The sequence below is a fragment of the Hypanus sabinus genome, chromosome X2 (assembly GCF_030144855.1).
Source record: "Hypanus sabinus isolate sHypSab1 chromosome X2, sHypSab1.hap1, whole genome shotgun sequence".
Lineage (NCBI taxonomy): Eukaryota > Metazoa > Chordata > Chondrichthyes > Myliobatiformes > Dasyatidae > Hypanus > Hypanus sabinus.
The window spans coordinates 8,700,190-8,823,285 of NC_082739.1; the positions used below are offsets into that span (position 1 = coordinate 8,700,190).

At 40.0% G+C, this 123,096-nt stretch overlaps 3 protein-coding genes across 7 annotated transcripts; 2 read left to right on the top strand and 1 right to left on the bottom strand.

The window, feature by feature from the left end:
- The first annotated feature begins 15,926 nt into the window (after positions 1–15,926).
- LOC132385129 (interleukin-18-like) lies at positions 15,927–28,852 on the top strand. The gene is made up of 5 exons (XM_059956928.1): positions 15,927–16,036; positions 19,292–19,509; positions 21,251–21,394; positions 24,769–24,926; positions 27,764–28,852. The coding sequence occupies exons 2-5, from the start codon at positions 19,497–19,499 to the stop codon at positions 27,965–27,967; spliced, it is 519 nt and encodes a 172-aa protein (XP_059812911.1). The 5' UTR covers positions 15,927–16,036; positions 19,292–19,496; the 3' UTR covers positions 27,968–28,852.
- A 3,433-nt stretch (positions 28,853–32,285) lies between these two features.
- Positions 32,286–82,063, bottom strand: LOC132385130 (coatomer subunit delta-like). 5 transcript variants are annotated; one of them, XM_059956932.1, is made up of 11 exons: positions 70,656–70,815; positions 62,394–62,501; positions 60,552–60,815; positions 56,137–56,316; positions 48,717–48,916; positions 46,930–47,088; positions 40,201–40,366; positions 36,396–36,543; positions 34,351–34,459; positions 33,808–34,012; positions 32,286–32,913 (listed from the first exon to the last, which is right to left on the bottom strand). In XM_059956932.1, exons 3-11 carry the CDS (start codon positions 60,747–60,749, stop codon positions 32,824–32,826), a joined length of 1,455 nt encoding a protein of 484 aa, XP_059812915.1. In that variant the 5' UTR covers positions 60,750–60,815; positions 62,394–62,501; positions 70,656–70,815; the 3' UTR covers positions 32,286–32,823. The 5 variants fall into 5 exon arrangements, with proteins under 5 accessions (XP_059812915.1, XP_059812914.1, XP_059812912.1 ...); XM_059956931.1 differs by lacking the exons at positions 62,394–62,501; positions 70,656–70,815 and adding an exon at positions 81,914–82,063; XM_059956929.1 differs by lacking the exon at positions 62,394–62,501.
- A 1,995-nt stretch (positions 82,064–84,058) lies between these two features.
- Positions 84,059–115,527, top strand: sdhdb (succinate dehydrogenase complex, subunit D, integral membrane protein b). Its single transcript, XM_059956938.1, has 4 exons — positions 84,059–84,145; positions 93,647–93,757; positions 104,085–104,229; positions 112,206–115,527. The coding sequence occupies exons 1-4, from the start codon at positions 84,097–84,099 to the stop codon at positions 112,369–112,371; spliced, it is 471 nt and encodes a 156-aa protein (XP_059812921.1). The 5' UTR covers positions 84,059–84,096; the 3' UTR covers positions 112,372–115,527.
- The last annotated feature ends 7,569 nt before the right edge of the window (positions 115,528–123,096 follow it).

The following is a 123,096-nucleotide window of genomic DNA, read 5'->3' on the forward strand; positions in this document are numbered from 1 at the left end:
AATAATATAATTTCCTCCAACAATACCAAATAAGGCAGTCAAAGGATTAGGTTTAAAATTTACCTTAAAACACACCAAAAAAATTTGGAATACTTCCTTCTAATATTTTTCAAGACCCGGACAAGTCCAAAACATATGAATTAGTGAAGCTTTTCCATTGTTACATCTATTACAATAGGGAGATATATCAGAATAAAAATGAGACAGCTTATCTTTAGTCATGTGAGCCCTATGAGCAACTTTAAATTGTAAAAGGGAATGATGGGCAAATTTAATAATTTCATTTCAAGTATCCTCAGAAATTGAAATCTGTAAATCTTGTTCCCTGAGATTTTTAATTTTGTCTAAAGGAATATTTCTTGTTCCCAACAACATACCATAACTATTATATATAGATCCATTATGGAAGGGTTTCAAATTAAAAATTGTATCAAGTAAATTCTTAACTGGACTTTGGAAATGTATGTACTTGAGAACGCAAAAATTCTCTAATTTGTAAATATTGAAAAAAGTGGGTTTTGGGTCGGCTGTACTTAGCTGACAGTTGTTCAAATGAAGAGAGACTATCTCCAACAAACAAATCCTGAAAACATTTAAAACCCAATCTATTCCACTCTTTAAAAACTACATCAGTCATAGAAGGTTTTAAAAAATAGTTAGAAAAGATGGGACTTGAAAGTGAAAAACTAAATAAACCAAAATATTTTCGAAATTGTACCCAAATCCTCAAAGTGTGCTTAACGACAAAATTATCAGTTAAGTTACTTAAAGATAAAGGAATTGAGGATCTGAGAAGAGAAATTATAGAAAATTTATTAACAGAATTAGCTTCTAAAGAAACCCAGACCAAACAGTCCTCTCGATTAATATAATATAACCAAAACATGATTCCATATATTGACTGCCCAGTAATAAAACCTAAAATCGGGTAAAGCTAATTTAGCTTTTTGAAGATGAACTTTATTTAATTGAGGAATTTTATTTTCCCATATATATATAATGGAATTCAGCGAATCAAATAATTAAAATAAAATAATTAATATTTTGCCTAAATGTTTATATTTATTTATTTATTAAAGGATTTAGGAATAAAAGCAGGTACTTCCTGAAATAAATATAAATATTTAGGCAAAATATTAATTTTAATACAATTAATTCGGCCAATCAACAATAAAGAATGGGGTGGCCAATTTGATAGTGCCTTCTGTACATAATTCAGAAGTGTAAAAAAATTCTTTAAAAAGGAATTTATAATTCTTAGTCATTGTTACGGCCAAATAAGTAAATTGATTTCTTACAATTTTAAAAGAAAGGTTAACTAATACCAAATTATTCAAATGTATAAGTTCACTCTTATGAAAGTTAAGTTTATATTCTGAAAACTGACTAAAGCATGAGAGTAAAGGAAGTATGGAAGGTAAAGAAGACCCCACATTAGAAATGTAGAGCAAAAGGTCATCATCATAAAGCGAAACTTTGTGGGTAATACCCTTCCTTAAGATTCCAGTTATATCACTAGATTCCCGGAAAGCAATAGCTAAAGGTTCTAAGACCACATCAAAAAGCAAAGGACTCATAGTTACACATTGAAGTTTAAACGGTTTAGAATTCTGAGAGTTAGTAAGAATCTGAGTCGAGGGAGATAGGTAAAGTAATTTAATACATTGAATAAAATGGGGCCCAAAGTTAAATTTTTCTAAAGTTTTAAATAAATAATTCCATTCAACCCAATCAAAGGCTTTCTCAGCAACTACACATTCACACATTCTGATATCTCTTTAGAAGGAGAATAAATAACATTCAATAAATGATGAATATTAAAGTGGGAATATTGATTTTTGATAAATCCAGTCTGATCATCAGAAATAATAGATGGCAAAGTATTTTCAATCCTATGAACCAAAAGTTTAGATAAAATTGTAGTAGCAACATTAAGTAAGGAAACTGGTCTACAAGAAGAACATTCAGTTGGATCCTTATTCTTTTTAGGAATAAGCGAAATAGAGGCTGCATAAAAAGATTGTGGAAACCTACCTAATTTAAAAGAGTCCGAAAGGACTGAATATAAGTGAGGTATAAGCAAAGAGGAAAAAGCCTTGCAAAACTCTCCAGAAAATCCATCAGGACCCGGGGCCTTCCCCAAGTGCAAAGAGTGAACAACCTTGGCGATTTCCTCATAAGAAATGGGTTGATCCAGCAATTTTCAATTATCATCAGAAAGTGTAGGAACGTTTAATCGATCAAAGAAATTATTCATTACAGTATTATCTTTAGGAGGATCAGAACGATAAAGTTTAAAATAGAATTCTCTAGATGTATGATGTTTTATCACCATTAGCTTTACAAATTCCTTTAATTTGAGTTTAACTATAAAGGTTAACCTATAGTTTACCCATTTTATTTCCAGGAACATAAAACTGACATTTATCTTTTAAAAGTTGAGTTTCAATTGGTTAAGTTAAAAGCAGATCATATTTAGTTTTAATTTCAACATGTCTTTTATATAAACCAGGATCTGGAGCCAAAGCATATTTTCGGTCTAATTGTTTCAACTGATTGTCTAATTCAATTCTCTCCTTATTAGCTTTTTTCTTAATACTTGTGGTTAAAGAAATAATTTGTCTTCTAATATAAACCTTAAAAGCATCCAATAAAATAAGACTAGAAGTCTCTTCTAGCATATTCTCTTCAAAAAAAAAGTAATTTGTCTCTCCAAAAAGTTTTTAAAATCCTTATCAGATAACAGAGTTGGATTAAAATGCCAAAATCTGTTTATTTTGGAGACACCTGGAAGATTTAAAGATAAAATCGCAGGAGCATGATCTGAAACAGCATTTTCTTCACATTCACAGGATTGAACCAATGGAATCGATTGACTATCAGCAAAAAAATAATCAATCCGGGAATATGCATGATGAACATGAGAAAAAATTAGTATTCTTTATCTGTTGGATGCAAAAGGCGCCAAACATCAACAATATCACATTTCATTAGAAAAGATTGAATAAAGGAGGCAGATCTACTAAAAGTCAACCGTTTAAAAGATGAGTGATCTAAAACAGGATCTAGGCAACAATCTCCTCCTAAAACCAGACAATATAGACTTAAATCTGGTAAAAACAAAAAAAAAAGCGTTCAAAAAAACCTGGATCATCTATATTCGGGGAATACAAATGAGCAAAAACCATTAATTTATTATCTAATTTCCCTGACACTGTAACAAAATGCCCATTGGTGTCAGACACTACATTATGTTGAACAAAAGAAACTGAATTGTCTATGAGAATCGAAATTCATCTGGCCTTAGCCTGAAAGGAGGAATGGAAGGATAAGCCCTTCCAACGGCTGAAAAGACGTAAATTATCACATTTACAAACATGTGTTTCTTGTAAAAATATAATTGAGATATTCAGTTTCTTAATATAATTAAATATCTTATTACATTTCAGAGGATGGTTTAATCCTTTCACATTAAAACTAAGTTAATTAATAGCATGATCCACTTTAAGTATTACTTAAAAGAGAGGTTAGATTAAAAACGGCAGGAATATATATTAAATCCAAACAATGAGCTTTAAGATACAGTAACCAAGCAACAAATGAAGCTAAGAGAACCAAACAGCTGATAGAAAAGAAGAAGTCCACCCCCCACCCAAAGAGAGAAAGTCGATCAAAGGGTAGTCGACAGCTAAATCTACCCACATTACAATCCACTGGCTGAGCTCCAAAACTGTTTCAAAGCTAACTGCATTCCAACAAGACACAAGAAAAAAACAGAGCAAAATTAAATTTATTTAAAAAAAACCTCTTGATAAAATATAGTATAAAATATTAAAAAGAACTAAGGAAATTCAGAACATATTAACTTGGAAAGTATTAACAATAAAAACTTATTAATGTTAAATCCTTAATTTTCTAAGCGAAGAAATAAAAGTACAAAAGAACTTAGATACGAAAGGTATACCAAAAGTTAAAAAAATTGTTCATAAAATAAAGTAATGAACAATTAGACTGCTGATTCTTAAAAAAGGATCCATCAGGCAGACGCAACATAGATTTATGTAGGGAATTATTGAACAGTTAAATTTCTGATACTGACTCGGAAATTTAAAAATCCTGCTGCTCTTGAGTCGAACAGAACCATTTCTGAGAGCCATTTTTCAAAATGATTCTAAGATGAGCAGGGTAACAAAGAGAGGGTTTAAAACCTTTATTATACAATTCGGACATAACCTTTTTAAACTTGAAGCGTTCATTCAACACCTCGGGTGAAAAATCCTCCACAGTTCTGGCCTTCATAATCAATCATACCTTTCCAACAAGATTCATGAATTAAAAGTTCCTTTGTTTGAAAGTCGTGAAGACAGATTATCACTGAACGGGGTCATTCTTCTGGAGGAGGTCTTGGTACTGGCGATCTATGAGCTTGGTCTATTTTAAGTGGAGATTTTAAAATATTCAGAAATAATTTAGCCAAAAGGTTTGCAAAAAAATTCCAAAGGCTGATTGCCTTCCATTAACTCTTTAAAACCCAGAATTCATATATTATTTCTTCTGCTTCTATTTTCTAAGTCGATAATCTTCTGTCTTAATTTTTCATTAACCTTTGACTGTTTATTCCAGATCTTTTCTAGGTCATCAATCTTCACATCCAACATCGTCAAAGTGTCTTCATTATCTTTTATCCATTTATCGTGTTCACTTAAAGATTTTTGAATAGAATCCAATTTTACATCCATTTGTTTAAATTCAGCGCTGAGTTGCCGGAATTCCTACTAGAACTCTTCTGAAAGTTCATTTTTATGCTTCCAAAGTGCCTCCATAATAGATTCCAAAGTTATAGCAGGGTCCTCTTCTTTTTTAACAGCTTTGGATCCCCTCATCGTAAAACAATATTGCATTTAAAAGTAAGTTTTCAAAATAAGTTAGAAACAGTAAATTAAGTCGAGTAGGAACAGTGATAAAAACACTGCTACTCCTTCGACAGCCATTAGAGTTCTTCGTATTATTTGAAAGTGATTGGAGGAAATATGGAGGGGATTATCAGGGATGACTTTTTTTTTACACAGTAAGTGTGTGGGTGGTAGATGCAGATACATTACTGACATTTAAGAGACTCTTAGATGAAAGGAGAATGGTTGACTATGTGGAAGAGATTATTAGATTGACCCTGGAGTAGGTTAAAGTAGGCCGAATATTGTGGGCCGAAGGACCTGTACTGTAATGTTCTACGCTCAGTCATCTACTTCCAGTGGCACCAGATCGTTCTTCCCATTTTCTGGCTGTTTTGTGTCTGAGAAGTTTTACTTCTGAGACAAAGTTCCACTGTCCTAGACAACAGAAGCACAGCATCCACTTGATCCAATGCCTGTGCTTCCTTTTTGCTTGGCCTGTGCAAAAAGACTTAATTTCTTTTCCCCTTTTCCAGTCTGCTTTCTATGTCAACCGATAGTTTGTCATATTCTGAATTGCATCCCAGATGAATTAACACAACTTCAGTAGTTACAGTGGAGTAGATTTCAACGTGAATACAGGTATGAAGGCAGCTCATAGGAATTACAAATTCACAAATCATATATTTCAGTTGGGGGCAATCAAAACTTCAAAAACTCTAACATGAGGAAATCTGCAGATGCTGGAAATTCAAACAACAACACACACAAAATGCTGGTGGAACACAGCAGGCCAGGCAGCATCTACAGGAGAAGCACTGTCGACGTTTCAGGTCGAGACCCTTCATCAGCATTCTCACCATTTCCCTGGAATGCAGTATGTTTTGTCCATGCCTGGACCAGAGTTTGATAAGGTCTGGCACTAAGTGGTCCTAGAATAATCCAACTGGAAACAAATGAACAGATCATTGAAAAGTAAGAGCCACTTGCCAATGCTGTTGACAACACCTTCATCACCCCCCCCCCCCCCACCCCGTGATCAAGAGTAGACTAAGCAGTAATTAGCTGGCTTGGATTTTCTTTTTTTTTTGTAAATAGAATTTACCTGAACAAATTTCCACATTAGGTGAAAGATCATATGAGAGGCAGAAATCTAAAGTGAGATGTGCAGGGTTTTTTTTTAACATGGAAACAGGTAAGTGCCAGGAACATATAGTGGTGGATGTAGACAATCATGTCATTTAAAGATGCATTGAGACAGGCACGTTAACATGCAGGAATTAGATATCAATCATATGCAGAGCCAGTGGCCAATCAGTCTATTACCCTGTGCATTTTGGCATGTCGGAGCTAAAGGAACACAGTAGTTAATGTACAGGTATTCCATCTTGGCATGAATACATTCGTCACAAGCATTGAACTGCTCTCTATGGTAGAAAAATCCAAAGATACAAGGCCCAAAGATTCCCAAAGCGAAGTACCTTCTCCGTATTTGTAAATGCGACACTATATTCTGTCTCCTCAAGTCAAGTCAAGTCAAGTTGCTTTTTATTATCATTTTGACCATAAACTGCTGGTACAGTACACAGTAAAAATGAAACAATGTTCCTTCAGGACCATGGTGCTGCATGAAACAACACAAAACTACACTAGATTACAGACCTACACAGGACTACATAAAATGCACAAAACAGTGCAGGGCAGTACAATAATTAATAAACAAGACAATAGGCACAGTAGAGGACAAGTTTCAATATAATAATAAATAATGTAGATGTCAGTCTAGACTCTAGGTATTGAGGAGTCTGATGGCTTGGGGGAAGAAACTGTTGCACAGCCTGGTCGTGAGAGCCCGAATGTTTCGGTACCTTTTGCCAAATGGCAGGAAGGAGAAGAGTTTGTATGTGGGGTGTGTGGGGCCCTTCACAATGCTGTTTGCTTTGCGTGTGGTGTAAATGTCCGTGATGGCGGGAAGAGAGGCCCTGATGATCTTCTCAGCTGACCTCACTATCCGCTGCAGAGTCTTGCATTCCAAAACGGTGCAATTCCCGAACCAGGCAGTGATGCAGCTGCTCAGGATGCTCTCGATACATCCTCTGTAGAATGTGGTGAGGATGGCGGGTGGGAGATGGACTGTTATTGTTTTACCATTTGCAAGACCTCAATGAGTTTTATGTTGTGAAATGATCTGTATGGATGGTATGCAAAACAAGGTGTTTCCCTGCATCTCAGTGAAATGTGTTATCATTTCATTGGGTCTGTCCTGGCCCCAGCACGTACTGTGCCTATAACAAAGTGCCCCACCCCCCCCAGAAGTTTTCATGTTTTATTGTTTTCCAACATTGAATCACAGTGAATTTAATTTGGCTTTTTCAACACTGATCAACAGAAAAATTTTCTTTTGTGTCAAAGTGAAAACAATTTTCTACAAATTGGTCTAAATTTATTAAAATTATTAATCACAAAATAATTGATTGCATGATCATGCACTCCCTTCAAGTTAGCATTTAGTAGATGCACCTTTGGCAGCAGTTACAGCCTTGAGTCTGTGTGGATAGGTCTCTGTCAGCTTTGCACACCTGGACACCGCAATTTTTCCCCATTCTTCTTTACAAAACTGCTCAAGCTGACTCGGATTGCATGGGGAGCAAGAGTGAACAGCCCTTTTCAAGTCCAGCCACAAATTCTTAATTGGATTGAGGTCTGGACTCTGACTTGGCCACACCAGGACATTAACCTTGTTATTTCTAAACCATCCCTGTGTAGTTTTAGCTTTATACTTGGGGTCATACTTATACTTGCTGGAAAACAAGTCTTCGCCCAAGCTGCAGTTCTCTTGCAGACTACATCAGGTTTTGCTCCAGGATTGCCCTGTATTTTGCTGCATTCATTTTACTCTCTACCTTCACAAGCCTTCCAGAGCCTGTTGCAGTGAAGCATCCCCACAGCACGAAGCAGCCACCACCATGCTTCATGGTAGGGATGGTGTGCTTTTGATGATGTGCAGTGTTTGGCTTACACCAAACATAGCATTTAGTCTGATGGCCAAAAAGCTCAATTTTGGTTTCATCAGACCATAGAATGTTCTATCAGCTGACTTCAGTGTCTCCCACACATCTTCTGGTAAACTCTAGTCAAGATTTCTTTTGAGTTTTTTTCAACAGTGGCTTTCTCTTTGCCACTCTCCCATAAAGCTGCAACTGGTGAAGTCCCCGGGCAACAGTTGTTGTTTGCACAGTCTCTCCCATCTCAGACACTGAAGCTCGTAACTCCCCCAGTCTTGTCATAGGTCTCTTGGTGGCCTCCCTCACTGGTAACCTTCTTGCACAGTCACTTGGTTTTTGAGGACAGTTTGCTCTAGGCAGATTTACAGCTGTGCCATATTCTTTCCATTTCTTGACAATTAACTTAATTGTACTCCAAGGGATATTCAGTGACTTGGAAATTTTCTTGTATCCATCTCCTGACTTGTGCTTTTCAATAATCTTTTTGTGGAGTTGCTTGGAGCATTCTTTTGTCTTCATGGTGTAGTTTTTGCCAGTATACTAACTCACCAGCAGTTGGACCTTCCAGACACAGGTGTGTTTTTACTACAAGCAGTTGAAGCACCCTGACTGCACACAGTGATCTCCATTTAACTAATTATGTGACTTCTAAAACCAATTGGCTGCACCTGTGATTAGTTGATGTGTCATATTAAAGAGGGGGAATACTTAAGCAATCAATTATTTTGTATTTTATATTTTAATTAATTTAGATCATTTTGTAGAGATCTGTTTTCACTTTGATAGAAAGAGTCTTTTGCTACTAATCAGTGTCAAAAAAAGCCAAATTAAATCCACTGTGATTCAATGATGTAAAATAATATGAAAACTTCGAAAGGGGGGTGAATACTTTTTATAGGCATTGTACTTCTGTAGGAGTTTCCAAAGACTCAGCATGACATCTAAAAGTTTAACAAACTTCTTACAGATATGTGGTGGAGAGTATATTGTTTGGCTGCATCGCAGCCTAGTATGGACACACCAATGCTCTTGAAGGGTAAATCCTACAAAAAGTAGTGTTCAACACAGGTAAAGCCCTCCCAGTCATTGAGCACATCTACAAAGAACATGGAGCATTGACACAGGAAAGTAGCATCCATCATCAGGGACCCACACCAACCAGGTCATGCTCTCGTCTTGCTGCTGCCCCTAAGAAGAAGGTACAGGAGCCTCAGGACTCTCACCACCAGGTTCAGGAACATTTGTTATCCCTTAACCATCAGGCTCTTGAACCAGAGGGGACAACTTTGCTTGCCCCATCACTGAACTGTTTCCACAATCAATGGACTCACTTTCATCTCATGTTCTCAATATTTGTTGTTTATTGATTTATAATTATTAATTCTTTTTTCTTTTGTATTTCCACAGTTTGTTGTATTTTATATAGAAATATAGAAATCTACAGCACATTACAGGCCCTTTGTGTCGACCATGTAACCTACACTAGAACCTGCCTAGAATTTCCCTACTGCATAGCCCTCTACTTTTCTAAGCTCCGTGTGCCTGTCTAAGAGTCTCTTAAAAGACCCTACTGTTTCCACCTCCACCACCGCCGCCGGCAGCCCATTCCATGCACTCACCACTCTCTGCGTAAAAAACTTACCCCTGGCATCTCCTCTGTACCTTAAAATGTGCGCTCCCATGCTAGCCAATTCAGCCCTGGAGAAAAAGCCTCTGACTATCCACACGATCAATGCCTCTCATCATCTTATTCATCTCTATCAGGTCACCTTTCATCCTCTGTCACACCAAGGAGAAAAGGCCGAGTTAACTCAACCTATTCTCTTAAGGCATGCTCCCCAATCCAGGCAACATCCTTGTAAATCTCCTCTGCACTCTCTCTATAGTATCATAGTATCCACATCCTTCCTGTAATGAGGTGACCAGAACTGAACACAGTACTCCAAGTGGGGTCTAACTGAGGTCTTATACAGTTGTAACATTACCTCATGGCTCTTGAACTCATTCCCACAGTTGATGAAGGCCAATACACCGTAAGCCTTCTTAACAACACTGTCAACTGCGCAGCAGCTTTGAGTGTCCTGTGGACATGGACCCCAAGATCTCACTGATCTTCCACACCTTCACACTGCCAAGAGTCTTACCATTAATATTATATTCTCTCTTCAAATTTGAACTACCAACATGAACCACTTCACACTTATCTGGGTTGAACTCCATCTGCCACTTCTCAGCCTAGTTCTGCATCTTATTGATGTCATGTGTAACCTCTGACAGCCCTCCACACTATCCACAACACCCCTAACCTTTGTGTCATCAGCAAATTTACTAACCCATCCCTCCACTTCCTCATCCAAGTCATTTATAAAAATCACAAAGAGGACGGGTCCCAGGCCAGAACCCTGCAGAACCCCACTGGTCACCGTCCTCCATGCAGAATATGAACCATTCATGACCATCCTTTACCTTCTGTGGGCAAACCAATTCTGGATCCACAAAGCAAGGTTCCCTTGAATCCAATGCCTCATTACTTTCTGAATGAGCCTCGCGTGAGGAACCTTATCAAATGCCTTACTGAAATCCATATACACTACATCCACTGCTCTACCTTCAACAATGTGCTTTGTTACTTCTTCAAAGAATTCAATCAGGTTCGTAAGGCTTGACCTGCCCTTGACAAAGCCATGCTATCAATGTGTATTTTGCACAATGGTTGTTTGTTTGCCGTGTTGTTGATGTCTTTCATTGATGCTATTATGCTTATTGGATTTACTGAGTATGTCTGCAAGAAAATGAATCTTAGGGTTGTATATGGTGACTTATGTACTTTGATAACAAATTCACTTTGACCTTTCACAATAATAAACCAACTTTCAACTGTGATCTCACGCACATCCTGTGCAGTAATACTGATGCTTAAAAAAGGCTACAGCTATATTACCTTGAAAAGTCTACACTGGGGACTTCCAAACCCATCCTTTAATGGACCAACTTCTACACTAGTTATCTCTTTTTTCTATGTAGTTTTACTAACAGCCACTGTCTGCCTTTATGTTTCTTTCCTGTTTACAATCATAAGCTATTTCTTCCCTCTTTAATCATTCTTTGCTGTTTTCTGTGGATTCAGAACCAGGTTTAATATCACTGACATACTGCATTTTCTGAAATCTGTTGTTTTGCAGCAGCAGTACCATGCAATGCATAAAAACAATAAATTACAGTATATATAAATTAAATAAGTGGTGCAAAAATAGTGAGTTAGTGCTCATGAACTGTTCATAAATCTGATTGGGGGAGGGGAGAAGCTGTTTCTAAAATGGCGAATGTGCGTCTTTAGGGTCCTGTTCCTCCTCGATGGTAGTAATGAGAAGAGGGCATGTCCTGGGTGGTGGTGTTGCTCAGATTTCTAGCATCTGTAGATTTTCTCTTGTTTATGGTTAACTTCCATTTCAGTTCCAGTCAGCATGTCTATAAATTCATATATTGTATAATATGCTCACACACATACAGTTTAACCCCTTTTGTGACAAATTCTCCAACATCACAACTTCTAAACAAGGTAAATCTCATTCAGTAACTTAACAGAGTCTTTGCAAAAATAATCAGTTCTTGCAGAAAATCTATTTCACATCCTTCGAATGAAAATAAACTTATACATCCAACCATATTAAATTCTCTATGTCATTAAACATTTTGTTCCCGTGCTGGTTCTACGATGTTGGGTGGCTCACCATCTTGTTTCTTGATTCATTGGATGGAATAGTTGATCATCCGTAGAAAGTTGATACACAAACTTATACAAAAAAACCTGATCAACTCCCTTGGTATGACTTAACAGAACTAATTTGCGGTTACACGGTAGAAATCTTGGACACTCTTCTCTGCTGATATTGTCTCGTTACAGCTGCAGCTTGTTACAGCCGCAGCTTCAATAAATCTTTTATCGTTATTGTCTTTCCTTCAGGGGTTTCAGCCCAAGGTTTTCAAGTACAGTAAGTAGGCGAGGAGAGTTGCTCAGAAGTTAACCATGATACTTAAGAATAGGAATTCAATTAGTTTTCTAACTAGGGATAAATAAGCAGGAAAGATTAGTCTGTAAACCTTTAAATAGAGAATAATACTAGATCTAATTAGTTAGAGAAATTGGAGTAATAAAGGTTATTCTGATTCTAACTAAAAAGGAATTTGGTTTTTCTTTGATATCTGTGATTTGGAACCTAAACAGCAGTTAGGATTTTGAATTATTCTTACTTATTTAAATATTTTGTATATATTGATTTTTATTTAAACAAAACTGACCTCTAGAAGTGAGTCTTTAGTTTTCACTGTCTCCTTTCGATACCCAGAGCTCCTGATGGCCGACGATCACCCAGTGCAATACTATGTAATTTGATTTTCTCATGAGAGTGCGGTGATCAGTCACACAAGATAAGACAAGTGCGACATATGCTTTGTCACATGTACATTAAAGCATATGTGTAGTTTGCGTCAAATCCTATGAGTAGGGATGGTGTTGGGCACCCTGCAAGTGTTGCCACACTTCCAGCAGCAACATAGCATGACCACAACTCACGAGCCCTAACCGTACGTCTTTGGAATGTGGGAGGATAGCAGAGCACCCGGAGGAAACCCACATGGTTATAGGGAAAACATCTTACAGACAGCAGTGGGAATTGAACCTCATTCCTTCAGCTCCCTGGACCACTATGCCACCCCACAAGCTTCAAAACACATGGGCAAGGTGCCTGAAATGTTTGCTTTCCCACTTTCAAATAGAGCACTGAATTCTTCTATAGACACTTAAGAAGGCAGCTGGGTTCCTAATTAACAAATCTGCTGAAAGTTCAGCACTTTTAACAATCCAGTAGTTCACTGGAAGTCTGGATCATCTCCTTAAATCTTCCCCAGTCACTTTTACTTGATCTTCAAGTTTCAGGGTTTAAATTTATTATCTGTAAGGAGTAAACAGAAAATTGTCACCAATCTTAAAGGTTAACTAATTCAGTTGTATTAAAAATTACAAGATGGTAAGTCATAAAGCAGGAGATTCTGCAGATGCTGGAAATCCAGAGCATGCTGGAGGAACTCAGCAGGCCAGGCAGCAGCTATGGAAATAAAGAATAAAGAGCCAATGTTTAGGACCAGATGTAGGGTCTCAGCTCTAAGTGTTGGCTCTTTATTTCTCTGCATAGATTTACCTGATGTGCTGAGTTCCTCCAGCATTTTGTGTGAGCTACTAGAATTGTAATTCTGATTAATTGTGGGACAAGGTCAGACTGGGGTAAAGCTGTGCAGAACATTCTGGGATTAATAGATTTACAATCTAGAAAGATATCCAGCCCACCTTATCCTCACCTTTTGAAACATGGTCTGCAATTTAACCCAGTCTCCAGCACCAGATCCATATTCCTGCAGATCAAAAGTTCTTAAAGCCCACTCCAGCCTCTTTTCCTCATCTCCCTTGTAATAATCTTTCTATCAATTAAGTGGACAGCCCAGTAATGCATCAGTTAGTGTAATATGATAACAGCACCACCAATCAGCAGTCGGGGTTCAATTTCTGCTGCTGTGTTTAGAGAGTTTGTACGTTTTCCCCATGACCATGTGGGATTTGCACTGAGAGTCCTGGTTTCTTCCCACATTCCAATGATATATGGGTTAGCTTTGCTGACATCAGAAGCATGGTGACACGAGCAGGCTTTCCCCAGTACATCCTTGGACTGTGCTGGTCATTGACATAGACATTTCACTGTACATTTCAATGTACACGTGATAAATAAAGGTTAAAAAAACTATTCCTTTAAGTTTCTGCCTCTAGTCTCTGACCCCACTTCTTGGGGAAAAGGGTCCTTCCAATTTACTTTGGCTAGATCAACTAAGTCTCCCATCAGTCAAAGGAGACATTATATAGATATATAGAGTATAATCTCTTATTGCTATAATTTCTACTTGTGGTAATACTTCCATGTGTTTCTTTTTTTAACCAGTTTATTGTACAGGTCTGCTAACTTTACACACACATTCCCTTTGTACTTCCAGGCCTCTCAAGGACCTCCTGAGTACTTCTGAATTTCCTCAAATGCACTATTGCTTTTTACTTTTAAAATGCATTTCCTGTTAGTGTATCATACAAGTAATCAGTTTTGTCTGAGAGCATAGGCCACATTAGGAAGCTGACTTCTCAAGTGATCTTGAAGTGGCATGAAGTTTTCAGCATTAACTAAGCATTTTGATTAACTAATGAAACTACATGATGTAAATCACATCTGTATGAGGGTGATTGATAAGTTCATGGCCTAAGGTGGAAGAAGTTTAGAAAACCTGGCACATTTATTTTTCAACATAGCTCCCCCTTGCATTTACACACTTAGTCCAGTGGTCGTGGAGCATACGGATCTTGGACCTCCAGAAAATGTCCACAGCAGGGGTGATAGATAAGTTCATGGCCTAAGGTAGAAGGAGATGAGTTATACAGCTCTCGTTACATGCACATGCAGTTCAACTCTTTGTGTGATTATGCAGGTAGTTTGAAGTTAATAACTCATCTCTTTCTACCTTAGTCCACAACTTTATCAATCACCCCTGATGTGTTATTAACTTCAAACACACAAACTATTTTTTCAAACACACTGGACTAAGTGTATAAATGTAGGAGGGAAGCAACACACACAAAATGCTGGTGGAACGCAGCAGGCCAGGAAGCATCTATAGGGAGAAGCACTGTCGACGTTTCGGGCCGAGACCCTTCGTCAGGACTGTAGGAATCAGGAATGTAGGAGGGGACTATGTTGAAAAATAAATGTGCTAGGTTTTCTAAAATTGACTCCTTCTACCTTAGGCCACGAACATATCAGTCACCCCTTGTAGTCAAGTATAAAAGCACAAATGAGCCAGTTGTAATCCCAACTGCACATTCTCATCCACCCTCAGTACCTTTTCATTCCCTTGCCCTTGCTAATGCAATATCTAATCATTTCCACCATAAAATATTTAAGGATTCTTCCTCTTTTCTTTCGGGGAGACCTGATGAGAGGGGAAAAAATCATTGTCTCTTTATCTTATAAATAGACACCTTTATTTTCAAACAATAAACTTCTCTTTTCCACAAGGAAACTTTCTTAGGGTTCTATATGTTTCAATCAAGTTCCCTCTTTTCTAATTTATTGCTGGTCAACCCATTGAGTTCCTCTAGTGTTTGTGTGTTGCTCCAGCAAATCCATGGCTGGCCTTCCCAAACTTTTCTCAACCTGCATACTCACTAACTGCTACGTTTCAATGTACATTTTTTTAACATTTCAATGAAGTAAACTTTAATAGAGTAAATGAAATTCAGAAAACACAGATGCTGGAAAATTGAAATTAAAAAAAAAGAGAAAATGTTGGAAACGGTCAATGTCTGTGAAAAGAGAAAAAGAATCATCATTTCAGGCCTAAGACAAAGAGTATGCTGCTTGAGGCATATTAATGTTCTCTTTCTGCATATGCTGCCTGACCTGCTGCATGTTTCCAGCATTTTCATTTTTTATTCGTCAAGTGCAATTTCAGCCAGTGTAATTACAGCTTTTCTTAAATATGAAGACCAATTTCGTACATAGTACTCCAGCTCTAGTCTGCCTAATGTCTATATATCTTAAACATAACATCCCTGAAGCAATAAACAATACCATTCTGTAAGCTTTCCACTAACTTTCTACAATTTTATGGACCATGGATCATGGACAATCACATCCTAATTCCTCTGCATCTCAGTTGCCTGCAATTCCTCAGCATTTAGATGTAAGAATAAAACTTGGACACTATTTTAGTGCAAAGTGATCAAAGTTTTGCTAAACTGCAGTGATGAGGGTCGAAGGGAAGTGGCTGTTCCAAAACTTGGTGGTGGGGGACTAAAGTCTTCTGAATCTCTTGCCTGACAATAGCAGCTAAAGTATGGTATGGCCTGAATGGTAAGAATTTTTGTTGGATGCTGCCTTTATGAGACAGCACCTCCTTGTGGATTCTAGCAATGGCTGGGAACCTTGTGGGGCCCTGATATTTTGGGCAGAGTCCACAACTTCCTGCAGCTTCTTCCATTTCTGTGCTTTTGAATTGCCATACTAGACCATGAATCACTGAGGATTCTTTCAAAAGTACACCTGTGTAAGTTTGGTGCAGTGTTTGGTGAAAGGCCAAACCTCCTTAATCTCCTAAGGAAGTAAAAATGCTGGTGTGCATTCCTTCTGACTGTATCCATGTGCTAGGCCCAGGACAGGTCAACTGAAATGTTAACTACCCAGGAATTCACAGCTGCTTTCTCTCTCCACCACTAATCTCCTAGTTTAGACTGGTGCACTTTGTTTTCTTTTCACTTCCTGAATTCAACAATCTGCTCTTCAGCTTTACTGACCTCGTAGCCTCTCAGATGTTTTATAGGTAGAGTTTTTAAAAAGGAAACCCTTTCCACTTTGATTCATTGTGAATAGAATGGATTGGTTTGGTAGCACAATAGCTGTGAAAATATGGTGAGATGCTGAGTCTTGATCTGTTGATGCTTTATGATGCTTTAAGTATAAGGAAAGATATTTGCTGATTGTATTATATCTCCTGTACATATATTTTTATGAATATAACTTATGTTGACATTCTAAAATCAGGATATGCAAATCATTCTTTTACCACAGTGTTGTGAGAAGTGTGCCTTGCTTATATTTATGAATGAACTAAAAGGGCCATGACCTGTTTGATGGTTACATGACAAAATGGCCTCTCTGAAGTTTCTGCAGTGATACACAAGTGGCCACACGTGAGGCTGCTTAACAAGCTATGAGCCCCGGTATTACTGAAAGATTCTAGCATGGATAAAACAGTGGCTGATTAGCAGGAGGCAAAGTGTGGGAATAAAGGGGGCCTTTTCTGACCGGCTGCTGGTGACTAATGGTGTTCCACAGAGGTCTGTGTTGGGACTAATTCTTTTTATGTTTTCTGTCAGTGATTTGGATGATAGAATTGATGGCTTTGTTGCAAAGTTTGCAGACTCTATGAAGGTAGGTAGAGGGGCAGTAGTTTTGAAGAAGTACAGAGGCTACAGAAGGATTTAGACAGATTAGGAGAATGGACAAAGAAATGGCAGATGGAAAGTGTATGGTTATGTACTTTGGTTGAAGAAATGAAAGGGTTGACTATGTTTTAAAATGAGGCACAAAGGGACTTGGGAGTCCTTGTGCAGGATTCTCTAAAGGTTACTTTGCAGGTTGAATCTGTGGTGAGGAAGGCAAATGCAAAGTTGACATTCATTTAAAGAGGACTAGAATATGAAAGCAAGGATGCAATGTTGACACTTTATGAAGCACTGGAGAGGCCTCACTTGGAGTATTGTGAGCACTTTTGGGCCCCTTATCTTCGAAAGGATGTGCTAAAACTGGAGGGGGTTCAAAAGAGGTTCACGAAATGATTCCGGGATTGAAAGGCTTGTCATATGAAGAGCGTCTGATGGCTCTGGGCCTGTAATCACTTGAATTCAGAAGAATGAAGGGTGACCTCATGAAACCTATCAAATGGTGAAAGGCCTTTATAGGGTGGATGTGGAGAGGATGTTTCTTATGGTGGGAGGGTCTAGGACCAAAGGACACAGCCTCAGAATAGAGGGGCATCCTTTTAAAATGGATATGTGGAGGAATTTCTTTAGCTGGAGAGTGGTGAATCTGTGGCGTTCTATGGAGCCCAAGTCTTTATGTATATTTAAGGCAAAGGTTGATAGATTCTTGATTGGTCGGGGCATTAAAGGATACAGAGAGAAGGCAGGAGATTGGGGATGAGAGGAAAATTGTATCAACCATGATGGCATGGTGGAGCAGACTCGATGGGCCAAGCGGCCTAATTCGGCTCCTGTATCTTAAAAGGCATAAACTCTGATAATTCAAAGTTCAAAGTACAATTTATTATCAGAGTGCATACATGTTATCACACACAACCCTGAGATTCTTTTTCTGCGGGCATACTCAGCAAATCTATAGAACAGTAACTGTAAATTGTAAACATCAGGAACTGTTATCTGTAAACAAACTGTGCAAATGCAGATAAAAAAACACAATAACAAGCATGAAATAACAATATAACAGAGTCATTAAATGAGTGTAGCTATCACCTTTTGACTGTTGAGGGGTAGAACTGTTCCTAAACCTGGTGGTGTGAGTCCTGAGGCTCTTGTACCTTCTACATGATGGCAGCAGAGAGAAAAGAGCATGGCCTGGGTGGTGAGGGTCTTTAATTATAGATGATGTTTTTCTACGGCAACATTTCATGTAGATGTGCTTAATGGTTGGAAAGACCAAATCCACCGCCTTTTGTAGGATTTTCCACTCAAAGGCATTGGTGTTCCTGTACCGAGCTGTAATGCAGCCAGTCAGCACACTCTCCACCACACATCTATAGAGATTTGCCAAGGTTTTCGATGACATGCCAAATCTCTGTAAACCCCTGATGAAGTAGAGACGCTGTCATGCTTTCTCCACAATTGTATTTATATGATGGGTCCAGGACAGATCCTCTGAGATAGTGACTCCCAGGAATTTAAAGTCACTGACCCTGTCCACGTCTGATCCTCCGATGATTACTGGCTCATGGACTTCTGGTTTGAGGTCTTCCCAGGTCTTGTTGACAGTGAGTGAGAGGTTGTTGTTATTACACCACTCAGCTGAGTCTTCAATCTCCCTCGTTTATGCTGATTTATCTAGGCTAGAGTTTCGATGTGTTTCAAACTTTGAACAATGCACACCAAAATGTGATGCTCATGTCAGTTCCAAACAGTATACAAGTATCTTTGAGTGGCCTTGCTCTGTAAACTGATATTCTACTCTTCCATCGTATAACAACTGTATTTATGCAGTCCTTGTCATCCTGAAAAAACATTAGTACTTGTAGGATACATGTGAGAATTTTGTAGGATACAGTTTGAATTATGGATGTGATGCCTTGCATTTTTACACTCCTCTGCCCTGATAGTAGCCTCCGTATGTCCTTTCCCAACATAACTCCCTCTTTGTGTTGCTTTAATTTCCTACCTATCTGTGTCATCAGCAAATTTTACAACCAGCCTTTTCCTGTTTCATTGGGAGCATTGGGAGAACTCAGATTGTCAAGCACAATCTGTGGAAGCAAAAGATATTTGCTGACGTTTCAGGTTCAGACCTGGAGTCCGCTCTGAGAATGAACTGGAAAGCTTGACAGGATATGGCAGTACGGGAGGGGATGGTTAGAAGTTATCAGGCAATGGATAGAGCCAGATGAAGAGGGGATGAATAAATGGAAACACTTTGGAGGTGGGGGGGGATTGACCTCATGTAATTGAATATGAGATGAAGTTCCTTCCAATTTGTAATTTCCCATATGAATTTGTTTCCCACCCGACACCCGCAGCCAAGTTTGGCAATATAAAGCCCCGCCTGTTACAGTTCACCTCAGCGAGCGAGAGAGAGCGAGCGATGCCCTCTTGAATCAGATGATCAGTAACTAAATCACCAATTGTAGTAAAAAGGAGAACTAAACACTGGAGCCTTTCAAAGCTATTCCGGCACGTTTCAAAGCGTCAGTATTCACTCGCGTCAGAACAGGTGCAGCAACGATGTCCTGCAGAGGTGAGTTCGAAGTAAAGTTTTTTGACTTTATTAGTTTCTTTAAATATTTCTTTCATCGTTAAAATAACAGTTTGAAGGAAGGTGTTGCCATTACCGGATAGCAAAATACTCAAGCAAGGAAACAACAACCTCTCGTTTTCATGTTAAGAATCCTGCAGAGGCGCAAAAATTCACAGCGAAATCGAGCAGTAGAAAACTACCGGAGGAAATTTTTATGGTTCCGCTCACGCTTGCTGCCTAACCACTATGCCTCTTTGCCTGAGTCAGTCGGACATCGCTCGCTCTATTTGTCCTTCTCCACGTGCCGTTCTCTCTCAGCATCAATCTATATAACTATATGTCTCTGCTTCTTCCTTTGTTTATTCGCCAACTCCTTTTCTATCCATAACTCAGCTTACTTTTTCTCATTGTTTTCCTCCCTTCTGTATTTTTATCTGTTTCTCTCCATTTGCTCGCGCCTGAACTCGCGTCCTCTCCACTCTTTAATCCACTTCTTTTAGATTAATTCGAAGCCAAGGATTTACTTAGGTTAGGCAACTTGTTTGTAAATTGTGTTTGTAAAGTGTTAAAACAATAACAAATGGTGTTAAAACTTGCTAGATCTCCTGCGTTTTGTGGGGGTTATCCAAATAAGTCAAATAACCTTTTACAGCGTTAGTGGTACAGTTCATTTTAACTTTCCATTAGTGAATGCTCTTTCCTGAATATTGAGCAGAAAAGCAGCAAAGAGTACCTGACGTTGTCACAGCAGAAAACCTGTTACAAAGTTATCAAAATAATTTTAAATAGTCAAAGCGGATTGTTAAAAAGGAAAATGCGTTTCGAGCCTGCAGTCGCCTGGCAGATGAGCATGAACTAGTAGATAAGTAGAAAAAAATCGATAAATTATAACGCGCCATCTTTTCTTTCATGCAAAACTTGGATAATAAACTAAAGATTGTGTGTGGAAATTTTCGAGACTGCAGTCGGTAATTAATATTCACACGTCTTAGAAGGAATCTAGAGAGCCTAGTCTGAATCATTCCCCCGGTCCGCGCCTAATGACCGATGAAATATCTCCAGCCCGCTCTCCTCTCTTCTCCAGTAGATACTCCCACAGCTCACTCCCGTGAACTCGTTCCCCAGACTTCTTTCCCTCAGCCCTTCCCCTTCAATCCCGTGCCCCTCTCACTCCCCTGCCTCCTTACCTCTCCTTCCACTGACACAACTCCCCTGACCTCCCACAGACCTCTTCCCCTCAATTGCCCCCTCCCCATCACTTTCCCCTCGATTCCCATGACCCCTCCCCAATGTCCCTTACCGTCTTTGCATCCCCTCCCAAAGAGCCCACCCCTTGCCTTATACCACATCTACTACACTCCATTTTCCATTTTCTTGGAGATCCATTTTCATGCAGGCATTGTAAGAAAAAAAGGAAGTACAATAGAATCTTATGGAAAAAAATACAACTGAGAACATGCGTTGTAAAGAGTTCTTGAAAGTTGGACTGTAGGTTAGAGAATCAGTTCAGTGTTGAGGTGAGTGAAGTTATCCATGCTAGTTCAGGAGCCTGATGGTTGTCTGTTAATACATGTATCTGAATCTATTAGGACCTAAAGCTTCTGTACCCCGTACCTGATGCAAGAAGAGGAAAATGGTCTGGAAGCACTACTTGTTAAAAGTAACTTTCTGACTCATGCAGTTACGGTCTTGTTGTTTCTGACCATAATTAATGCATGTCATCGTTTTTTTTTCTTAATAGGTCAGACTGTTTGCTTCAAAACATATAATGTACATAAACGTTGCATCAAAAATATAAATGGTAAGATCCTCAAGGTTCACAGTCAAGGGAGGCTAGAGCCTGTGGCATACTTTCATAGTTATCCTTCTCCTCAATCTGAAACAGGTTAGTATACTCTTAATATACTTAACCCAGTTGAACATGAATTTGCTCAGTAGAATGAAGCAGAGAAAAGCATTTTTTGGATGTTCTATCAGTGCCATCTAGTTAGAAAGTATTGTAAAACTTTAAACCACAATGTTGTGATTAAACTAATGATACATTTGTATGTGGTTCATATCTTTCCATTCCATGCATATTCATGTATGTAACTAAGAACCTCTCAACAATCTCTGTTAATCTCCCTCTCCCCCAGCAGCAAATTCCAGGAACCCACCACTCTCTGCTTAAAATACTTCCCCCATACATCTCCTTTGAATCCCCCCCCCACCCCCCCGCCTCACCTTAAATGCATGCATGTCCTTTAGTATTAGACATTTTGGTGCTGGGAACAACATAGTAACTTGTTTATCTATGCATCTCAAAAATTTACAGTTTATAGAGAATATTGGAAAACTCTACCTTATTAGTCCAACTTGACCTTTCTTTCCTGATGACACCAAAAATTAAAAAAAATCTACCATTTATCAAATTCCATTTTGGAAGTTATTTCGTTCAGGCAAAAACTTCCAGATCACATCTGGGGGTATAAGAACACTTCTCAAATGTTCTTTGTTTTGATTGTGTTGCCAATTAAATAAAAACACATAACACAATGACTTTGCCAAACAATTCTTTATTCATAACGATTGATTCATACAACTCAACTGTTTACCATGTCATTTAAAACAATCACTTAACTCTTTAGCTTTACGAATAGTTTAGTTACTTGTGCAACTCTTTAGTTTCTCACCTTTCAAAACACAGTCTGTTTCTGTTACCCACTTTTGAATCTGGTCTGAATTTGATCTCAGCAAGTTCTTTTCTGAACCCCTGGCTCAGGGTTGCCTTGCTTTGTCCTTCAAAGGCACTGCTGCTGGTGTTCTCATAAGGTAACATTTTATACACTTCTTCACAGACCTCCCAAACAGTGCTTAATTTATAGCCTTAATTCTAGTCCTTATATGTACGTGCATGTGTTTCCATAATTCCTTCAAATAGTCAATTATTTTAACCATTTGTTTCTTAAATTCTCAGAATGTTTATCTGAGATTTATAACCTGCCAAGGGTTCCTTGTCACAGGATGTCTGTCAGGTTGCAAATACTCCCTAGCAGCTTGTCCTATCACAAACAAGGGAAAATCTGCAGATGCTGGTAATCCAAGCAACACACACAAAATGCTGAGGGAACTCAGCAGGCCGGGCAATATCTATGGAAAAGAGTACATTTCAGGCTGAGACCCTTCATCAGGACTGGGTGCATTGGGGTTGGGTCCTGCTGAAGGGTCTCGGCCCGAAACATTGACTGCACTCTTTTCCATAGATGCTGCCTGGCCTGCTGAGTTCCTCCCACTTTTTGTGTGGCTGCTCATCCTGTCTTCCAGATAACCGTCAGTGAGCAACCAAAAGAGCAAAAATAACCCTTCATCGATTTTAATTCCATTTTTTTTGTTTTATCTTCTCTTATCTACATTGCCTCTTCAAACCCCATGAATTTTTTTCTAACCCAATGACTTGACATTCCTGCCCCAGAGCTCCAAGTGCAGAGATTACTAAACAAGGCAACATAAAAGGTGAAGAAGAAGGCATAGGCCATTCTTCTCATAGGTCAGGACATAGAATACAAAGTTAAATTGCAATTTTACAAAACTGTTGAGTATTCTGTGTACTTCTGCTTGTCATGCTATGTGGTTTCACTGGTGAGAATGCAGAGGAAATTCTTTACAATGTTGGCTGGATTGGAGAATTTAAGTTACGGGGAGAGATTTACGGGGTTTGTTTTCCCAAGACAATTGATGGGTGATAAGATTGAAGTACAAACGTATATAATTAAATGTGAAGCATGGGTGGGGTATATAGTCCAAACCTCTTTTTCCCATGTAATAAAGGGTAGCAAAAACAAGAGAACATAGATTTAACTGAGACACAAGAGAGACTGCAGATACTGAAAATTGTGGAGGGACTCAGCCGGTGAGGCAGTATCTATGGAGGAAAATGAACAGACAACACTTTGGGTCTAGGTCTGTTCTCATAGGTTTAAGATGAGAAAAAGGAGTTTTAAAGGGGATCTGAGGGGAAGGATTTTAGACAGAGAGCGGTTAATCTCTGGAATGGAGAAGGTGGTGGAATCAAATCTAATTTCTACTTGAAAGGCATTCAGACATATACTAAAATAGGCAAGGCTTAGAAGGATATAGTCTTAATGCGGGATAATGGGATTAGTGTAGATCGGTAAAAAGGTCAGCGAAGGCATAGTAGGCCGATAGGCCTGTTTCTATACCGTACAAGACTATATCACAGGTTTTCACCCGGCTCACAGAAAGGGATGTCTGATAATATTTCTGAATGAATTAATAGTCAGTTCTCGGCTTCTTGTGATACATTGTTAACAACGTTACAGATAACTTCACAACTTCCCACTAGAGTACAGCAGAAACAACAAATGCATATCATTCTGGGGGGGGGGGGGGAAGTACTTCCATTTAGCAGGGCAGCATTGCAGCTGGTGGTAAAGATTAAGTTTCATATTGCTTGATAAGTTGTGTAGCTTCATGTGATCAGCGTGCCAGGTATGGTTTCCAATTTATGTTAGGATTTTTACTTAAAGACTAAATGGATATGTGACATGTTTTAAGATGGAGAATCCTATAGTGGCAGTCTCTTTACCTGCACAGGACTTCTCTTGGGAAAACCAATGACAATGACATGCTATCACTCAGTCAGTCTTCTGCCTTGATTGTAATTTTTGTGTTTGATACTGTTTATTCCCTGCACTCTACACCCTTCCTCATCCATAAACATTACCAGTGTTAAAATTGATCAAAAACTCTGCAATTCCACATCCCTTGATCTTTCAGAATTCAAAATTTCAGTGATTGGACACCTGTGGACTTCACTAGTGGAGAAACCCAAAGATTTACAACTTTGTCAATAATGTGTCTATTGTATTATATAACTCTCTAAGAATTTTACCACTGAGTGTTTTCACTGAAGCTGTACATACATGTACGTGTGCGTAGGACGATAAATTTAGGATGACACACAAATTTGTGAAGCGTTCCATCGTTTTCGAGAGTGGCACAGTGGTGTTGCTGTTTACAGCATCACCAATTACTGATTGGGGTTCAATTCCCACCGCTTTCTATAAGGGGTTTGTACGCTCTCCTCTTGACCTCTTTCCTCCAGGTGCTCTGGATTCCTCCCACATTCCAAAGTTGTATCATCAGGGTTAGAGTTGGTAAGTTGTGGGCTGCCCCCAGCACAAATCCTGCTGATTTGATTTCAAGCAGTCTTTCAACATAATTTTAACAGCTGTTGTAACTGATTTTGTTTTAAAACAGATCACGATGGCATAGATTTTTCTCTGGTGCTCTATAAAAAACTGTTGAATATCCAAATGCCAGCAGGCATCCCAATTGTGTTTGAGATTACAGTCAATGGATCGGTCTATCACATGTACTGTACTGAGGAAGAAAACCGAAAAGTCTTGAAGTTTAAGGTAAAAAAAAATTTAGTTAACAGACCTAATACAATGAGATGGCCATGGGTGTCACAAACTAATGTTATCAGAGTTAAAAACAACAGAAGAGTAGATAATGTACAGTGTTTAAGGGCTTAATGTCTAGGCAGCTGCATAGGACCCTAAGACATAGGAGCAGAATTAGGCCATTTGACCCATTGAGTCTGTCCACTATTTCATCATGGCTTACTTATTATCTCTCAATCCCATTCTCCTGCCTTCTGTAACCTTTGACATCCTTACTAACCAAGACCTTAACCCAGGCATGGGCAAACTACGGCCCGCGGGCCATATGCGGCCCGTTAAGCTTTTTAATCCGGCCCGCAGAACTTGATGAAATTATATTAATAAACCTTAACGTTTTTTCCCCGCAATTCTGGCGTTTTCCCAATAGATGACGCACTCTATATACATTGACCTTTGTTGAGGTGCAGTGTATTACTCCACATTTGCGCTTTACTTTGTGACCTTGTGGCGACCCATTTCCTGGCACATCCGAACTGGCTCACAATTAGCCAGCGTTCCGGCTAAGAGAGATAGCCTGCGGGGATTTGCGAGCACAGAGCTCCGCATACCGGCGCGCTCTCGCTGCTTTGTCATTGTGCGGGTCGTTGTTGAGTTTTGGCACAGGGGACAATTGAATAAGAAGGAGCAGGACAAGTAGACCTGCATCTCCTACCGTTTTTGAAATAAAAACAGTCAGGAGGAGAGTGATGATGATAATATCTTGAAGGATAACAGAATTTTCAGTGCTTTAAAATAATAACTGTTACTATTTAAAAAAGCTGTATTTTATTCATTTAATTTTCAGTGTTTTAAAAGTCATTTCAATAAATAGCTAAATACCATGGGACCAAAGACAGATATTTTGTTGTAATGCATTTGTTCATTTTCAATTGAAATTAAAGCACGTTTTCTACATATCCCATGATATTTTATTTTCTCTTATGAGGTGTATTACCAAAACACTCGGTCCATCTGCTCCTGGTCCGGCCCCCCTGTCAAATTTTAGAACCCTTTGTGGCCCTCAAGTCAAAAAGTTTGCCCACCCCTGCCTTAACCACTGCTTTAAATTTCGTCAATGATTTGGCCTCCACGGCTGTCTGCAGCAATGAACTCCAGAGATTCCCCACCCTATGGCTAAAGAAATTCCTCCTCCCCACTATTTACAGAGTTAATAGTGGGGAAAAATTACACAAGCATACAGAATTAGAAGTCTCAAACTCAAGGTGGTTTCACAACTGAATAGCACTCATCCAAAGACCTTTCTAAGCTACAGCTTCTACATCCATCATGTAAGCCCTAACATCAGTGATTTAGTCTACTACTGCAGAGTTGGAAATGTAACCAGTTTGCTTATCATTGGATGTGGAAAACAGCAATTTGAAATAACTTTAAATTAAAAAAAGATTGGGCCTATTTCAAGAAAATATTATCCAAGATGTTTAGTAACTCTTGCAATGGACTTTATGATGGGCTGCTTAGTGTTTAGATAGTGTAAGATGTGGTTATAACTCAAATCAGGAAAAAAATCTATAAACATTTTTAAGGAGTATGCAGATAGATTCAGTTAGTGGTAAGATGTGAAACACTACTTTCAATTAAGATTTGTCAGACCAAGCAATGTTTTTCCAATCTTCACCTGTCCAGTTTTGTTGAGCCTATGCCTATTCTCGACTCAGTTTCTTGTTCTTGACTGACAGAAGTGGAACCCGATGTGTCCTTCTGCTGCTGTAGCCCATCCACTTCAAGGTTCAACATGTTGCATGTTCACAGATGCTCTTCAGCACACCACTGTTGTAATGCATGGTGATTTCAGTTACCGTTGCCTTCCTGTAAGCTTGAACCCATTCATTCATTCTCCTCTGACCTCGCTCAATAACAAGGCATTTTTGACCACAGAACTACCACTCACTAGATTTTCCCACCACATCTTTCTCTGTAAACTCTAGAGACTGTTGGATGTGAACATCCCAGGAGTTCAACAGTTTGAGATACTCAAACCACCTCACATTGGCACCAGCAATCATTACTCGGTCAAAGTTACATAGAACACATTTCTTCCCCATTTGATGTTTGGTCTGAACAACAGCTGAACAGGTCTGCATGGTTTTATGTATAGAGTTGCTGCCATCTGATTGGCTGATTAGAAATTTTTGCATTAACAAGCAGATGTATTTAAGTGGTCACTGAATTACACTGGTGTTCCTTTATTCCCTGAAATTGCAGGTTCACTATTGGGCCATAAAAGCAGATAGTAATAATTTCAAGTTGTAATATAATGTGGACATTTTATGTTAGCTCCAGCTCCTCATCCACCATCAGTAATACAGTGAGACACCATAATGGAGTAGATCCTTGTGGAGAAGGTGCAGGGATTACTACATTTATGTGCACGAGTCATTGCATTTTCACTGTTTTTTCTTTGTCCTTTTATTACTTTACTTTCATCTCATTTGAATTTAATTCACAATATTTACATTAACAACATTTAAAAGGCACTTGGACAAGTGCATGGATAGGAAAGAAACTATGGGCCAAACGGGCAAATGAGACTAGCTTAGATCAGAATTTGGTTAGCATGGACTCATTGGGTCAAAGGACCTGTTTCTTTCACCATCCCTAAATTGTTGCACAGATGGGCTTGATTCTATGATTCACCGGGTCCAAGATGTATTACTTAAAGATGCCAAGGTCAGAATATAGTTCTAACAAAAATCACAGTATGTCTATATAACCTTAGCTAGTAAGCACTCAGGACAAGTGAGCAATTTGTTGTGCAATGAGACTCTAAACAAAAATTCTTTTAATTTTAGGAAGGCTCTGCTCCAAGAAAAGTGCAAGAGAATATGAAGAACTTAATCTTTTTCCTGCAGGACTTTGATGATATCTATTACAAATTCGAATCTGCATGGGCACTCGGCTGGTTCTTGGGCACTGAGACAGATGGCACTTTCACTTTGAAGGAAGTTCAGGCGAGGGATGATGAAACAATAGCTGTCTCCTTGAATGAAGTATAAGATTCCTATCCTATGCTTAATAGCCAATATCTGCTTGTTTGTGTAATCATTCATTTACAATATTGCTGATATTAACACTCTTTCAAATGATGTATTAAGTTTTCTGATAACTTGTCAGCATTGAGAATACCAATCCCAAGCTGTAAAAATCATTTTTACATCAGGGCTTAGAAGTGATCCCTGATACGCTTCAGTCACACAGTTCAAAATGTTGAAATGATAAGCTAAGTAATTACAGCTCAACTAACTTAAATAAGGCAATTGGTGAATCAATTAGATTAATCCTAAGAGCATTAGGGAGGCACAATGAGGCAAGGGAACATCCAAGGAGGACATCAAGTGATACAAAGTAAAAGAAACACCTTTGGATGGTATGCCAGCACTATAAAAGTTGTAGACTGGGCCAGTGAGGTTGATGTATGTGTACTCTTTCTCTCAGTATGGTTATAGAACATAGAAGAGTACAGCACAGGAACAGGCCCTTTGGCCCACAGTGGTGTGCCAAACCAGCTAAAAAGTAAATCAAAAACACCCAACACTAATCCCTCCATCTTCCTCACATTCATGTGCCTATCCAAATGTCTCTTAAAAGCCCCTCATGTGTTAGCCGCCTCCACCATACCAGGCAGTGCATTCCAGACATCCACAACTCTTTAAGTAGAAAATTTACCTCTCACATCTTCCTTGAACCTACTCTCTCACTTTCTACACTGTAACTTCTTGCAACACTACTTAAAACATCACATTGTATCCAGCATGTAGTTCTGTTCCCATTACAAAGTGACCTTTACTAACAGTGCACTGGGACTGCTAATACAAACCAATAAATATATATTTATTTATTGTAATTAGTCTGTATATTATGTCTTCACATATTTTTAACAAACTTGAATATGTCTTGTGAATATGTATCAATGTCTGTAATGAAGAATGCCGGGAACAGCAAATCAGACACGTGCAGTGTGCTTTTCAACTGCCCTTTATAATATGTTGGCAGTGTTTGACTATACAAGTTCACTTTCATACATAGAACAGAGATTTCTTTCCTCTCCCATGATCTGCAGTAGTTGGGGCCATGGGGGCAGTCCATTCAGGATGTTAGCTACTCAAAATATTGACAGAATGAAGCTTCAGGCCTCCAACTTCCTAAACAATTAAATACAATTATTTTAATTTTGAAACTTTTGCAAGGAGTCTTGGCCCAAAACATCAACTGTTTATTCATTTCCATAGATGCATTTTGTGTGCTGCTTTGAAACTTAAGTGATGGCTTACGTATTAAAAGCTTCCACTTAAGCTCATTAACAAGTACTTTACAGTCACAAAAGGCTGACTTGCAAAATGCAGCTATCAAATTCCCCAAGTTTAAATTGAAACAATTAAATCCTTAAAACTTTTATGTTCTGAGTCTAAATTTGCACAAAAGACAAGGGAAACCAAATGAAGATGAGATGATTAAGAAGTGGGAACAACTGAGTTAAATTTCCAGTTCTGGGTTATATTTCTGTATCAAGATTAACAGTAATCATAACATAAAAAACTGGATTTTGACCTGCTGTCAAAATACTGATTCAATGCAATTACCTAAACATTATGGAAAGGTTTTACCAGACCTAGTTTAACAAAAGGATGAAATGAGGGGAAGCTAGTCTTATTTTTTGGACTGATACTTTAAATTTTTTTCCATCTTGCCTTACCGTAAGATCTCAGTTCTTTGGGTCTCTCCACACCCCTACCCATTCCCCGCACAAATCACTGCTCATCCACTAATTTTTTGCTTAGGGCTGTTGAGAGGATATTCAGGAAGCCCACTTCCAGTACTACAAGATGGGAGAGAAGCATTTAAAATCGCGTCCCCACCCCCCACCCCCTCAGTTTTTCTCACTCCATACTTTATGCAGGTTGGTAGTCTTATCACTTTTCAGGACAATTGGAATGCTCCAGACAAGAAATAATTGTTCAATTTGGTTATTAATGCTATAAGGAATAGCAATTTAATATCCATTAGCAACCCCTTTTTAGCTGAATGGCTTCCAAGGCCGATTAGTAGCCAATCATATCATTGTGAATATTGAGTCACAATTATCCAACTAGGGATTTCCATCTCTAAAGCGAACCAGTAGATTGTGTTTGCCTGTCCAGTTCAAAGCAAGGACATGGGGAGAGCCAGCCATGAAATTAAAAGCTCATGTGCACAAAGTCACCAAGAGTAGTGGGAAACTGGAATATTGGGAAAACTTTAAAAAGCAACAAAGAACCACTAAGCGAGCAATAGAGGGAAAATAAGATTATGAATGTAGACTAGCACGAAATATAAAAAGGGAGTAAATTTTTTTATAATTATATAAAGTGGAAAAGGGTGGCCAAAGTGAATGTCGGTCCCTTGGTGGACGAGAAGGGGGAATTGATATTGGGTAATGGAAGAAATGGCCGAAGCTTTGACTAACTATTTTGGGTTGGTTTTCACGGTGGAGGACACATCTAATATGTCGAAGAGAAATGATATAGATGTGATGGGAAGTGAATTCCTCAATATAATAGCTATCACTAAAGGGGTAGTGCTGAGCAAACTTGTGGGCTTAAAGATAGACAAGTCCCCGGTCCTGATGGAATGCATCCCAAGGTACCGAAAGAAATGGCAGAGGTTATAGCTGAGGCTCTGGTGATAACTTATCAAAATTCTCTGGACTCCAGGCAGGTTCCGGCAGATTGGAAGAAGGCAAATGTCACACCACTGTACAAAAATTAAATGTAGGCAAAAGACAGGTAACTATAGGCCAGTTAGCCAACTATAGGCTTTCATTAAAGAAGAAATAGTGAGGCATCTGGAAAGAAATGGATCTGTCAGGCAGACGCAGCATGGATTCAGCAAAGGCAGGTCCTGTTTGATAAACTTACTGGAGTTCTTTGAGGATATAACAAGCACAGTGGACAGAGGGAAACAGATGGAAGTTATTTACTTGGATTTCCAGAAGATGTTCTATAAGGAGCCACATAAAAGACTTAGCCGTAAGATAAGGATGCATAGAGTTGGGGGTGATGTATTAGCAGATAGAGGATTGGTTAACCAATAGAAAGCAGAGAATTGGGATGCATGGGTGTTTCTCTGGTTGACAACCAGTGCAACACTGCAACACTGCACCACTGCAGTGTGCTGCAGTGGTCAGTGTTGGGCTTGCAACTGTTCACGGTATACATTAATGATCTGGAAGATGGGGCTGAGTGTAGTTTATCTAAATTTGCTAATGACACTAAATTCAGTGGAAAAGCAAACTGTGCAGAGGATACGAAGAGTCTGCAGAGAGATATAGATTGGTTAAGTGAGTGGGCAAGGGCCTGGCAGATGGAGTACAATGCCAGGTCATCCACTTTGGAAGGAAAAATGGAAAATAAGATTATTATTTAAATAGTATTTAAATGCTGTGCAGAAGGACTTGGGAGTGCTTGTGCATGAATTGCAGAAGGTTGGTTTGCAGGCACACCAGGCTATCATTGCTGGAGGAATTGAATTTAAGAGCAGGGAGGTTATGCTGCAACTGTATAAGATACCGGTGAGGCTGCACCTGGAGTATTGCATGCAGTTCTGGTCTCCTTACTTAAGCATATACTAGCTTTGAAGGCAGTGGAGAGGAGGTTCACCAGGCTGATTCCAGAGATGAGGGGGTTAGACTATGAGGAGAGATTCAGTTGCCTGGGACTGCACTTACTGGAATTCAGAAGAATGAGAGATCATCTTATAGAAACATAAAATTAAAGGATAGATTAGAGGCAGGAAAGCTATTTCCATTGGTTGGTGAGGCTAAAGCTAGGGGACCTAACCTCAAGATTCAAGAGAGTAAATTTAGGTTGGAGACAAGGAACTGCTTTTCCCCCAAAGAGTGGTGAATCTGTGGAATTTTCTGCCCAATGAAACAGTAGAGGCTACCTCAGTAAATTTATCCAAGACAAGGTTGGATAGATTTTTGCATAGTAGAGGAATTAAGGGTTATGGGGAAAAGGCAGGTAGATGGAAATGGTCAGATCAGCCATGATCTTATTGAATGGCAGAGCAGGCTCGACAGACCAGATGGTCTACTCCTGCTCCTATTTCTTATGTTCTTTATGTCTGGTAATTTCATATTTCTGGAGTAAAAAGCAGTGAGAATTTAAACTCCCTGGCTGTCATAACAATGACCAGATCACATCCAATTCAACCCTACCACATGTTGCACCACAGTTTAGAGAAATTATTCATCCTTCCTTACACCTTCAAGATGTAGATTTCAGTGTTGTAGTTATGACTCAACCTGTGTCCACAGAGAAACAAAGCAACATCACATTGTTTTACAATATACTTTTAATCATCTTAAAGATTACATTTTGAAGTCTTTTTACATTGGAATGTTGTCATATTCCCTCAATACACTTTACAGGGTTACAAAATTTGTTTTGATCATGTTTTCATCCAAATCAAGGAACAAAAGGAAAGGAAAAAATTCACTTCACCTTAATACTAACTCAACAAAAATAGGCCTAAAATGATAATTACAGCCAATGAGGCAATACAATAAGGAATAAGGGGTGCTGTGGTTGACATACAAGATGCTGTAGATGCTACCAAATGTCATTCCTCCCACTCCCTCCTTCCAAAACAAAAACACATTTACTTGGTTAATTAAAGTATTAATATCAAACTCCTTTTGTGATCTGAGAATAGTCAGCATGTTTGGACAATAAACCACATTGCTCTTTAAGCATTTAGAAACTTCCCCCTATACACTGTGCAATTTTATTTTTGAAGTTTATGGTCTCTGTTCTTATATGCAGCTCAGTGATACCTGCTCTTGGGTTCTCTGGATATTTCTTGAGTGTTGATTTTACAGTATTTCATACCTGTCAACCAAAAACATGGTTTCCAGAGAGAACCTCACTGGACTGTTGCTGTCAACATGATTTACTCCGCTCACCTGTGGATGAAGAGGATAAGCTTTAATTTCCAATATTAACCCACTTTTCCCCAAAAACACAGTAGACAATCACAAGCCCATCAGATGGTTTCTGCTGACTTCAGCTATGGCTTTAACTTTTTTCTAAGCAGCAAATCTCAATACAGGTGGTAAGGGCAATCACATATCCATAAACAAAACGGCACCACTGGTTAGTGACACCAAGAGAAAAGACCAAGTTTTAATTTTGTCAAGTAATTTTTTTATTGGGGGAATTCAATTTGTAGCTCATTCCACTTATAGACACAAATGTTAAACTTGCAAGACTGAATCATTGTTTTAAGGTCACGCTGTTATAGTAGCAGCAGCATGAGGTTTAATTTAATGTTTCCTAAAAATCAGTTGTGTAGGATGCAAGTGTCATGGCATGGACAGCATTTATTTCCTTTTCCCAGTTCTGGGTCAGACTGTATTTGAGCCCATCATATTACTGTTGGATTCATGATGGGTGGCTGGACAAGGATGCTTAACTTCTTTCACTATAAAGTTAGCAAACCAGATGGGGTTTAATAAAAATCAAGATCACCAAAATAATATAAAGAAATTTAAACTCCCCAACTAATATGCTGAGATTTGAAATTGCTTCTTTGTGTTATGAGCCCAAATGTCTGGGCTGTTGGTTGAACAAACTTAACCACGTGTAAGAAATTCAAAATGTACAGTAGCGTTAACTTTACATGTTGTTGATAAATACATGTTGAGACTTGGGAAATTGCTGAAAACTCAACAGCTTCTCTACTAAACCCAACTGAATCCTAACAACTCCTTCAGCACAAATTCCACCCAATTCCTATCCTATTCAAGGTATACTTGAAACCTTCTTGAACGGTAAGGTATTTTAATCAGAATTCGTACCTGTATATTGCAGTAGTTCTTTTTGGACACAAATGACACGTGGATTGGAAAGAAATCATTGGGGTGTCCTGGAAAACTGAACTCCATGCTACCAGATTTGTTTTTGGCATCTATGACTGGCAGGCACCACTCAAGCAAGTTTTTCCGGTTGTCATGGCGATACTCGCCTTCCAGTTCACTAATTAATAGAGTCCCAGGACCAGCCCTAAGTACAACAGAAGTAAACTTTGAATGTAGTACTAGAGAAACAATTATTACATGTATACAGTTGCCTGAATGTCAGGGATACCTTCACTGTCACCTCAATATTTTACAAAATAATTTAAGTAAGACATCGTTCCTGCCAAGTGCTTGTAGATTTTAAACAGCAAGGCACCAAATTGATCTCTGACTGGCTTGAAGCTCAGTAGACATAACAAAATAGTTTCACTTCTAAAATTTCATAAAGCTGGAGAAAACACATTAACTGGTGAAAATAAAGTTAAGGAAACAAGCAGAAGAAACAAAAAAGGAATAAACTTTTGCAGTTGCAAAACCACTTACGGAAGAGGGATGGCGATAACAACATCATTTAGTTCCAGACTGCTCTCCTGTAACTCGTACTCAATATTTACATCACAGCCGGTAGCACTCTCAGAAGGCCAACAGTTAACTAATTTAGAAAAAAGTAATGAAAATAGCTTGAAAATAATGGAAATACCCCAAGTTTGAACAGAAGCTGCCTAAACTATTAGATCAATTAATTATTTACTGAATAACCTATCAACAAAATCTTTATAGTAGTTGAACCAAATCACCTCCATTGAAAGGGGATCTTTAATCAAAAACCAGAAAACCAATGTTGATTAAATCCTAAATGCAGACTTCACAACCTGTAGTTCTGCTTACAAATTGATAGGTGATCAATTTAGGATATCTTTCTGTTTTGGAGATCGTGCTTAATTAAGTGACAAAAATAAAATTAGAGCCAAAGTGATATTAAAAGAAGACCTGAAACAGTAAAAAGGGCAGATGGATTTCAAATATCACTTAAGACAACTACATGCACAATTAAAATTGAATTCTTGGATGGAGAATGTAGTCAGTCAAGAAACCTGGTGATTTCTGGATCTGCAAGTGAATGTCTCATTGCCTATTGTCTTAATTAATGTATTGAGGGATCTTTTTCTTTCAAAACTCTGATACCATTAACATTTAAGAACACATTTAATACTCATTGATGGATTTATTTATTGTCACAGTTTTGTGTCAGATACTAAAGGAAAGGTTCCCAGGTTTTAGTAGCATCACAGTACAGGGCCTTCTCCAGGTTACACAAAGGGTTTGTTCCTGGGAACTGTCCATAAGCTTATTTCTCCCCAAGCCAGAAACATCCCGGTTGAAGAAATAAATGTGCAGGCTATTTTGTGAATAGGGAGAAAATACAAAAATTTAAGATGCAAAGGGACTTGGGAGTCTTTGTGCAGAACACCCTAAAAGGTTAACCTGCAGGTTGAGTCAGTGGTGAGGAAAGGAAATGCAATGTTAACATTCGTTTCAAGAGGTCCAGAATAGAGCAAGGATGCGATGCTGAGGCTTTATAAAGGCACTGGTGAGGCCTCACCTGGAGTATTGTGAACAGTTTTGGCTTCTCATCTAAGATGTGCTGGCACTGGAGAGGGTTCAGAGGAAGTTCACAAGGATAATTCCAAGAATGAAAGGGTTATCATACGAGGTATGTTTGATGGCTCTGGGCTTGTACTCACTGGAATTTAGAAGAATGGGGTGGGGGGGGGGGGGGTGAATCTCATTGAAACCTTTCGAATGTAGAAAGGCCTAGACAGAGTATCTTTATGTGGAAAGGATGTATCCCATGGTGGGGGAGTCTACGACAAGAGGCCACAGCCTCAGGATAGAGGGGCATCATTTAAAACAGATGCAGAAAAATTTCTTTTGGTAAAGGGTGGCAAATTTGTGGAATTTGTTACCACAGGCATTGCTAACAGGTCATTGGGTGTATTTAAGGTGGAGATTGATAGGTTCTTGATTGGCCACAGCATCAAAGATTACAGTGAGTGGGACCTGGGGGGGGGGGAAAGAGAGAAAAAAGGATCAGCCATGATTGAATGGCAAAGCAGGCTTGACGGACCAAATGGCCTAATTCTGCTCCCATGTCTTATGGGCACCTTTTATCTATACTAACTCAATGCATTATTACAATTGCATGAAAGTATTTGTGTAAAGTTTGATTTCCATAAATCAGGACATTCCTAACTTGGGCAACACCTGAAATTAAAATCAACCACTGGAACACTATTCAAATTCTGCTTCCTAACACAAGTGTTTATCTTCTGATAACTTGCATTTATATAGCATTGTAAGGACAGAAACTCCAAGGTATTTTCAAAAGTTTGACACAGTGGCAAGAAAGGAGGAGTAATGACTAGATGCTTAATTAAAAATTCAGATGCAAGAGGGAAAAAATATGAAACCAGAGGAATTCTAGAGTTAAAGGAAAAAAGATGACCATTTATAGATTGAGAACATTTTCTTCTTCCAGATAGGAAAGTACCCATGCACCAATTGCTATTTCTAACTTCAGTACTTACTCGCAAGGGGAATAAAGGCATCATCAGTAGTTTGCAATCTCCACTTCAGGACACCCACATCATTATTCAGAGGGAACGATTTCTCAGGATTCTTTAAGCCGATCAATGACTCTGCAGTGAAAAGCTTTTTATCTACATTTGGATGAGTCTGGATGCAAAAAAAATAAAGAGTATAAAACCAAATATCATGACCTTAATGTAGTTTGAGTTTCTACTAAAGGAGAGCTCAACCAGGAGCCAAAGAATAATTTTGAATAAAAAACACAAAATGCAGTCTGTTCACTGCCTTGTACCACGTTTGCACTTTTGCATCACAACCCACTTCTAAAAGGATGTGCCCTTTTCAAAAAAGCATTTAATACCTCTGCCCTGCAAACATCTTGCTTTCAACTTCTCTTTCTCAAGTCTTTGCTCATCACTCCAAGCTTTTGAGTTCCATAGCTGAATTTCTAATAGTGTTTCTTCAACCAGCATGGGAAAAAAAACCTCAAAAATCTTAGTGACATTGTTTGAGTTTGGCTAAAGTAAAATATCCCTCCACACCTTCCCATAGCTGCTGCTGTCCCTCATCAGGTATTCCTCCACATTGTTACATTACTGACCAGCAAAATGGAACTGCTTGGTCCTAATCCTAACTAACCAATTGTAGCTAGAAAGATCACTTGCATTGGAAATACTACAGTTATCAATTCTGGACTTCCATTTTTCACCAATATGCTGCCTTCTAAAGCCCTCAATCAACACAACTACATGTACGTTAATAAGACCACTTCTCATCATCTTTACACAAGCTGCAAAATGCCAGACCTCTTGTCAAATATAGTCCTGACAAGATTTCCCATGTGACTAAAAGATTCTCCATGTAACTAAATTTGGAAGATCAAATCCAAAGTCTTCAAGTTATTTCAAAGAACTTTTCCAAGATACCTATTCCACCCTTTTTGCCATGCTCTGATCGACATTAAACAAAATCTTTTGCAAACTTGGCGTTTTAACTCAAAAGTGAGTTTCAGCAACCTATCTGCACTATCATGTCCTACATCTACACTTCACTTTGAATCTGTTGCCCACAAACTCAGAAGTCATTCAAAATAGTGCTATCCATGCCCTCATTGAAATGAGGAACATTTGTGCACTCATTCTCACTGAAACTTGGCTTCAGGACTTAATACCAGATGTGGCCATTTAGCTGGAGGGTTTCAGGATGTATCATATCAGGCTGACAGGAACCCAGCGATCTCAGGCAAGACCCTCAGAGCTGACATCTGTATTTACATAATTACAACTGCTGTATGGAGGCTTTAGCAGTGGTATCCCACTGTTCACTGATGATTGAATTCATTTTTGTGAAGTGCAGACTGTTTTATATACCGAGGGAGCTCATTACAGTTGAACTATTGTGCTGGTAGCTGTATATATCGCCCCCGCAGCCCCCCACCCCCCAACGGACCAGTGAGGCACTACTTGAGCTCAACAGCACCAGTGAGTTTCAAACACCCTAATGGTATCTTCATTGTCACAACTAACTTTAACCATGCAGAACTGAAAATAGTCCTGCCAAAATTCCAGCAGCATGTTGGTTTTGCTTCCAGAATGAAAATACACCAGACCTGATTTATACTAATATACCAGGTGCATATAAAGCAGTTCCTTGGCCCCACATTGGGCTCTCAGATATTGATTCCAGCATACAAACCACTAACCAAATGGGCCAAGAACTGCTTTGAAAACACAAACTGGAAAATGTTCAGGAAGGCTGACTATTGCAACCATGTTAATATCAAAGAATATGTGGATTTTGTTATCAGCTACATAGAGAATTGAACTGAGGATGGTACCATCTCAAAACACCTCCGGGTGAGGGCAAATCAGAAGCTATGGCTTACTGCAGAGGTCCGTGCATAGCTGAGGGATCATGATGCTGCCTTAAAATCGGGGGATGCGACAGATCGCTGGAAAGCAAGAACTGTGCTTTTCTGCTCCATCAGGAAGGCAAAACAGGCGCATTCTCAGAGAATTTACACTACTTCTGTGATACCAGAGACATGAGGCGCAGGTGGCAGGGAATTGAGAAGATTACAGATTATAAGTTTACCCTGCACATTAGTGACCAGGATGACTCACTCCCTGACAGGCTGGATGTCTTTTATGCCCAATTTGATGCACAGAAGAAAGTGCTGGCAAGGAAGGCAGGGGAGCAGACATTCTGTCTGGCTGAAAGACTGCACAGCCCAGCTGAGGTGCTGACAGATATATTCAACATCTCTCTGGAATGTTCACTGTCCCCTCAATTTTCAAGGTGGCAACCAACATTCCAATGCCAAAGGTGAGACCAACCTGTCTAAATGACCATCGTCCAGTGACATTAACATCAACCATTACGAAATGCTTTGAGCGGCTGGTCATGGAACACATTAAAGCCTTTCTCCCGGCTACATTGGACCCTTTGCAATTGGCTTTATCGCTCATATCGATCCATTGACAATGCATTAGCCTCTGCCTTCCACTCTGTCCTGTCTCACCTGGAAAATGGGGTCTCACATGCCAGCTGCTGTTTATAGTCTTCAGTTCGGCATCAGACCCCGGTAACTGGTGGGGAAACTGTCCTCACAGGGTCTGAACACCTCCCTCTGCAATCGGATGCAGCACTTCTTAACAGTAAGACCACAGTCAATCTGTGTGGACGGCAACGTCTCTGTCCCATTATGCTGAGCACTGGTGCTCACCAAGGCTGTGTGCTCAGCCTGCTGCTGTTCACAGGGTTCATTCAACTCAAACCATGTCATCAAGTTTGCGGATGACAAAACAGTGGTTGGCCTCATCTACAACGATAATGGGTCGGAGCACAGAGAGGAAGCAGAGCGGCTGGCGGACTGGTGTGAAATCAGCAACCCAAGTCTGAATGTAGAGAAGACTAAGGAAATCATTGTGGACTTCTGGAAGGTACAGACAAACATGGCTCAGCTATAGAAAGAGTTAAGTGTACCAAGTTCCTGGGAGTTCACATCACGGATGATCTCACCTGCTCCCTTAAAATCAGCTCTCTGAACAAGTCAGCACAGCAGGGTCTCCACTTCTAAAGGAGATTGAGGCAAGCGAGCCCCACCCCACCCCCATCTTAACTGCATTTTTATAGAAGCACCATTGAGAGCATCCTGACAAGTTGCATCTCCATCTGGTATGGAAGCAGTCAAGCATCAGACCAGAAGTCCCTACAAAGGACTGTAAGAACAGCTGAGAGGATCATAGGAGCCTCCCTGCCATCCATCAGGGACATTTATCAGGAGTGCTGCACACACAGGGCCCTTGGTATTATTAAGGATCCCACCCAGCATCCTCTTTGACTTTCTACCATCAGGTAGGATACTCTGATGCATAAAAACAAGAATGACAGATTACAGGTCAGTGTGGGAAACAGTTTCTTCCCTCAGGCCATCAGGCTTTTGAACTCCCTGCTGCATTGCATTTGAAGTGTGTCACTGGTTAATCTGTTCTGTATTTACAATATTTATGCACCTCAGTTTGCTTATTACACAATTTATTTGTAGATTTTATCCTTACTTTCATAAGTTAGTGTGTGTTACGTACTACTGTGCTTTACACCCTGGTTTGGAGAAACGGCTCATTTGTCAGTATACATGTTATAATTAAATGACAATAAACTTGACTTCCCTAATTTCCACTTCTATCTAGCCACCAGAGCTGTGCTCTTGAACCAACCATTTCTCCCAGGAAGTTTTCTAATTCCTTCACTTCAACCAAACTCCTCTCAATCTCCAATCATACACACAACTATTATTTATACCTGCAGTTGAATTCCCTTTTTATCATCATTCTCCACTTGAAGACGAATTCTTCCTTGCTTTTCATCAGTAACTCTTAGCATGATCATGCCATGTACCTCCATGTTTTGCAAACCACCATCACGGCCACATACCAAAGATATCTTCTCTTCAATCTTCAGATGTACACTGTATAGGTTGGAAGAAAAATTCACCAGTTATGAAGATCTTGCACTATTATGCACTTCAATTATTATTACAGAAGATTAATTTGCAGCAATAGGGGGTAATACCTTTACGTAGAAGCTAAATGTAATTAACAGGTACGGGATCCTGGAATTTTTGACCCAAGATTCATATGGATTATCATGTTCATATGGATAATCTCCATTATAATGGAGGAACCAATACAGATGGAGAGATGGCTTTGTGTAGCACCTGCATTCAGTCCGAAGGAATATACTTGCCACCACACACTCTATAGATGCGTGGAAGAGAATATACCGGTTCAATCATAGCCTGGTATGGAAATACAAATGCCCTTGAAATGGAAAGGCCTACACAAAGTAGTGGAGATGGCTCAGTCCACCCTGGTTAAAGCCCTCCCCACCACTGAGCATATCTGCATAGAGTGCTGTCGCAGGAAAAGCAGCATCCATTATTGAGGACTTCCACCACCCAGGTCATGCTCTCTTCCCTCTGATGGTAACAGCAAGAGGAGGTACAGAGCCTCAGGACCCACATCACTAGGCTCAGCAGAAGTTATTGCCCCTCATTCATCAGGTTCTTGAACTAGGAGATAACTTCACTTACCACATCACTGAACTGTTCCCACAACCTATGGACTATTGCTTTCAAGAACACATCTCCTCAATACTTATTACTTATTTATTATTTCTATGTTTTTCTCTTTGTATTTGCAGATTGTTGTCTTGTTTGTCCATCCTGTTGGATGCAGTCTTTCATTGTTTTATTTATTGAGATACAGCTCGGAATAGGCCCTTCTGGCCTTTGGAGCCAGGCTGCCCAGCAATCCCCAATATAACCCTGGCCTAATTACAGGACAATTTACAATGACCAATTAACCTACCAACCGTTACTACCACTTTGGACTGTGGGGGGAAATCGGAACACCCGGAGGAAACCCATGCAGTCACAGTAAGAATTCCTTACACACAGCAGTGGGAATCCATTATGTTTCTTGCGATTTACTGTGATTGCCTGCAAGATAATGAATCTCAGTGTTGTATCTGGTGACATGTACGTACTCTGATAACAAATTTATTTTGAACTTTGAAGCTTCCAGTTGCTTACCACTTTAATTCTCCATTAGACTCTGATCCATCCATTACTTTCTGCACAAGAGGCCCAATACAAGCTTAATGAGTGGCACCTCATCATCCATTGGATAGGCTGCAGCTTTCTAAATTATAGAATTCTCAACTCAGCCTTTACTATATTACAAACTTATTTTTCCTTGCATGACAATCTTTGCACCAGTCTGTTGTGTGCTTGTCTTGTAATTATTATTACTATTATGTATTGTTTATTCTGCAACCTTCACACAACACGGGATTTCATAGGACTCTTTTGTTTTTGTCATAAACACCATCCCCTCTTGACTGTATTGGAACAGACTACCTCTACCAACTACCAGTCAACATTTTGATTCAATTTTTAAATTTTCTACTGCACAAGTCCCACAGCTTTCTTATTAAGAACACATTACACAGATAAAGCAGCATGCTGCTTCCAACTGCTACATTTAGTCTCATCCCACCAGATGTTCCTTTAATTCTATCACTCCTTCCATCACTTGTTCCTGGAAAATGTATTTCCATTCCCACTTTGTGCAAAGATTCTGGCACCTGAATTATTAAATGCTTCTCTTGACACAGAAGCTGTTCAACATGCAGAGTTGTCTCCTGCATTTTTTGACATTACTATTCTGGGTGGTCAGTTACTGAAAAATATTTAATACCCCCAAAACAATCACTTATTCTTTAGAAGAATCAAGAGATGGGATGATCAAGGTGGACGAAGTCGAGGATCTCCTGTGAATTTGCAGACCAGTTAAACCTTGAATGGCTATTTGACCAATTCTAGTTTAGATTTCAGCACTTACGTTCACATTAACAGCTAATTTCTACACTGGAAAATTCCCTAAGCAGGAAATGCAAATGATAGATTACAAGGTTTTGTTTAGTGCAGGGGGTTCCAAACCTGGGGTCCATAGACCCCTTGCTTAATGGTATTGGTCAATGTCATAATAAAGGTTGGGAACCACTGGCTGAGAGGAATAAGTGTTAATAAACAATTTTCCACTCCTTTTAAACCATGCAGGCAGAATTTATGCTCAGCAAAAAACATTACAATATATAACAGATTACCGGTCTTGCAATACAACACTGGCTGGAGTTCGAAGTTGCAAAGACTGTAAAAGTGGCATTGAAATGCAGAGGACTCACACAGCTTTATCCTTCAGGGTGTTATGTACTTGGTTTCAAACCTTTGCTATCCCAACTTCATTTGAACCAAATTAGTTAATACAGTGCCTATAAAAAAGTATTCATTACCCCTCCGCCCAGTTTTCATGTTTTATTGTTTTACAACATTGAATCACAATGATTTAATTTGGTTTTTTTGACACTGATCAACAGAAAAGACTCTCAGCACAAAATTATTGATTGCTAAGTATTCACCCCATTTAACATGACACACCAAATTATCACTGGTGCAGCCAATGGTTTTAGAAGCCACATAATTATTTAAACAGAGATCACCTGTGTGCAGTCAAGGTGTTTCAACTAATTGTAGTTAAAAAAAAATACACCTGTGTCTGGAAGGTCCCACTGCTGGTGAGTCAGTATCCTGGCAAAAACTACACCATGAAGACAAAAGCTTCCAAGCAACTCCATGAAAAGGTTATTGAAAAGCACAAGTCAGGATATGGATACAAGAAAATTTTCAAGTCACTTAATATCCCTTGGAGTACAGTTAGGCCAATCATCAAGAAATGGAAAGAATATGGCACAGCTGTAAATCTGCCTAGAGTAGGCTGTCCTCAAAAACCAAGTGACCGTGCAAGTAGGACACTAGTGAGGGAGACCACCAAGAGACTATTACAACTCTGGAGGAGTTACTAGCTTCAGTGGCTGAGATGGGAGAGACTGTGCATACAACAGCTGTTGCCTGGGTGCTTCTTCAGTCCCAACTTTATGAGAGAGTGGCAACGAGAAAGCCACTGTTATAAAAAGAACTCACATGAAATCTCAGCTGGAGTTTGCTAGAAGGCATGTGAGAGACACTGAAGTCAGCTGATAGAACATTCTATGGTCTGATGAAACCAAAATTGAGCTTTTTGGCCATCAGACTAAATGCTATGTTTGGTGTAAGCCAAACACTGCACATCATCCCTACATGGCTGTAGCTGCATCAAGCTGTGGGGATACTTCACTGCAGCAGGCCCTGGAAGGCTTGAGAGGCAGAGGGTAAAATGAATGCGGCAAAATACAGGGAAATCTTGATGTAGTCTGCAAGAGAACTGCAGCTTGGGAAAAGACTTGTTTTTCAGCAAGACAATGACCCCAAGTATAAAGCCAAAGCAACACAGGAATGGCTTAGAAATAACAAGGTTAATGTCCTGGTGTGGCCAAGCCAGAGTCCAGACCTCAATCCAATTAAGAATTTGTGGCTGGACTTGAAAAGGGCTGTTCACTCATGCTCCCCATGCAATCCGAGTCAGCTTGAGCAGTTTTGTAAAGAAGAATGGGGAAAAATTGCGGTGTCCAGGTGTGCAAAGCTGACAGAGACCTATCCACACAGACTCAAGGCTGCAATTGCTGCCAAACGTATATCTATTAAATACTGTCTTGAAGTGAGTAATTATGCAATCAATTATTTTGTGTTTAATAATTGTAATAAATTTAAAGCAATTTGCAGAAATTTGTTTTCACTTTGACACAAGAGTCTTTTCTGTTGATCAGTATCAGAAAAGCCAAATTAAATCCACTATGCTTCAGTGTTGTAAAACAATAAATCATGACAACTTTGAAAGGGGGCGAATATTTTTTTATAGACACGGTATATTGCTGCAATTACCAGGTACAAGGACAACAGAGGGGGATTCTAAGGCATCCTTTAATGACTTTAAACCATTCCTTCCATTGAATGTAGTGAAACTTAGCAGCATTTACAGCTTTGAGACTATGATCACTGATGCCAATAACACATGTAAGCCACTGCATCAAACCCTTTGCAGCCTTGGACTCAGCACCAATTATACTTCTGTACTCATAAACTTTAATGGCTGGTATTTGACACTCATGAGGCAGCAATAAAGTTCATCTTGCTTGGCTCCCTTTCAGCACAACACCAAAAGCCAACAAATCAACTTAGAATACCCAAAGATTAACATCCAGTCCTGCTATCTTACTGTCAAAATTGGCAAGAACCATCTTCTCAGGAACTCCCTCTTAAAATGAACAGGTATCTTAGGTGTCCTTGCTTTGGATGTTAGCCTAGAAAGCACCAAAGTGGCTAATTTTCAGAAAATTTGGAGGATTTTGTAGAAACAGTATTGATATTTTGCTTGTACATTGCCTGCTCAGAGAAGCCCACATTTCAAGTCTATTAGAGAGAGGTTAGTGCTGTCTGGTTAACCAGGAATTTAATACCAGATCTGTGGTCTCAGATTTCAAACCACTTTTCCTTAAATTGACCAAGGCTGAGCTGGCACATTGAAGACAATAGCAAATATGAGCAAAGTCTGCCTTCATTGAGGGATAGCTTCCAACTTAAATGAAGAAGTCCATGATTAGCAGGGTCTATGAGCTTTTATTGTTGAGGACAGTGTGGTGCAGGTTGGTAGATAATCTGTGTGCCAACAGAATGTAAGGCCCATTCTCTCAATTTTTTTGGGAATGTGGCCTCTGGACACACAAATACAAACTTCAAAGGCAAACTCAGTCACTGAGGTTCGTGTAATCATTGCTGGAGTAATCCCATGGAATGAACAGCTGCCCGCCAGTTCCAAAAACCATCTTCACTCCCAAGGGGAGTTTGTTGCAGGTTAGCTGCAATTCTTGGGCAAAAGGTACGAGGGTAAAAAAAGCTTTAGAGCAATTATCAAGCTTCAAAGTAAATTATCAAAGTATATACACATGTCACCCATTTGCAACCCTCAGATTCATTTTCTTGAAGACATACTCAATAAATTCAATAACTATAATAGAATCAATGAAAGACCACAGCAACAGGGTACAAAGAGCTACAAACTGTGCAAATACAAAAAGAAAGAAAATTAATAAATGCAGATTTATTTTACATTAGCCTTCCCAGAGAAAATTCTGCTGCAGATCTGTTGCTTAATTTCATGGTCTACATGAAATTAATGAATTTTGTAAATTAGTAAATTTGCTGATGACACAAAGGTTGGGGGTGTTCTGGATAGTGTGGAGGGCTGTCAGAGGTTACAGCAGGACATTAACAGGATGCAAAACTGGGCTGAGAAGTGGCAGATGGAGTTCAACCCAGATAAGTGTGAGGTGGTTCATTTTAGTAGGTCAAATATGATGGCAGAATACAGCATTAATGATAAGACTCTTGGCAGTGTGGAGGATCAGAGGGATCTTGGGGTCCGAGTCCATAGGACACTCAAAGCAACTGTGCAGGTTGACTCTGTGGTTAAGAAGGCATACGGTGTATTGGCCTTCATCAACCATGGGATTGAGTTCAAGAGCCGAGAGGTAATGTTACAGCTGTATAGAACCCTGGTCAGACCCCACTTGGAATACTGGTCACCTCACTACAAGGAGGACGTGGGAACTATAGAAAGGGTACAGAGGAGATTTACAAGGATGTTGCCCAGATTGGAGAGCATGCCTTATGAGAATAGGTCGAATGAACTCGCCCTTTTCTCCTTGGAGCAACGGAGGAAGAGAGGTGACCTGATAAGAGGTGTATAAAATGATGAAAGACATTGATCGTGTGGATCGTCAGAGGCTTTTTCCCCGGGGCTGAAATGGCTAACACGAGAGGACACAGTTTTAAGGTGCTTGGAAGTAGTTACAGAAGGGATGTTAGTGTTAAGTTTTCTTTTAAAAAAAATGCAGAGTGGTGAGTGTGTGGAATGGGTTGCCGGCCATTGTGGTGGAGGTGGATGCAATAGGGCCTTTTATGAGGCTCCTGGATAGGTACGTGGAGCTTAGAAAAATAGAGGGCTATGGGTAACCCTAAGTAAGTACACGTTCAGCCCAAGGGCCTGTATTGTGCTGTAGGTTTTCTATGTTTTTATATGGCATCAAGGAGCAAATGCAAATGTAAGGATGGTTTTCCACTGTTGAATTCAATCAAAAACTTTACTGAGGTAAAATTTAAAAAAAAAACATGTATTGTGCTGCTTCCTGCTTTATTCGTGGAGTTGCTGCATTAAGGACATGTCCACTATCTACTGAACGAGCAGAATCCAGGAACTGGCTTGGCAACAAGCATGGGTGGCAATAACTTTACTCGTAGCTGTCAACAGGGAAACTCTTCTGCAGTTCCACCGTCAAGACCATCTTCTTTCTTGAAAACTGTCATGACTCCATAGTCTGAAGTGCCCTGGAATAACAATTCTTCCCAAATATGGGTAATGAGATTGTGTTTGTGATTGATTTGATAAGAATATAACTTGACAGTGACAAGAAGCTATTTATTAAAATATATCATTTATAGAAAAAAATCAATTAACCAGAAAGACCAAAACCCACCTTTCTACGTTAATGGGAGGTGACAGCACTTTAGCCACTTCTGATGAACGTTTTGTTGAGGAACTGATGTGCTCTCCTTCCAATTTCAGTTTATCTACAAAATTCTCCACATCTTTTCCTTTTGCTCCAAGTTTTAAGGCTTTGCTTGGACCAGAAGGTCTAAGGAAACAAATGAAAATGCATATATTTTAGAACTGGAGAATTAAAACCCGGACTTAACAATTAACTCAATCAGATAACCATAGAACATGCTGATACTTTCATATTTACCTATGTAATTTACTATTTTTCCCAAACAGAACATTTTAACTTTTAACTTTGGTCAAAATGCAGTACTTTCCCCAAAATTTTGCTTGGTTCAGTACACAAACTATACAGCTGTACCGATGTATATCTGTAAATATTTTAGTCTACTATGCACACAGTGACACCACAATCAAGCCAAGGTAAGCGGAAGCAATCTGAATAATGAAAACAAAAAGGGCCTTCAACTCAATAGGCTACCGTGTACTGGATGCTGCAGGAAGGGCCCCCTTCCCATGCATTACTGAGAGCAATTGAAGCACACCGTACCTGATTATATATAAACCAGCTTCATACGCAAGACCTGCTGCATCAGCCCTTAATCCATAAGAGAACACAAGTGATAATGGGTTTAAAATGGCACAGGTTTGATCCATAGTATATCACAGCTAACATTTTGTTTTACAAACTGAAACAGGCCAAGGAATGATTAACTTTGACAGACTACCCCATGATAATAAATTTAACAGCACCTCAGCTGGCAGTTAGGGAGAGCTGCAGACAAAACACCATTATCTCTTTACTCAAGTGATTTCAGACACATTCGATATCTATTTCTTTAAAATATTATGTTTGTAAAAAAATACTTGCCAATATACCTGCAGGCAGGGGGCAGAATTTCAAGATAAATTTGCTTGACCTACATAACTCAGAAATTTAAGTCAAAGGAATTAAATAGGAAGGAAATAGAGATCAAATGGTCCTCAGCCCAATGACGCACATGCCATGGAAAATCATTGCCAAATTGGTGCCCATTACATATTGTGAGTAGGTGTCAATTCGACTCAGTGGCTCAGAAATCAGAAGATCAGCCTTACTATTCCATCACTATTCTATCAAACAAAAGCACCAAAGCAAACGTTTATGAGTAAACTAATGACACTCAAAACATACAGCCTTCATCTGATTCTCCACATCAATCATGGAAAGTGAAACTTGAAAGTAGCGTGGTTGAAATATTTCATTATTCATCTTTACAATCCAAATGTCTGTTGAACAGGGGCCACTTCCACTCCAAATTCTTACTTTGAAAGTAAGACAATTTGAATCATTAAGTCACCACCTTACAGTACGATCAGTATCATACAAAATGCAGCTTCTATCCTTCAAGTCTCCTGTTACTCCAATGAGATTTGAAGACCAAGCCTGGCACATTTCTCTAATGTTTCAATTCATTATCTTGGAGCAGCAGATAGGCAGGAAAATAACAAATTTATTATAAAAATTAATGGTCACTATCCTTGTCATTGAAATTAAAAATTGCAGTTAATAAATCAAAAAGGCACAATGCATGACAGTAGTATAGAAGCACACACCGTGATGGTGCAAATGCCCTCATACTCTCACATAGCACTGATACAAAGAAAAGCAAGAATCAGTCACGTCCATGCAAGACTCATGACATACATTCTTAAAATACAACCTTCCTCAAGGAAAAGAAGTTTTCTGTATTATTAGACCACATGAAGCAGCAAAAAACCCACCTCATTACTGTTGGTGTCACCTTTGGCTTCTCTGGTTCAACGATGGTGTCTGTTATCATGGAAGCTGCAGAGCTGCTTGAAATTCCTCCACTGCTAAAGCCAAAGCTAGTTTTCTTGCCTTGTCTCTCTGCATCTCTGCGAGCTTGCTGCAATTCTTTTGCCTTTCGGCGCATTTCCGCTTTTGCTTCACGTTCTTGTGTCTTAAAAGGAAATACACAGTCCACTGTTAAAAGATTTCTGAGGGTTACACAGAATATTACCATAAATATGGATTTTGTTTTAAAAATGCATCTCGAATGTAACAACTGGGGTATTTTAGGGCACCATTTTTTAAAAAAATCTTCATTTTTTGGGGATTGCAGCAACACTGGCAATATCTTATAGTGCCCATTTCTAATTGCCTTCAGAATGCTGATGTGTGCTTTCTTGAACCTCTGCAGCTTTTCTGAGTCCACTCAGTGCCATCACCAGGAGTGTTCCACAATTTAGACCCAGCAATGATTAAAAACAGCAACAATTCCAAGTCAGAGGTGTGTGCCACTTGGAGGCAATACAGACAAAGGTGTTACAATGTCCTTGTCCTTTTTGGTAGTAATGCCTGTAGGTTTGATAGGTACTGCCAGTTTAAGCTACCAAAGAAACTGTAGTTGATTTTGTCAAGTACACAATGCAGCATGGTATGCTAGTGGTATAGAGTAGTGAAAGTACCATCAATCAAAAGAATGCTGGTCCTCTAAAGGTGCCAAGTTTCTAGATTTATTATTGAGTGGTATTCATAGAGGAAGATAGCATAGTCATAGAATTGTACAATACCAAAATGAGCCTTTCTGTCCACCATATCCATGTCAACCTTTTGACTCATCTGTCCACATTAAAACCACATCCCCCCAATAAAAAAATAAATTACAAAAAAAAAATCCCCCCATACCTTGTTGAAGTATCTAAATGTCTCTAAAACATCGTAACTTGATCTGATTCTACCACATGGCATTATGTTACAGGTATCAACTGCTGTGTGGGGGGGGGGGGGGAATAAAAAAAACCCTTCCCCAAGATCCTCTTTAAACCTCTTTCCACTCCCTTTCTCATGGGAATAAGATTTTAAATATGTCTGTCTTTTGTAACCTTATATACTTCAGTGCCCTTTACTTATAAGCCTAGCCTTCCAACCTCTCTGCAGAACTAAAGTCTTCCTATCCAAACAACATCCCAGTGAATCTCCTCTGCACACTCTCCACTACAATCACATATTTGCAAACAACTCCTTTTAATGCCACAGAAAAGAAACTTCTTGGCTTGTACCTTGTAGATGGTAAAAGGGTTTTAGAGTATTAGAAGACTCAAGCCTATCTTATAGCCACATACATGTTTGTGCTTGGTCCAGAGGAGTTTCTGATCTACAGGATTCCACTGGAGGAGAAATTGGAGAAGTAATGCCATTGCATGTCAAGGTGAGGTGGCTACACTTTCTTTTGCTGAATATGGCTATTGCTTAATATTTGTGTTGTACATGCTACTTGACTTAGCAGCCTATGCCAAAGTTTTTCTGCTTTCAGGAGTCTACTGCTTTTTTAATTGGGTTAGGATTCAACTGTTTTTAAATTAGGTTAGGGTTCACAATATTCAACTATTTGCAATCAGTGAACATCCTGACTTCTGATCTTATGATGGAAGGAAGATCAAAAGATAGTAGCTGAATATGACTGGGCCAAAGTCAATACCTTGATGAACTCCCACAGTGATGCCCTAGGGATTAGATTACTAACCCACACAAATACCACCATTCTTTGTATAAATTATGATACCAACTACTAGAATGTTATCTCCTTGGTGCCTATTGACTTAAGTTCAGGTCACCTTGAAGACAACATTTTCCATTTCTTTGCTGTCAATGAGCAAAAATCCTACTTTCTACCCTTACTAAGGACCACTGGACTCTCAGGATGAAGCAGCAAAGTGGCCTTTCCAGCACCACTCAGCAGTCAAAATAGAACACTGTCAGCTGGGTTCACACTCAATGAATATAGATTTGCAGTAAACTAAATGCAAATTTCAGAGCAAAATGTGGATGATGTTAAAGCATATTCTGGAATTAGGGTATATAGCAAATACTAATTTGCAACCAATCTTCACTTGATGTCTGCATATGTCTGAATCCAGAGAGAGAGTTAGAGAGGACTAACATTCATTTTGGGTGTTTAGAGTGTGGGTGTGAAAAATGATCTATTGGAAAACTGTGTAATTCAAAGAATTGTAACTAGAGAATTATCTAGCTGTTACCCTTGATCTGTAGCATATAAAACTGTCAAGTAATATTGGGTCAAGCAGGCCTCTTCTTACAAGAGTGGCTCAATTATGATGCATGTTGCTCATTTTTGCTGAATAAAACACTTTTATATCCACCAGCTTCAGTGCCTCTCTGGTGACTTTGGTAACATCACAACATTTGGGGGCTGTCCAGGATACATTCATGACCATCTCAGCAAAATGCTGGAGGAACTCAGCAAGCCAGGCGGCATCTACGGAAAAGAGTGAACTGTCATCGTTTCAGGCACAGCCTTAATCCTTCAGTCTAACCTGGTGAGTATTTTTAAAATTAGCACTCTCACTTGGTGCTGCTCAGGTTGGTGACCATGAGAATCATGAAGTATCACAAACATGGTGGGTGCTTGTGTGTTTTAAAATTAAGTCTGTAACCTTGGTGTAACAGTTTTAAATGCAAAGTAATACAGCAGGCATAGTGAGCTCAGACACACAAGTGGCAGTTTGCAGAGTATGTACTCTATGGTTTAAGTATAAACTGTTTAATTTTTATTCATCATTTATATTTTGCGTAGTGTGGGAATTAGTATAGAGATATTTGAGGGAGAGGTTATTCCAAGATATATCTGCCATAATGGCACCAAATAAGGTTAGGCAATGTCAGGTCAAGAACCCTGATGACCCAAGCCAGCCCATGACCCTGATTATGACCATTCATAAGCCCTTCATCCCAGGGAAAAGCAGAGCATTTTGTCAGTGTTGCCCTCACTTAGTATTGCCTGCAGGAATGCAGAATTCTGGTTAAGCTCAAGGAAATGATTGAAATTCACCAGATACACCCTAAAGACATCCATGTCACACATCCATGTGTTGGTAAAAGTGAAGTGCCCAAGGAATACATGGGACAGTTTGGCCTTGGGGGTGCAGGATGGTACATGGGCAACTACAGGGAATGCCAGCAATAAAGAGATATATCACTTCTTTAAGGGGGAAGTGAGGCAACAACTGGGCAGAAGTGAGAGTAACTGGGAATGATAATGTCAGTAATTCAGAGAGCTGATGAGCCTGTCATGGATTATGCAGAACATAAACATTGAGCATATGAATATTCAGATTTGGATAATCCAGGGAGGGATGACCTGACCCAGTCTTCCTGAAAATGCTAAAGGAAGACTGGAGCTCAGCCCAGGAAGTTTTAGATTTGGGGATAGCAGTGGGATCGATCTACTTTACAACAGTATCATGGACCGGTGAGATAGACCAGAGGAGGGGGATGAGTAGTCGTAATGTGGCTGTAGTGGATGCAGCTGCTGCAGCACATAGCAAGGAACTGCTGGAATAGATGTGTGAGGGTGGAGATGATTTGTTACAGCTGCAGCTTGTCAGGCCATGGCTGGAGGCAGTGGCTGAAAAGTGAGCAAAGTGTGAAAAATCAGTCACCAAAATGCAGGCAGAATCCACAGCAGTGCCTCCTCTTTCCAATTTGAATACTGACCAGATTATAGAGCTGGTGAGGTCAGACAAACGGCTGATGGCAACCTCTATTACCAATGGTGGTCATCCAAGAGGGGCCAGCAATGTAAAAGGTTAGTGGACACATAATCAGGAATATCGAATACCCTTGTCCACGACTGGAGGGGTGATTCACATTACCAGTGCAGAAGGCGAAACAATTGAGGGTGGAGAGAAGTCAGCCGAAGGTACTTGAGATTGAGGGATTGCAGCTTCCTGCAGATTTTTGGGTGTGCACAAAAAATGAAGGTACTACCCTGGGGATAGACACACCGAGTAAGGCAGGCGCTATCACAGGCTCAGGAAAAGGGGAAATAACATGAACAATGCAAATACAAGGAAATCTGCAGATGCTGGAAATTCAAGCAACACACACAAAATGCTGATGGAATGCAGCAGGCCAAGGAAGAAGTACAGTCAACATTTCTGGTCGAAACCCTTTGTCAGGACTAACGGGAAAACGATTTGAAAGTGGGGGGGGGGGGGGGAGAGGGGGAGACCCAAAATTATAGAAGAGGAACAGGAGGGATGAAGCTAAGAGCTGGGAAGTTGAGTGGCAAGAGAGAAACCAGGCTAAAAAAAGGAAGAGTATCATAGGATGGAAGGCCTTGGAAGAAAGAAAGGGGGGAGGGGAGCACCAGAGGAAGATGGAGAACAGGCAAGGAGTTATTGTGAGAGAGGAGGGAGAAAAAAAATTATGTATATAAAAATAATAATAGGGATGGGGGTAAGAAGGGGAGGAGGAGCAATAATGGAAGTTAGAGAAATCAATGTTCATGCCATCAGGTTGGAGACAGAATATAAGGTGTTGTTCCTCCAACCTGAGTGTGGCTTCATCTCGACAGTAGAGGCGGCCATGGATTGTCATATCAGAATGGGAATGGGAAGTGGAATTAAAATGTGTGGCCACTGGGAGATCCTGAAAAACATGAACAAGACAGGGACAGTGAACATGTGTGGACCGCAGTGCAGTTAACATGGCCCACAGAGGGATAAAAGCCCCGAGCAGTGAGGAGAGACAAGGTGATATATGGGAATCATGTCAGGAGGTCCCAAGGGTTGGGACCAAGCACAGCCAGAAGCTGTTACAAATAGTGCAGCTGCCTGCAGAGGTAGCAGTGATTTAAGTAATGACTCACCAGAAAGGGATAGTAAGGAGCATAAAGGGAACAAGTGGGCAGATATCAATGAGAGCAGGGCAGCGGAATAACAAGCAGCAACAGAAATGTCAAGTGTATAGGAAGAAACTACAAATACCAAGTTAGTATGATTACATGGAGATGTGAAGCACCACTATAACCAGGGTAAAACAATGAGGGATCAACCAAAGCAGCAGCAACATACTGCAGATCAGAGAGCCAGAGGGAAAGAGGGTAGTCCTCCCACAGCCATGTGACCAAGTTATGGTAAGGGAGCTGGCTGAAAAGACAGGTTTCACTCCCAGGTTGATAGAACCACAGGTGGTGGTCTGGACAAATGATACCTGTGAGATACCCCAGCAAGGTAGCCAGTGGAAACACTGAACTCAGGTTAAACCGCATGACTCACCTTCTTGTCACTATCAGAGACAGAGCGAGAGATCAAGTGTGCCTCATAACAGTGTCTTTACAGAGAACCTAAGTGATGAACACTAGCTAGCTGCATCAGACCACACCTAATGGAAACAGACTCAGGGCAAACACCAAGGCAGGGGACACAGAGAGCATGCCAGCAAGCCATAAACAACAGTTAAGTGTAATGAAGGTTGGTTGCTGAAGGTAGATGATTAATTGTATAGCTCAAATGTAGAAAAACATCTAAGCCAAATAGATGGGAAGGGATCCAAATTACAGCAGAGACATCAAATTCCACAACTTCAATAACGGGCAGACCGAGAAAGAAATTACACACAGCTGGGCCCTTTCAGTGGTTGGGCCAGTGATTGACTGGACAGTTCAGAAGGGGGTTGCCACTGAGGCGAGATCTTTGCAGACATACAAATAGAGACCACCCCACCCCTTCTTTACATCGATGAGAGGGCCTGAGAGGCTAGTTATCAAGACTCTGACAATCTTTTGTCATAACATGGAGTGTGAACAGTTGCCTGGGAGTCTGATAGATTTACCTTGCTGGTGCCCCTGACCAGAGGGTAACCACTGATAGCCACTGCAGCGTTTTAGCTACCAGAGAAAGAAGGGGTGAAGATAAAGAATATGATTAAACTGCAATCTGTCAGCAGGGAAGGAAGCAACAGGTACACGAATGACAATGCTGCATTTTAACGTCAAAGTTCTGGAACAATCTCTGCTTAGAGTCTTGCAGGTAACCATAGGAATACGATAGGTAACTGGGGAAGGGGCTCCGAAGTACAGGGCATTTTTGCTGCCCTATTTGATAACATCCTCAATTTTTGGCCTTTCCTGAAACAAATTTATTTTTGTCCAGGAGGGCCAAGAGGACAGACTATTAGGGTGTATTCTGGTGTTAGGGTGAAATATTAATTTCACCAGCCACAAAACTTCAGATTTTAATGTGGATTGCAGATTGAATTTAAAATGCAGTTATGAATAAAAGTTCCCCTGGAGCTACAGATTGGGTCAACTGCATATCAGGAAACAGCCATTCACTTGATGTCTGCATATGCATGAATCCAAAGAGAGTCAGGGGGATTAACATTCATTTTGGGTGTCTGGAGTGTGGGTATGAAGAAGGATGTGTTTGAAAACTATATGTAATTCAAAGGAAGCATTGTAGATATATTGTAACTATAGAATTGTGTTTTTTGATCCTTAGCATATAAAAATGCCATGTAATATTGGGTCAAATGGATCTTTTCTTTCAAAAATGCCTCAATAGGATGCCAGTTGCTCACTTTTGCTGAATAAAACACTTCTATATTCACTAGCTTCAGTGACTCTCTGGTGACTTTGTTTACATCACAACAGATGAAATATATCCCTTCAAAATCTATGCTGGATTTCAACAGGCACAAGCAACAAAACACCACTAGGTGATTAATTAACTTGTTACAGATTTTACATGAATATTTTCTGAATGCTATCTCACACAATGAGATGTCCCAGACCTCAATTTACTGAGAGATCTTCCTTTATATAGTATGAAACACTAAGCACATTTTTAATAGTTGGTTCAATTGAAATATGAATGTCAAAGGTTTTGAAAAGAACCATCTCAGGTAACCAAAAGAACTTTGAAGCTAATGCCCTGTATCATGCTGACAAACCAGCAAGTTCCTAGGCAGATGAATGGGAGCTAATCCTTTTAGCAATATATTAATCTTGGATGGGATGTGGGGACAAGTCCCCTGTAACAATAAACTATATAACAATCTGCCATTTTGAAAAGACATTTCTATTTGAACAAATCTCGTGCTCATCAACCATCACTCTAGCTATGCAATGGGAATGATACTGGCATTGGTGTACATTAAATGCCAAATCATTCAGATGGGGACCGGAGCAAATAAATGATTGCCTGAAGCAAGATTATTTTATCCATTGAGTCACAAAGCATTACATTAAATTACGAGCCAGTAAATACAATAAAGTCGATCAAGAGTTTCGATACCAAATTTTTTCTTACTTAAGTTTTTTTTTTAAATACTTTCACGGAACCCCTTAGTATTGTTCATTTTCATCTCAGTTACCTCTCGAACAGCACGGAAAACTTTCTCTTCATGGGAATCCATTTCTGTGAATGTTCTGATCTGGGCTAGATTAACATTTTCACGGTAACCCAGTGCCACAATCTCATCAAAGGCAAAGATGAGATCAAAACAATGATCTGATATCTCGCTCTCTTCCAGAACTCTACAATACTCTGGGATCTACAAGACAAAAAAGCATTTTAACCAGCAAGTGCCTGTAAGGCAGATAACAAACAGAATTTAATCACAATATTAGTAAGTCCGTGGCTTGTAAGCTCATTACTAGCTTTCTTAGAATTTAAATTCTTCTGTTTATAATAATTTATACCAATTGAGGAATTACACAGGACAAATGACTTCTTCAATTTTGAAGTCTTTAAACTTTTGTACAGTATTACTAAATGATGCCATTGAGAAGGTTCCCAGTGTACCTCATTAATATAACCAATACCATGAAATTCATAGGTGGAAAGGGATGGTGTGGGAGAAATCATGCTTTCTGTTCATTATACTCCAGTATTATTTGCTTAAAAAGTGTTAAAATGATTGCAGAAGTTAAACTATATGCTTGCATAATTACGAGATTGTGATATAAAACATAGCAGGCTAAAAGTATTGCAGCTCATCCACCTAAACCATAACCCCAATATAAAGTTTCTAATATTAAACACAAAATATCTAAGATTACTATTGTTCCTACAACAATTCTATATCCCAATCATGCACATTCTTCCCAACATGCATCTTAAATTTTACTTTTACAAACTTTAAGTGATAAAACATCTTATTCAAGACTGGCACATCTTCTAAGCGTTCTTCAAATCAAACATATTTGAATATTTTTAAAAAATATACAGTGTTTTCCCAGTTACCTTTTCAGAGTAAACACACCTCCTTTTCCTGAGTACCCGCTTACTGGTCCATCCGGGGATTTTTGGGATCAGTCATAAGGAGTATTTTTACTCACATCCATTGAATACCTATCCTTTTTATACCTTGCAATAACTGTCGGCCTCAAAGCTACTCCAACCAGAGGAGTAACTTGTTCTCAACTAACCCAATTAATGCACTGATGTTGAATTTTAGTTGCTTTGACATTTCTACTATAGGAGTACATCACTGATGTGTTTACTAAAAGGCTTAAACAAGAGAAATTAATTGGGATAGAGTCAAAGTGAATTCCGAGTTATACAATGTTCTGAGTTTGCAATTGAAGTATTCACTACGTAATGTACATACTAGTCAGAAATAGATCAATATATACAAAGTATTCCTATTTTCAAAGGAAATGTTTGAGAAATGCAAGCAGAAAATCCTTATTGATGTCACCTACACAAAGTGGAGCCGAGTTGGATGACAAAGAATGTTTGTAAAGCAAAATCCTTGTATTGTAACAGAATAGAAATCCTTTGTCAAAGCAGTGAGATTGCAAGGAAAACCAAACACAAATCACTAACTTTCCCTCAAACATTTAAGGGATAACACTTTAGAAGTTCAGGTAATTTATAAGCTAATATAACTATTGGGAGGTGTGGCCAGAATTTAGTGGCAGAAGAACATGTTATCAATGATAGGAAGCAAACTCTCAGGCAGTTTAATAAATAGTACTGAGGGATTTTTCACTCAACCTGAAGAAAGTTGGAGCCCATCTAAAGCCACTTCCTAAAGACAGCATGCCCATCAGTGCAATATTCGCTCTGTCAGCAACTGAAGTGTCAGCAATGATGCTTCAGATCTCCTGAATGGGCTGCTCACAGCCTGCCACTTCTGAAAAGCCAAAGTTCTCCCAAAACTTAAAATCCACATAATACACTACAGGACAACAAGACTTAGACAGCTACCCTTAATTTTACTTAAGTGTAAATCTAGCACCTTTCTCAATGCACATTTACCTTAAAAACCATCTACTTGCTTCCAGCTTAATCACTTGGTTCAACTATAAACAGTACTACTCTTCCATTTGTCACCAGTTTAGAGATTTGTACAACATCAAATACACTACATACCCTTTAGGACAGGGCCAGCATCTCTACTTCTATAATGTGTATTACAATATTTTAAATGATATTTACTTATAAAATAAATCCCATTGCTCTGGTAGTTCACAGCTCATGAATGACCAAACTTGTCAAGGTAATAAGAGGACTAACTGCTAAAATTCCTTGCAAATTACACCGGACAACAAAGAGTTGTCCTGAATACTTTTGGGAATACCTTATGGACTTTGTGCCGTTTATCATGAAAATCACCATGAAAATTCCCTATAATGCACCATTTAAACAAAATGCCTTATGTTTGTTATTTCAATTCATAATTTAAGTCAACTAAAATGTTGCACACAATGTAAGCTGAAATGTTTAGCTTAGGCAGGGTGGATGCTGCGTGGCAGGACAGGTTTTAGAACGGCTATAAAAACATCACGCACACACCATTCTATGCATTGCGTTTACATGTACATCTGCTTGCGATCACGTTGACGCGCATGCCATCGCGCATAGCATTTTGCGTGCGCTCATTATAATAAAGTAATTGTATTTTCAGAAGTACTTGTGATAGCAAAATGTCTCACCATTGCTGCAACAGCCGCAATACTTTCTGTAATATCTGTGGCGAGTATGTGCTTAAATCTCAGATGGAGCATGACCGCTCTTAAGCCTATGCGCACTATTTCGCGTGTAAAATTGGAGACCAAGCCAAGGCCTGGGCTCCTCGGACTTGTTGCGCAACATGCACTGCTGATCTCAGAGCTCGGCTCAGAGGCACTTGGAAGTCAATACCATTCGCTGTCCTGATGATAGTGAGAGCAAAAGGATCATGTGACAGACTGCTCCTTCTGTCTGACCAGTGTGTCTGGTTTCTCTGCCAAAAACAATAAGGTCATTGAATATTTCAATCTCCCGTGAGACCTGTGCCGCATGACGATAGCCTTCCAGTACCAAAGTCACCAGAGATATGGTGTGTCGAGGAGGCAAACAAAGATGCCATGATGCACAAGCCAGGAATGGAAAGCAACACTGATACAGATTTTGAACTCTTTATGTCAAGTGAGCCTCACTTGATAATTCAATCCGAGTTAAATGAGGTCAGACACTTGGGTTTGTAAAAAGGTAAAAGTAGGATTACTGGGTTCAATACTGCAAGGATGAAATGAATCTGTTGTTACCAGGCACAAACATTTCTGTGAAGGATTTAGGTATTTGAGACAGACGTTTCCCAGAATAACTGATGCCAAGATTATGGAAGGCACTTCAAACAGATCATCAATGACAGGCAATTTGAAGAATTTCTCGTGGGATTGCAGAAAATCACATGGAAGGCATTCAAGGATGCTGTTGAAATTTTTTTTGGCAACTTCAGAGCACCAAACTACGTGCAGCTGGTTGATAAAGTTTCAAGCGTACAAAACCATGAAGTGCAACATGTCACGAAAGATTCATTTTCTGCATTCCCATTTAGACATCTTCCTTGTAAATCTTAGCGCTGTCAGTGATGAGCATGGCGAAAGGTTTCACCAGGACATTGCAGTCATGAAGAAACAGTATCAGGGTAAGTAAAATCCATCAATACTGGCTGATTATTATTGGACAGTTAAGCGAAAAGCCTCAGAGTACAAATAAAAATCATCAAAACATTTTTAGCTTAGTTGAACAACTACTGCAAAGCATCAGCACTGTTATGTAATTAAACACATTATATTCAATAAAAGTTAATTTCTTGTTTCTCCCAATTCCAATGTGATACAAGTAGTCTGAAAAGACATGTGTTCACCTTCAAGCAGTCAATTATAACCAAAAAGTTTGAGGAAGCAACACTTAAAAAAAAAAATTGCTGTTCAGTATTATTTGCTTTTTTCCACTTTCACAGGAATGGCAAGATGGCCAATGTAATCATTAGGTCTAAAACTTGCCAGTATATACTAAAAAATATAAAATTCAATCAATTCTGCTGATCCGTTCAATACTGTCACTGCTAACAGCCTGAGTGCTCCCACTGCACCTTACCAACCTCTCTCACCTAACACTTTCAACCAAGCCTGTTACAAACAAAGGAAACTTTTTTCTGGTATTATACATCATTCTACAAAATCCCTTGAACATCTCATACGTAGCACAATAAGAAAGGCAATGACAAAGTCTTCTAGCTGGATTTGTAACAAGTTCATTTCTACAAAACATCCAGGGTTCCAAACCTATGAATTGTTCTTAACCTGAACATTTCATGAGTTGGAAATGTGGCCTTAATCTGAGTTCTCAAGTGGGAGAAGATGCCTGTAGCCCCACAGAACTGACAAGTCTATCCTGCTGGTCTCCCAATTGTCAGGGATGACCAGCACCAATTAATGCACTGGTGTACTCTGAAATTCAATTCACCGCATTCAAGTTTGCGCACATCCTTAGCTTGCTTATTGGTCTTACCACTCGGGAGAATAGACGGAGTGTTTCCAAATCTTCCAGGATGTTACTATTTTTGGTTGTGATCAACACCATGTAGAGTTTTTCCAGTGGCTGGTAAACATACCGCACACTCTCTGTCTCCACAAATGTGTGCTGTTTCCCAGTGTTCATTAGTTTAGGGAATGCTGCCAACAAGCCTTCAATTCGGGTCCTTGTCATTTCCACAAACTGGCGTGACACAATTGCCTTCCCAGCCTTGGTGCAAACAGCTGCAGCCAACAGCACCTAGAGTGGAGGGTGGAATGATAAAAAGAGAAATTACAGCTTGAAATAAATGCAGAAAAGTGGCATTGATTCGATAAGCTTTTTTTCCAACTCAGATATAGCATAATGTGTCCAGGAAAAAGAGAAAGTTTACGACATGACAGATGAAAATAATATAATCTGAAGTTCTTCCCTATGGAAAGGACTTCATTATGGACCGTCATTTTGTTTCATTCTACTGCACTAAAGCAGTGCTCTAAATTTGGAACATACCCACGTGCACAAATCTGAGCACAACTATGCAATATTATGAAAAATATTAAGATGCTATCACATGTTCAACACATTAGATTAGGCTACTACTTTATGTCTGGGGGGAAGAGAAAAGAAAAGATAAAGGTGAAGAAGATAAAATCCACATTGATAGCCTACTAATTAATAATTGCTAAGATTGCACTTATCCAGTATTTGTCCAGATGTTTAAAAGTTTTAAGAACATCTGCCTCACCTCTTCAGGGGTGGTAATATTCCTAGAATACATATAGGAATTTTCCATAATGCAAAGATGTGTCAACTCACTTGTTAAGATTTTTCAAAAAAAGTGTTTATATTTTAACTACATTTCCATCACAAATTCTGAAAGAAAACTTAATTTTCTATTGATTTTTGGGCAAGTTCTGTGATTTTGTTTTAAATGACAGAACGTGGCAATAACATGGGGATGGCCTATAATGTGAAGACAGAGAAACATTCTTACGAATGCCTGTTATACATTAATTCAAATTCTACAACTACAAGCCCTGAATTTAATAAACAGAAATAAAACAGTAGAACTGCTGTTACATCAAACTGCAAGAGAACACAGTGAAAACTGCAACAGCTGCATAAAGCTCTGGTGAGACTGCCACCAGAGTACTTCATGTAATTTGGACTACAATCAAAACCCAGGGGAAAAAAATTGGCACTAATTTATCAGAAAGATAGCAAGCCAAGTGTTAAATGAAGGCTTGTTGTTGAGACTGGGTTTCTATTAACTTGAATATAGAAGGTTAAACGATAATTGAGATTAAGCATTTGATTCAGGGGAAAAATCTTCCACTGATAAGCAAACAATATAGGATTAGATAGTAACCGTTTATTCAGAGGTATCATCAGAGAAAGCAGTTCATCAACCAGAGGGAGGTCTAGAAAGCAAAACAATTTGCTGCAGGTCAAGTGGAAATTTCAAAATGTGGTTTGAAAATACTTCTTAAATCCTTCATCAAAAAAAGTAAAAAGCTCAAAGGTACATATGTATGACCAAGTACTATTTTACAATAGCCGAGGATGGAATGACCATTCAAATCAGAGTTTACAAAGGAGCCATTTTCAAGCAATTATAGATTTTTGAAAATTACTATTAAAGTGACATCTAACACACTCAACCACTTTTCAACAAATACAGCTGAAATAAGAACTGTATTAAATATAACTCCTTATCATCATCATCCTTTCTATTTTTGGAAAATAGTTTTCTAAGCTGGCGTGCATTCAGGTTGGGTCACTAAAATGCTAAAACACTTATTATTTTATACATCTCTTAAATTGTTACTTACTGACCTTTCTACTCTGCAAAGAACATGTTGATCCAGAGAATGACTTGCTTTCATTTCCATCATGCTCTCAATTAATGGTGATGCCACCTAAACAAACTCTGAGAATCTGGAGCTCCAATCCGAAAACAAACAGTCAAGTTTAAGATAAAAGGGAGGGCACAAAACTACCTATGTTAACACTGCAATATTGAAGTCAAATCTCAATAATTATTAAATCACTAAATTGCATGTTCAGTCCAGACCGTGCAAAAGATGTTTTAATTTTTTTTAAAGTACTTTAAAGAATGATGTGAACTGCATACTTCATATCACTGTTAACTTGTCTCAATGACAGCAAACTGGAAGACAAAATATTAGGGGGGGTGGGTGGTATAAGCCATGTTCCAACCATCCAACATTTAAATGAGAAAAACAATCACCATTAGTGATTGGAATATTTGTGATAGGAGCAGTTATGTTTGAATTCTAAAAGTTGGGTGGATATAAAGTACTTCTCTACCAGAAGATTTGACCTTGCCCCTAAAAGAAATTTTATCCTTTAACCGACACCCTTATGACCCCATTTCATTTGGGGATCTAGGGCACTACATTGGTGTTTAGTCAAAACCTCCACATTCTAGCTACAGAGCAAATTTATTACTATTTACACTAATGGAACATATTCCATTAAATAAACATCTTTGAGTCTTTATTTAACTCATCTACAGAATCTCATATGAACTTAGCCAGGTGTTTGGGCTCATTGACCTGCTGCAGAGTGAAGTTGGTACTGATCAGATGCCTCCCTGATGGTATTGTGATAGATGAGAATCTGTTTGTATTTCACAGCATCGAGATTTCCATTAAGTCTGACCAGATCACCAATTCCATTTGCAGAAATGCAGCCCCAAACCTGCAGAGAACCTCCACTGTGCTTCACTGTTGGCTGCAGACACCCATCCATGTAGCACTCTCCAGCTCTTCTATGGACAAACAATCTGGTTAAGCTAAAAAAATTCAAATTTTGACTCTGGTCCAAAGCACATGCTGCCATTATTCAGCACCCAAGTCTTTGTGTTTCTGTGCAAAGGTGAGTCTCTTGGCTTTGTTTTCACTTCAGAGGAATGGCTTTTTGGCAGCAACACTTCCATGAAGACCACTTCTAACAAGACTTCTCCAGACTGTACAGGGGGGTACTTGGGTTCCAGTGGTTTCTGTGAGTTCAGAGTCGAAAGCAGTGTTGTGCTTCTTCCGATTTAGAAGGGATGAGAGTTTGATGTATCTCGTCTGCTGCACTCAGTTTCCATGGCTGACCACTGCATTTCTGGTCCTGAACTTTGCCCATTTCTTTGTGCTTCTTCAGAAGAACTTGGACAGCACATCTTGAAACTCTGGTCTGCTGTGAAATTTCTGCTTGGGAGAGACCTTGCTGATACAGGAAGACTACCTTGTGTCCTGTTGCTATGCTCACTCTTGCCATGGTGTAAGAATTGATGATGATTTGAAGATTAAACTGTCACATCTGGCACACCCTCACCTTCTGGTTTGGTTGTCCTTCACCTACTTTGATTCGTTCTACACCAGTCTCTGTTTCAATTAATCAGTTTAGTTCATTCAACTCATAATGTCATTGATCATGAGCATCCTGTTTGTTTTCCATGTTTAATCATGCACTGGGCTATATATCTACAAAGTAATCAGGTTTTCATTTGAAAAGTGGTCTAATAATTAATAAAAAACACGAAATGCTGGCAGAACTCAGCAGGCCAGACAGCATCTATGGGAGGAGGTAATAACGACGTTTCGGGCCGAAACCCTTCATCAGGATGACTATCACTTCGGCCCAAAACGTCGTTATTACCTCCTCCCAAAGGTGCTGTCTGGCCTGCTGAGTTCTGCCAGCATTTTGTGTTTTACTTATTTCCAGCATCTGCAGATTCACTCATGTTGCCTAATAATTAATATGTTACTTTCTTTAATTAAATACACAAAATTCTCTAAGATGATATTCTCTGGAAATCTAAAATTTGCTCTTTTCTACTGGCACATTAATTCAGAAGACCAAAGATTATCTGAAAGAAAATATTAAAAATCTAGAATGCACAGAACTTTTGCACATTATCGTACAGGATAAATAATTTTTAAAAATTCTCCACCAACCCCTACATTTCTTGACATCCATACATGATGCAACTTGAGGTTATGGAAAAAAAAATCACAATACAGACCTTTTCTCGGAATGTAAACTCTATTCTACCCAAAGCAACACACACAAAATGCTGGTGGAACTCAGCAGGTCAGGCAGCATTTATGCAAATGAATAAACAGTTGACGTTTCAGGCTGAGGCCCTTCTTCAGGACTGGAAGATGCCAGAATAAAAAAAAGTGGGTGAGAGGAAGGAGAATAGCTAGAAGGTGATAGGTGAAGTCAGGTGTGTGAGAATGGTCAAGGGCTGGAGAAGAAGGAATCTGATAAGAGAGGAGATTGGACCATGGGAGAAAAGGAAGGAGGGAGGAAAAAGAACCAGGGGAAGTGATAGGCAGGTGAGAAGAGTTTCAAGTCAGAGTAGGGAATTGGGGGGGGGGGGGGGGGGTGGGGGAAGAGAGAAGAGTACTTTGTTTTAAACCAGAAGGAGAAATCGATGTTCTATTCTATTCGACAATAAAAGGGTCATCTGCATTATATGCTGCTCTGGATATTAGGTGGTTCACTTTGCCATTATATTGCAAACTTTTTTCTTTTTTGCAGTTTTGTTAAATTAACACAGCCAGATAAATTGAGAGTCAGATTATCATCTTCTGGCATTCATCGTCCAGTAAGCAAAATATGTAAACCCAGCTACCTGTCCACATCCCATATTTACAACAAAAAAAATCAAAATTTGCACTGATAACAATGGTTTGACACTCAGTCCTTTAAAACATTTTTGTGCAACATTATCAAGTTCCTTCTTAATTATAACACTAAACATTCCCTCCTGATATTGTAACATGACAGGAATACAAAAATATCAACTGCTACCTTGCCCCTCGAACCTAACCTGCAACTCTACAACTTCAGTTATCTTGAATGAATTTTGCTGCCCTGCATCCATATCCAAATTCCCATTATTCAACTAAGCTCAGTCATGAAGACCAAAGCACTTTACAAATGACACAAAGAAAAAAATCCTGCATTACCAACCTCTTATTTAGGAGAAAGTAGATTGGCAGTGGCTGCTTGTGGGTAAATCCACATCTGACATCCTTTAAAGGTGAGCTGGTTCAAATTCAATCCCAGCTGGTTGGAATTCAAGACCAAACCAGCATGCACCCAAGGATGAAAAGGATGACGAGGCGTGGAAACCTTGTATGACAAATTATGTTTTAAGTTTAATTTAAAAACATGCAAAAAAAAAAGGATGCTGAAATTGGACAATACCCTCAGGAACATAAAGAATTTAAACAAGGGATTAGGAAGGCTAAAAGGGGCCATGAAATGGAAAGTAGGATTGATGAGAATCTCAAGGCACTTCACACATATGCTAGGAACAAAACAGTAGCCAGGGAAAGTCTGGTCAAGGGCAAAGAAGTGAATTTATAAAAAATGCCAAAGGAAGTGGGTGAGGCCCTAAATAAGTATTTTACATTAGTAGACTGAGGAAAGGACATAGATGATGGCAAGCTTTGTGGAGGGGCAAGCCAATATACTCAAGCAGCCTTTCTCAACCTTTTTGCCCTGGAGGAACCCTTGAAATAATTTTCAGGTCTCAGGGAACTCCTGCATATAAATTATTATATCTACAGCTCATGGTACGTTAGCCTGATCAGTAAATTGTAGATATAATAATCCATAAATAATTGTCAAATGTTCTTTTGAGTAGAGAATAAGTTTTTGGCTTACCCTTCTTTAAATTAATCTCTTTCTTTCCCTTTCATAAATTTTTAAAACTCATGAGGCAAACATGATAAATTTCTCAATTCTGGGTCAAACTTGAGATAAGCAGACATAGATTTCGCCTTCAATTGAGATGAGCCTATTTCTATCCTTGCTCTTAAAGCTTGCTTAATGAGAAAAAGCTTGCTCACACATGTAAGAAGTTGAAAACTGCTGCAAGAGCTTCATTGCTTTATGAATGGCAGGAACAGAAATACAGAACTTGCCCAGGCGTAGGTCAATAAATCTCATTTTGAGTGCATGATCAGAGCACAGCTCAGAAAATTCTTCCTCTTCTCTCAAAGTCAAGTTCTCAGGCTAATCAGAAGATTCAGAGAAAATGTCCCTCACCTAGTCATACACTTGTGTTGAAAGGAAGGAAAAATACCATTAAATTTTGTTCTGCAGTTCTTCCAGGTTGATGTGTTCTTTGTCAAGGTCTTCATTTTTTTAAAAAAAATTCTAGTGATCAGTAGAAGCTACTAAATAACTTGCTTCCTGACACGCTTTACTGACTGACTTTATTTTCAAAAGCTTTAATGTTTGTTTTGAGATTCCAATAGTTGGCTAAAACAATAAAACTTAATTATGGCATATGGCTGTGATTTGTAGTTAAGTGTCTTTTCAACTTTGCTGGAGCCATTGCTACATCTGTAAGTTGTTTGTCACAGACTGGGCACAATGGAATAGGACAACTTGGATCACCAGTCCATGTAAAAACCCAATGATAAGTAACTTTCATTGTAAATATGGACTGTTTTGTGTTCATTGTTGCACCATTGCAGTGAAATGACTCAGAAGATTGTAATTCTTCATCATTAACCTTATCAGAATTGTCCGTAGACCAAGGCCTAGAATCCTCTTCCATTGCACCTCTTCTTCAAAAAAAAGGGGGAGAAAAAAGAAAGTCGCCACACTGGACCATCTTTGGAATGAAAATTGCCCTCCAATTTTCTACTACACTGGTAGTTTGCTTGCTTCCGTAAGACAGTCAGCAGCACGCAAGGGTAAGTTAGGGGAGGTAATTCAGGAGAAAGACACTGACAGCCCAAGTTTGGCAAGTCCATTCAATGCTCAGAAAACACACTTCAAGCTCATCAGCGTACCATCCTCCTCTCTGTGTAATACAGCATTCACCGATTATCAGCCTACCTCCTTCCTTCTGTGCAATAGAGCGCTCACCAATTATGAGCAGCCTCCCCTACCTCATGTCAAAAACAGAAAAGACTCAACCAAATAAACACGGTCCAACTGCGCACTATCATACTAGGCTGAGATTGCTAACGGGACTGCTTGGTCACTGCCAACTGCGAGTGCTAATATCACATGTTGTAAGCTTTTTTTTAAAAAAGCTATGTTTATTTTTTCTTTATCATGCTATCTCATGGAACCCCAGTTGAGAAACCCTGTGCCAGAGCTTGTCAATCTTGAGGTGATAGTGGTTCTGGATGTCTTGAAAATCATTAAAGTGGACAATTCTCCAAGGCCTTATAGAATTGATTCCAAGATACTGAGGGAGCTAAAGGCAGAGGGCCCTAGTAGATACCTTTTAACCCAGAAGCTTGGAGAATAGCCAAGGTTGTTCCTTTAGTGAAACTACTGAAAAAGTTTTTGTAGGTATACATGAATGAGTATGCACGTATAATGTCCTGGCTGACTCTTCATCTTTCAACCCACCTTGGTCCATTGCTCTCACTATTCCCTCTCTCCCCCCTTTATTCTGCCACCCCACACATTCCATTCTGATTCAGGGTTTTGAACCAAAATTTTGACAATTCCTTTCATCTCACAGATGCCGCTCAATCCAAGTTCCTCAAGTAGATTGCTTGTTGCTCTCGTCTCTCAAATGTAATTGTCTTTTCTGAAGTGAAGAGGAATGATGAGTAGGGCATATGGACTTTCGTACACAAATTAACAGTCATCCATGGTAGACTGGTCCAAAAGCTTAATCACATGGAAGCCATGGGGAGTTGGATAAAAATGACTTCATCATAGATATATGCAATATATACTAATGATTGAGATGAAAATGTAGGTGGCATAATTAGTTAGTTTGCAAGCAAAAGAAAAATTAGTGTAGATATGGATAGTGAGGAATGCTGGCAAAGGTTAGAACAGGATATAAGGCAAGTCCAAAACACAGACAGAGAAATACAGTAGTTTAATCTAGACAAGTGTAAGGTGATGCATACTGGAAGATTAAATGCAAGCAGATGGTATACAATAAATGGAAAGATCTTGAGAGATTTTATGTACAGACTTAGCTGCGTAAAAGCATCAATGCAGTGGATGAGATGGTAAAATGTATGGCATGCTTGCATTCATTGAACAGGGCAGCAAAGTCATAACGCAGCTGTATAAAACTTTGGTTAGGCCACAGTTGGAATGTTGTATGCTGTACTGGTCACACACTACAGAAAGGATGTGGAAGCTTTGAAGAGGGTACAGATGAGGTTCATGAGGATGCTGCCTGAATTAAAATTATATGAGCTACAAGAGGAGATTGGACACACTTGGATTCTTTTCTTTGGAGCATCAAAAGCTGATAGAAGTAGATTAAGAGAAGCACAGGCAAGATCAATAGCCTTTTTCCCAGGATCAGAATGTCAAATACCAAAGTACATATGTTTAAGATGAATAATGTTTATATCTCTTAACACTCATAGTAGTAGGTACCTGGAATGTGCAGCTAGAAGTGATAACATTTAAACAGGCACAAGGGGGGGGGGGGGGGGAACAGAGGGATACAGATCATGCCTCTTCCTGAGCTCTGTTCTATGAAGGCAACAACCTGACAGTCCTTGACTCAACTGACATCTTTCTCACTGGAACCCTCTAGCAGAAATAGGCTATTCAAATACTGTAGGAAACACAGTGGTAGAATATCACTACTAAATCAAATATGTTAAAAAATATTAGCCAAGACTGGCAGGGGACACTTTTGGCCAACTGTTCTTTCAGATGAGATACAACTATCATACAAATGAGGCATCAAACCTATAACCTTGATGCTCAGCAGTTCAATAGGAAACCAATTTAACTATACAGGTTTCAGAAAAATAATTGAAGGCTTTGTTTAAAAAAAATAGAAAATTTGACAAAGAGCACTTGCTTGAAAATATTTACAGTAGTTCTTCACTTTAAAGGGCAACTAAAAATCATAAATGTCAATTAGAATACCAATACAATAAACAATGCTGCCATGGAGCCATCTAAATTTGCCATGAATGGCAGGAAACAACAGTAGTATTAAAATAAAGCAAAAATATATCAATGTCTGCTGAAAAGCATTTGCAATTTAGAACTACAAATGAGCAATATTTTGATCTTTGAAGTTTAAATACGTAAATCTAGCTCATTTTATTAAAGTTCCAAATTGTGGTTTTTAATTAATCTGGACATAATTTCAAATATCTGGACTGTATTGAACAAGCACCATTACTGTATCACAAATACACATTATTTCAGGTGACAGATAGTATCTAATTATTTCCATACATTTCTATTAAAAGAATTGTGACAGAAAATAAAGGCTATACAAAAATATTACATCTTAAATTCAGAACTTCTTTTTTAAAAACAGCCTGTATCATAACATAAATTAACATTCAATTTCAAGCTATGTTACTTCTGTCTTCAGCACCACGATTAGATCCACCTTTACAGAATGTTATATGATGATGTGTCATATCCACACTTTGCTACATCAGCACCTAGTCTGTGCTGAAAGGGGTGTAAGGGATGAGTGTTGTGGCGAGCAAGGGTTCGAAACAGAAAATAATCCTTTGTAAAAAACTAAAAAGGCACAAACATCCAAAGTAAAACAATAGTTGAAATACAGCAACAGCTGCAATATTTCAGAATCCTTCTCTGTTAGAGGATTCACCGCGGCCTGTCTAGAGGGGAAAAAATCCTGTTGCAGAGCAACTTAATTTTTTTTAACATCGGGAAAATACTAAAGAAGCAAATGATTAAAACGTGAAAGCCTTATCCAACCTAACCCTGACAACGGGCTGGAGTTCAGTTCTACACAAGTATAAATAATTAAAAAATTAAAAACAATTTAATAAAAGTGCCTCCTTTCTTAAAAGGGGAAGAGCCTAGGATCGGTTCCATATTTTACAGAATTCTTCAAACACAATTATGACCTCTATAACCCACTATTTAAAACGCACAGGCTGCATAAAAATAGTTGAAATAACAATCGTTATTAACCATTTCGTAGAGTAGACGAGAGCGTAGGCCGGTAATAGTCAAGGAAGTGGCGAAACTCTTTGTAGTCAGTGTGGCCTAGCAAAGGCCGAGTCCCGATTCAGTTTCCTCACCAAACGCGCTAACTCAAAGAAAAAAAAACACGCTTCCATTCCTTACCATTTTCGCGACGTCAGGGGCCTCTTTACAGGCGTGAAAGTATCAGTTTTAACTGGAAAAAAACACCTAACGGCCGTAAATACCACAATTGACAACTGTGCACGAAAGCAGAGCAACTCCACAGCGTTACCGAGCCCCCGGAATATGGCAGCGGCAGCCACGTCTCCAACCGGAAGCGCACACCCCGTCAGGTCAAAGGGCGCTAGCAAATTCCTACTCATTGCACACGTAGCGCAAAAGTGCAATTACAGTGACTTGCTTAATTGTCTTTACAATATTTGAGATATATGTATTTTTATTTTTTAAATTGCACATTTTCCCAATATAAACAAGTTTTTGCAATACATAGGATATTTGTATTTTTATTTAAAATTGTACCTTTACCCAAACCTTACAATACTAAAGTAAGAATTTCAAGGATAAATTTGCAATGAATATTGTTGTGTTTTTTTGAAGAAAAGTTAAAATGAAAACCTGTGCTAATGCTGAAAATGCAGAAACAAAACACATAGCTGAGTCAAAAACATTAAATAACAAAGTATGTTTGCATGACGTACTTTCTTTGTAGTTGAAAAAAATGAAATCTATTACGCCAAAATGAATAAAAAATGTCAGATCAAAACCATTATAAATGGCAAAATAAAGTATAAAATCCGCCATGCAAACAAAATGAGTCAAAAATTAATGCAGTCTGAATCTGAAAGTGAAAAAAATGAGATTATATGAGATTTACATGAATTCAAAGGTACCATAAAATTAACCATTTTTGCTTGGTGTTTGCTAACTCACTAAACAGAACAATGGTACTAGAATCCATACCAACAGTCAAGCTTCCTTTTACACTAATCTTATTTTTTATCCTTTCTACATTCCCATCAAGATCATTCCCAAAATTCTATTCCTCACACACAGTTCCTGCATAGTATTTTCAACATAATATTTCACTTGACAACATGAGTTGTCTGCTCTATTTTGCCCACCAGGGCAACAGGTCCACACCAAATGCCATTTCATTGGCTCTTCACTCAACCCTGGAGTATCTGGACAGCAAAGATGCAGAGATCAGGATGCTCTTTATCAATGACAGGTCAGCATTCAATACCATCATCCCCTCAAAACTAATCAATAAGCTTCAAGATCTTGGCCTCAATATCTCCTTGTGCAATTGGATTCGTAACTTCCTCACTTGCAGACTTCAGTCAGTTTGGATTGACAACAACATCTCCTCCATGATCTCCATCTGCATAGGTGCACTCTACTTAACACCCTGCTTAAAACGCTTTACACTTATGACTGTGTGGCTAAGCACAGCTCCAATGCATTATTCAAGAGATATTGAGGCCCTGGTTAAGAGGAAAAAAAGAAGGTACATAACAGGTACAGGCAAGTAGGAACAAATGAGGTGCTTACAAGAAATACAAGAGAACACTTCAGAAAAAAATCAGGATGGCTAAAAGAAGGCATGAAGTTGCCCTGGTGGACAAGGTGAAAGAAGATCTTAAGGGATACTCCAGATATGTTAAGAGCAAAAGGATTGTAAGGGACAAAATTACTTCTCTGCAAGACCGGAATAGTAATCCATGCGTGGAGCCAAAACAGATGGGGGAAGATCTTAAATGCATTCTTTTAAATGCATCTCATTTTACTCAGGAGACAGGTACTGAGTCTATTGAAGAGGCATCAACTTCATAGACCCTGTACATTTTACCAAGCAGGAGTTGTTTGGTACCCTGAGGCATATCAGGGCCTGACAAGGTGTTCCCTCGGACTCTACGAGAGGCAAGTCAGAAATTGTTGAGGTCATAGCAGAGATATTTTAAAAATTCTTAGCAACAGGAGAAATACCAGAGAATTGGAGGACAGCCAATGTTGTTCCACCATTTACAAAAGGCTCTAAACAGAAACCAGGAAATTATAAAGAACAGAACATTTGCAGATGCTAGAATCCAAACAACACCCACAAAATGCTGGAGGAACTCACCAGGCCAGGCAGCATCTATAGAAAGAAAAGCACATTTGACGTTTTGGGCCAAAACCCTTCTTTTGGTAACGTTTAATTTTGGATGGGTACATGGATTATTAGGGATATGGAGGGCAATGGCCCTGGTACAGATCGATGGGAGTAGGCAAATTAAATTTTTTCAGCATGGACTAGATGGGATAAAGGGCTTGCTTCTGTGCTGTACTTCTCTATGACTCTCAATTTGCTGACAACACCACTGTCATAGGCCGAATCAAAGGTGGTGACAAATCAGCAAAGAGAAGGGAGATTGAAAATCTGGGAGAGTGGTGTCTTAACCACAAGCCTCATACATAATGTCAGCAAGACCAAAGAGCTGATTATTTACTTCAGGAGAAGGAAGCAAGATATCCATGAGCCAGTCCTCAATGGAGGATCAGAGGGTCACAACTTCAACTTTCTCCGTGTTATTATTCCTTAGGAGTTGGTGAAGATTCAGCATGACATCTAAAACCTTGACAAACTTCTATAGATATGTGCTGGAGAGTATATTCACTGGCTGCATCACATCCTGGTATGGGAACAGCAATGCCTTTGAGTGGAAAATCCTACAAAAGGTAATGGATATGGGCCAGTCCATCATGGATAAATCCCTCCCCACCATTCAGTACATCCACATGAGAACAGCGAGAAGAGTTTAAAAGCAGACAGCTTTATAGAGTGCGCGACAGAATAGGAAAGGTATTGGCTCAACGGGGCTTTGGCGATAACGGGTTGAGGTGAGGTAGGTTGCCTGTGCAGAATACAGATAGGAAGAAGGTGTGTGAGGCCGGTGTTCTGTACTGGGCGTCAGATGTGGGAAGTCCTGGAGACTCCCAGTCTGCACCAGGTGCATTGAACTGCAGCTACTTAGGGACCGTGTTAGGGAACTGGAGATGCAGCTCGATGACCTTCGTCTGGTCAGGAAAAGTGACGTGGTGATAGAGAGGAGCTATAGGCAGGTAGTCACACTGGGGCCTCAGGAGACAGATCAGTGGGTAACAGTCAGGAGCGGGAAGGGCAGGAGTCAGATGCTAGAGAGCACCCCTGTGGCTGTACCCCTTAACAATAAGTACTCCTGTTTGAGGGGGACAGCCTACCTGGGGGAAGCAACAGTGGCCGTGCCTCTGGCACAGAGTCTGGCCCTGTGACTCAGAAGGGTAGGGCAAGGAAGAAGATGACAGCAGTGATAGGGGACTCTATAGTTAGGGGGTCAGACAGGTGATTCTGTGGACACAAGAAGGAAGCACAGATGGTAGTTTGCCTCCCAGGTGCCAGGGTCTGGGATGTTTCTGATCGTGACACGATATCCTGAAGTTAGAAAGAGAACAGCCAGAGGTCGTGGTACATATTGGTACCAATGACATGGGCAGGAAAAGGGAGGAGGTCCTGAAAGCAGATTACAGGGAAATAGGAAGGAAGTTGAGAAGCAGGACCACAAAGGTAGTCATCTCAGGATTACTGCCTGTGCCACGTGACAGTGAGTATAGGAATAGTGAGGTGGAGGATGAATGAATGGTTGAGGGATTGGAGCAGGGGGCAGGGATTCAGATTTCTGGATCATTGGGACCTTTTTTGGGGCAGGAGTGACCTGAACAAAAAGGACGGGTTGCATTTGAATCCCAGGGGGACCAATATCCTGGCGGGGAGGTTTGCTAAGGCTATTGGGGAGAGTTTAAACTAGGATTGCTGGGGGATGGAACTGAACTGAAGAGACGGAGGAAGTGGCTGTTGGCTCACAAATAGAGAAAGCTTATAGACAGTGCAAGAGGGAGGATAGGCAGGTGATAGGGGAGGGATGTACTCTGACCGATGGTTTGAGATGTGTCTTTTTTAATGCAAGAAGCATCATGAACAAAGCAGATGAGCTCAGAACATGGATCAGTACTTGGAGCTACGATGTTGTAGTTATTACAGAGACTTGGACGGCTCAGGGGCAGGAATGGTAACTTAGAGTGCCAGACTTTAAATGTTTCAAAAAGGACAAGGAGGAAGGCAAAAGAGGTGGGGGCGTGGCATTGCTGATTAGAGATAGTGGCATGGCTGCAGAAAAGGAGGACGATATGGAGGGATAATAACAGGGTTGTCGTGGTAGGAGTTTTAAATTTCCCAAATATCGATTGGCATGTCCCCAGAGTGAGGGGTTTAGATGGGGTGGAGTTTGTTAGGTGCATTCAGGAAGGTTTCTTGACACAATATGTAGATAAGCCTACAAGAGGAGAGGCTGTACTTGATCTGGTATTCGGAAATGAACCTGATCAGGTGTCAGATCTCTCAGTGGGAGAGCATTTTGGAGATAGTGATCACAATTCTATCTCCTTTACCATAGCATTGGAGAAGGATAGGAACAGACAAGTTAGAAAAGTGTTTAACTGGAGTAAGGGGAATTATGAGGCTATCAGGCAGGAACTTGGGAGCATAAATTGGGAACAGATGTTCTCAGGGAAATGTACAGAAGAAATGTGGTAAATGTTCAGGGGATATAGGTTCATTCCTATGAGACAGGGGAAGGATGGTAGGGTACAGGAACCGTGGTGTACAAAGGCTGTTGTAAACCTAGTCAAGAAGAAGAGGTTATGAAAGGTACAAAAAGTAGGTAATGATAGAGATCTGTAAGATTATAAGGCCAGCAGGAAGGAGCTTAAGAAAGAAATTAGTACAGTCAGAAGGGGCCACAAGAAGGCCTTGGTGGACAGGATTAAGGAAAACCCCAAGGCATTCTACAAGTATGTGAAGAGCAAGAGGAATAAGATGTGAGAGAATAGGACCAATCAAGTGTGACAGTGGGAAGGTGTGTATGGAACCGGAGGAGATGGCAGAGGTACTTAACGAGTACTTTGCTTCAGTATTCACTACGGAAAAGGATTTTGGCAATTGTAGGGATGACTTGCAGCGGATTGAAAAGCTTGAGAATGTAGATATTAAGGAAGAGGATGTGCTGGAGCTTTTGGAAAGCATCAAGTTGGTTAAGTCACCAGGACCGGACGGCATATACCCCAGACTATTGTGGGGAGCAAGGGAGGAGATTACTGATCCTCTGGCAATGATCTTTGCATCATCAATGGAGACAGGAGAAGTTCCGGAGGATTGGAGGGTTGCGAATGCTGTTCCATTATTCAAGAAACGGAGTGGAGATAACCCAGGAAATTATAGACCAGTGAGTCTTATTTCAGTGGTTGGTAAGTTGATGGAGAAGATCCTGAGAGGCAGGATTTATGAACATTTGGAGAGGTATAATACGATTAGGAATAGTCAGCATGGCTTTGTCAAAGGCAAGGTGCCTTATGTGCCTGATTGAATTTTTTGAAGATGTGACTAAACACATTGATGAAGGTAGAGCCATAGATGTAGTGTACGTACATGGATTTCAACAAGGTATTTGATAGGTACCGCATGCAAGGCTTATTGAGAAAGTAAGGAGGCATGGGATCCAATGGGATATTGCTTTGTGGATCCAGAACTGTCTTGCCCACAGAAGGCAAAGAGTGGTTGTAGACAGGTCATTTTCTGCATAGAGTTTGGTGACCACTGGTGAGCCTCAGGGATCTGTTTTGGGACCCCTTCTCTTCGTGATTTTTATAAATGACCTGGATGAGGAAGTTGAGGGATGGGTTAGTAAATTTGCTGATGACACAAAGGTTGTGGGTGTTGTGGATAGTGTGGAGGGCTGTCAGAGGTTACAACGGGACATTGATAGGATGCAAAAATGGGCTGAGAAGTGGCAGATGGAGTTCAACCCAGATAAGCATGAGTGGTTCCTTTTGGTAGGTCAAGTATGATGGCAGAATATAGTATTAATGGTAAGACTCTTGGCAGCATGGAGGATCAGAGGGATCTTAAGGTCCGAGTCCACTGGACATTCAAAGCTTCTATGCAGGTTGACTCTGTGGTTAAGGCATACGGAGCATTGGCCTTCATCAACCGTGGGATTGAGTTTAGGTGCTGAGGTAATGTTGCAGCTATATAGGACCCTGGTCAGGCCCCACTTGGAGTACTGTGCTCAGTTCTGGTTGCATCACTATAGGAAGGATGTGGAAACCAGAGGAGATTTACAAGGATGTTGCCTGGATTGGGGAGCATGCCTTATGAGAATAGGTTGAGTGAACTTAGCCTTTTCTCCTTGGAGTGATGGAGGATGAGAGGTGACCTGATAGGGGTGTACAAGATGATGAGAGGCATTGTGTGGATAATCAGGCTTTTTCTCAGGGCTGAAATGGCTTGCACAAGAGGGCATAGTTTTAAGATGCTTGGAAGTAGGTACTGAAGAGATGTCAGGGTTTAGTTTTTTTTACGCAGAGAGTGGTGAGTGCATGGAATGGGCTGTTGGCAATGGTGGTGGAGGCGGATAAGATAGGGTCTTTTAAGAGACTCCTTGACAGGTACATGGAGCTCAGAAAAATAGAGGGCCATGGGTAACCCTAAGTAATTTCTAAGGTAAGGACATGTTTGGCATGGCTTTGTGGGCCGAAGGGCCTGTATTGTGCTGTAGGTTTTCTATGTTTCTATGACTCTGTTATGGTTATTATTCTGTAGATTTATTGAATATGCCCACAAGAACAGAAAATATATTTCAAAACAGCTGAAATTATGGATGTGATTGTAAAGTTATTTAAAATCATGAAGGGACAGGTAGGGAACTGGTTGGATCTGGTGTCCAGAAAGAAACAGAAAGCTTTAAGGCCTGGCCAGGACCACCAACCTGCCTGTCCAGGTAGATCCATTGTTTCAGCTTGTTTCTGCCCCACTGAATTCATATCTGCATTCCTTGAATCAGTTTTATCCCCGAGTTCAGTCCCTTCCTACCTATATCGTGACACTTCACAACCTCTGGATCTTTGCAATGATTTCAAATTCCCTAGCCCCAAGCATCTTATTTTCACCATGCAACAGGAAGGCCTCAAAACTCTATGTTTCTTTCTGGACACCAGACCCACCACTTCTCCTCTACTCCCCTCCATCCAATGGAACTTGTCCTCAATCTGAATAATTTCTCCTTTGGCTCCTCCTACTTCTTTCAAACAAAAGCTGTCATCACGTGTACTCGCATGAGTCCCAGTTCTGCCTGCTTTTTTGTCAGCTACAGGGAACAGTTGATATTCCTAGCCTACACTGGTGTCACTCCACTATTTTTCCTATGCTGCAATGACAACCGCATTGGTGTCAAACTTGTCAACTTCATTAACTTTGCCTGCAACTTCCACCCTGCCCTCAAATTTACCTGGTCCATTTCCAACATCTCCCTTCCCTTTCTCAATCTATCTCTGAAGTCAGCTTATCTACCGATGTCTATCACAAACTCACCAACTCCCACAGCTACCTGGACTATATCTCTTCCCACCCTGTTAATTGTAAAAATGCCAACCCCTTCTCTGAATTCCTCCATATCCACCACATTTGCTCTCAGGATGAGTCTTTTCATTCCAGAATGAAGGAGATATCCTCCTTCTTCAAGGAAAGGAGCTTTTCTTCCTCCACCATCAACCACATCTCTTCCATTTCGTGCATATCTGTCCTCATCCCATCCTCCTGTCACCTCACCAGGAATAGGGTTCCTTGTGTCCTCACCTACCGGCTTCCACTTCCAGCACCTCCAATGGAATCCCACCACCAAGCTCATCTTTCACTCCCCCCCGCCACTTTCTGCTTTCCACAGGGATCACTCCCTACGTGACTCCCTTGACCATTCGTCCCTCCCCACTGATCTCCTTCCTGGCACTTATCCTTGCAAGTGGAACAAGTGCTACACCTCCTTCCTCACTACCATTCAGGGCTCCAAACAGTCTCTCCAGGTGAGGCGACACTTCACTTGTGAGTCAGTTGGGGTCATTACTGTATCCGGTGCTCTTGGTGTTGCCTCCTGTATATCAGTGAGACCCAATGTGGATTGGGAGATTGCTTCAATGAGTACTTATTCTCCATCAGCCAGAAAAAGCAGGATCTCCCAGTGGTCACCCATTTCAATTCCACTTTCTATTCCCATTCTGACATGTCAGTCCATGGCCTCCTCTACTGCCGTGATGAGGCCACTTTCAGATTGGAGGAACAACACCTTATATTCCATCCGGGTAGCCTACAAACTGATGGCATGAACATCTATTTCTTGAAGTTCCGGTAATTGCCTCCCCGCCACAATTCCCCATCCCCCTTTCCCTCTCTCACCTTATCTCCTTGCCTGCCCATCACCTCCCTCTGGTACGCCTCCCCCTTTTATTTCTTCCATGGCCTTCCTATTCGATTCCCTCTTTTCCAGCCTTGTACTTCTCTTCCCAATCAACTTCCCAGCTACTTACTTCACCCCTCCCACTATTCAGTTTCACCTATCACCTTGTGTTTCTTCCTCGCCCCCCCCCCCCACCTTCTAACTCTGACTCCTCAGCTTTTTTCTCCAGTCCTTCTGAGGGTCTTGGCCTGAACAGTTGACTGTTTACTCTTTTCCATTGATGCCGCCTGGCCTGCTGAGTTCCTCCAGCATTTGTGTGTGTTGCTTTTGATTTCCAGCATCTGCAGATTTTCTCTTGTTTGTGATTGGATTAGTACTTCAGATTTTTTTTTACGTTGTTTAAGTGTTTAAACAGTTTTATTTTTTTTTACATTGGTGCTAAGAAACATTCAGACTTTCTCTAAAAATAATCAAAACTTTGTTAGTCCAGGCAGCATAGTGGTGCTACAGCAGATGTCCCACAACTCCAACCACCCAACTTCCACCCAACTTCAATGGTGGCAACGTGGAGTTCGTACATTATGTTACTGCAAGATTTCCCTCTAGTCCCCAAAGATATCCTTTGTTTTTTTTTGTCAAAATGCTACAAGAGTAGATTCTTGTTTCCTGTATGTCCTTCTCCTTGGTGAATACTGATGAAAAGTACTCATTTACTGCCTCGCCCACTTCCTCTCACTCCAGGCATAAATTCCGTCTTTTAGTCTTTCCTCTATCCTCTTCCTGGTTACTTTCTTGGTTTTAATGCATGTATAAAATGCTTTAGGATTCTCGTAATCCTACCTGCGAAGGACATAACATTGTATATTTTAACCCTCCTTATTCCCCGTTTAACTTTTTTCCTGATTCCTTTACCTTATTCAAACACCCTGTCCAATTTCAGTTCTCTCAACCTTACATATGATACTTATCTTTTTGACTAAATTCACTACATCTTGTCTTCTAAGGCTCCCGGACCAACTGTTCTGTATTTATGTATATTTTGACCCTCACAGGTTGCTGCTGAGCTTCCCTGTGTGTTATGTACTGAAAGTGTTGTGAGAGGGCATTCTGGATAGGTGACTTACAAACAAGTAAAATAAACAGCTACACGTTTGTTTCTCCTCCGTCTCTTGCGTGTGTTATTCACGACCACCCGGCTTCCCAGAACCACAAACATAACAACCGGCGATGAGGTGACAAGTCCTCATGAACCTTTTATTGTTTCGTTCCTTTTGACAAGAATAGTCCGGTGTAACACTGGCAGGGTTGGGTACCGCTGTGTAATGTGGGTGAAAGAATTGGGCACTGGAAGCATGGTGAGTGAAGAATCCGAGAGGAAAGAACGAGAATGGGACGGTTAAATAAAACAAATAAGAGAGGGAAAGAGAGAGACAGATAACTGTTCTGGAATGTGATCGTGTTTGAAAATGGCGACAATGTTTGGGAGTTTGGGGCTGTATGGTGAAACGACAAAGCAATGGAGTTCATATACTGAAACATTTGAATATTTTGCACTGGCAAATCAAAATTCAGATGATATTCATGCTCTAATTTTACTGACTGTGATGGGTGTAAATATGTTAAATTTGTTACGCAGTCCAATGCAAACACCTGGTGATAAGCCTTATAAGGACATAGTTAAAGTCTTAAAGGACCACTATTCATGTAAACCTTTGATGATTGCTGAGAGGTTTAGAATTCATAAAAGGAATCAAGAGGAAGGTGAGACTATTTCAGTTTGCTGAAGCAGTTGTCTGAACACTGATTTTGGGCAGTGTCTGAATGACACGTTTACATGATAGACTCTGATGCCGTTGGCCTGTGTCGCATCACCCTATGGTATGGAGGCAAACATCATCCATCAGGTGAAGAGCATCCAATCACTTTCGCATTGGGGCATTAAACAAGGCAGAAAGCCGCTAGGTCCAGACAAAGCATCTTTGATTGACGACTTACACTACTGACAGATAATCACCTCTTAACATCCAGCATTCCTTCCCTGGCTGCTAGTTGAATGCAATGTTGGGCTGGGTTACTATCTGCACATCAGTATGATATAAAACACAGGAGGTCCGAACACCATTCAAACTCTGATGGACTATCCACACTTCCCTTAGCTGTTACAGCTCCAGAGCCATCCCTGAAAGAGATTTTTACTTCAAAGAGGTACGTACAGCTCCAATAACTACAGCCCAAGTCCGGAACCACATATGTCCTAACCCTGTTCTATCTGAAGTGGCGGACATGGTAACTAACAAATGGAAATTAGAAAGCCTTAAAATAAGGGGGAGCAATATGTTATATAGACATATATATTTTACGGGTTGCTGTCAAGCTTCCCTGTGTGTTACATACGTGTATATACATAATGTGAGAGGGCACTCTGGGTAGCTGACTTCCAAGTAAAATAAACAGCGACATGTTTGTTTCTCACCCCTCCATCTCTTATGTGTGTTATTCCTGGCCACCCAGCTTCCCAGTACCACCATTGCCATCTTTGCCTTTCTGCCTCACATGAGTACATTGGTTCTCAGTTCTGTCCAACTGGCCTTTAATGGCTCCCAGATTGATGGCCATGAGGGAACTAAAATATGGAAGAAAGCATTGAACTTTAATGGGTCTAGGTCAATGGAAGCAGACAAACCAGATGTCTTTGTTCTTGCCACGCGCTTGAAGGAATGGAGGCTGTCATTTTGTGTAGCTGCTCTGTAACCTCCATTTTGTCAATTGTTTGATGAACTGATTCCTGCTCTGGGATAACTTAATCAGAGAAATTGAACACGGACACAAGGAGTTTCTCATCTGCTGAACCTGAGAATGTTCTCAGATAGGCTGCGTATTGTGTACAATGGCAGGTTTGCAGAGGTATTATCTCCCAGTGTCTGAGTGATCTGGTTTGACTAGTTTGAACCGGAGTTGAACAGAACAAAAGAAGTCACCTAAAGCTCCAAGTTGTGTAGCCCTTGGACTACATCCAATGGAAATCTGTTATAGGTCAGTCAGATGAGGGGCTACTGTGTTGAGAGTCAGAGGGGTGGAGGAGAGGTAATCCACTCTTACCATCTGTCAGCGATCTGACAGGAAGTCCAGGATCCAGCTGCACAATTAATGCAGCTTTTTCTGGGAATTTGGATACAGCGGTCTTCAATTCCAATTCCCAGCTGCCCTTGAGAAGCTTCAGATGAGTCATCTTCTTAACCACTGCAATCTATCTGGTGAAGGCAGCATTAAAAGGGCAGCTGTCCTGCAATTTACAAAGAGATTCAATCCTTACATTGAATGAAATTTAATGCAGATCTGAGTGTTTTCGTGGAAAAATAGATACAAATTACATTTAGCACAGTAGTGTTACACTATTACAGAGCCAGCGACCCAGGTTTAATTCCACCACTGTCTGTAATGAGTTTGCATGTTACTTCCATGACTGCGTTGGTTTCCTCAAGGTGCTCTGGATTCCTGCCACATTCCAAAGATGTATGGGTTAGAGTAAGTAAATTGTGGTTGTGCTATGTTGGCACAGAAAGCATGGCAACACTTGCGGCTGCCCCCAGCCCATCCTCAGAATGTGTAGGTCATTGACACAAAGGATGCATTTCTCTGTATGTTTCAGCGTATGTGTGACAAATAAACCTAATCTTTAATCTCATCCATAAGGTACGTGCTCATGGGTTATTTGTTCCCATCTATCATCCACTCCTAGTGTTCAACAAGATTGATGCCAATGTCTAGTCAACAACATCAAGGAATAACTATGTGTTAGAACAACATAACATTTTAATTTTGACATATAACAAAATCTGGAGCATTAAATGTATGGCAGCATGGCATGATTGGAATTTGTAATTGATATTAAGATTCAAAGATTGGGAGTACATTTATTACCAAAGTATGTATGCAGTATACAACCCTGAGACTGTCTTCCCAAAGTCAGCCAAGAAACGAAGAAATCCATGGAACCCATTCAGAGAAAAACATCAAACTCCCAATGCACAAAAAAAAACAAATCATGGAAGCAGCAAAAAAAAGTGAAAAACACACCAAACCACAAATCATTGAACCAGTCTAGGCATATTCAGTTCAGTTCAATTTTGCTTTGTGTCGTCCATTAACTTCAGGCTACAGAGCCAGTCTGCCTCGATCAAAATAGCAACAAAAAAGGAGCGCCTAGAAACCATAAACCCGTCATAATGTGAACTAGAGTCCAATCCATAAAATGTGCTGATACAATCTTGTCCAATACACCAGCACTCTATATATTCAGATAAGAAGCTTATCGAAGTAGTACAATAAAACTCTGATAATCCAACATCCAGTTGTTCATTAATTCAGACTCTAGCATCAGACTCAGTTGCTAATTTGGAATCTAAGCTGGAGAGTCAGGGATCTGGATCGTAGGCAGTTGGGTGGCTGCAAATGGGTTTAGTCCCAGAAAACTAGGTTTCAGGTTTATAGATGGGTTTGGAGTCTAGAGTGTTTGTATATTTTTATTTTCCTTAAGCTTACTCGGTCCACTGGAAAATTGACTAAACATCTGTGTAATATGTTAAAAAAGTGTAATAAGGGTGTGTTTGGGTATTAATTTGTGTGTGGGGTGGGGCCACTTTGGATCTAACCCACTAAATAAGTATGACCAAAGTCTCAAAGGTACTAGATTATTAATGATTATTAATTTTAATGATGAACTTGTTTTGGTCATATCTGTCAGTTTCCAAAAGAAATCCAAGTCGTCAGTTAACTGTGTCCATCAGAATTACCGGAACAAAATAGCTTATTTAACTTTTGATTTACGGTGCTATTCACATTGATTTTGATCGTTAACTGAATGTGATCTGTATCCAGAAGTGTTTTTAAAAGTTTACGTGTGGGCGAACTGAACTAACTTTTATCAAATCTGAACACGTGAATAATTTACAACGAATCTCCTTGCTTAAATTTGCCCCGACTTCCCTTTGAATTTCACCTTCAACATTGAACATTTTCACCCTCAAAAATATTCCCTAAAGTTGGAGCATCTCGTTTCAGAAAACATTCACTTTGCAGCAATATTATTGTTACATTGAGACTAGTGAATTGAAAAGAAAAACCAAAAGAAAAGCCACATAAAACATAACTGCAAACTTAAAACTAAACGTCAACGCCCAAACAACAGCCACAAACCTCAGTAATTTTAGACATGCGCATTGCCTTATTCCCGTGCCCTTACAACTACTTCCGGTAGGGTGACCTTGGTTGGACTATTCGACATGGCTGCCGTTGTAAGGTTGAGCGTGATGTGCAGACGTGGTGTTAAATGTGAGTGGCTGGTTCTTCTGATTTTGGAGGGGAAAATGTTTTATCCGATTGTATTTGAAGTACGCCAGCTGTTGGTTGTTAGTGTGAGGCGACTGACTGGGAGTTAACTGTAATCGATTTCAATGGACAGTGAAAAGATGAGCCATCTTTAGATTGCTCGGGCAAGTATGGTTGCTGTGGCAACGGGGACCTTGCTCCCGCCTTGCCTCTATACAGCACAAAATCACAATTAGAGGATTTAAATCTACCTGAGCATCTAGGATTCGTAAACACAGATCATAAACACACGGAATTCTGCAGATGCTGGAAATCTAGAGCATCACATTTACTATTTAGGATATAGCAGCTCAAAAGAGATTCTGCAAAGGTAGTCAAAATCCAACGAAGAGTATCAGAGAGTAATTAACATAAAACTGCCTAGTGGCACAAGTATTGTTAATGGGATAAGAGGGGTTTAAGATAGAAGAAAAGGGGCCATAAAAACATACATTTAATATAAACCTATAATCGAGAAATTGGGGTGTTTTGGGGGTAACATCCAGAAGGGAAATGGTTAAGTACAACCAGATAAATTGGGAAGGTTATGCCTGGAGAGAAAAACAATGGTAACATTCCAGGTTGGTGACTTTTTATTGGATCTTATCCTTAACAGTTGAGCAATGTCTGACATTTCATGTTTATATTTTGGAATCCTGGTATTGCCTGTATCTTTGATTGCTTCCTAGCTTTTACTTGGTGTACATATTCTTATCCACTAAATGTCTTGAGATCTTTCATTTAATTCACCTAACTATACAGTTGATATTAGCTGTCCAAGTTTTAAAGTTCGATGCCAGAGACCAAATTCACAGCTGACTGTATCTAGATTTAAACAAAGTGACACTTTGCATTTTTGGATCAATGGTGGTTGACAAGGTTTGATTCATAACAGGATATTCAGAATCACATGCTGGATTGAATCAAATGCTGGAGGAACTCAGCAGGCCGAAAACACCAGAAGCACACATCCCTGGAACTTTTAATGTAGAAAGTATCAGCAAAAACTTTAGATGGTGAGGTGAGGAAGGATCATGAAAGCATGTATTAGAGCTCTGGGCTAATACTTCATTGAAAACTTGAAATTTTCAAACACATTTACTTCTCTGAACTCCATTCTTTCTACCTTACATATTCAAGAAACCTCAGAGAGAAATGGGGAGATGGAGGTATACTTACATGATAAAACATAGGACACTTTGAATAAAAGAATTTCTGGTAGTATTTAAAGTTTTGTGTTTTCTTAAGAGAACATAAATTTCATACTTTTCTCTAAAGTGTTTGCTTGTTTACTTATAAATAGCATCTCTTCCTTGCTGACAATCAAGACACGCACCTCAAAGATGTGTGACCTACTCTCTCTACACTCACGACTGTGTGCATACACACAACTCAATTGCCACCTATAAATTTGTCAATGACATAGCAATTGTTGGCAGAATCTCAGATAGTGATGAGAAGGGTACAAGAGTGAGATAGATCGGCTGGTTGAGTAGTGCCTGGTACTGGATGTCAGTAAGACCAAGGAATTGACTCTGGACTTCAGGAAGGGATCAGAAGTGGAAAGGGTGAGCAGTTTTGAGTTCCTGGGTGTCAACAGTTCTGAAGATCTATCCTGGGCTCAACATATTGATGCAATTATGAAGAAAGCATGCCACTGGCTATATTTCTTTGGCAGTTTGAGGAGATTTGGTATGTCACCAAAAACTCCAGCAAATGACTATTCAGATGTACTGTGGTGAGCATTCTGGCTGATTACACCACTGTCTGGTATGGAGGGACCACTGCAGAGAGTTGTAAGCTCAGCCAGCTCCATGATGGATGCTAGCCTCCCGAGCATTGAGGATATCTTCAAAAGACAATGCTTCAAGAAGGCAGCATCCATCCTGAGGGTCTCTCTCCATGCAAGACACGTCCTATTTTCATTCCTGCCATCAAGGAGGAGGTACAGAAGATGCACACTCAACATTTTAAGAACAGCTTCTTCCCCTCCACCATCAGATTTCTGAATTGTCCATGAATGTTACTTCACTATTTTGTTCTCTTTTTGCACTATTTATTTATTTAAATATATTATTATTGTAATTTTTATATATTGCACTGTATTGCTGCTGCAAAACAACAGATTTTAGACATACAGTACTTTGCAAAAGTCTTAAATGAGCGAGGCCTCCATCTGTCAGGGTTGACCATGGATATTGCATCCAAAAGAACGGCAGAGACCAATACAGTTTATTACCAGCAGTGTTGCAGGAGTTGCCAGTCAATATTAAACTCAATGTAGGGCTGCCTTAGGGACTCAGACTCTGGATTTCTCCCTCGGGGTTTACTCCTGAAGCCTTCCGCATGAGTGGGTATAGCCACAAGGCAGCGGAGGTTTGAAATCAGAGTTTTCCTTCTCCTAGATGAGCTGCCAACCACGGTTGACAAGCTCCATCTGCCCAAAACAACTGGTTTTAAGGTGTCAGTAACCCGCCTTTGCCCCTTCTGTCAATGGAAGTAGTCACACATGAAGGGCAGGAGCTGGACTTGATTGTCAGAGGTTAACTGAAGTGTATGCCATTGGGAGCATTTAATAGGTAGTGGGAGCTTGTCCTCATACTACCCCTGGCTATAATATAGTGCAGGTGCCTAAGACTTTTCTACAGTACTATATTTATCAACTGGAGTAGAGAGTGAAAATTTTGTGGGAGCAAAGGATGTTGGGAATGGTGAGGGTGGGGCATTGCGGGAGGAGTGTGGGGCAGATGGCAGAGAAGGAGTGCCAAGGTGGGAAGTGGGGCAGGTGCAGACACACTCAGCCCTGAGACACCAGGTAAGGTAATTTGATTCCAAGCAACTGGTTTATTGATTATTACAGAATGCCTCTCTGGTGCTTCCCGCTCCATCACCTCTCCTTTTCTCTTTTCTCAACCATGATTCCCCTCTCCCTGCCCCCTTCCACAGTCCACAATAGAGACACATATCAGAATCAGGATTATCATTACTCGCATATGTCATGAAATTTAAAGAGCAAGCATGAGGAAATCTGCAGATGCTGGAAATTCAAACAACACACACAAAATGCTGGTGGAACACAGTAGGTCGGGCAGCATCTGTAAGGAGAAGCACTGTCAACGTTTCGGGCCAAGACCCTTCGTCAGGACTAACTGACAGAAAAGATAGTAAGAGATTTGAAAGGAGTTCAGTGAAACTCTCTCTTGCTGCTCCCCATCTACAATTCCTTCGGCCCTTTAACTTTTCGATCATATTTTGACCCAGACCCGCTATTACAGTTTAGTTTCATCCCACCCCCTCCGGTCTTCTCCTATCATTTCGCATTTCCCCCTTCCCCCACTACTTTCAAATCTCTTACTCTCTTTCCTTTCAGTTAGTCCTGACGAAGGGTCTCGGCCCGAAACGTTAACAGTGCTTCTCCTTATAGATGCTGCCTGGCCTGCTGTGTTCCACCAGCATTTTGTGTGTGGTGTTGTTTGAATTTCCAGCATCTGCAGATTTCCTCGTGTTTGATCTTTAAATTCACTTCTGCAAAGCCTCTGACAGTGATACCTACACTGAAGAAGTTTAAATCTTCTCTTCGACGGGAGTTCAGTGAAACCCTCTCTCGCTGCTCCCCATCCACAAGCATTTTGTGTGTGTTGTCATGAAATTTGTTGTCTTTTTGCAACAGCAGTACAGTGCATAAAACATACATAAAATTATTACAATACTCTGCAAAAGTCTCAGGCACCCAAGCCATATATATGTGCCGAAGACTTTTGCACAGTACTGTATGTCAGCAATTATAAATCTGATTGTGAATTGAAGGAGGCCATTCAGACCATTGGGTCCACTGCAGCTCCCAACAGCGTTGTCATCAGTCCCATTCCCCTACATCATTTCCTTGTGGACGTACAGCTTATTCTCATTAAGATGCTATCAGTTTAAAAAAAATTCATCTTTATTGGGAGACTACAGTCAGTGCGGATTGGTAATAACATCTCCTCCTCGCTGATGATCAACAAATGCACACCACAAGTATGCGTATTTAGGCCATTGCTGAACTCTATAGTGATAACTGTGTGGTTAGGTACAGTTGTTGGCAGAATCTCAAATAGCAACAAGGAGGTTTCCCGAGTAAGATAGAGTGGCTAGTTGAGCTGATTCACAACAACAATCTTGCACTCAATAACAGCAAGACAAAGGAACTGATGGTGAACTTCAGGAAGTGGATGTCAGGAGAACACACATCAGTCTTCATTGAGGGGTTAGTGCTGGAAAGGGTGAGCAGTTTCAAGGTCCAAGGCATCAAGATCCTGAGGTCCTGAGTGAAAAGAAACGTATCATGTGTTGGGCCCAAGTATCCATTGATTCAATCATGAAGAAGTTACGCCAGTGGCTGTACTTCATTAGGAGTATGAGGAGATTTGGTATGTCACCAAAGACTCTTGCAAATTTCTACAGATGTACAATGGAGAGCATTCTATCTGGTTGCATCACTGTGTGATATGGAGGCGCCAATGCTCAGATTCAAAAGAGGCTGCAGAGAATTGTAGAGATGCATGAAGCTGGAAAAGGCAACAAATGCATTTCTGAAGACCTGAGTGATCATCAGTCCACAGTAAGTGAAATTGTCTGCAAATGAAGGAAATTTAGTACTGTTGCTACTCTCCGGAAGAGTGGGTGTCTTGCAAAGATCATACCAACAGCACAACGTGCATTGCAGAAGGAGGTGACAAAGAACCCAAGGGTAACAGCAAAGGACTTGCAGAAATTTCTAAATTTGCTGAAAGTTTCAGTGCATGTGTCCCCCTTTGAGAAAAATGCTGAACAAGAACGGTGTTCATGGGAGGACACCATGGAGAAAACCACTACTTTCCAAAAAGAAGATTGCTGCACATCTCAAGTTTGCAAAAGACCACCTGGCTTTGGTGCTGGTGTGCAGTGTCCTTTTTCCTCCAAACATTGCAGTGTGCACTTCCGCCAAAAAGTTCAACTTCTGTCTTATCTGTCCACAGAACATTGACCCAGAAGTGTCATACATGAGGAGTAAAATCCTTTATGTTATGTCTCCATCTAAATGTGCAATTTCTAGTAATTTGTAATAAATAGTATGTACAACAGGACAGTCAATATAACATAGAAATACAAATGTATCAGCGTGAATTGATCAGTCTGATGGCCTGGTGGAAGAAGCTGTCCTGGAGCCTGTTGGTCCTGGCTTTTATGCTGCTGTACCATTTCCTGGATGGTAGCAGCTGGAACAGATTGTGGTTGGGGTGACTTGGGTCCACAATGATCACTTGGGCCCTTTTTACGCACCTGTCTTTGTAAATGTCCTGAACCATAGGAAATTCATATCTACAGATGCGCTGGGCTGTCCACACCACTCTGTGCAGAGTTCTGTGATTAAGGGAGGTGCATTTCCCTTACCAGGCAGTGATGTAGCCAGTCAGGATGCTCTCAATTGTGCCCCTGTAGAAAGTCCTTAGGATTTGGGGACTCATACCAAACTTCAACCATCTGAGGTGAAAGAGGTGCTGTTGTGCCCTTTTCACCACATAGCTGGTGTGTACAGACCAAGTGAGGTCCTCGGTGATTGTATGCTGAGGAACTTAAAGCTGTTCATCCTCTATCATGTCTCCTTTCATCCTCTTTCTCTCCAAAGAGTAAAGTCCTTGCTCCCTTAACCATATAATCATATAACAATTACAGCATGGAAACAGGCCATCTTGGCCCTTCTAGTCCGTGCCGACGCTTACACTCACCTAGTCCCACTGGCCCACATTCAGCCCATAACCCTCGATTCCTTTCCTATCCATATACTTATCCAATTTTACTTTAAATGACAAAGTGTTGACAAAACTTCAGAAAGACATTAGACAGCGACGCTCTATTAAAGTCTCTGGTGATAACGAAGGTGGCCTTCGTGACGAAGGTGACGAATGTACAGTCTCCATGGTGCTGATGGTCATGTACAGTTCCTTGAGAGCCAGGTCAGTATCAACCTGCAGCGGAATATACACAGCTGTGATTATAACAGCCGTGAACTCCCCAGGCAACCAGAAAGGGCAAATAGCACACCGTCTCAACCTCACCAGGACACCAGGCCTTATCCCTTGCCTCCGGCACCACTTCTGAGGTAGCGGCGGTGTAACAAATGAGCCTCCCATGGAGTGTGTAAGCAAGGGTTCTCAGTGTAGAAAAGGTGACACGTTGTGGGTAAATAGCGTCTTCCCGGTGTTCAGAAGAGTCAGTTTATATCTGACATGACTGTCAGCTTCTCGAACAGGAAATGCGAAGGAAGATGCAAAAATTAGCATACACTGTAAGGTTGGTATGGAGCTTGCAACACAGCCACTGTAAGTGGTGCCATTTTGGTAATGTATGTATCTATATCTCACTACCTCACAAATATTAGTGAGGTAGTGTTCATGCATTCAATATCCATTCAGAAATTGGATGGCAGAGGAAAAGAAGCTACTCCTGAACTGTCGTGTGTGTTTTCAGGCTTCTGTACCTCCTTCCTGCTGGTAGCAATGAGAACAAGGCATGACCTGGGTGATGGCGGTCCTTAATGATGGATGCTGACTTTGAAGCATCATTCCTTGAAGATACCCTGGATACTATGAAGGCTAGTGCCCATAACAGAGCTGACAGAGTTTGCAACTCCGCAGCTATTTTGCAGTAGCTCTCTTCTCCCCCCCCCCCCCCCCCCACACCAGTCAGCGATGCAATCAGTCAATCAGTTAGAATGCTCTCCCCGGTACATCTGTAGAAATTTGCAAGTGTCTTTGTGTGAAGAAAATGTGTGTAGTAGGATGAGTCAGAGTCTGAAGGGGAACAGTTATAAGCATGTCAGTTTGTGTAATGAGTTGTTGATCGTAATGCTTTGGAAGTTGCCCAGACTTGAATGGATAGGATAAGAAAAACCTTGCCAACGTGATTAAAAATGAAAAATTACTCGGAAAACTAAGCAGGTAAGGCAGCACCTGTAGAAGGAGCAATAAGTTCCTGCAGGCTGGTTCAAAATGATGGTGAAGCCAGTGAAACTTTTCTGATAGAGTGAAGATGTTTGGCAGGTGGAATAAGGTGATATGGCTCTGTAATTTGGTGCAGGTTCTGTCATACTGGGATGTGTTGATGTACTTAGAGGAAACGGATGACAGGTTGGTGAAAGAGTATGCAAGAGCCTTGGAAGAAAGAACATGCTATAGAATTTGATATTAATTCCGAAAAACTACATCATACCTAAAAGAAAGATAGGGAGTCTTTCCTTGAGCTTGCATCGGATGTCATTGTAACATCACCTAGACCAATCAGAATCAGTTCACACAGCTTGTTGTCCAGGGACTGAACATTGGCCAGGAGTGTGCTAGGGAGTGGCGGCCGATTAGCTCAACCTCACCAGGACACCGGCCCTTCTCCCTCACCTCCAGTGCCACATCTGAGGTAGCAGCGGTGTGATAAATTAGCCTCCCATGGATCGTGTAAGCAGGTGTTCCCAGTGTAGAAAAGCAGCACGTTGTGGGTAAATGCAATCTTCCAGATCCTGCGATGCCATCTTCTCACTGACATAATATGAAGTTTTTTGCAGTGCAGTGCATGACAAAATTACTTTAACTTACAAAAAAAAACTTGTGCAAAAGATGAATACTGAGAGTGTTCCAATACTGTTCAGAAATCTGATGGTGAATTGGAAGAAGCTGTTCTTAAAATGTTGATTCAAAGATTCAAAATACATTTATTATCAATGTATGTATGTAGTGTACAACCCTGAGATTCATCTTCCCACAGACAGCCACAAAACAAAGAAATACCATGGAACCCATTCAAAGAAAAACATCAAACACACAACACACACAAAAAAAGAACCGATCACACAAACAGCAAAAACACACACAATATTAAACATCAAACCACAGAGTCCATGAAGCAGTCCAGGAATGTTTGGTTTAGTTCAATTCCGTTCAATTTAGCGCTGTGTTGTTTGTTGACTGCAGGCTGCAGTGCCAGTCCACCCCAATCAAAATCATATAAAATAACAATTAAAAAAATGGAGTAACCAGAAGTACATATAACATGAATTTAGGCTCTTGTACCATGGTAGTACAGCAATGAGGGCATGATGTAGGTCTTCAATGATGGATGACCTACACCATCTAGTTGCCTTCTTGAGGTATCATCTCTTGAAGATGTCTTTAATGACAGGGAGAGTTGTGCTTGTGATAGAGCTGGCTAAATCTACAACCCTCTGCAGCTTCTTACATTCTGTGCATTGGAAGCTCCGTGCCAGGCTGTGATGCAACCAGTCAGAATGCTCTTTATGGTACATCTGATGAAATATGCAAGGACCTTTGGTGACATACTAAGTCTCCTCAGACTCCTAATGAAGTAGAGCTCCTGGCATGCCTTCTTTGTTATTGCATTGCATCAGTATGTTGGTTCCAGGGTAGACCTTAAGAGCTGTTGGCACCCAGGAACTTGAAGCTTCTCACCCTTCCCACTTCTGACCCCTTGATGAGTGCTGGTGTCTGTTCTCTTGACTTTTGCTTCTTGAAGTCCACAATCAATCCCTTGGTCTTGCTGACATTGAGTGTGAGGTTGTTGTTGCAACACCACTTAACCAACTGCTCCCTCTCGCTTCTGTATGCTTCCTCATCACCATCTGAGATTCTGCCAGCAACAATATTATCATTGGCAATCTTGGGGTTTTTGAGCTCTGTCGAGCCATAGTCTTGAGTGTAGAGAGAGGAGAGCAATGGGCTAAGCACATATCCTTGAGGTATTATCATTTCCCAGCAACTGTCTCCTGATGAGGAAGTCATGGATCCAGTTGAAGAAGGAAGTACAGAGGACAAGGCTTTGAAGCTTATTGATTAGTAATGAGAGGATGGATGATGGTGTTGAACACCAAGCTCTAATTGATAAACAGTAGCCTGACCTATGTATTGCTATTGTCCAGATGCTCCAAAGCCAGTGAGATTGGGTCCACTGTCGACCTATTACAGTAGGTGTCAAATTGCAGCGGTCCAGGTCCTTGCTCAAGCAATTGATTCTAGCCATGACCATCCTCTCAAAGTACTTCATTGCAGTGGATGATATTTGTTTAGGGAGCTGACCCTGCTCTTCTTGGGATTCCAGTATGATCCCAGGAAGCAGTGAGAGGTTGAAGATGGCCTTGAGTACTCCAGTCAGTTGGTTGGCCCAGATTTTCAGTACTCTGCCAGGTATACCATCAGGCCCTTTTGAAGGGGATTCTGATGTTAGCCTTTGAGACAGGGATCACCAAATGCATTGCAGCCATTCGTGCTGTTAGGCTTTACCTTATAGGATAATCATTGCACAAAACAAAGGTTTTCCAAGCATCATTTTATAACTATTCACAGAGGATTGGTAATGGGTTAAGTGAATCTTAAGGATGTTTTGTATTTCACATTTTCTATTGAAATTAATTTGAATACCTATATCTTCCTTTGTCTGTAGCACCATTCATATGTAAGTCGATGGTGGCTGGGCCTCTTGTTGCTTCAAGGAAGATTCAGGAACCCCATGTGCTACTAGTATCTCAGCTTCATACATCTCCTACACATTTTGGTAAGTGTTATATCATGTGATTTTTGTTATTGCTCCCAAAGCCAAGATTTTTTTTCTCTCTCTTAGGAGAGATTTCTGTGGAATATGATGTGTGGATGAAGTTTAAATCAATGTCTGGATATGTGCTCCAAACTGGTGATACAGTATCTTGGTACTTAAACACAAGAGATTCTGTAGATAGGAAATCCAGAGTAACACACCCAAAATACAGGAGAAACTCAGCAGGTCAGGCAGCATCTATGGAGAGGAATAAAGAGTTGGCATTCTGATGAATGGTCTCACCCCGTAACGTTGACTCTTTATTCTTCTGCTGAGTTCCTCCATGTCTTCACAAACTTGAATCGACAAACTTAATCACATTAAGTCACAAAGTAGGAAATGGCAAAGATAGCCATTGAAGAAGAAACAATATATTTTTCAGTGAAATATGAAGCTTGGTGAACTGAAATACTTGTGCACATGCATATGTCATGCTGGTTGCAGGCACGGCTGAGATTCATACATGCAAGTCATGATGTAAGGGATGAGGTCCACTGGGTAATTATTTCAACTTTTTAGAATCAATTTGAAAGCATAGATAGACATTTATCTAAAAAGACGCAGGTTAATTAAAGGCACTTACCGTGTCTTTGTTAAAGGAAAGAATTTCTCTGACTAGTGTTACGTACCCCGTAACTGGGTCACTTACCAGCAAAGATAGAGAGATCCGTTGAAGTCTGATGGTACTATTTTAACAATATTTATTGATAAAAATACACTAAAGAATATCAATGCAAACATACAGATAATATACGTCGTCAATACTAAATCTAAAAGCGCGGGTATAATAATAATAATCAATAAGAAATAGCTCTATCGTTGTCTAGGGGATAATGTATTGTCCGATGGAAAGTCACTGTTAGTTCGTTCAAGCTGCAGCGTTTTGGTTTGAGAGAAAGACGGGTTAAAACTTGCCCAGTCCTTTTATGATGTCAATCCTTCGAGAGTCGTTGGGAGTTGGTTTCCCTGTTGTTAGCTAAAAGCCGTTCTTCCGTGGTAAAGGACACCGGTTCCGGGGCAAATGGAACCGAACGCACGTGGCCTCCCCCACCAGCTTCCGCTATTACAGGATTGCTAGCGTTTCTTCTGGTGTGTCTGAGGGGCTGTTCCCACAGACCCTCTTTTATCCTGACTCACAGGGTCTCAGATGTCAATCAGGTTGAGATGATGCAATCTCTCCACCAACCTCCCCCTCGGTTCATTGCCTGGGGCTTCGATGCACCGTAGAGGATGCAATACACAAGTCCGTCTCCAAGAGACAGTAGCCGGTATCAATGGGTTCGCCTTCTCGGAGGCCAGGCCACATTCCAATCTTTGTGAATTCTGCATGTCTTTCTCTCATTTCCTGGGTCTCCTGAACGGACTCAATAGTGATCTTGCGATCCTCACAAAGGAGGGGGCTACCCCGTACCCTTCGGCCCCTCAGAGCTGTGGTACATTCATAACACTAGATTAACTGAGTTCTTGGACATGTGATAAGGAAGGCCAGTGTGTTTAATGCAGACCATGCAAATTTTAACATGGCAGTGCCAAATTGATTAAAAAGAAGACGGAGTGGCAAAATAGATCCAAACTTGATTCTGTGACTGGAAGCACTAATTGATTGGTATTGTTGCAACTGTAAGGTAGTTAGCCATGTGATTTCAATGAACAAAAGGGCCTTCTATGGAATGCCCACAAAATTTTAAAGGTACATGGTTAAAAGGTAAATACATTACTATCTTTAATTAGCTGTTTTATAGAATACGATAGCAGGGAAGTGAGTTATTTACAATGCTAATTACATTGAATATCCCTTACAGTTATGATCACCTGTGATGTATTTCTCTGATGTTTATATATTTTACTTAACATTTTTTAATATCTTTTTGAATCTGAAGTTAATAGTCATTCAAAACTACTCATGGATTTAGCATCAGGTAGCAGTGTCTATAGAAATATTTCTTAACTTTACTGCCTAAAGGTCTGTTTTATTTTTTGGACTCTCTGGAGCTTTTTTTTTCTATTTGGAAACTATTCTGTTGGTCTAGACTTGGATGATGGCATATTGTCTCTATGATTTCATATTGACCAATATGAGATCATCCACTCTAGACCAACAGCAAATTTTCCAATTCGGGGAAAAAAAGCAGAAAAAAATCTCTTGGGAGAGTCCAAAAAATGAATCAGACCTGTAAGCAGTAAGGTTACAGATTGATCAGATTGATTTCCAAAAGTTTCCCAATCACTTAATCTGTACATATCTTTCTGCAATTTAATACTTCATCTATGAGCCTGAACATCTTTGCATCATTAATGAGTTTGGATATACGTCTTTTCTATTCCATTATCAATAGTTATAAATGTATTAAAAAGTTGAAATAAAAACAGAAAATGGTAGAAATATTTCAGCGGCAACAAACACAAAATGCCGGAAGGACTCAGCAGGCCAGGCAGCATCTATGGAAAAGAGTACATTCGATGTTTCAGGCCGAGACCCTTCATCAGGACCTGATGTCCCTAACCAATCAGGAGGGATGGACAACGGGGGTATAAATACCACCGGACTAGACATGCCCAGGGATCATCCCTGATGAAGATGGCCAAGTTTGTCATTGAAATGTCGGTTAAAATTGATACCTGTACCGGAAGCCCAAAAAGACTTTATTTGTCATATACGATGGGAAAGCACTTGAACCTGCATCCAACTATGATCTTCTTTCCACCATGACTCTGTGATGTCCATGTCATACCTGCAAATCTCTAACTGCGCCACAAGATCATCTACCTTATTCCGTATATTGCGTGCATTCAAATATAAGACCTTCAGTCCTATATTCATCACCCTTTTCAATTTTGTCCCTGTTACATTTTAACTTGTCTCACTGACAGTAATTTTGCCCTATCATCTGCCTGTCTTTTCTAACTGTCTCAGTGTGCTGTCATATTTTTCTGCTTTTTGAAGATTGAAATTACAAGGTAAATTTCACTTTAAAAAAGATTCATTAACAGTAAATTGATGATGTAATTTCAAACTTTGAGATCTGTGGGTGGCAACCATGCTAAATTTAGCTGTTCAGTTTGAGCAAGCATAAAATTCAAGGGTTGAATTTTCCTTGAGGTCACATAGGTCTGTAGTGATTGGTGCTGTCCTTGTACTTTCCGTGGTGTGTCTGCAATGGAGATTATGTCACTTTCACTCCAAAGTCAAGGCTACTTTAAGCCTTAGTCATCAGGCTGCATTATGGAGACATTACTTGCAAATGCACACGTTTGGAAGCCAAGCTCCAAGTCAGTTTTTCACTGAAATACAAAAGACACTTGTACTGATTGCACATACGGGTCTGCAAAACAAAAAATCCTTTGCCAACCTGTTCCCTCTGCAAGGTGCCTCTACTTCCAACTAATAATGAAGATCTGCAATAAGTCCTTTGAACCATAGAACATTACAGCACAGAAACAGCCCTTATTGGCTGTGCCGAACCATTTTTCTGCTTAGTCCCACTAACCTGCACCTGGCCCACATCCCTCCATACCCTTCTCATCCACGTACCTGACCAAGTTTTTCTTAAATGTTAAAAGTGAGCCTACATTCACTACTTTAACTGGCAGCTTATTCCACACTCCCACTACTCTCTGTGTGAAGAAGCTCCCCCTAATGTTCCCCTTAAACTTTTCCCTTTTCACCCTAAACCCATGTCCTCTGTTTTTTTTCTCCCCTAGCCTCAGTGGAAAAAAGCTTGCTTGCATTCACTCTATCTATACCCATCATAATTTTATACACCTCTATCAAATCTCCCCTCATTCTTCTATGCTCCAGGGAATAAAGTCCTAACCTATTCAACCGTTCTCTGTAACTCAGTTTCTCAAGTCTCGGCAACATCCTTGTAAACCTTCTCTGCACTCTTTCAACCTTATTAATATCCTTCCTGTAATTCGGTGACCAGAATTCGGTCAATACTCCAAATTCGGCCTCACCGATGTCATATACAACCTCACTGTAACATTTCAACTCTTATACTCAATACTTGTGAAAGCCAATGTGCCAAAAGCTGTCTTTATGACCCTATCGACCTGTGGTGCCACTTTTAGGGAATTATGTATCTGTACTCCCAGATCTCTCTGTTCTACTGCACTCCTCAGTGTCCTACCATTTACCTTGTATGTTCTACCTTGGTTTTTCCTTCCAAAGTGCAATACCTCACACTTGTCTACATTAAACTCCATCTACCATTTGTCAGCCCATTTTTCCAGCTGGTCCAAATCCCCCTGCAAGCTTGGAAAACCTTCCTCATTGTCAACTACACCTCCAATCTTTGTATCATCAGCAAATTTGCTGATCCAATTTACCACGTTATCATCCAGATCATTGATATAGATGACAAATAACAATGGACCCAGCACTGATCCCTGTGGCACAACACTAGTCACAGGCCTCCACTCAGAGAAACAACCCTCCACTACCACTCTCTGGCTTCTCCCATTGAGTCAACATCTAATCCAATTTACTACCTCACCATGTATACCTAGCGACTAAATCTTCCTAACTAAACTCCCATGCGGGACCTTGTCGAAGGCCTGACTGAAGTCCATGTAGACAACATATCTACTGCCTTCCCTTCATCCACTTTCCTGGTAACCTCCTCGAAAAACTAATAGATTGGTTAAACATGACCTACCACGCACAAAGCCATGTTGACTCTCCCCAATAAGTCCCTGTATATCCAAATACTTGTAGATCCTATCTCTTAGTATTCCTGCCAATAATTTACCTACTACTAACGTCAAATTTACCGGCCTATAATTTCCTGGATTTAGAGCCTTTTTTAAACAACAGAACAACATGAGCTATCCTCCAATCCTCTGGCACCTCACCCGTGGATACCGACATTTTAAATATATCTGCCAGGGCCCCTGCAATTTCAGCTGTAGTCTCCTTCAAGGTCCACGAGAATACTCCATCAGGTCCTGGGGATTTATCTACTCTGATTTGCCTCAAGACAGCAAGCACCTCCTCCTCTTCAATCTGTATAGGTTCCACGATCTCACCACTTGTTTGCCTTATTTCCATAGACTCCTTGCCAGTTCCCTTAGTAAATACAGATGTAAAAAACCCATTTAAGATCTCCCCCATTTGTTTTGGTTCCATACATAGCCGAAAAATCTGATCTTCAAGAGGACCAATTTTATCCCTTACTATCCTTTTGCTCTTAATATACCTGTAGAAGCTCTTAGGATTATCCTTCACCCTGACTGCCAAAGCAACCTCATGTCTTCTTTTAGCCCTCCTGATTTCTTTTTAAAGTATTTTCTTGCTCTTTTTGTACTTCTCAAGCACCTTATTTGCTCCTTGTTGCCTATGCCTGTCATACATCTCTCTCTTCTTCTTTATCAGATTTCCAATGTCCCTTGAAAACCAAGGTTCCCTATTCTTACAACACACACAAAATGCTGGTGGAACACAGCAGGCCAGACAGCATCTATAGGAAGAAGCACTGTTGACGTCCTGACAAAGGGTCTCGGCCCGAAACATCGACAGTTTGACACCAGCATTTTGTGTGTGTTGTTTGAATTTCCAGCATCTGCAGATTTCCTCGTGTTTGTTCCCTATTCTTAATTCATTTTGCCTTTAATCCTGACAGGGACGTACAAACTCTGCACTCTCAAAATTTCTCCTTTGAAGGCCTCCCACTTACCAATCATATCTTTGCCAGAGAACAACCTGTCCCAATCCATGCTTTTTAGATCCGTTCTCATTTCTTCAAATTTGGCCTTTTTCCAGTTTAGTACCTCAACCTGAGGACCAGATCGATCTTTATCCATGACCAAGTTGAAACTAATAGCGTTATGATCACTAGACCCAAAATGGTCCCCTACACACACTTCCGTCACTTGTCCTAACTTTTTCCTAATAGGAGATCTAATATTTCATCCTCTCTAGTTGGTACCTGTATATGTATATTATATAGATTTAGAAAAGTTTCCTGAACACATTTTACAAACTCTAACCTGTCTAGACCTTTAACAGTATGGGATTCCCAATCAATATATGGAATACTAAAATCCTCTACATCACAACTTTGTTTCCGGCAGTTATCTGCTATTTCTCTGCAGATTTGCTCCTCCAATTCTCGCTGACTATTGGGTGGTCTATAATACAACCCCATTAATGTGGTCATACCTTTCCTGTTTCTCAGCTCCACCCATATGGCCTTGGTAGACAAGCTCTCTAATCTGTCCTGCCTGAGCACTGCTGTAACATTTTCCCTGACAAGCAATGCCAGCCCCCTACCCTTCTTCCCTCTACCTCTATCACGTCTGAAACATCGGAACCCTGGAACATGAAGTTGCCAGTCATGCCCCTCCTATAGCCAAGTTTCACTAATGGCTGTAATGTCATAATTCCATGTGTCAATCCATGCCCTCAGCTCGTCTGCCTTCCCCACAATACCCCTTGCATTGAAATAGACATACCTCAGAAGATTATTACCACCACACACAACCATTCTGTTTCTGACTTTGCACGAACTTTTAACATCATTTATTTTCACCCCCGCTCCACTATATGCTCTGGCACTCTGGTTCCCATCCTCCTGCAAATCTAGTTTAAACCCTCCCCAATAGCTCTAGCAAACCTCCCTGCAAGGATATTGGTCCCCGGGTAGTTCAGGTGTAACCCATCTCTCTTGTACAGGTCCCACCTGCCCCAGAAGAGGTCCCAATGATCCAAAAATCTGAAACCCTGCCCCCTACACCAGTTCTTCAGCCACGTCGTCATCCTCCAGAGCATCCTACACTTACCCTCACTGGCATGTGGCAGAGGTAGCAACCCTGAGCTTGTTACCCTCGAGGTCCTGCTTTTTAACTTCCTACCAAGCTCTCTATACCAGGCATGGGCAAACTACGGCCCGCGGGCCATATGCGGCCCGTTAAGCTTTTTAATCCGGCCCGCAGAACTTGATGAAATTATATTAATAAACCTTGTTAACGTTTTTTCCCCGCAATTCTGGTGTTTTCCCAATAGATGACACACTGTATATACATTTGTGGCGACCCATTTCCTGGCACATCCGAACCGGCTCACAATTAGCCAACGTTCCGGCTAAGGGAGATAGCCTGCGGGGATTTGCGAGCACAGAGCTTTGGAGCCTCTGCGCCACGGGGGGCAGGTTGAGGGAGGCTCAAAAGTGAGGCTGGGGATTTCGAATAAAGTTTTTTTCTTCGACTGCAGTTACCGACTCATTGTCGTAATTTTAGCGCTGCATGTAGCACACCGCTACACATTGACCTTTGTTGAGGTGCAGCGTGTTACTCCACATTTGCGCTTTACTCTTTGTTCGGCTCGACCTATTTGTGTGAACAGGCGTTCAGCGTCATGAACATCAACAAAGCCAGCCACAGATCCAAGTTAACTGACCAACACCTCAGATCCATCCTGAGAATCGCCACAACAAAACTAAATCCAGACTTCGATGCGCTGGCTAAAAAGGGAGACCAACAACACTGTTCCCACTGAAATTAAAAATAAGTTTCTTCGTTGTGTTATGTAAAAAATGCATTTGAAAATATTTTTTTCAATAAGTCTTACATGTTACATGTCATTTCTGTTAAGTGATGGACATGAGTAGTGCGCAGGTGTACGTACGTTCTCAAAATAAAAAAATGCGCTCCAGATCAAATAACGCGCTCCGCATACTGGCGCGCTCTCACTGTTTTGTCATTGTGCGGGTTGTTGTTGAGTTTTGGCACGGGACAATTGAATAAGAAGGAGCAGGACAAGTAGACCTGCATCTCCTACCGTTTTTGAAATAAAGACAGTCAGGAGGAGAGTGATGATGATAATATCTTGAAGGATAACAGAATTTTCAGTGCTTTAAAATAATAACTGTTATTATTAAAAAAGCTGTATTTTATTCATTTAATTTTCAGTGTTTTAAAAGTCATTTCAATAAATAGGTAAATACCATGGGACTTCAAAGACAGATATTTTGTTGTAATGCATTTGTTCATTTTCAATTGAAATTAAAGCACATGTTTTCTACATATCCCATGATATTTTATTTTCTCTTATGAGGTGTATTACCAAAACAATCCGTCCATCTGCTCCTGGTCTGGCCCCCCTGTCAAATTTTAGAACCCTTTGTGGCCCACAAGTCAAAAAGTTTGCCCACCCCTGCTCTATACTCATTCTTCAGAACCTCCTCACTCTTTCTTCCTACGTCATTGGTACCGATGTGTACCATGACATCTGGCTGCTCACCCTCCCACTTCAGAATGCTGTGCACACGATGAGAGACATCCCTGACCCTGGCACCCGGGAGGCAACAAACCATCCGGGAGTCTCTGTCACGACCATAGAATCTCCTGTCTGTACCCCTGACTATGGAGTCCCCTATCACTACTGCTCTCCTCTTCTTCCTCCCTCCCTTCTGCACTGCAGAACCAGACTCCGTGCCAGAGACCTGGCTGCTGCAGCTTGTCCCAAGTAAGTCATTACCTCCCCCTCCCTCCACCCCAACAGTATCCAAATCGGTATGCTTGTTGTTGAGGGGAATGGCCACAAGGGATCCCTGCTCTGCCTGTCCTTTCCCCTCCCCTCGCCTAATGGTAACCCAATTACCTGTGCCATGCTCCTTTGGTGTAGCTACTTCCCTGTAACTACTATCCCGAATGATCCGGAGGTCATCCAGCTCCTGCTCCAGTTTCCTAACGTGGTTTGTTAGGAGCTGCAGCTGGATGCACTTCTTGCAGGTGTTGTCAGGGACACTGGAGGTCTCCCTGACTTCCCACCTCCTGCATGAGGAGCATTCCAACATCCTGCCTGGCATTCTCTCTAAACTTACCAGTTAAAAAAGAAATTGAATGAGAAAAAACAACAACTTCTTACCGGAACCTACCCTTGCCTCTGCCTGCTGAGCTAAAGCCGTCCCACTCTGACTCAGTCCACTCCAACAATGGCCGCTTCGCAAGATGAAACTTCTAGACTGGAAATATTTTTTGGGAGCCACCACTCAGAAAAAAGTAAACAGCTATATTAAACCTGGTTTGACCACTTGTCCTCCAGCTATCTGAAATCTGAAGTGATTATTGATCAGATCTTAAGATGTGAGATGTGATAGCAATGTGGGTAGGTTACTGGAGCAATACTGCACCCAGAGGTATCAAATCAGATTAAATCATTATGGCTAGGGATTTAAAATTTAAGTTATTCATCAAGTTGGAATTTAAAACAAGAGAAAAGTTGGTACTAATCACTAAAGTGCCCAGTCGGTTGATCACCCCATCAAACAGCAACCAGGATCCAGTAAAACATGTAAAATGAACTTTAAAGTCCCCCAAAATGAGTCCACAGCCACAAGCCTCACCAATCAATCCTTGCAATATGGATCCCAAAATTCCTGCACTTTCCTCCGACAGGAGCTAGTGAGACCGATCAAATCCATGTAGACGGCACTGAACACCCACCCGTCTCCGGCTGTCGTCTTTGCCGACTTCAAACCTGCTTGACACCTCAATTGTCGAGAAGAAGTTATGGAGTTGATCATGGGCTCACACCTGGTTTCCAGGCCTCCAGGCCATACACTCTGCTCCTAACCTCGCCGAACTTGCTCATAAACAGCAAAGTGCCAGATTGCTCAAATTGCTCAGAAAACACCATTAAAATGTACAAAACAGGTTCCAATTATACACAGCTTAGTAGCAGAATTTTATTTGAAAGAAGTAAAAGTAGTAGTTTTGTGAACTGTCTGCAGGACGTCATCTGTTTATACTCAACTGGTTTCATTAGGCAAGCCACACTGTTTCACAAACAAGAGAAGATCGGCAGATGCTGGAAATCCGAGCAACATGCACAAAATGCTGGAGGAACTCAGCAGACCAGGCAGTATCTATGGAAAAAAGTACAGTTTCGGCAGGGCTCATGTGCTTCATTTGTGTAAATTTTTTTTCATCCTCTCTAACTCAGTCACACTGTCCCTATAAAATGGTGACCAGGACTGCGGGTAATACTCTAGCCAATGACTTATTCATCTGTAACATGACTCCAATACTCAATATCATGGCCTAAAAGAGCAAACATGCCATACATCACTTTCATCACTGTCTACCTGTGTTGCCAGTTTCAGGAAATTTATACCTCCACCCCCAAGGTCTTACTGTTCAATAACACTCCCCAGGCCCATGCTGTTCACTGTGTATGTCCTACTGTAGTTGATGTATGCTATGATTATGATTTGAAATGAGAGAATCGTGTATTTTGTCATTAATGTTATGATATACAATGTTCATGTTTTGCTTCGTTCTCTCGTAGCTGGTTCAAAAGCTGCTTCTCTGCATTGGACCAGTGAACGGATGTTGAGTGTAGTCTTACTTGGCCTTTTTCCTGCTGCCTATGTCTGTCCGGGATCTATCATGGATTATTCACTGGCTGCAGCCCTCACTCTCCATGGCCACTGGTAAGATTTTTTTAAAGTCATCTAATAAGCTGCTTCTATTGATTTAATTTTTCTAAATTAATTTTTAAGTCATGATACACTCTTCAAATAAAGCTACACCACAAATGAATAATTTTAGTTATGTGGTGATATTCGAGAAGCTCGATTGTTTTCCTTGCAACAGAGAAAATAAGCAGGAAATGTAAAAGAGCTTCAGTTTATAGGAAAGGGAGAGAAACGCGTTTCATTGGCAGGTGTCTATAAAGGTAAGTCATATCAAAATATAGTAAAAAAAAAGCCAATTTTCATGTTGCCATTGCTATGCTTTAGTTCATTGTTTAAAGGGTGGTGAAACTAAACTGGTCAATGCAGAGACTTCTGAAGGTTCTGCAGCTGGAGAAGTTTGTAGTGATGGTGAAAAATGAAACTCATAGGGGATAAGGGATTCTGTTGAATCCCAAGTCAAGATGTGAAATTTTGAATGGGGCTGAATGATGCATTCTGATATTTGTATCTCATATTGGTTGTTTTAATTTGTGTGCACTAAATTAGTACATTAAAATAACGTCAGTTGGCACTTTGTAATTTCTTTATCTTCTGTGGGCTAAAATCTTAGAGCTCCTGACTCAACAGTATAGTATGACTTCAGGAGGACTGCAACAGTTTCAGAAGCTGGTTCACCATCTTGGGGCAGTCAGCAAGGGTAATGAATGCTTGCCTCGTCAGGGACTCCTAGATCCTGTAAAATGAACTAAAAGAAATTTTTTGTCTTAAAACAGTAATTTACATATTGATAAAATATGGCCATCAGTGTTACTTAAGAAGGTAAAATCCTATTTAAACAGATGTTATGATGTTCATCTCCAAGCTATTTGCCTGCAATAATCAGTCTCTTATCACACCTAATTGTCCTTAGCACTTACAGAACAATTGGTGCATACTGGACAGAGCAATGTTTTGCACTTTGTTACATGTTTATTTTTATCTTCCCAAGATGTTTATTTTATTGAATATATAGTCACTCATGGTAACCATTACTTTAGAACAAGTTTAATTAAGCTAAGTTTTATCAGAGATAAAATGGAAATTAGCAGTTTTCCCATTCACCCTTCTTCCTGTTTTTCTCTACTTTGATGGTATGGAAGACAGAAGTCAGACTCGTGTCAGTAAAAATTGCCATGAAGACTTCCTTGAATCACTTGAGTGCTCTTTTTAAAATTTTTTTTATTAGTTTTTTTAATACATTTTACAGATTAAAAAACCCCAAATTACAATGGGGAACATTAATACAGTGCAAAATTAAGCATACAGTTTTCTAGCAAAGTTGAATGGTCTTCCTCCATCACAAAATTGCAATGTGCCAGGAATCTGACATTCCTTTGTCTGCTTTCCTATCCTTTTGCTTTGTCCCTTATTATCCCCCCTCTAAAACGTAAAATGATAAATATGTACAGCATAGGAACAGAGTCTTGGCGCACCTTGTCCATGATTCACATTTTTTTTCAAATCTCTGTCTTATACACACAAGGACTACTATGCTGCTTCTGGCAAAGAATTACAAAAAATAAATTATTTTTAATTTCAATCTTAAATTGTTTACATTTCTCTGACATTAAATGTATGTATTGAAAATGGACACCCCATTATTTTTCAGATCATTCTCATTAGTCTTAAATGCTCCCATAAGGTGAAACGTTCTCCTAAGCTTTTACCCTGTCAAACCTCCCAAGTCACTTGTTTAATAAGATTGGTTGCCATTCTTCTAAACACCAACAAATAGAGACCCAACCTGTTTAACTTTTCTGTATAGGACCATCCTTCCATATCTGGGTGTACTTTCTTTGAATCAACAGCAGTGAAATAACTTTCCTTGTATACAGAGCCCACAATTGTTCACAGTACTGTTAGTCTCAGTAATACATTGTGCCTCTGCGGTATGATTTGCCTTCTTATCTATTGCAGATGTTTTCTGCGTTTATAAAGATTCTCCAAGCTCTTCATGCTCGAGCTTTATGTAGTTTTTCACTTAAATAAAACTTTACACTTTTATTCCTTAACCAGCAAAATATATTACACTGTTTATGCCAACCTTTTGCTCACTCACTCAACCAAGTTCCTTGTATTCTATTTGTAACTTGCTTTCCCACTAACTTTGTGTTGTCTGTAAACTTAACTATCATATGTTCACTTCCTTTCCCCAAGTCGTTTAATGTACATTGCAATCAGTTGCAGTCTCAGTACGAATCCCCATGAAACTCCATTGATATTACCTGTCAATTAATCCTTAGTCTGAACCTATATATTATTTTCAATACTAAGTTATCTTTTATGATTTTAACCTTTTGTTAGGACCATGTTGAACGTGTGGAAATCCAAAATACGTGTAAAAGTCTTCATCTTTCTATTCTGGTCGAGACTTCTTCAAAAAGTGCTAAATTTGTCAGACAGGATTTCTTCATTAAGTCATGCTCACTATGCGTGTTTTGATTATGATTTTCCAAATGTGCTGCGATAACTTCTGAAATAATTGATTCTCATATTTTCCAGCAATAGACATTCGGCTAACTGGCATTTTGCCATGTTTTGAACCGGGATGTCATAGTGTACCAATCTACTGGTATTTCAGCAGAATATAAAGATATTTGGAAAATTACAACCAATGCATCCATTACCTTGGTAGCCACTTATTTTGGAATCCTCAGATGCAGGCTAACCTACAGGGGACATTAACCCCATTATCTTGTCTATGAATTTTTCTGTTCTGGCCTCTAGAGGCTCAATTTACTTTGTGTGAACATCACTTACAATGCGTAAGCTATTGTAGTTTTTAAGTTCTGATTTGAAGCACACGGTGGAAACACATTCATCTCCATTGACTCTCTATTTGTCCTTGAAATAGCGATATCATTTGGGGAAAAAAAAATCTCATTTAAAAACCCTGAAAGAAAGCTTCCATCTTGGGTGATTTTTGACAAATTGTTTAGCTCGCTGCATAACTGTGCCCATATGCACTGTGAGGGCAGTAGAATTTCTGTAGTGTTTAATTTGTCACTGGCATTGTTCAATATTAAATGTTTGTTGTACCTTCTGTGGAGGCTGATGCAAGATGTCTGCTTAACTCATCTGCCATTTCCATGTTTCCCTGACTTTTTCTACAATCACATTCTCTAAGGCACCTATGTTTACGTGGCCCATTTTCTTTTTATATGTTGAATAAAGCTGTTATTTGTTTGCTTTTATGTTCCTAACTAGTTCACATTCATGATTTATTTTTATCATTCTTTTGATCTCCTTTGCTAGATTTTGAATTTATTCCAGTCTTTAGCTCAACTGCTGAATTTTGCCACCTCATGTATTTTCTTTCATTTTATTGCCCTTCTTATCTTAATTGGTTCATTCCTCCCATCTTTTGCCCTTGCTGTAATACATCTTTTCAGAGTCATAAATCATCTCGTTAAATGTCTGCCACTATTTACCTAATGTCTTTTCCGCTATCTGTCTGCCCAATCCACTTCAGCCAACTCAATTGTCCTTCTGTTCCTTTATACAAATTTAACAAAGTGTGTGACTCAAGTTTCTCCCTTTGAGATTGAATTTTTTAAAAATTCTATTGTGCAATGAGCATTACTTAGTCATTTGTTTCCTGAAGTTATTTAGTGAACCTGTCTCATTGCCCATAACATTAGACCACAAACTTTTTCAAAAGTGTTGCTGAACACAAATTTAATTTCAGATGACTAATCATGTCTGAATTTAGAGAAACAAGAAATTAACTTTTATTGAATATAGCGTGTTTAATTGCATAATGGGGCTGACGCTTTGTAGTAGTTGAATTAAGCTAAAAATGTGTTGTTGATGATTTTCGTTTGTCCTCAAGTGTCTGAGACTTCTCACTTCGGTGGCCAACAAAAATCAAGCAGTATTCATAGATTCCAGTTGCCCTGATACCGTTTCTCCATGGCCGCAATGTCCTGGTAAAACCTTTCACTATGCTCGTCACTGACAGCACCAAGATTTGCAAGGAAGACATCTAAATTTGAACGTAGAAAAAGAATCTTTAGTGACCTGTTGCACTTCACGGTTTTGTATGCTTAAAGCATGTTCTCAACCAGTTGAATGCAGTTTGGTGCTCTGAAGTTGGCAAGAAAATTTTCAACAACATCCATGTGATTTTCTCCAGTCCCATGAGAAATTCTTTGAATTGCCTGTCATTGATGACCTGTTTGATTTGTGGACCAACAAAAATACTTTCCTTAATCTTGCTATCAGTTATTCTGGGAAACGTCTGTCACAAATACCTAAATCCTTCACAGAAATGTTTGTGCCTGGTAACAACATCCTTGCAGTATTGAACCCAGTAATCCTACTTTTACCTTTTTACAAACCCAAGTGTCTGACCTCATTTAACTCGGATTGAATTATCAAGTGAGGCTCACTTGACATAAAGGGTTCAAAATCTGTATCAGTGTTGCTTTCCATTCCTGGCTTGTGCATCATGGCATCTTTGTTTGCCTCCTCGACACACCATATCTCTGGTGACTTTGGTACTGGAAGGCTATCGTCATGCGGCACAGGTCTCACGGGAGATTGAAATATTCAATGACTTTATTGTTTTTGGCAGAGAAACCAGACACACTGGTCAGACAGAAGGAGCAGTCTGTCACATGATCCTTTTGCTCTCACTATCATCAGGACAGCGAATGGTATTGACTTCCAAGTGCCTCTGAGCCGAGCTCTGAGATCAGCAGTGCATGTTGCGCAACAAGTCCGAGGAGCCCAGGCATTGGCTTGGTCTCCAATTTTACATGCGAAATAGTGCGCATAGGCTTAAGAGCGGTCATGCTCCATCTGAGGTTTAAGCACATACTCGTCACGGATATTACAGAAAGTATTGCGGCTGTTGCAGCAATGGTGAGACATTTTGCTATCACAAGTACTTCTGAAAATACAATTACTTTATTATAATGAGCGCACGCAAAATGCTATGCGCGATGGCATGCGCGTCAACGTGATCGCAAGCAGATGTACATGTAAACGCAATGCATAGAATGGTGTGTGCGTGATGTTTTTATAGCCGTTCTAAAACCTGTCCTGCCACGCAGCATCCACCCTGCCTAAGCTTGTCCAGGCATTCCTGGACAAGATAGTAAACATTTCAGCTTACATTGTGTGCAACATTTTAGTTGATTTGAATTATGAATTGAAATGAATGACTTGTCATATGAAGAGTATCTGATGGCTCTGTTTTTACTAGAATTCAGAAGAATGAGGAGTGACCTTATTGGAACCTATCGAATGGTGAAAGGCCTTGATAGAGTGGACGTGGAGAGGATGTATCCTATGGAGGGAGAGTCTAAGACCAGAGGACACAACCTCAGAATAGAGGGGTGTTCTTTTAGAACAGAGATGAGGAGGGATTTCTTTAGCCAGAGAGTGGTGAATCTGTGGAATTTGTTGCCACAGGCAGCTGTGGAGGCCAAGTCTTTATGTATGTTTAAGGCAGAGGTTGATAGATTCTTGATTGGTTAGGGCATGAAGGGGTATGGGGAAAGGCAGAAGAATGGGGCTGGAGGAAAAATTTATCAGCCATGATGAAATGGCGGAGCAGACTTGATGGGCCAAATGGTCTAATTTTGCTCCTATATCTTGTGGTCTTACAGAAATAACAAAATGGTTATAATGAGTACACACAATATGCTATGCATGCAGAGCATGCGTATCAACATGATCACAAACTGATATACATGTAAACGCAATGTATAGAAAGATATGTGCATAATGCCTTATATCCTTTATAAAACCTGTCCTGCCACGCAGCATCTGCCCTGCCTAAGCATGTCTAGCCATTCCCGGACAAGATAAAAAACATTTTAATTGATTTGAATTATGAATTGAAATAACAAATATAGGCAATTTCCAAAAAAATGGTGCATGATAAGGAAATCTCTCGGTGATTTTCATGACTGGTAGCCCATAATCCATAAGATACACCCCAAAGTATTCAGGAAGCCAAATCTTTGTTGTCCAGTGTAATTAGATCCAAAGCAATTTTAGATGCAGTCTATAATTTTATTTTTATAGCTACTCTTTCCAACTTGATTTGCCCAATCTACATGAAGGTTACAGTATTCCATGATTATTATACTGTTTGTTTATATGCCCCATTTTTTTAGTATTTGTTGATTTATACCCTTTCTTACAGTGTTGCTGCATTTGGTTATCTTTTGACTCCTATCTTTTTGCCTTGGTGTTAAATCCAATGTTAGCATGTAGATATCACATAGCCCATTTGCTACAGTTTTAAGTGTTCAATTTGGTGGCTCTACCTGAATAGCGCAGACCACTCCCAATTGTCCCTTTTGTATCTCTTAATGTTGTGTATTTTTTTGTACTTGCTTTTGCTGGTCTGTGTTGCATTAGATCCGGAGTCTGCAGATGCTGGAAATCTAAAGCAACACACATAAAATGTTGGAGGAACTGAGCAGGTCAGGCAGCATCTATGGAAAGAATAAATAGTCAACGTGTCAAGCTGAGACCCTTCTTTAGCTCTGAGAAGGAAGGGGGTATGATGCCAGAGTGAAAAAAAGTTGGTGGGGTGGGGAGGGAAAAGAGGCTGGCTGGAAGGTGATAGGTGAAGCCGGATGGGTAGGAAAGGTCAAGGGCTGGAGAAGAAAGAATCTGATAGGAGAGGAGAGTGGACAATAGGAGAAAGGGAAGAAAGAGGGGACCCAGGGGGAAGTAATAGGCAGGTGAGAAGATTTTAAAGGTCAGAGTGGGGAATAAAGGAAGGGGGGGGGGGGAATATGTTTACTAGAAAGAGAAATGTTCCCAGTGGCCAAGCATTTTAATTCGGATTCCAGTTCCCATTCTGACTTGTCGGTTTGTGGCTGCCTCTTGTGCCAAGATGAGGACACCCTCAGGGTAGAGGAACAACACCTTATATTCTGTTTGGATACCCTCTGACCCGATGTCATGAATATTGATTTTTTTTTCCCTTCCAGTAAACAGTTTCTTCCCCCACCCACCCACCCACCCACCCATTCTTAGCTTGATACTTACTACTCATTATGCCGCTGGTATTTAGGGCAGCAATAAAGGTCCTCCATCTCTGACAGTGTTCAGGGCTTCCTTCATCGTGTCAGTACCTTCCTCTCCGTTTTCATTACTGTCAGTCCTGCAAGTCCCAGGTGGAGACTCAGGAATACCGTCACACTCAGATGTAGAAGGATTCTTTATTTCTGTTTCCATAACAATTTTGTTTTACCAGTCAGGATTGTTTCTCTGAGCTAATTCCAAACCTGGAGGACTAGTGGATCACACCTAATCTGGCCTCTACCCTTTGACCTGTTTGGGATGGTTGAACCTACCAAGAGCCAAAACATGAAGTCCTGACTCCAGCCAATGTAGTTCTCTGGGTCATTGTGGCATGCAAGCCTCCAAACCATGACAAGGTTGTGGTCCTCCTGGAGGTTTATTTCTCCTTACCTATTTTATTTCTTCTTCTCCAGCCCTTTACCTTTCCCACCCTCTTGGCTTCACCTATCATCTTCCAGCAAGTTTCTTCCTCTCCCCCCACCTTTTTATTCTGGCATCTTCCCTTTTCCTTCTCAGACCTGGAGAAGGATCTCAGCTCGAAACATTGTTTATTTATTTCCATAGATGCTGCCTGACCTGCTGAGTTCCTCCAGCATTTTGTGTGTGCGTTGCTGTTATGGTTTCTGTTCCTGTTCATAATTTAATCAGACTTTCCAATGTTATAGTGATTGCTCACAATACTGGTTATTAATTTATGGGCTTAAATTGTAAAGATTTTAACATCAGAGTATTGGCACCACAGCACCACCTATTATTCAAATATTCCGTGTGGGGAAAATGGGCTGATTCATTGAATAATGCAAAAATGGATGCACTAAGCAATCATTTGATCATTTTGTGCAAGTCCGATACCTGTTTATTTCCCATATTAATCCATTTATAACCACTCTGTTTCCTTTTAGGGGCCTTGGGCAAATAATTACAGATTACGTACACGGAGAGGCAAAAGTGAAGCTGGCCAAGATGGGCCTCCAGATAATGTCAGCTGTCACTTTCGCTGGGCTATGCTACTTCAATTATCACGATGTGGGGATTTGCAAAGCAGTGGCAATGCTTTGGAGCCTCTAATTGATTTTGGCTTTATTCTTTCAACTTCTGGGGTTGCTTTAATTAAAAAAATTGACAAATCACAACAGCGATTTCTTTAGAAAAATTTCACTAGGGAAGGACATGTATTTCAGAATGTAATTTTAAACCATGTTTACACTGATCGCAGATGTTGCCTTATGTTATTCAGTTGTTCCATCAGTCTTTGGAATATCTTGCACTTGCGCTTTACTTTCATTTCTCTTCCTACCATACACGTTATTAAATCAGTGATCACTAGGGACGCGGCTTGCTGTGTACATTGGCCAAAACTTAGAATCGTATGCAAAACCAGAGCGAAATAGTCATTTAAGTTTTATTTTGCATTTTCCACAGGAGAAAAACAGGCCTTTTTTGTGTAAGATTATGCTTAATCTAAACCATCACCTATCCTACTGACTTCACTGATTTGCATAATTTTTTATTACTTTCTTCCTCATTAGCTTTTCCTCCCAAATTCATCAGTTATAATTGCGCAATGCAGAAAGAAATCTAAGTCTTGTTAATCACTAGATAATAAAAGTTTAACAGTAATTAGATTTGTCTGAATTTGTTTAACTTTGCTGTTTTTTTAAACCATGGGGATCTGCCTTCCAAATTCTTTATTTAGTCTCCTCATTATTGAAGAAAAAGTCTATTAGTGACACTTTGTTAGTAGTAATTGTCTTGCAAATCAAATCTAGATGCTGTTGAAGTCAGTGTGCAAATATTGAGGCATGTCTTGCTCATTGAAATGATATCTTCTGTAATCAAAAGCATTCATTGTAGGATGTGGATATCCCAACTCAGCATTTGTTTGTTTTTGTTTTTAGCCTAGGTTCCAAATTTAATTGTTCTGATGGGGGTGGGGGGAAGAAGGCATATTCCCTGTTCCCAATGCATCTGATGTGATATGATTTTGGATAGATCTACATTACAAATTTGACTATAATGCAGTACTATTAAAACAGTTAACTTTATAATTGCTAGATGATTTAAATTGTTGATATATGCTATGGAATGATGTATAATTTTATGTCATTGGATGTAGTGTGCCAAAAGAGAAGGTGGTATTGGGTTAGGAGGCAAACATATTTGAACAATAATGGGAATCTTCGTGTGGAATTATTCCTGGAGTGTTTCACTGCATTTGGGTTCCAAGAATAGAAAGATTTCATTTACTTGACACAGCAACTTACCCGTTCCTTGGCATAAAACCTTTTTGATAAAAGGAAGTTTGTTAATTTTGGTTTATTTTCCTTTTAAATTTTACCTTGCTGGAGATTTTTAATAAAACAAACTGTTGATGTTCTTGCTATTTTTGGTGTGTGCGGTGTGTGTTGCTGTGTTTCGACGACGACTAGACTTTTATTGTCTGGAAGTTACCTGGGGCATCCTGAAGGTGTCAGCTAAGTGCAAGGCTGGAAAGAGTGTTATACACATGTTGTCCAAATGTATGCCAGATGGATTTTCTCCACAGTTTTTCAAGGATTAGATTTTCTTCAGCTATTATAATAACCCCTAACTTGTGTGACCAGCTGACCTTACCTTTCCAGAGTTGTATGAAAAAAAATAGGCACTTGGATCCCAAAACAAAAGTAGAAAGGAAAAGTAGTATTGTTTTTGACAAAGCAACCAGCCGTGATGTTCTTTGGGGGGTGGGGGGAGTGGTTAATTGTACTGTTGTTACAAATGTTTCTCAACCTTCAATTGAAAATATATTTTTTTCAGTTATTCCATCAGATAATGCCAATATTATTTACATCTGTAGGATACTATCAGAGTTAATGGTGTGATTAGTGATGTTACCTGTAATACCAAGAAGTCTTGAAGTGGATGAAGCCATCTGACTATGTGTAAAAAGATGAACACATTAGATTTGATCTCAGCATTGTAAGGCAGGATTAACATATTACTCTTGTGGTTTAAGATATCATGCCATCTGTATGATACAAGTGTAACATACCATTCTTAACATGGAAGATGATAGCAACTAACTGTATGTGTTGAAATTTAACTAAATTTACATAAAGTTTGTTCTGAATTCTTAAAGTTGTTCTGTTAACATTATTTCATCCTGAACACAGAATCACAAACAAAACCACTGGGTAATTTTCTGCATTAGAGGGAATCAAAATTGAAGTTCAGAATTGGGAAATACCCGGAAAAGATTTTACGTTACTGTGTGTGGGGAGGAGTGCAAGAAAGTAACGAGTTCCTGATGATGTGCATAACAGTACACAAGATTTGCCTAAGAATCTCCAAAAACCTGAACTCGTGATATCATCTCCTTGTGGATACAAAAAATATACTATGTTTATTGCAGTTATATCCATTCATACAAGATTTAATTTGAATAAAAATTTGAGTTCTTGATTTTAAAGGAATCTTATTCTGACTCAGCATGTTAGATGAAGTGCTTTAGAAGAACATAATCTTGTATTCAGTATAATTATGTTGCAGAAAAATTGTAGAGTGCAATTATGTAGTGCCTGTAAATAGGTTATTAAATGCAATTAGAAGCTTGCTTTGGATGTTAGTTATTCTTGCTCTTTTTTTAAAATTTGGAAAATTTTTCATGCAAACCTGATGTGGGACATCTAAAACTTTTCAACCAGTCTATTAATCTAGAAAATTTGCATTGAACAGCTTGAACTTGGTGGTGAAGTTATATACCATATTAGACCACAAATATTTTTGCAGTGTAGTAACATCTATATTGTGACACCAGTGAAAAGCAAAAAAAAAATTCCTTCTGTTGTCATTATTTCCATAGATGTTTACAAGGTATATATTATGGTTACAGCAGACTTCAAGGGAAATTGTTCTGTTATAGAATTAATATCATGACTGGGTGGAGAGAAACCATTTATTTGTTATGCTATTGCTTAATAGTCAGTATCTCGACCAGTGTAAATGTATAATATTTATCCCTTCAAGCTTTGTCACTTTTTCAGTAATTGTAAAATTAACAACCCTAGAGATGGAACATATTGAAGGATTTTGTCAAATATGTGCAAGCTGTTACCAGAATGTTTGTAGAAATGGTTGATTCTATGTACATAATTGTAGAAGTTTTGAGCTTTTATGCTCCTGTGGCAGTTGAGAGCAAGTTACAATTAAACTATGCTCAACTTATTAAAAGACTTCTTATTCTTATGCACCAACCACTGTGTTTTTCTCCAGAACAGGTCTTCACTCACATCTCAGTTAAGAATCTTTGTTTAAATAGTTTTAAAAATATTAATCTGCAAAGGATATCTATGATTAAGGATGGAGTCATATCTTGTTATACTTGGGTGGGATTGAAACGATTATGTGATTAGCTTCACATTGTTCAGAACTGGCATATTCTGTACTCAATCACACTCTTCAGCCTCGGGTGGAAATAATATTGTTAATTTAGTGGTCATTCCAATTCAAGACAGTCAATGGATTCAACACTGTTTTTGAAGCTTGCTAAGATTGACTCCATTACCTACTGAGATGCAAGAGGGCTGAAGTTTTAAATTTACTGCATGCTTTTTTTGAAAATAACTAAAGCAACACTTTTAGTGTGAAAGATGTGTTTTTAAAAAAAGAGCATTAATTTTGAATACCCTACACCAGTTTATTCCTCTTGGAGCTAGACTTAATTGACCTTGGGAATTGACTATGATCAACCTGAAAGAACAAGACTCTTATCTAAGATCTTGTCTGAAAGACAGCACTTCCAGCAGTAAAATCCTGCCTCTGTATTGAAAAAGCGGTGTTCAATTAAATGCAGAAATATCTAACCTGGGATTTGGATTCAATTAAAGAACAGAAATACTTTGTTCAAGTGGAGAGTAAACAGAGCCACAGCCTTTTAATAATCATTAAGGACATCACATAAGCATATTTGTATAATGTGCACTTAATGTACATTACTAGAACTGATTAAATTTAATTCAAGAGCATGTCTCTGTAATAATGAGGTGAATTAGAGTTTGAGCAAATGAGCTGAGAGAAGTGGCATCAGGTGCTGTTAGGGTGGGTAAGAGTTTTGGTGATGGTGCTGTGTATTCAGAATTCAACTTGTGTACAAAACGTTTGCAAGCATTGTCATTTATTTTGAGACATTTGGCAGAGAGATACAGAAAAACACTACAGAAATCCAAAATTAAAACAAAAAATGCAGGAAATGCTCAGCTGTTCAAGCACATTTGTGGGAAGAGGAGTAGTTTATATTTCAGATCAAAGACCCTTCAGATTGAGGAGAGAACAAGATTCACGACTGTTTAATGTAATTCCCAATACACTTTTGTAAAGGATAACAAAATAATTATTACTCTGGCTGATGCAGCACAAAAAATATACAATAAGGTAAAGAACATAATAATCGTATAAAAACACTAAATATAAATACACAAGATAGCTTGTGTATATATAGACTGATTGTATGCCCATAAAGTGACGCTAGGCACATAAGGTAACAGACAGAAAATGATAAAGTGGTGGTTGGGGGGTGTGGAGGGGTGGGTTAGTGGGTGGTGGTGTTGATCAGCCTTACTGGTTGGGGAAAGCAACTGTTTTTGAGTCCCGTCGTCCTGGTGTGGATACTACGTAGCCTCCTCCCTTATGGGTGTGGTAAATACAGACCATGAGCAGGGTGGGTGGGATCCTACGTGATATTACTGGCCCTTTTCCAGCACCTTTATGTATGTCCTTGATGGTGGGGGAGCTGGTGCCAGTAACGTGTTGGTCAGTTTTGGGTACTTGCTGTAGAACCTCCCTGTCTGCCACAGCGAAGTTTCCTTACCATGAAGTGATTAAGCTTGTTAGAATGCTCTCTACTACGCATCTGTAGAATGATGTGAGTATTTATGTGCAAAGTCCAGCTCTCTTCAATCTCCTCATAAAGTAGAGGCATTGGTGAGCTTTCCTGATTGTGTAGAATATGTTCTGGGACCATGAGAGACTGTGCAAGATGTGCAGTCCCAGGAGTTTGAAACTTTTTCATAGTTTTCACTGCTGTAAAGAGTGATGCAAGCTCTCCTGAAGTCGATAACCATCTCCTTTGTCTTGTTGACTTTGAGGGAGAGGTTATTTGCCTGGCACCTGTAAAATTGTTGCTCTGCAATCCTTTTCAAACAAGGATGTAACATTACACTAAGAACTTGGTTATTTCCTACAGATTACTTCACAATCTCTACTCCCAAATCAACAGCTCTCACTTATCTGTGATTTTGGCTGAGCTTGTTATTTTGTTCCACTTTAAAGTGGAGGATATGCATAGCCTAACCTGGCAATTATGTCTTCCTGCTCTGCATTTTACAGCTCTTTTTCCTTTGTCTGTGTTCCCATTTTCTAAATGCTCCCATTCAACAACCTTGTTTACATGGTCATTTCACTGAAACCGTATAGCAGTAGCATAATCCAGTGTAAATTGATCATAGACCCACTTCCATAAGGGAGGAAGCTAATGTAGCATCCATGCCATTCAGTAGCTGCGTGATCCACCATCAACACCAGGCAATTAAATACTGTTACTAAAGGAGAAGATACCTGGTAGGGTCCCTTACAGTGCTGAACAACTATTTCTCCATCTATAGAGTGTAAGTTAAGAGTACACAGAATATTGTGCCCTTGCCTGGATGAAAACCTCGCCCAACAAAAAGGAAGTTCCACCCCATTCAGGACAAACCAGATGACTTGTAGCACCCTAAATGTTTATTTCCTCCATCACTGGCACACAACAGCTGCAGTAGGCATCATCTACAAAATGCACTGCCATTAAATTACATTGACTACAATCAAGCCCATGACCTCTGCCATCGAAAAGGAGGACAGCACCTACAGGAACTCCTCAAATAAATGCACACCATCTACCCCTAGACCTGGAAAATGAATGCTTTTTTCAATGTGTTTGTTCCTTTGTGATATTAGCATGAGGGAAGGTCAGATATACTTAAAAGGTTCAGATACAAAAAACAGTTTTAAAAAAACACCTATTGTCTCATCATAGATTTTGAACTGCTCTTGGCATCTTGGTTTCAGAAGATTTTGTCCAAATGCTCTTTGGTCACACTTCCACATATATCTGTACTGTTTCATCAGTTTTGGATATGAACTCCTTCAACCCTAATTTAAAAAGTCCCTTTTCAGGTACTGTACAGAGATAGTGATTCTGTGCCAATGCAGATTCGAAACATGAATTTTGATGGATTCTTCTCTTGTAGAATACAAAGTTGCGTTGATCCCCATCCACCATATCTTCCTCTGAGGTTTTCATCTCCTAATTTAAAATTAAATTAAATTAAACTTCTAGGAAGTGAGTGTGTAGGGTAGAGAAACAAAGGAACAGAGGCCACAGATGCATAAGCTAAAAACATAACAATACTAGTTAATGAGGCCATGAAGAGTACCAGGGTGTGTTCAGAAGAATAAAAAAAATGTAAAGTTGACATTTATGTAGGACGTTGGTTAGGCCAAATTAACTTATTTATTAAAGCAAGATAAGCCTTAGATAAATCCATTGATATGAATAGATGGATACTTTGTAGAATGGAAGGCTTCTGAAGTGCTCTCTGTCTCTTGTTTTTCATGATATATATATATTAATGATTTTGACTTAAATGTGAGAGTCACGATAAACAAACTTGCAGATGATATCAAATTTAACAGAATAGCTGAGATTGAAGGTCAGAAAGTGACAAAGGAAAGTCAATTCAGAAACGTGTGAGGGAAAACAATAAATAGTATATTATTCATTGGGTTTCAAAGTGTAGGGATATGTTACAATTTGGGCCAACAACTCCATTCTTTTAATAGGCACCAGTTCACAAACTGGAGAACGTGTTAGGTTATACTGATAAACAACCAGAGGAAAAATTGGAAAGCCACTGCTATAATATTAAATGTGTAAATTTCCTTTTAGAAATTGAACGTATATTGTGGTTTGTAGTTTGTATGCTGGGTTCAATAAAGGGTGCCTGTTAATAACACCCACCTTGTCTTAATAAACAGCAATAGTAAAGATACTACAGATGCGATACTTTCTGGGAAATCTGAAGTAACAAAGAAACAATGGGATATTAAGCAACACACACAAAATGCTGGAGGAACTCAGCAGGTCAGGCAGCATCTATAGAAAGGATAAAGAGCCGACTATTTCAGGCCAAGATCCTTTATCAGGATATTGAACTGAACAAAAACAGATTTCTGAAAATAGTTGTGCAACTCAGCGGTACAGCGGAAAGTAGATGAATGATTACAGCAAAGAAAGGAAGATCGTGCCACGATATTTGCCATGTGAACTAGATCACAAACTGAGTAAAACATAGAAAACCTACAGCACAATACAGGCCCTTCAGCCCACAAAGCTGTACCGAACATTTCCTTACCATAGAACTACCTAGGCTTATCCATAGCCCTCTATTTTTCTAAGCTCCATGTAGCTATTCAGGAGCCTCTTAAGACAATGGTCCCCAACTACCGGGCTGCGAGGAAACGATATGATTTGGCGGTATGAAGCAATATGACTCAGCTGCAGTGTGCAGCTGACTCATATCGCTTCATACCGCCAAATCATATCATTTTCTCGCGACGGTAGCACATGCTTTGCAGCCCAATGGTTGGGGACCACTGTCTTAAAAGACCCTATTGTATCCACCTCCACCACCATTGCTGGCAGCCCCTTCCACACACTCACCACTCTCTCAGTAAAAAACTTAACCCTAACTTCTCCTCTGTACCTACTCCCCAGCACCTTAAACCTCTGCCCTCTCATGATAGCCATTTCAGCCCTGAGAAAAAGCCTCTGACTATCCACACGATCAACGGCTCTCATCATCTTGTACACCTCATATCAGGTCACCTCTCATCCTCTGTCGCTCCAAGGAGAAAAGGCCAAGTTCACTCAACCTGTTCTCATAAGGCATGCTCCCCAATCCAGGCAACATTCTTGTAAATCTCTTCCTTTCTATAGTTTCCATATCCTTCCTGTAGTGAAGCGACCAGAATTGAGCACAGTACTCCAAGTGGGGTCTGACCAGGGCTATATAGCTGCAACATTACCTCTCAGCTCCTAAACTCAATCCCACGATTGTTGAAGGCCAATGCACCGTATACCTTCTTAACCACAGAGTCAACTTGTGTAGCAGTTTTGAGTGTCCTATGGACTCGGACCCCAAGATCCCTCTGATCCTCCACACTACCAAGAGTCTTATCATTAATGCTGTATTCTGCCATCATATTTGACTTACCAAAATGAACCACCTCACATTTACCTGGGTTGAACTCCATCTGCTACTTCTCAGTCCATTTTTGCATCCTATCAATGTCCCGTTGTAACCTCTGACAGCCCTCCACACTATCCACAACACCCACAACCTTTGTGTCATCAGCAAATTTACTAACCCATCCCTCCACTTCCTCACCCAGGTCATTTATAGAAACCACGAAGAGTAGGGGTCCCAGGACAGATTCCTGAGGCACACCAGTGGTGATAAATTTCCATGCAGAATATGACCTGCCTACAACCACTCTTTGCCTTCTGTGGGCAAGCCAGTTCTGAATCCACAAAGCAATGTCCCCTTGGATCCCATGCCTCCTTACTTTCTCAATAAGTCTTGCATGCGGTACCTATCAAATATCTTGCTGAAATCCATATACACCACATCTACTGCTCTTTCTTCATCAATGTGTTTAGTCACATCTTCAAAGAATTCAATCAGTATTAAGAACAATTCTGTTTACTACACCATAGGGAGGAAGTGATAGTACAGGAAAGGTTGCAGAAATGTACAAATTCTGGGGTTGTTTACTTTGAACCTGAGAGGACCTAGGAGAGATTTAATCAAGATGTATAAAATTATTTTAAAGTTTACCTTGTAAAGAAATCTAGCAGATAATTGATAATTGTACAAGATAATTGACAGAATGATGAAGTTTGGTATGGGGGTGGGGGAAAACTGCGTGCTTGTTAAGCAGATTTTATTTTACACAAAATGTTGAAGGGGTCCAGAACTTATTGCCTGAAGAACAGTGGAGGTAGAAGTCTTCATCACTATTAAAAAGTATCAGGTATCCCTTAAATGCCACAGGCCACAATGCTGTGTGGGAGGACAAGCCATCTTATGGCTAGTGTAGATCATGTGGGCCGAATGATCTCCTACAACACCTGTCTTCAATTCCACTTCATTGACAACGTTTTTAGAACTGCAGGGATATTACTCTTGGAAAAAATGGGTAGCTAGAGCACTTTTAAGAAATTGAATAGGAGATTTTGTTAATTAAGTGAGGTGCTGGCAGTGGAATTGAATGCAGAACTATCAGATGAGGTTCTGCCATCAGGTAGACTAAAGCCAAATGCTGGTGCCCCTTCTATCTTAAATGAGATAAATTTACTTAAATTGATTATCAAACTTGCATTATCTTGGTGATTGGCTGCTGTACTCGCTGAATCCATAAGACTGACCTCTGCTGCACGCAAACCAGGAATGACTGAAGTTGATAATGAATGGCAGAGGAGGAATATGTTCAATTTCTTAGTCCTATTATCCATCCTAGCATGTTGGAAATTCCAAGCTTGAAAATGGTCCTAAATATTATAGCTCTGAGAAGCATGAACACAGACAAGCCTCTTAAATAAACCTTATCTTCAAAAGGCAAAAAGGTAGCATCCATCATTAGGGACCCCCATCAACCAGGACATGCCCTCTTCTCACTATGACTATCAAGGCGGAGGTACAGAAGCCTGAAGACACACACTCAATGTTTTAGGAATAGTTTCTTTCCCGTTGTCATCGGATTTCTCAATAAACAGTCAACTCATGTACACTACCCTCACTGTTTTTGCTCTTTTTTGCACTACTTATTTCATTTAATTTATATATTTTTATTGTAATTTATAGCTCTTTTTAATGTGTATTGCAATGTATTACTGCTGCAAACCAACATATTTTATGACGCACACCAGTGTTATTAAGCCTGATTTTGATTCGGATTTTTATCCTTCAGCTGAACTGTGTCGCAGCTGAAGAGTTGTTGTACAACTAAGGGCAGTCATGGGGAACAAGTTAGGGACACTGAAAACACTGTGTGGCCTTCTGTATTATCAAAAATCAAATCCCTGAGGCGGGCTGAGCAAATCTTACTCAGAATATATCTTATAATCTTATATATATATTATCTTATAATATAATCTTACTCAGGGGCTCTCCCTTTGACACTGGATATTTGGTGTTTACAATGAGCAAGATCATCTCATAGACCTCATCAGAACAAAGCCAAATTTTAAGGCTCTAAGATTGCCCTCTACCTGTTAGTTCAAGCCTTGGTTTGCCAGTACTAGTGTCAGACACTGGACCCTCTTACAGGGCATGAGTACAGGTCTGTAGAGCATTAACCTTCTTTGGAAAGCTTGGCATTTGGAGAACAAACCTGGGAGGTTGTAGCCAAGTGCCCACTAAGTCAATTAGACTGTAGTTTATACCTTGAATCCTTGACATAAAAAAATCTTTAAGACTGTCTTCACTGTCTCCAAACAGCCTGACATTCAGCATTCATTTCAAGAGGACTAGAATATAAAAGCAAGAATGTGATGCTGAGGCTTATTAAGGCATTAGTCAGACCACATTTGGAGTACTGTGAGCAGTTTTGGGCCCCTTATCTAAGAAAGAATTGTGCTAGCATTGAAGAGGGTCCAGAAGATGTTCATGAGAATGAGCCTGGGAAAGAAAGGATTAACGTAGGAGCGTTTGATGG

Coding starts and splice junctions, on each gene's coding strand:
- LOC132385129 (XM_059956928.1), top strand. Junction 21,395..24,768: donor TTCTCCTCAATCTGAAACAG/GTTAGTATACTC, acceptor GTTTTAAAACAG/ATCACGATGGCATAGATTTT. Junction 24,927..27,763: donor GAAAAGTCTTGAAGTTTAAG/GTAAAAAAAAAT, acceptor TTTTAATTTTAG/GAAGGCTCTGCTCCAAGAAA.
- LOC132385130 (XM_059956931.1), bottom strand. Junction 48,917..56,136: donor TTTTCCGTGCTGTTCGAGAG/GTAACTGAGATG, acceptor TTTCCTTTTAAG/ACACAAGAACGTGAAGCAAA. Junction 34,013..34,350: donor GTTATCGCCATCCCTCTTCC/GTAAGTGGTTTT, acceptor TGTTGTACTTAG/GGCTGGTCCTGGGACTCTAT.
- sdhdb (XM_059956938.1), top strand. CDS start 84,097: ATGGCTGCCGTTGTAAGGTTGAGCGTGATGTGCAGACGTGGTGTTAAA. Junction 84,146..93,646: donor GTGCAGACGTGGTGTTAAAT/GTGAGTGGCTGG, acceptor CTTTGTCTGTAG/CACCATTCATATGTAAGTCG. Junction 93,758..104,084: donor TACATCTCCTACACATTTTG/GTAAGTGTTATA, acceptor GTTCTCTCGTAG/CTGGTTCAAAAGCTGCTTCT.